Raw genomic sequence first — 144179 nt, 5'->3', positions numbered from 1 at the left:
GTGCCTTCCCTGCCCCCAGGTCAGCCTACGTGGCCAGAGTCAGAGAGAAGACCGAGAAGAAGATCCTGAAGAGCCAGATCAGGACTCACGTGTTTCTTTCTTGGGGACTTTGGCCTAGATGACATACGACTTACGACGATGACTTTGCTCAATTCCAAAGTAGCGAGCGTGTGTCATATTCATGACTGGTCATTATCTTTTGGGTGGTCTTTCTATATTTAGGAAAGACTCTCATAATGAGTTTTCCCCTCCCTATTATAGAAATACACTCAAATTCCCAGCCCTTTGGCAGTGAGGATGCAAGTACGGGACCTGGACTTTGCCAATCAGATATATCTGCGTGGCTCTGCAATTCAGATGGGAAGAACATGAAGAAACATGTTGGAAATGGAGGCCCTGTTTTTGGTGGCCCTGGAGGCCATAGCATAATTTTCCTCCAGTGCTCACGGCAATGGTGGTTTCCTTATCTGAGATTAGGCTTTATTTTCGGAAGGTAGGTCTTGCCTCTTTTCTCCAGTCCTCTTAGCCATCTTTGTGCCATCCAATACCTTTCAAATAAACTCCTTTTCTAATCAATCAGCCAGAGTTAGCTTCTGCTGCTTGCAGCTAAGAATTGCTCTTGACAGAGAGATAATGTGCTGTGTTTGGACTCTCTAACATGTCTCATCGTTAAAGAACACCCCTGCCTTCTCCTATAAAGTAAGGGAGATTTGAGGTTGAATTCACTCACTATTGAATCAGCAAACATTATTAGGTGACCTAAGCATGGGAGACACCATTAGGTAAAGAGTGTTCCATGAAGAAGCCTGTTCCTACTCTCCAGGGATTTGAGATCTTGCAGAGCAAATCAGCGTTAGTATATGAACCAAATGTGCTATGCCAGAGGACTGAGCCAGACGTGACCAGTGAGTATGATCATAATTGATACAATGCTGGGAATCGCTCCCAGCCATTGGGCAGAAGTTAAGGATGAAATGGCTGGGGATAATTTATATTAACATGACCTCATGCTTAAAAATAATTTTTTTTAAGTAGGCAGGGAAAGAAGGAAAGGCCATACTCATTGATCACCTTGCTTCTTGTTTCTTCTAACTTGTTTTGGGGACTGGTATGGATGCTTGGATAGGTTTCATTTCAAGCTTGTGGAACAATTGTGATTGGGGAGGTGAAGAGAGTTTTTAGAGTATTGACACTCATTTAACATTGTTCTTGATGTTGATGATTTGACTGAAGGATAAAAGAGGTATGGAAAGCTTAGACTTAGACTCCATCATTGTTGGGAGCAAATTGAAGTGCTGATCCAAGCTGTCAAAATTCTGAGTAGCCCAAGAATTTCTTTAATCACTGCCCAGCTTCCATTGTGTTGGGTTTTATCTTTGTACCAAGTGCCAACAGCCTGCATTGCCACATTTGACTGGCCTGGACGTCCCACCAGGCTCTCTGTTCTCTTTCTGACCTTACTCTCACCCAAAATATCTCCAGGGCTTCACTGACTTGGTCATTTTACATCTGTATCAGTTGCACACTTCCCGGGGGGCACCATTCACACAACAGTTTCTGTCCTATGTCAGCTCACAGGGCACCTGGTGTCACCCTCCTCTCTCATTTGCATGTTCCACAGAATTGGTCCCACAGAAGGAATTTTAGGGTTCATGACTGGGTAAGTCTTCTGTCAGAGACAGGCATGATTCCATAGCTAGAAAGAGAAAGGGCTTTGGAGCAAAAATGTGGGTTTAAATCCTGACTGCTGCTTAAAACTGCATAACAGGGACACACGGCCTGGTGTTTATACCTCCGTGTTCTCCTCGGGAAGATGGGCATATAATAATACCCGTCTCACTGAATTGTTGTGAGGATTAAATGGTTAATGCAAGAAAGCTTCTGAAATAGTATCCAGCACACAGTAAGCACTCAGAAACTTTAGCTGGTATTATTTGCTCGGCCCTTTTTCTACCATCGTAATCTCCTTTCTATACCATATGCAATTTTCTGCTTTCCAAGAGATGGTTGGTTATTTCTGGTTCAGTTATTACTATCCATTTGGTGACAAAGAGGAGAACAACGGTAGAAGTGGGTTGGCGATTTAGTAACCTTGCTTGCTTCAGGTTTGACTGTGTTCCTGAATTTCAAAATTACCCATGACTTTGGTCATAGTTCTCTGCTTTTACTCGGTTCTGTTCAGCAGAATACGATGAAATTCACGAGAGGATGAAATTGAACTTGACGGATGGACTTTGTGTCATTGTGTCATCCAGCCTTTATTGGAACGTCTCCACTTAGAGATTATGAAATGATACACTGAAAGTCAACCCAGAATGTTGGTGGGAAGACAAGCATTGAACCTTCCCTTCTGAGGCTGGGACTCTGGATTTCCGATGGGCAATTATGGGTTATCTTCTCTGCTATAGCAAATGGTTTAACTTTCAGTTGGGCCTTGTTGTACTAAGCACAAGCTTAATGACGTCTCCTGAGACATCACATAAGCAGCATTGATTTGAAGAAGGAATTAGCCCAGTATTGGTAGCTTCTTCGATCGTATTAAACTTTCAGAACCAATCGGAAACAAACCCAGTCAGGGTTCTGCAGACCTCATTATATTGGCAGCTTGTTGCAAAGAGGGCTGGCTCCGATTTTTAAGTTAATGTCAATTACATAGCGATGTCGGAGGGAGTGTACCGGATGTTTTTAACCCATTTTTAAAAAGCAGGTCAAATTCAGCAGCTGGAGAATAACTTGCAATTTGGTTGAGAATAATTGAACAAGTGTAACACGAAATTCAATAAAGGGGTCAGGGATAGTCTAAGTTTAAAATTCTGAGATAAATTTTCTTGGCCCAAGGCCCTTGTCAGCTGTCTGTGATTGCCGAGGCCGAGCGGTACCTGGGTTTTCATTTGTCCAGAGAGTATCTGTGTTGTTAAGATTGTGCTGAGTCACTCTTGGTAGTTCTTTAGAAAAACATAAAAAAGGCAGTGGTCTCTCTGCCATAAGAGGTGAGGTTTGCTGAACTATGGTAGAAGAACGTGGACTACAGAAGGGGTTCAAGTTCACCCTTTCTCGGAAGAAGGAAGTGAGGGAGAGGGGCACTGACATGTTCCCCAGAAGCAGGCCCCAGAGCACATGTATGTGTAAGTGACGAGTTCAAGACAGTAGCAGGGGGACAGTGAGGAAGTGGGGTGTCAGCACACAGATGGAGGCTCAGGGGACAGCTACAACCCAGCCCTGCAGGGGCCTCCAGGGTACAGGCTGTGCTCCAGAGTTGTCCCCACCTACAGCAAGGTTGCTGAGGCTTTCATGTTCCTGTACCATTACCTGCTGGTGAAGGACCACGGAAGGGTGGGGTTTGGGAACCGGACATACATTCTTAGACACTTCCCATTCATGTCTGCCCGTGAAGCAGGCTGTGGTAGCTCTTTCAGAAAAGATCCTGAGGTGCTGGCTGTTGAAGGTGAAAGCCAGGGAGCACACAAAATGAGAGGAAGGGATTCAAGGGGACCCAGGCAAAGCACCAACCTTGTCCACTACAGAAAAGAAAAGGTGCTGGGGCTCCTTCATTTTCTCCCTGCCTCCCCGCACCTGGGGCCAAGCTTCAGCGGGGGGGAGGGTGGGGTGGGGTGGGATCGTGGCTCTAGCAACATCTGTATATGAGGGAAACACGCAGGCAGAGGGGTGAATCCCAACACGGGGGAATCCGGCATAGTTAGGAGTGGGGACAGGGCTCATCGGGCAAAGGCAGATCTGGGGTTCAGCCCTGAGTCTCCTCTGTCTTCCACAGAGCAGGGAAGATGTCTGGACGTTCCCACACGTAGGTGGACAGCACTGGGTTGGGGGCCAATTGGAAGTCAGCAGACCGTAGGGAACTGCATTGTACCAGTGGGAACCAAAGTGAAAAATGAGCCACCTGGGAGAGCTGCAGGATCGTAAGGCCAGGGACGCGGAGGTGGGTTTTTGGTGGAAGGCATCAACAGAGCAGAGAAAAGGCAGGCTAACGGGGTCGTCCCCTTTCCTTCCCGTGCTCATCTGTCTGGGTGGGCTTCTGTTTGGAGGACTCCTCCTGATTTGGGTGGTGAGATGGGCCAGGGGAGGGCTGGGAGGAGGGGAGATAAGGCTGTGGTGCTTTGACCTCATTCTAGACTCTTAAGTTCAAGGGTGAGTGATAAAGGGGACTTCAGAAATCGTCGCAGAAGAAAGAAGGAGGGCAGAGGTTCCGGACAGAAGCCCCACTTGGCGTAAAGAGCCAAAGCAGGTCTAGCTGCCTCTCAGCGGGCTGGCTTTCTGACTAATTAGCTGCAGGGCATTAATACCCTGCCTCCTGCTCATAGTTTAATAGGCTTCCTTTCCCAAGATTGTTTGTACAGGAGACGGGTACAGTCCTTTTGTCTTTGAAAAGTCACTGAAACATTTTCTCTGCTGTTACAAAAGTGCCTCAGGCTCATGTTAGAAAAAATATGTATGTAGAAAAAGAAAAAAATAAATACCAATAATTTTACAACCCAGAGAAAACCATTGTTTTCATTTTAGCATGAATCCTTCTCATCTTTTTATCAATACATAACTATTGAGGACACACACACACACACACACACACATACACACAGTTTATTTGCATTTTAACAGGGGGTGCTTGGAGAGGCAGGCAGGTGACGTTCTCACTCCCTGAAAATGAATGAGTTCATACTTAGACATTCTCTTTTTTATGAATCTCTATCATTTATTTATTTCAAATTTATATTTTCAACTAATACTTACTAAGTTCCCATCAGATGCCAAGCAATCTGCTCAATGCAGCTAGTGTATTGACTTGTTTTATGTCTAGCTAGTAAGCTTTGAGGTCTGACACAGCGGTTTTCTTAATGTTGTATTCCGAGTATCTAGCATAGTACCTGGCATGTAGTAGGTGCTCATTAAATGCTGTTTGTATAAGTCAAGATATGGTGGTACTATTTCCTAAATAGAAAATCAGGACATATGCTGGCAAAGCACATTGTTTTTTCTTATTAGTGGTGTATTTATATAGAATCTTATTAAAAAGCTCATTGATTCTGTTGGCTATGGTGAAAACAACAAAAAGACCTGGAGTACGACAAGTTCCCCAAATTGGTTTACTCTGATGAGGGGGCATTTTCTTTGGGCTGAAGTGAGGTTCCCCGGGGACCTTGGTTTTCTGGGAGCGCCTTGGAATGAGGCTGCTTCCTCATTGCACCCTGTTCCTTTTAGGGCTGACGTCCATCCTGGTCCGGAGGCAGTAGAGATGCTGATTTCTCATGTAGCTTTCCAAGAATCCACATTTACGTTGCGCCATTTTATTGTAGGCCAAAGCCATACGAAGAAAACCTTTCCCTCCCTCCTATTTCACCTTGCATGCCTTCTCTCCTTGAACTTGTCTTTTTATGTGCAGGCTATTTCAAGGTCTACTTTCATCCCAGGCTTGCCTTGGCACCTCTAAACTGGGCAGCCCTTTGAGGCAGAATGGCTGGAGAGGAACGGTGATGAGCTCCTGCCCCAGCCTGAGGACACAGAGCTGGGTCAAAATACACACTACCTGTGATCACATTCAAGACACTGCCTCACTCTTCCCAGTGGTCAGAGTCCCAGACTGGGGAATTGGGAACGGCTTCTTTTAACTGTGGGCTCTTGTGCTTCTGGGATGGAGGTGTGGCATGAGGCCATGATGTGGGGTGGTGGGTGGCATGCAAGAGCCCAGAATATATCAATGTCCTCCCTGACTTTTAGTTAATCTTTTTTTTTCTTTCTTTCTTTCTTTTTTTCTTAACAGAGCTGTCAGTATGGAAAGAAACAGAATCTAGACATTGCTATTAATATGGCATAACTAATTAATGATTTAAGGAACTTGGAAAGCACGAAGAGTTCCGTAACAAGATGATGCTTACATTAAAAATGATCCTGGGCTGGGGAAATGTACTAGACGTGCAGTTTATATAAGGAAAGAACACTCTTCCCTCCCTGGTAGAGGCCCCTGCTGCATTTAGGAGTAATCGGGCTTTCTTTGATCGACAGATAACTGGTTCACACCCTATCTGTGATCAAGAACCAGAGTCTCTTCCTAATTGATGATTATCTAATATTTTTCCTGTGCACACATCAGGAAGGTCACGCCTCACAAATTCATGTATTTGGACTCAATTGTTCCGGCTGGAACTGGATGGCTGCATTGTGTGGTGATCTGGTCATCTTTGTCACAGACATTGATCGCGATCGATTTATTTCAGATCAAGTTCTGTTGAGTTTGTCTCTGAGTTTAAAAGTGTCTCCTGCTTCAAGATGTTATTTATGAGCCATGATTACTAAATCTTTACAGATTTAAATAATAATAATAAAAAACATCTCTTCTGGGCTCACACATTCCTTCTAGAAAACTCTGACCTCATTTTATTCAAGGGGGGACAAACTGAGATAGATTTCTTATCTTGCCCTTTATGTTTAGGGTCAAAGGGCGTATGCCTCTTAGTTTTGTTTGTTTTTAAATATATATTTTTGTAGATAATACAGGCATCGTATGAAATACATAAGATACAAAAATCACATACAGTGAAAAGTAAGCCTGCTAGAAAATTAAACCACCCTGTTTTTCTGTGCTTACTTAGAAATATCTTCTTATTGTCAATATGGATTCTCATTCAACATACATCATGAATATAAATACTATGTTTTTAATATGAAGAATAAAGCTTTCTTTTCCCTTTCACTTGATACTATCTCATGGAGATGGTGGTAACCGCTGCTCACTTTTCCTTTTGGCTGAGGCAGTAGGGCTGCACTTCTCTGACTCTAAAGTTACGTAACCAGATGACTTGTTTTAACCACAGAAACACAATCAGAAGCAACGTGTGTCACTTCTGGGCAAAAGGGTTTAGAGCAGGTGCATAATTCTCTGTTCTGCTCTTCCCCTGCTGTTGTGCTGTGATGTTCTAGATGATGAGCCCAGGTGGGCAGAGCACCCCCACTCCACGAATATACGTGGTATGGTGGAAAAACACTGTTAAGTGACTAAAGTACCGGACTTGTTTGTTATTGCAGTATAACCCAGGTTATCCTGGCTGATATAGGGTCCTTGGCTAGTATGCACAGAGCTACCTCAATCTTTTGACACATGCACAGAAATCTATTATTTGGACGTCCTACAATTTATTTAACTAACTACCTATTGATGGCTACTCGGTGTGTTTCCAGTTTTTTGCCATGACAAACAACGTGGCACTGAAAACCTCTGTACATTATGTTGTTGTAGGGCTGCATCATTTTAAATTAGTCTTTGAATGAAGTAAGATCTTGATCCAGCTACTTGCAGGAGGGGTGTGTGTGTGTGTGTGAGTGTGTGTGTGTGTGTGTGTAGGCACCTTGCAGTGGTGGGAGTCAGGTCCTGGTCAGGCTAGTAAGAATTCTTCCTGTTTCCCAGCAGCATTTTTCATGAGACGGGGCAGCTGCATACAGGCTGGTGTAGCCTTTACCTCCTTCGAGCCAACTCGAATGAGTGACTGTATCTACCCTGCCTTGTAGACAGATTGCTTCCTGCAAACATGGCGTGATCACTGATTTCTCATGTAGCTTTGCCTCCCCTGCTTCTCCTTGGTGCCATTCCTGGTTCACAGAGCTTGTTCTACATTGGGAATTACTGGTTTTACCTGCTGGTACGTGTCCCCTACTTTACAGGGTCTGTGCTTTGCTCCTTTTACTGAGATTCGTGGTCGCAGGCATTCTCTTGCAGCATCGTCCTGTACCCCTGTGATGCTCCCTGCATTTGGCCGGGCCTCCTCATACTTTGTGTTTTGGGGCCACATATGTCTTCCAGCTTCATCACATATGTGGTTTCATTAACATCTCCTATTGTCTTTGTTTTGGGGTGATTTCCAAGAGAAGAAGGGGGGGAATGCCAGCTTTCTTATGTCATTTTCAAGCCAGAAGTTTCTTCCAACTTTTAAACATATTCATTTAACAGTTGTTGCTCATTACTTTTAAATCCATGCCGAGTCCGGGAAAGCTCATGTAACTCAGCTGGGGGAGTTATTAGTATAAACAGTATGATAGTTGCCATTTTTGTAGTAAAACACTGTAGAAGATCAGCGGTTTCGTGTGGCCCAGCCTACGCCCTGAAGAGTTTATCCACTGCAGAGGTGACGTAATGCCCTCTCAGCTAAACGCAAGAGGCAGGGGGCCTCCCATGACAGTTGCCTGTCATCACTGAGCTCTCTGTCTTGCCCAGGTACATGACCATCTGGAGCGCTGGCATTGTTGTCCCTTATTTGAAACCCCAGGCCTGGCTCCATTAGGTATGAAGCAGAGAATAGGGCAAAAGTTATATATATTTTAATGTCAGCAACTGTGTCAGTACCATAGTTTATATTTTCTTTAATTTATTTCATGACCAGCTAGAACATATTTTTATAGAGAGCCCGTAATTGATTCCACACAGCAGCATTCCCTAAATTAGAGTGTGATCCTCAGAAGAAATAGGTAAATTACAAACGTTAGAATGTCACATGGAGTGACAGGTAGACGTCTCATGGTGCGACCCAAGAAATAACAATAGAGCATATGACTTGTGTATGATAGCTTTTGTTGGTTTGCTTTGGGCTAGCATTTCTGTCTAGAAGTTGCCTTCCTCTGGCTCGCGTCCGAGGAAACTTTGCATGGTGGCAGCAGCTGTAGCAGGAAGACATTTCTGAGCCTCTATAGCAAATAATTTCAGAGTCCACACTGCACTTACATAAGAAAAGTGAACCTCCTGTGTTCCTGCAGAGATTGTAGGTTCTGTTCAGCAGCTAGAAAAGACTGGAATAACTTTATTTATTGAATAAATAGAGTTATTTTTCTGTACTCGAGCAAACGGCCTCTCAACTTTTTTGGCCCTGAGCACTGGAAAAGAAAAAGGTCTGTTTGTTGGGGGCAGTGATGAAGGAAGAGTGGCGTCATCTTTCTCCTGACACTCCCCCTTTTGGGCTCGCCTCACCTCTGTTCCAGCCCAAGTCCCCAAGAAAGGGGTATGCTGTTCCACTGTCCCTGAGTCTGTTATATTGGGGGTGATTGTGGGTGCAGCGGCCATGGTCTGTGCTATGTCCCCTCAGCATCACTGTTATTGAACAGGCAACTGCTGCTTCTTACTGCAAAGCCTGCAGCTCTGTGCGGGGTTTTCTCTGGTTTAGGGGCATAACTGACCCATACACGGGGCAGATCCGAAGCGCTGGAAAGTTAATCCTCCCAGGAGTAGCCCTGGATCAGTGACAGATGGGAGCTGGTGGATATACACCCCAGAGTCCTGGCCCCTCCCTCCGGTGGGAACACCCAGAAGTGAGTCCTGTGAATTTTCCCAGAGTTCCCCAGTGGGACTGCACCCCACGTGCCCACAGTGGTCGCCAGCTCGTCAACACAGCCGTCTTCGCTTCCTGTTCTCCTCTGTCTCATCTCTCCACTCCCTTACAGGGCTTCCTGGGATCACTTTCCAAAGAAACTCTTGTACTCAGTTCTAGTCTCAGGCTGTCCGTCTAGGAGATTCCAACATAAGATGGCTGGTCCTAGGGAGGAGATTCTTAGTGTGAGTTCCGGAAGGTGGGTTCTTCTCTGGCCAGAGGGCAGCAAGGACCCCATTGCTGGAGTTCAGGTGGTGGTGCTGACCCCTGGGATCCTGTAGCATCACACTTACTAAGACGCACCAGGAGTGGGTGAGGGCTGGGGTGCAGGAAGAAGGGGGTGGACTCGCCCACACAGCATTCCAAGTGCTTGAAAGTTTGGGGCAGTGGTGTTTGCTGGCTGGTGTTAATGGCCATAGAAAGCCTGAGGGAAGAAGGTGACAGACTCTCCCGGCCACCTATCAATTCAGGGCATGGTGTGAAAGCTCGATGGCCTTTAAGGCAGGATTTAAATAGTCCCCCAGAGCTGGAAGGCAGACTGTGCTGAAAGCGAGGCACAAGATTTGGTTGTAAGTGTGATAGTCACGATCCTAGAAAGTCTCCTATGCTGAATTTAGGGCCCTGAGGTTGCAGGTGGGACCTGAGGTCTGCAATGAGGGCATTTGGGTGGAAACGCTGAGGTCCCTTTGACTGCTGTGGGCTGGCAGAAACGGAGAAGAGCAGACTTACTGTTGACTGCTGTGTTTGTTTCCTAGGGCTGCTCTAACAAATTGTCACAAACAGGGTGGTTTAAGACAACGGGAATTTATTCTCTCACAGTTCTGGAGGCCGGAAGTTCAAAATCAAGGGTTGGTTCCTTCTCGGGGGGCTCTGAGGATGGAACTGTTCCACGCCTCTCTCCAGCATCGGGTGGCTGATGGCCATCCTTGGGTCCCTTGGCTTCTCGATGCATCACTCCATTCTTTGTTTCCTTCTTCACATGGCGGTCTCCCTCTGTGTCTGTGTGTCTCCTCATCTTGTAAACACCAGTCATATTGGATTCGGGCCCCCCTACTCCAGGATGACCTCATCTTCACTGATTACATCTGCAGAGACCCTATTTCCAAATAACGTCACCGTCACAGGTATTGGCGGGTAGGGCTTCAGCATATTTTTCAAGGGGATGCAATTCAGCCTGCGACATCCAGAAAGCATGTGAAAGGCTCACCCACGAAGACGTTCTGCAAGATGGTGTTTGTCTTTGTCAAGATCTGCCTCTCCTCCCTGCCTCTAGACCAATGACTAGGGTTACATTTCAGCATGGCCCAAGCAGGGGCAGACATTCTCTGTTGTGAGAAGCAAAGGCTTACTCCTCAAAGGAGCTGCAGGGCAGGGCTCACATGTACCCACAAGAGCAGAGCGTTTGGATCAGGAAGGGCAGAACATAAGGGACAGCGTCTGACATGGGACAGAACTTAATATACTGGCAAGGGCATTGGAGCCTGTCCTCTTGTGCTGATGGAATGGCCCCTGGAAGCTTGGAAATGACATCGGCATCCAGTAAATGAAGTGGACGTGCTAGAACCACCTTGGAAGGTATTGAAGAAAGAGGTCAAAGGCTCAGAAGTGGGGCTGTTGGAATGAGAACCACAGTGCGGACCTAGAACCCGATCGTTACAGCAGAAGGCAACTTGGGCAGAACTGATCGGCCATTTCTCTTTATTAGATTTCACGAAAATTCTCCACAATTCATTATTGAGAAGGATTCGAATCAAGACCCAAGACAAATTGTAATGGGAGCTGTATATTACATAAAACTCTATTTATGGAAGCACGAAAACCGCCCCATAGACCTCTGTTGGTGGGGTCTGCGTCATGGCACTAAGACTTTCCAGCTCTTTTTAGGGGGTTTGGAGTTGGGAGTTTTGCAAACTGCCTGAAATTTGAGGGCTTCTCTCTGAGCTTCTGCTTTGGATCAGGGGAGACGTGTCCACCTGTGCACCATGGGTTCTCAGTGGACACCGTGGGCAGGAGCTGCCAGGTCAATTAAGCGTCCAGCTCTCTGAGCTCACAGCCATAACTTCCACTTTCTCACTCTGCCATGATGCTGACGTCACTCCTCCCAAATGCACTTTCCATGCACGCATTTCCTGGCATTTTCAAATGCCTTTCAGCTTCGTCCTGAGCCCCAAGTTCAAAGCAGCTCTTGGCGCTCACTATGTATACGCAGACACCTTTATTACAAACTTCATTCAGACCGCTGTGATGTGTTGGTTTGTAGCTCCCCACAGACAGTCTTCTCCTGCAGGAACGAGTGAACTGGGAATTATATCCCACCTTTCAGCTGGGACGTGGAATCTTCAGTGACAGCACATGAGGTAGTTGTTGTGGGAGCAAAAAGAAGTCCATACTGTGAGAGCAAGACGGAGGCTGCCTGTGATGCAGCTGGGCCACCCGGCCTGGGAAAGGCAGCCACAGCTTCACTGAACAAGTGGTCCGGCAACTGGTGCAGTTTTACGTTTTCTGACCAAGACCACCAGTTACCATAAAAAACGGAACATGTTGTGTTTCTTGCATTTGAAGCAATACATAGCCAGGAGGGGTTGGGAAGCATTGTGTGCACAGGTCAAAGTAAAAATGAAACCCAGATTCCGACACACTCCACGGGCACTTGGTTCATTGCAAGGATCTTGCTTGTGGAAACGGATCACTGCTCACCCTGCTGCTTTTCGGTGCCATCTGCAGAATGTGAGCCGACGCCATTGACCTTGAAATCCTCGGGCTCAGTTCCCCGTGTTCCGCTTGCCTCACTTATTTTTGGCTCGCCTCTGTGCTGTCCCACACGGCTGCTAACCAAAGCTTCGGGCGAGATGTCGCCTGCAGAGCTGAAGGGATGTGCTCACGCAGACACTAGCAGGCAGGGTTCTCAGAGACCGGTGACAACAGAGATCTTAGTGGCTTCCAAACTGTCTGGGAGCGTGAGTCAGCGCTGGCACACCTGTAGCTAGCAGCTCAGCTCACCCTTAGCACGCAATTCATCAATCAACAACAATGTACATTCAATGCACATAATTATTTAGATGAAGATGAAGGAGGCCGAACACATTACTAACCCCAGAAGGAGCTTCGTTGAGCTCCTGGTGGATGGGGCCGTGTTGGGCTGTTAGGAGACAAGCAGATGACAAGACACTCTCGTATCCAGTGCTTCTGTTTATGTGGACCATCACATGCACACTCAGATCATGAGAGCCGGCACTTACTGAATGTTGATTGTACACTTGGCACCGTCTGAATGTTTACAAACGTTCGTCCCTTGCATCCTATACCAAACCTGTGAGATGGATACTACGATTATCCTCGTTTCACAAAAAAGAAGCTGAAGCAGAGAGGTAAAAATAACATACCTGAAGCCAGGCAAACAGTAAGTAGAGAAGCTGGCATGGGGGCCCAGGTCACCTGCTCCAGGAGCTAATGTCCTTTGCTGTGACATGACAGCAGCCTCCTAGTTAATCGCAGTCCCTTTTGCTACGTGTTCGTTCTGCCTGGAATGATTTCCTTGTGTCACTTGAGTCCTGAGCTCAACACACGGAGGTTGTGGGGTAACCTGCCTGGGTGTCAGTCATTCTTTTCCAGAGCCTTAGATCGCACTGTGAAAGCTGGTTATCTGCTACCACGAGAGCTGAAGTGAGAGGGTGAGGAGGGTTCAGTACGTCTTCTCCTCCATTACCGGAAATACAGCTCAGGTTGTATGCTCAGGAAGAGCAGGTGCAATCATCTTTATCTGTGTATTGAGCTCTTAATTCCCCAATTGGACAGTTGAGTGAGCACTGTTGAGCTCAGTTCCTTCCATTTCATGGGTGGAGGCTGAAATCACATCGGGTACCATGTGACATAAGACAGGCTTGTGAGACAGACGACATCTCCTAATTGGCTCAAAGAGAGAAAAAGAGCAAGATTGGATGAGGGAGCTAATAAAATTCCAGGTAGTCGGGTTTTAACGGATTGCAGTTGAATACTCTGTTTCCTTGCTCTAGTTCCCAACTGAGTACAGGACGGAAGCGAGAGACAGGCAGATGCCAAGGGCCACCCTCGCATTAGACAGGCACTTTCACCCAGTCACGGGGGCAGGGGCGCAATGGCTGGCCTCACCTGCACCTGTAGTGGCTCCTTTCATGCTCCTAGGAGAGGGGCCCTCAGACACCTCTCTGCAGCCAGGCTGGCTCTGAACGAGAACCCAGAAGGGGCTGAGGGGAGCCTGCCCAGCTCAGTTTTCCAAACTCACCAGTCACGTAATTCACTTCCTCTTCAGGGTGTGGGGAGGGTTGAGGAGCAGAGGGGTGCCCAGCAGTGCAGAGCAGGCAGGAGCTGCCAGGCAGATGTAGGGTAGGTGAGGGGCCACCACAGCCAGCTGGCCTGGTCCTGAGACCCTGGTACGTGAGACTCTCCCGCTAAAGGACCTGCCATTTTAGTGCAGATGACATGTTGAAGAATAATAATAATATTTTCCTGATTAATATTTTCATTTACAATCATAATACTTTTGATTAATAATGATCAATATTTGTTGGGTTTACAAAACAGTTTTCCTTCTGTTATTTTCCTGGATCCTCTCCATGACCCAAGGATAGGTTTGTCATCAGTTTACAGGGTCTGGGCAAAGAACTGAGGTGCAAAGAAATCAAACAATCCCAAACCATATAAGCCAGGGTGTAAGGAAACCAAGAATGGCACTCCGGTGGTAGGGTCTCTACATGCTGCTTTCCTTCTGTGAAAACCACCCTCTCTCTTACTGTGGTGATTTGACGTAAGCTGAAATTTTAGGCCACGTTCAATTTCTCAGAACAGACGATGGATATGTTTTGAGCACATGCTATGTGCCAGGCACTGTGTCTACCTGTGTCAGTTCACTGACACCCCCTGGCCCCCACAAATCCTATGACTCATCCTCATTTTACAGATGAGGAGCTGAGTCACTTGACCAAAGTCACACGGCTTGTGAATGGCAGAGCCGGGATTTACACCCCAGCCTTGGACTCTGAGGGTCAAGCTCTTCTGTTGCCTCTGTAAGGTCTGGTTTAGTGGTGATGACATGGAGAGGCGCCTTTGGAGCCAGTAGGTGAGAAGTTGGAGGGCGGAGTCCCGTAGGTGCCTGGAAAACATGGTAATGGATCCCTAAGGAAGCGGAGGGAGGGCAGGGCTCTGTCACACACGTGTCATTCAAGCTGCTGATGCAGGAAAGTGTGTGATGTGCTGTCCTGGGTGAAGCCCAGGACATTGGAAAGACTTCTAGCTTTGACGGTTGGTCCTTTTAGAGGCAATTAGAAGACAGAAAGGCTGCTCAGAAAACCACAAACTCAGGAGCTGATTTTGAAATGTCCAAGGACGGATGAGCTGCTGTGTCTGAAAGTAGATGACATAGTTCAACACCTCCGATGAACTCCGTCTTCACGTAGCTGTAGCGCTGGAGAAAAAGGACACTTTTTCACGGGTTTAAAAACTTAACATATCATCTTGGGTTATATCTTGGGCATGGGTGATTTTTAGAAAGTAAAGTTGCTGCTTCTTTTTTGCCCCAAATACAGTCTCATTAGTATGGCAAAAAGAGCTCTGTCAGTAAGACATTTTCTTGCTAGCTCTTAGCAAAGGCAGATTTCTAGGGAGGCTCGACTACAGTGCACTTGGGAAAAACATGATTTATTGTTTTGTTCACCAACTTGAAAAAGTTTGAAAGTGTAGTCTGGCCTCTGCCCTCATGGGTTCCTGACATTAGTGTTTTGTGACGTACCTGTTTGATCAAAATTAGTGTTGCAGTGACATTTTGGAGTGTTGCAGAAGGCAGGAGAGGCATTCTGCTTTAGACAATTATGAAATAGAAGCTCCTATATGTAGGGTGACTATGTGATTTACTGTGTGAGCCAGGATGCTTTTGAGAATAAAGAAGGCACTGTGCCTAGTTATACCAGCACGCCAGCCTCGATTGTGACTGTCCCAGGGAAAGGGGGCATAGCTTTCCCGAGTCATGCTTTGCACCTAGCTTTCCCGAGTCATGATGTCCCAGGGAAAGGGGGCATAGGGTCACCTAGCTTTCCCGAGTCATGCTTTGCAAGGAAGAGGGTTCCAGAAGTGCCGTGCCATGTGTTGTCAATTTCACCCCTTTCCCCACTGTTTTTGTTCTTTTTCAGTCCAGCCACACAATTATCTAGGGAGCATCTTCAGACATAACAGCCACTGATTTAGTTCTCTGACATCCTCGCCAGGCGTTGTGGCTTGGGCAGTTCACGTCTATGACCCACAGTGCAGAGGAAGATGTGTCACCCTGAGCTGCCTGAAGAGCCAGGGCCAGAGGGCAGGGAAGTTCACAGGTCATAGGCTGAACCCTGGGTGCTCTTCCTTCACAGCTCTACAAACTTTGGGAGTTTGCTTTTTTTTCTCTGAGCCTCCATTTTCCCTTCTGTGGAATGGGAATAATAATAATACCGATTCGATCCATCTTTTTGTTTGCAGTAAGGATCAGTAAGCAAAAGCACGTGATAAACAGTACAGCACTGTAAGGAATGGTGGTCATTAATTAGTATTGCTTTTACTATTAATGAGCTGAGGAACAGTGGGCAAGTTATTTCACCTCCCTAAGCTGCCCTTTTCCTTTTATGCAGAAAGCGAAGAATTATATCTGCCTCTCTGAAGGACTGATTAAATATAGAGAGTCCCTCCTCTACAGACCCAAGAAGCTTCTCTTTCAATTGGGCTGTTTCTGGAACTTTGGAACTGAGTGATAAATGGATTATTTTCCTCAGCCTAGTCGTCCAGGGGATGAGCTCTTGGTGTCTTACATGCCCCACTTTCAGCAAAGGACCTCAGGAAGCTGTGTGGACCCCTTTGGAGGCTCCCAGTCAGGAGTGTGGATGCTGGCTGGTGCAGGAGACGACAGTGACAGGAAGATTCAGGGGACCGGCTCAGGAGTGGCAGACTGCGAGCCTGCCAAGAAAACGCACAGGGAGCGCCTTCCCTCACATTGCTAAAAATACTACCGGGAAAGTAATTCCTGTGGTCCAATTTTAGAAATCAGAGACAGACCTACCATATTCATGTTTGGATCCTGGTCAGCCCTTCTGGTTTGAGTTTTACATTTCAAGAGAGATTTTTTTTTTCTTTTTTCTGGGGAGAATTAAAATAATCTGTGTAGCGTTTCAGAATCGAAATTTGAAAAGGCCATGAAGGAAGATATGTGTGAGGCATTATTTATGTCACTACTAGTGGTGTTTCCAAAATGCTTTATTAGAGGCCATCAAAATGTCTGATGATGAAATCTTTCCAGCTGTGTACTTACTTATGTGAGTCAGTGATTTTATATATATATATATATATATATATATATATATATATATATATATATATATATATATATAATTTTAACTTAACGTAGATGTATCTAAAAAAGGCTATTTTCCTTTTTCTCTCCTTTTTCTCAGTTTTGCCTTCCCTTTTCTTTCCTTCCTCTTCCGAAACCTTCCTTCCATCCCTTTCCTTCCCACGCTTAGTGACTGTTTCACCCTGAGATACAAACCTTCTCTGTCCCTCTCTACCAGTTTGCATATTCCTGGTGCAGTCTGCCTTTGCTTCCATCTTTCACTGCAGCCTTTGTTCACTTGCTTTCTTTCAGCAAACATTTACCGAGTAGCTATTTGTGCGAAATACTGTATCAGGCCCTAGGAAAGTGCCAGGGGGAAAACAGACAGTAGCACATGACTCTTGCTCTCCAAGGATGATACAATGTAGTGGATAGTGGAAAAGACATGACGTTCAAAACCAAGGGGAACACTGATTGTGGAAGCAGGCCACTTGACCAAAACCCAGCTTGCCCACATTTCCCCAAACCACCAATATACTGAAAAGCCAATACATTCAAAATCAATCTGCCATTGGCCCAGAGCTGCTGAGTATTATTTGGCAGAAATAATCCACCCGAAGTTTCCACAAGAACAACCTTAGTATTAGGAGAGGCGGTCCTTGTAAGTCCTGGCTTACTGATACAGCTATGGTGGAGTGTCCTGTATACAAAGTCACAGTAATCAGAAGTGTGGTTTGCTTAAATAACAGAGGTGATTTTTTTTCATCTTACTCCTGATATTAGTCATGGTTCCAGCAGGAAGCAGATGGCACCAGCAGACTTGGAAATGCGAAGAGAATCTAGTACAGGGATATTTTTCAAGGCACAGGCAGGATTTGGGAAACCAACGAGGTATAATGCAGTGCCCTCAGGGTAGTAAGAGCAGGGAACCCTGGTCACTGGCAGCTGGGAGAGGTAACAATATGGAAAGGGTCATCCAACTGGAGAAGGGGTCTGGCCACCTCTCCCCTCTCATCTCTCACAGGTGCCTCTCATTGGCCAAACCCAACTGTAAACCAAGGAAAAGCATCCCCAGGCACAAAGCAGGGGTAGAGAGGATATGGGGGGCATTTGGCATGTCAGGTTAGAATTCAATAACATGCCACTGAATGACCATTTTGTTCAGTCACCGGCGAATATGTTTGTTATTTCAGACTTAAAGCTCAGTGTTACTCCAAAAGTTCCTCAGTGGTGCCAAATTTATTACTGAAGAGTTGGAATATACAACGAGGTGCCTGATAAAATGATTTTTAGCACGAGAAATTCTCAGTAATTCACTATGTAGATGGATTCAGCAAACGGTCTTGGAGTAGGTCTTTGTTCAGAAGAGTTATTTGAGTGAGACTCTCTGGTTCGCTTAACGCCAGGCTGTTGGAAAAGGCCAGACCTGGGCTTCCATTCCTGCACACTCTCCTCCCACCCCAGCAGCGTCTTAGCTTTTGTTTTCTGTCTCCACTTTTCCCTCACCCTGGTCCTTCCTTCCATGCTGCGGGGTTCATCTCTGCCCTCAGGAATGGCTCACGGCCCTCCTGCTCATAAACCTAGCGTGGCTTCTTCTGTCCACTGGAGGAAACCCAGACTCCTTGATGGAGAATGTAAGGTCCCCTGAGACCCCTTTAAGAATCAAAGTCCCATAAATCCCCTTTCTACGCCATCTCCCACTATTTCCCTTCGCACATGTCTAGCTCTGGCCCAGACCCAGCTATTTATGTGCTTCGCTGGCTTGCAACTTTCCCTGATTGTTGCCAGGTAGTAGGAAATTCTGCTTCTTCTGAATTCTCACTGCCCTTTCCGCATGCCCCTCTTCTATGGCGACTATCACATTTTATGTTGTCTTATAATTTTTAAGGAATGTGTTTTTATCTCCTCCACCCGGCAGGATGCTTGAGTGAGTCTTACCCCTGTGTCTGTCATCTTTGTACCTGCCTCATTCCTCTCTTGGACAGGAATACATATTTTAAATTCGTTCATTCTGCTGGGCTCAGCTGGAATACTAAACCAAAAGGCTCCCTGGTCCAATTCCGTATTGGAATAAATCTAGGGTTGATTTGTTAACATCATTTATCCCTCAGATCTTTGATAAATCAGGCCACATGTGGGGCTGGCCTTTAGCTTTTTAGGACATTAATGATTCTGCACCAGATTCCAAGGGGTGTGTGTGTGTGGTGCTCCCCACACATCTAAGCAATTCTCTGACACCAGCTGAGGGTCCTACAAGTCAACACAATTTTGACATTATCTACTGGAGATAGCATCAGAGTCCACAGGCTAAAGCCTCAGTCCCAAAAGAGGCTGTTCCCATTCCTCCCCACCCCCACAATGATCACAAAGCCAGGTTGTCACCTGTGCTACTGACCCACTGGCTATAGATCGGAGGTTCTCACTACCTCTTCCTTGGGCTTAATTAATTTGCTAGCATGGCTGACAGGACACAGAGAAACATTTTACTTCTCCGGTCAATGGTTTAGTTTAAAATTATATAACTCAGGAATATCCGGGTGGAAGAGACGCATAGCACAACGTACAGAGAGAGAGAGTGGGGAGCTTTCATGCCCTGTCTGAGTACGTCACTCTCCCCCAGTCTCCACCTGTTCAGCGACCCGGAAGCTCTCTGAACCCTGTCCTTTTGGGTTTCTATGGAGGCCTCATGACACAGGCACGACTGGTTAAATCATTGGCCATTGGGGATTGAACTCACTCTCTAGCCGACCTCCTCTTCCTGGATGTCCGTGGGTGGGACTGAAAGTTCCAACTGTGGAATCACGTGGTTGACTCCTCTGTCAACAGGCCCCCACCCTTAGGGGCTTTCCAACAGTCACCTCATTCATGCAACCAAAGACAACTTCCAAAAGTTTTAGGAGTTCTGTGCCACAAATGGGACGAAGACCAAGTCTATGTATTTCTTATTAGGGGTCACAATGTCACAGACATCTTTGAAGGGACCGGACTCCCTCAGGTTTTTCGGGTCCAAGCCCCGATTCAGAAGGGAGCATCAGGGAGTTGGGGATCCGTCTCGGCACACCTTGGGATCCAGCATGTTCTTTTCTACTGTATATGTGATAACTGTGTTTGTGTATTTCCTTTAAGTTACTTTGCTACCTTGTTAGATCGAAGGGGCAGGAGGAGAGGTGAGTTGCAGAAGGAGTAAATGGTCAATCAGATCTCAGACAGATGAGAAGGGAGACAAGTCCCAAAGAGTAAGGACAAGTCATTCTCTTTAAATGGGGAGTTAGGGTCACCCTCTCTGGTGTGACTGATGATTTGTGCCCTCTGAGTGCAGGGCTCACGGCTCTGCTCACCGCTCCCATTCCTTGGTCATTTCCTCCACAATTCCAGGTTCCGCTGGTTCAGTCAATGATCAGATATGTGTTGATATTTGACACAAGGTACTGAACCAGATATTTTAGGGAAATAAAAAGAAGTTTAAGGTACAGACTCTGTCCTTTAGGGGTTTGTAGTCTAATTGGCATGTTTCAGGTTGAACTAGGTATGAGAAAGGCCAATAATGCAAAACAACACTGAGCACAGGACGCAATCATAAGGGGAACCAGCTACCAAATATCAGTGGTTCCCAGGACTGAATTCACACACGCAAAGAAACACGGTAAACACTGATGTAAGCCACCCCTCTTCAAGACATGATCCAATTCCCAGAAATTTTTGAGCTTCTCTGAATAACTCAATCAATAAAAATCATGCTGGAAGTCAAAATATCCTGGATGTTAACTCATACTCCGATCTCTCTAGCCATCTGGCTCATTTAGGGCCTCTTTTCTTGGACTCAATAAAAAAGTGTTTTAACAAAACCTAAAGGATTCGAAATAGTGGGTCACTGGAGAGATTCAAAATTGTCATATTTGGGTGAAAGTGTGAGACATAAAACATTGAAAACATTTTAGTGTCCAGACGAACAAGCACTCATTTTCACATATTGCCACTAAAATCTGGAGCATTCACATACTTCTGGCCAGAAAGAGATCCACAAATGACTATTAATAGATACAGTAACCTGGTGTGAAGGCTTTTCCAAGAGATACTGATTCTCCAGCAAGAATGTCCAAAGCGTCCAGTTCATTACTAAAATTGGTGAAGCTTCTTTGAATTGAAAATGACTGGTACTTCCAAAAGAGTCACACAAAGCTTTTAATGATCATTTCTCTCCCTAATCGACAAGCCAGGAAGTAGCACCCACCGCAGCCTGAGTTCTGAACTTGGAAGCCCTGAGGGTTTGCAGTGTGACTCTGGCTAATTCTCCTTCTCGGTATCCCAAATCGCTCTCTCTGAAGTAATTATGCTAACATTATCTACCTCACTGGAACACGGAGCACGGAATTGAGACAAAAGACACGTTGTCATTATCAGGGAGCCTAATTTCGACACACTGAAAAGGCACCATAAATGTTTAACCACACTGAGGGAAAGTGCAGACATCTGGTGTTCAGGAGCTAAATGCCCCAGTGTGGGTTGTCTGGCCCTATTGCTTCACTGTGCTGCACACTTTTTACCTGTTTCCCTCAGTGCAGTTTAACACCTGGCCTTTACCCGAGTGCATTTTTTCCCCTTCTCCTGGAGACGGCTGTCCTGGCATCTGCCCCTTCTGTTCTCGCCTCCGACCACCACTCCTCCCCCCCCCCCCCCCACTGCCTTCACTTTCTTTGCCTCTGTCTTTGGCTCTTCCTCCTCCTCTTACCCCTCGGGGAGTGAACCCAAGGGAAAAGGAATCCCCTCGCCTAGACCCCTTTGGGTGCAGTTGGGAAAATGCAGTGATTCAGAGGGAATTTTTATGTAAAAAACAATCAAGAGGAAAGATGGAAAAAAAAATAGTTGAATCAATAGATTCTAGATTTTGATCCTGACTTGAGCACAGATTTGCTTGGTTGGCACAATTTCTGGACGCCTCTTCCTGGATCCTTTCCCTCTGTGCGTGGGGTGGGTGCTCGTCTTAGCTACCTGGCTTTCTGTCCCGTATGGACTCCCACTGATCCTGCTGCTGGGTCCAGGGAGATGGAACTATTCTTGAGCTTGTTTTTTTGGTGAGACCCTCAGTTTGATTCTGTGGTCACAGCAGTGCTCCTGGCTCAGCATAGCTGGGCCAGTCTTAGAGGAAGTTGTGCCACTGATTAAGAATTTCTACCACGACACCAGACAGCCCACCAGCCACACAAAAGGTATCTTTTGTGGGCCAGCTGAGAACCTTCCCAGCATTTCTTATTTGTTTTAATGAGTACACGTGCCCTAAGCCTCCCCAAATCGCTTAGAAACCCAGCTTTAAAATATAAGCTGTTTGTCCTTGACTGTGTGTGGCTGTTTGTGGGTGTGTAAACACACACACCCAGTTTCCACATGTAAACGCATCAGACTTTGTTTCACTTTGTGTGTAAATATCTTTTTATTCGAGTGCATCTTTCCAAAGGCAGACCATCTTCGCAGAGTATAAGTTTATACTTGGTAATTTGCTGAATCAGATGTAGGCACGAATTCTCAGATTCCCTCAGATTCGTCAGGCGGCTTCTGTTAGTTTCCTCATTCATTATGAGTTTCTTCCTTGCTAAGTTTTGATTTTAATTTGTCGGGAGTTTATGTCACAGGAAAAAAAGCATCTCACAGTGAAGAATCATTAAAAACATGGTCAAACTGTTGCAGGTCTCTTCCACTTCATGCTCTTTGGAACAAATGCTTAACTGGACTATTTGTCAGAAAACGAACGACACTCACGAAGGAAGTGTCTCCTTTCTTGCACTTACAGGGATGGAAATTTCATCTCCTGAAATTAGTATGGTTTATCATTTTTCAAAGGGCCCACTCCTCCCATTTCTATGAGAGAAATGAAATACCTTTTGACTGCAACATGAATAGAATTAAGTACACGTGGCCCAATTAATACATGTGTTTTCAGAGGCCAAATAACATGTTTCATGTTTCAAGGCCTTTCTTCCCTGGAGGTAAAATGATGTAAATGTGTAATTCCTGGAAGCCGCTCAGAGTCTAGCTGCTTGCTGAATCGATTTCAGAAATACAAGCAGCCACTTCAGCAGTGGATTGAAGGGCTTTTTTGGGGGCGGGCTCTATGTGATAACTGAAACTTTTTTTTATTTGTGTAGATATAACCTTTGTTTAATCAGATCATCTACCTAATGTAGATCAGGGGTTGGCAAATTTTTCTGTACAGGGCTAGCTAGATAGTAAATATTTTCTGCTTTTCAGGCCACCTGGGGTCTCTGTTCCCCCTCCCCCCCACATGTCCTTCCCCATCCCCCTCTTCCCCCTCCTTTCCACTGGAAATGTACAAATCAGTCTTAGCTCAGGGGCTGTACAGTAATAGTCTGCAGGATGAATTTGACTGTTGGGTTGCAGTTTACTGACCCCTGATGTAGACCACTGTATTACAGGGTAGGTTGGGCTGTATGCTACAGTAACAACTCTAGTACTTGAAAGTCTCAGTGGCTTAACACACTTGATACTTATTTTATACTTGCCCAGGTCAGGTGGCCCTCGGCCATTTTACAGCTGGTAGACCTGCACCAGCCATCCTCAGACTCCCTCAGAGCAGGGCTGGCCCTAGGGTGAAGCAAGAGGTCCAGGGGGCCCATTTAAGAGGCCTTCGCTCTCAGCTTCATGTGCTGTGTCTCTGAACGGAAAGGGAGAGCTTGGGGATCACATAAGGTATTTTTTTTTTCAAAGACTTTATTTTTTAGATCGTTTACAGAAAAACTGAGAAGACAGTATAGAAAGTTCCCATAACCCCTGCAGCTAGTTTCCCTGTTATCAACATCTTACGTTAGTATGGTTCATTTATTACAGTTAATGAACCAATATTGATACAGTATCATTAGCTAAAGTCTATATTCATATTGCCTTTACTTTTACCTAATGTCCTTTTTTTTTTTTTTTTTTTTTTATATTCCAGAATCCCATCCAGGATCCCTCATTGCATTTTGCTCTCCTATCTCCTCCTGGCTGCAACAATTTCTTAGGTTTTGTTTTTCACAACCTTGCTCGCAGTTTTGAGGAGTACTGGTCAGGTGTTTTATAGAATGCCTCCCTTTTGGAATAGCTCTGGTGTTTTTCTGTGGTCAGACTGTGTTTATGTATATTGTGCCGTTTTCTGTCACAGGATAGCAACATGATTTGTCACTGTTGATGTTGACTTTGATCACTTAGCCCATGTGGTATTTTTTAGGTGTCTTCACTTCCAAAAAGAGGTGTCTCCATTACTCTCTTTCCCCTTTTCCCATGTGACACTCTCTGGAAACGAGTTGCTGTGCACAGACCACACCTAAGTAGTGAGAAGTTATGCTTCTCCTCCATGAGGGCAGAATTCTTCTGCAAGGAGACCTACATATGTATGGACCCTTGTATATTTATCTTACACTTTGGGTTACAATCCAATACTTCTTTATTTTGTGGCTCAAATTGTTCCAGCTTTGGCCACTGGGACCCTTTCAGTGGCTCCTGTGTCCCTTTGTCATAAGTAAGCACTTCCTTTTTGGCACAACAAAATCCTCCAGGCTTATATTTTCTGTGCCAGTCCCAGAATCAGCCATTTCTCCAAGGAGTCCTGGTTTCTTTTACTGGAGAGACCAGGATTTGGGTGTTAGCTGTGCTCGTTGCTATTGGGGTGGTATTGCATCTACATGGCACATGTTTTAAGGGCTAGGTGTGAAAATACCTTCAGAGTGTTCTCCATAGATTGGAATCATAATCCTCCTCTGAAAAATATACAGTTGTAGGCCCCAGACCTACTGAATTCACACCTACATTTTAACAAGACTGCCAGGTGATTTGCATGTACATTTGGGTTTGAGAAGCACTGTAAGGACTCAGTCCCATGGCCCCGACTGCAGGGGAAGCTGGAAATGGGTGTCTGGGGAAGAGGAAATAATGTGGTGAACATATTGTGGTGTCTCTACAATTATGCACACAAGTATTTGCTCAGTATTGGGGATTTGTTTGGATACTGTACGCTTAAAGTACCTATTTTAGTTCTGTCCTTGCTCTTTCGCTGTTTTATTTTTTACATAAAACATTCATTCATTTTGTTTAAATACTTACTAGGCAAATACCTGCTATGTTTCTGTTACTGGTCTGAGTACAAGGGATATGACAGTGAACAAAAAGATAAACACTTCTGCCTTCAGCTTACAATTCATGTGGTGGTGGAGGGCACAGAAAAAAAATACGTCTACGTTAGCCGTGGTAACTGCTCTAAAGAAAAACAAGACACGTCAAGGGGTAGAGCGTGGTGGAGGGGATGGGGAAAGTGGCTGATTTACATAGGATGGCCAGATCATCGAAGCCGAGATCTGAATGAATGTACAAGTAAGGCGGTGGCTGTATGGGGACATTCCAGCCAAAGGGAATACGAAGCAGTGGTTCTCTTTAAAGGCAAGACACATTTATATTAACATTTTAAAGCTCAGCTCCAAACTCAGGTATCAAAATATTCAGGTGTTGATTTCTATGATTTTTCAGTAAACACAGACATTGATTATGACAATTTCTGATCTGTGATAGAGAATTGTTCACATGTAGGACATAATGGTATGTTACTTCTTTGGTCAGGAATGCATTCTCCCCTGCCCTCCCCTTAAAATCTTCTTGTTATGGAAAAATAAGGCACAGGGTGGAAAGCATGAAAAACTCACACATTGCTGTGTTCTTCTTTGAAAAAGATTTCTCTCTCATGATGTTTTTGAGCTCCATTAATATTTTTCATGTTGATAATCTCTGGGGTCAGGACTGAGAAAAATCTGCCTTCCCACTCCCTAAAATGAAACATGACCATTCACAACAGTTCTCCAAACCCAGATTTCACTCGTTATTTACTCTCACCATTGAGCTGACTTCCTGAGAAGTCCAGCAAGAAAACTGCCTTTGGCCACTGGAATAATTCCCTCGGGTTCTTTGACCTTTGTGCTTCTCTTGTTTATAACCATTTGCATATTTACTGTAATTGTCATCAAGTAGTGCGATGAAAATGGCCAGTGACGGACCTTATCACGGAATCATAGAATGCTGACTTCCTTTTTCAAGTTCCAATGTAATGCTTCTCTCACAGTTCAGGATGTATGACATTCCTACTCTGTTGTATTTCACCCTGCGAGTTAAGATGGAAATGCTTCCCGTTCTTTAAGCAACAGATGTGCTATGCACATAAAGTTGGGCAGTCTTATTATAGTGATCTGCGATATAATAACGATCTTAAATGTAAAAGAACTTCAAACGTCAATAATACTAGGTTAATCCTAGAAGCATTAACAGTCTCCTCCTCACGCACCCTGAAAAGGGAAGCATTTGTGTAACTAATTAGTTTACCATAGTAAATAATCCACCGACATTTGTAAGAACCACTCTTATTGGAGCCTGGACTAAATATTATGTTTCATGTTACACTATAAATAGGGTGAATTATGGTACCAGGCCCAGTTATAAAATGCTATGGAAAATAAGCAAGCTTCGTCTGGGTGACAGGGTGTTACAAGCCCTCTATATACAGTGTCCAGTTGCCTGGCTCATGGTCCCTATAGCTGCTGTGGAAACTTGATGGTTCATCTCACTTTCTCCAGCATGACTAGCTACAAGGTAGCTAAAAAAGTGAGGGAATGTTTCTCTTGGGGGAAAAAACAAACTGTAGAAGGTGAGAGAAAACAAAGTTTGTACGGGACTCAGAGAGGTGGAGTCCATCCAGCTTTAAGTGAATGGAGAAAACAGGGCTTTCTATGTCACTGAATTTTGCAGCTACTGGCAGCCTAGATGATTCAAAGGGTTTGAGATAAGGAAATCGTATCACGCTCCAGATCATCTTAGCCTTGATGGTCTGTGCATTTAGTGATTTTCTTCAAAACAGCCCATCAGGTGTAGCCAGAATGAAGCCCAGAGTCGGAAAGTGAATGATGAAACAGAACCTTTACGAGCCCACAGATTTGGGTGAAGCATAAACCAGGGGCTCAATTTAAGGCCTAATTAAAAGGGAGCGAGGAGAGGAATAGAAAGGAGGACCAGTATTTTTAGGGCTCACCCAGGCAGAGCCAAGGCAGCAGCTGTCTTTCCAGGATGTATGAGGGGCCCCAGATTCTCACTTGCCTCATTCCTGAAATTCCTATCATGAGAGCCACACATTCAAATGAGGTCTCTCCTGGTGGAATGACCCCATTCCTGTGTGTGACCACATATTCATCCATTCAACCCATGGACTCAACATTTCCTAGGGCCTATGGATTGTTCTAGACACGTAAAGATGCCAGAAACAGAAAGACAAAACGTGGTATTTCCTGTCTCAAGAACGTCATGGTCTAGTGAAGTAGAAAGACATAAGAACGCAAACGATGATTGTCTCGTCAGTCTGGGCTGCTATAACAAAATACCATAGACACGAACTAACAGACATCTATTTCTCAGTTTGTAGGCTGAGAAGTCCAAGACCACGGTGCTGGCAGGTTTGGTTCCCTGTGAGGTGTCTCTTCCTGGCTTGCGATGACCGCCATCTTTCTCATGTCAGAGAGAGAGAGAGAGAGAGAGAGAGAGAGAGAGAGAGAACACGCTTTGGGGTCTCCTCCTCTTCTTATAAGGACACTAACCCCATCACAGGGGTGCAAAATTATCAGATGGTCGATTCAAGACATCATTAAGAGAGGCATATCAATGCAAGCTAATAACCAGGGTGCCATGGTGGGATGTGTCCCCCCAGATTCATATGTTGATTAGGCAGAGCCTTCATGAATGGGGTTAGTGTCCTTATAAAAGGGGCTGCAGAGAGCTCCTCTTCTTTTCTACCATGCGAGGACACAGGGACCAAGTGTCGGCTATGACCCGGGAGGCAGGTCCTCACCAGACCCAGAGCAGGCCTTGATATTGGACTTCCAGCCTCCAGAACTGTGAGAAATTGATTCCTGTGTTTATAAGCCACCCAGTCGGTGGCATTTTGTTATAGCAGCCAGAACAGACTAAGACACAGGGTCACGCCAGTTACAAGGGCCCCTTGTACCTGGTGGGTTCTGTGTGTGTGACAGAGCCCTTCCCCCTGATCTGGCCCACAGAAATCCCCCAGCTCCCTTTGCAATCCGGCCTCTATGACTCCTAAAGAGATGATGGAAGGGAGAATGCATCCAAGGACTCCACTGATATCTGCATCCAACTACCAATAGGTTTAGAAGAAAGAATATAAAGGGCGATAGCAAAATCATGACAAATGCGGTAACCACAAGATGGCCACGGGGATACGAAAGTCAATTTGGGGAATGTAATCAATAACGTTGTAAAGATTTTGTAGGGTATCCGATGGACACATGTCTCTTTAGGGAGACCACCTCAGGGACGGTGTAGATGCCTGATCACTGCACTGTACACCTGAGGCTGAAGCTGAAAAATAATGAATGTCAACTATAATTATATATATATATATATATATATATATATAGTCACAAGAAGTGGAGTACAGCATAAGGAATAGAGACAGTGGAAATGTAATGGCTGTGTGCGATGTCAGAGGGGTAGTGGATGGGGCGGGGGGTTGTCACTGTATGAGGGATATAAATGATAAATGTCTAACTATTACATTGTTTTTTGCACCTGAAATTAATAAAAAAAAAAGTTAAAAAAAAATCACGACAAATGGTCCACTGCTGGAAGACTGGCTCCGAAACTTTGCTGGGCTAACACGCCCCTGGGCTGAGGTCACCTGGGTCTGAGGGCCTCTTCCTGGGGTGTGGAGAGGGCTGAGTGGGGTCCCGTTGCAGGAGGCCCCCCGTCCTGCCTGTACTGGGGAATGCGTGTCTTCTGAACGGCTACGATTAACTTGCAAACCCAGTGAACCCTGATTTCGGATCAGAGGCTCAGCCTCTAATTCTCTGAAGCTGCATTGGGATGTAGCATAAGAACAATTCCTTTTGCAATTGCAGCAAAAAGAATAAAATACCTAGGAATAAACTTAACCAAGGATGTGAAAGACCTATATGCTGAAAACTATAACATATTTTTAAAAGAAATTGAAGAAGACACAAAGAAATGGAAAGATATTCCATGCTCATGGATTGGAAGAATCAACATAGTTAAAATGGACATATTACCCAAAGCAATATTCAGATTTAATGCAGTCCCATCAAAATCCCAATGGCATTTTTAAAAGAAATAGAACAAAAAATCATCAGATTTGTTTGGAACTGCAAAAGACCCCGAATAGCCAAAGCAATCTTAAGAAAAAGAAACAATAATGGAGGTATCACACTTCCTGACTTTGGCTTGTACTACAGGGCTACAATAATCAAAACAGCATGGTATTGGCAGAAAAACAGACACATAGACCAATGGAATAGAATTGAGAACCCAGAAATAAAACCATTTAAATAGGGACAGATAATTTTTGACAAAGAAGCGAAAAACATACAATGGAGAAAAGACAGCCTCTCTAATAAATGGTGCTGGGAGAATTGGATAGCCACGTGCAAAAGAATAAAACTGGACTGCTATCTGTCACCATGTACCAAAATTAATTCAAAATGGATCAAAGACTTAAGCATAAGACCTGACACAATAAACTGCATAGAAGAAAACATAGGTACTAAACTTATGGACCTTGGGTTCAAAGAGCATTTTATGAATTTGACTCCAAAGGCAAGGGAAGTAAAAGCTAAAATAAATGAATGAGACGATATCAAACTTAAAAGCTTCTGCACAGCAAAAGAGACCATCGACAAAATAAAGAGGCAACCAACTGAATGGGAGAAGATTTTTGCAAACAGTGCCTCTGATAAGGGGCTAATATCCAAAATATACAAAGAACTCATGCAACTCAACAACAAAAAACAAACAACCCAATTAAAAAATGGGCAGACGACCTGAAGAGACATTTCTCCAAAGAGGACATACAAATGGCAAATAGACATATGAAAAAATGCTCAACATCACTAATCATCAGAGAAATGCAAATAAAAACCACAGTGAGATATCACCTCACCCCAGTCAGAATGGCTATCATCAACAAGACAAATAGTAACAAGTGTTGGAGAGGCTGTGGCGAAAAAGGAACCCTCATACACTGTTGGTGGGAATGCAGACTGGTGCAGCCGTTATGGAAGGCAGTGTAGAGGTTCCTCAAAAAATTACGAATAGAATTACCATATGACCCAGCAATCCCTCTCCTGGGTATCTACACAAAAGATCTGAAAACATTTAGAGATAAAGACATGTGTGCTCCAATGTTCATTGCAGCTTTGTTTACGGTGGCCAAGACATGGAAACAACCAAAATGTCCTTCGATAGACGAATGGATAAAGAAGTTGTGGTATATATACACAATGGAATACTATTCGGTGGTAAGAAAAGATGAAATAGGACCATTTGTGACAACATGGATGGATCTTGAGAATATAATGCTAAATGAAATAAGTCAGACAGAAAAAGCAGAGAACCATGTGATTTCACGGATATGTGTTATATAAACCAAAAACAACAAAAGAACAAGACAAACAAATGAGAAACAAAAACTCATAGACACAGACAATAGTTTAGTGGTTACCAGAGGGTAAGGGGGGACGGGGTTTGGCGATGAGGGTAAAGGGGATCAAATATATGGTGATGGAAGGAGAACTGACTCTGGGTGGCGAACACACAATGGGATTTATAGATGATGTAATACAGAATTGTACACCCAAAATCTATGTAACTTTACTAACAGTTGTCACCCCAATAAACTTTAATTAAAAAAAAGTCCTATCAGACACCCCTGCCCCCAACCTAAAATACTACCTTCTCTCCTCCCTGCCTCGCCTCTCATGCTCTATCCCCTTCCTGGCTTTCTTGCTTTTCCTAACTCTTCCTACATCGGACATAAGTTGTAGCTTCGAGATGACAGTCTAAGTGTCTTTCTCCTGTCACCTAAATGCAAGCTCCTTGAGAGCAGCGACTTGGTATCCCCAGTGCCTGGAACAGCATGTGGCACATGACAGGGATAGCCAAAAAATATTTTGGAATGTTTACTGAATGGGCGAGGGCAGTTTTCTTAAAAAAAAATAAATAAATAAAAGACTGTACCTTCAGTGTCTGTGCCTGCATGTTAACTTTCTATTCACTCTGCAACTCACAGCGACGAAGCCTCACCTTTGCTGAATGATGACTTCTTTCATTCATTCAGCCCCTTTCAGCCTTGTTTGACTTTCTGAGGCAATTTCTGCTATAAAAAGAGTATTATGGACTTTGGAGCCAGCTGGGTTTGGCTGTCACCTCATCTCGCCACTTAATAGCTATGCAACCCTGGGCAAGTTACTTCACTTTGCGGGGCCACAGTTTCCATGTGAGTTAAATTAGGATACGAATGCCTCGCTGGTAGGATTTTTTCCAGGATCATTGAGCGAGAGCGCATATGTGAGACGTGATGCAGGGCTGGGGACATAATCAGAGCTCAATAAACGTTAGTGCCATTGCTTTCGTCCCTCCCCCCAGACACTTCTGTGACTCTCTTCATTATTCTCATCTCTAGTCATTTCCTCTGTCCCTCGCCCACTTTTCCTGATCCATTTCCTACCCAACAGAACTACCGTTGTTCCCTGAGGCTGTCCTTAGCTTTGTTCTCTTTCTTGTTCCCTGGGCTATTTCATCCACACCTATGACCCCCGGCTACCATCTGTACATGGATAATTCCCAAATCCCCGGGTTCCTTCCACTTCTCTCTTCTGGGCTCCAAACTCCTATTTCCTGCTTCCTACTGGCCTCTCCACCCAGATGTCCTGCTGGCATCTCCAACTCAAGTTGTTTCAACCTAACGCATTAGCTTTTCTGCTCCTCCAACCTCTCTTCCTCCATCTTATACAAAGATACCTTCTTCTCAGATGCTCATGGGGAATTTGTGCCAATTTTCACGTTCGCTTTTCTCTCTCCTATGTCCCATGTCATTAAGCCCAATAATTTCTAAATATCCTTTACACATTCTCACCCTCCCTCGTGTTCCCTGAATTCAAATGGTAATCATTTCTCACCTCCTTTGGCTGCCATTGTTTTTAACTAATCTCCCCATCTCTTGTTCTCACTTTTCTAAAGAGTCCTCCAGTGTGAGCTTTCTAAAATGGAAATGTGAACACAGCACTTCTGTTTAAAAGCAAAATCCTTCAATGGTTACCTGTCACCTTCAGAATCAAGTTCAAACTCTTTAGCAGGCAGAGGACGTGTCATGATTTGGCCCATTTTCAGCTACACTGGCAGTTGCCCCAACACACTGTATTTCTCACCCCCCAACCTCCCCTTCGCCCAACCTCTTTCTTCCCTTTGCTTGAAACACCTTCCTCTTGCCCTCGCCCATTCGTCTATTCACCCACTCTGCTCAGCCTTGCAGTACTCGGTATTGAAAAACAACTAGTAAATAGTTAAGTATGATTAGTATTAGATTTGAAAAGTTCTGCTAAGCACTGATACTTTTCGAAGGGGAACAGACTTGACCACAAGACAAAATTCTATACATTCGACTTCCTCCCCCTCATTATTTGGATCCCAGCTCTGAGCTTCCCTGACTGTGGGTTCTTGGGCAGTGGTTCTTTCAGCTCACACACCTGCAGTTTCCTCCTCTATAAAATGGACACGATAATGTAACCATGTCCTGGGGTTTGGGGAAAGATTAGATAATGCCTGTGGAAGCGCCTTGTAAACTGCAACGTGCCAAACACATGTCAGTTTGTATTTCGTGGTCGGCCTCAGGCTGTCCTAGCTGCTGGGACTGTCATGACGAGGAGGGCACAGTCCCGGCCTTTAAAATGCTGTTTCCTTGAAGCCCTGTGGCCGGGCCACCCTTGACTTGTGTGTTCTGGCTACTGCAGGTCACAGTTTACTATTTCTCTCACCTCCCATGGCTAATGTTACACACAGAGCAGATTGAGTTGAGTTAAGGCAATATCTCCTTTCCTCCCATATAAAACTCCAATCTCCAAGGTAGACTTTCTGATCAGATTGCTCTCCTAACGGCAGCATTCGTCCATCGGTGACACAGTACTAAAGAACAACGCAGTGTGGGTAGCTGCGGAGGAGAAACCCCCGAGAGTGGCCTGGCTCAGTGGCAATTAGGAGCCAGGGACCTTGCCTTTGTCCTGATATAAGGGGTGAGTGCAGCAGAGACTGCCCACGGTCCACTCACAACAACCTCCCTTCTTCCACTAGTCACAGAGCGTCCAGTTTGAGCAGAGCACGTGACTGCCAAGCTGTCCACCGAGGTGTGGCTCTGCAGCTAAGTCCTGTGACGTGCACAGAACTGTGTGTGCAACTCCCAGGTGGTGCCCTCCAAGGGGTGAGGTCCTCACTCAGTCTTTTCCCCTTTCTGTAGGCTGGAATGTTGATGTGATGGCTGGAGCTGTAGCAGTCCTCTTAGCGACAAAGTGGAAGCTGCATGCTGACAATGGCAGAACAAGATGAAAAGAAAAGGGCCCTAGGGGCAGCTTTGTTAGTGATGGCTGGCTTATACGTTGCCTGTTCCATAAGGGAGAAATAGACCCTATTTTGTTTCCGTCCCTGTTGTTTGGGCATTTGTTATAGCAGCTGTATCTCCTAACTAATCCACAGAGAAAGGCGATTTTGTGCCTATAAGGATGGACACCTCTATACATTACGGGAACCATTGGATGAGGTAGTTGTTATTTAGTGGAATAAGGTCAGACATTGGATCGAAAGACTGTGTTTGCATTAACACATAATTGTTGGGCAAGTTATCACCCTCTCTGTGCCTCCATTTCCTCTTCTGTAAAATAATAATAATAATAATACTAGTCATAATGGTACCACCTTCTAATATTTTACTGATCTTGCTTTAGGTGCCCCACATTGCTTGGGTTAAGGAAATAAAGTCTTGAGTAAACCTAATACAAATGTTATTTTAAACTTTATTTTACACACACACACACACACACACACACACACACACACATTATTATTTGATTTTTCCCACACTGATTTCTTGCTTATGCAACTGCTTATGGGCACTGACCACTCCTGAGGCTTTGCATCCCACAAAAGACCTACTTCAAAATTTAGCACGTAATAGATAGTTAATGAATGTGCATTAAAGGCATCACTTATTTTTTTATTTTTAGTTTTTTTAAGGAGGGCGCAGCTCACAGTGGCCCATGCGGGGATCGAACTGGCAACCTTGCTACCAGCACCACACTCTAACCAACTGAGCTAACCGGCCACCCTGGCATAGCTTATTTTTAGGTGGGATACTTGTATTGACAGAATGACATTTTTATCTTGAGCTGCAATTTAAAAATTGTGTTATATACATAACATAAAGTTGAGCCTTGTAACCATTTTTAATTGTACATTTCAGTGACATTAAGGACGTCCACACGGGGGTGCAACCATCGCTGCTGTTCGTTTCCGGAATGTTTCCATCATCCCAAATAGAAACTCCAGACCCATTACAGGAAAACTCCCATTTCTCCCCTCCATCCCTTTCCAGCCCCGGGAGACTCTATTTTACTTTCTAGCTCTACAAAGGTGCCTATTCTAGGAACCCAAATAAGTGGCATCACCTGGTCCTTGTGCTTTTGTGTCTGGCTTATTTCACTGAGCGTGTTTTCAAGGTTCATCCAGGTTACAGCACATGTCAGGATTTCATTCCTTTGTAGAGCTGGATAATATTCTATTGTATGGACAGATCACATTTCGTTTATCCAGTTACATGTTGATGGGCCCTTGGGTGGCTTCCACCTTTTGGCTACTGCGAATGCTGCTGGTATGAACATGGGTGAACACGCTCTTGATGTGTTATGGAAGCGGCAGTTTTGACCTCACATCTGGGTGGACACCTGGTCTCTTTGGGGCGTTGCAGCGCGGGCAGCTGCCTGCAGGGTTTCTGTTGGAGGCATGCTTGGGATATCGCAGATGCCGTGGGGGTGCCTACACACAACAACTGGTCCCTGGCACAGCTGTGAGGACGTTCGCAGGGTGCTGCCATTTCCTCACGTTGCACGGAAGGACTCTCAGGGACAGAGAGGACATGGGGAGGGCAACCCTGGTGTGTGTGCGCACAGTATGCGTTTGTGCAAATGAGTCTGTTTCTGGATATCACCTGTCCAACCTGACTTTGGGCGCCCGCTTCCGAAGGGGGCAGGCACATCAGTTGGCTGCACGGTGAGGTTGGCGTCTTGGAGCCAGAGAGAGGTCAGGCTCCCTGCCCTCCCCGCACTTACAGTGCCCTGTGTGTTTGGCTGATAATCCTTTGCTCTTAGAATTGGCGCCCTGCTGTAGCAGCAGAAGCCCACGACTTTGAAGCTGTGGAACAGCAGCAGGACGCCCGCGGAATGCGGCCATTACTCCAACTTCTGAGAAACGCCGTCGTGAGGATTCTCACTTGGCTGTCTCGCGCCTGGGCTGCCTGGACCTGCTGCCAGCGAATTTTCGAGTCTGTGTCAACATACTAGCCAGTGCGTGGTGGCCTTGGAGTGGGTCACGTTGATCCTGAGCCTGTGAGATCAGATTCCAGGAGGATGGGTTGTGGCCGCCCCTCTGGTTCAGACCAGGTCAGACGAGGACAGCACAGGCAGGTGTCCCCCTGTGTCCTTGGTTTCGGGATCTGTCCCTCTGGGTTTCAATCATTCAGTGAAAATTCAGATCCTTTTAAGCACTGTGGGTATAAACCTGCCTTCACTGCTTGCGAGGAGGTGTAAAAGGCCTAATGAGATACGCTCAGGCAAATCAAGATGTTGGGCTGCATTAGGAGAAAAAAAAAGGACTTACAGACCATTTTTTTGGTTCACTTCAGAAATAAAAGAGTTGATGGAACAGAATAGCTCCAAACCCACTGGCTGGGGTCCAACGTCCTCATTTGTTTTGCTTGCCAGGTTTCTAAAAAATTAACTCGTTTTCTCTCGCTCTCTTTTTTCAATTGAGAAAGAAATATCTGCACGTCGCCTTCGCCTAGGAAAGAGAGTTTGGGAAACAGCTGAAGTGCTGCCAGTTAACTGGGGGGTACAACGATGCGGTGGCCAGCCTGAGGGGTCTCATTTCTCCACATCTTTGTCAACGCTGGTTATTTTCTGTTTTATTTTATTTTTTTTAATTTAAAACTTTTTTTTTTTGCCGCCACCCTGGTCGGTGTAGGTGTGAAGTGAAGGGTGCATTTTCCTGATGACCACGGATGTTAGCCATCTTTTCATGTGATTATTGGCCATTTGTATATCTTCTTTGAAAAAGTATGTATTCAAACCTGTTGCCATTTTTTTTTTTTTTTTTTTAGTGTCTCGTGCCCATTTTTAAATTGGGTTGTCTTTTTCTTGTTGAGCTATACAACTTCTTTATATAGACTACATAGAAGTTACTTATAAGATGTATGATTTGCAAATATTCTCTCCCATTCCATGAGTTTTTTTCTTCTTACTTTCTTGATGGTGTCCTTGAAGCACCAACACTTTTAATTTTGATGAAGTCCATGTTGTTTAGTTTTTCTTTTGTTGCTTGTGCTTTTGGCGTTTTATTTATGAAACGATTGCCTAATCCAAGTTTATTAAAGTCGATTCCCTTCTTGTCTAATAAAAATTTTATAGTCTTAAGCGGTTACATTTAGGTCTGTGATTCATTTTGAATTGACTTTTATATATGATGTAAGGTTGGGGGGCAGCATTTAAAAAACCATTTAAATAAAAAAGTAAAACAAGGTGTTTGTCGTTGCACGTGAGCCATATACATCCTCTCTTAGTTGAAGCTCATTTTCCATCAGTAGAGGTTTGCTCATTTATTCACTCATTCAATGAGTATTTATTGAGCAACTGCTCTGTGCCAGGCTCAAGCACAGAACGCAAAGGGGAATGAGAAATAGTCTCCATTTCCAATGAGCTAACAGCGTAGAAGGGAAAAAGAGGAGACCACTAACAATTACTGGTGTGGCAATAGGAGGGGTGCACTTTTCATCCTGAGGAAGTCAGGGCGATGTTTCTCTGGGGCAATAATGGTCGACTTGAGCATTGAAGAATGAGGGACAACACTACAGGTGGGATGAAAGCGCGTGTAGAGAAAGTCACGCAACCCATGAGGAAGTGTGGTGTGTGTGCAGGTGTGAACAGGAGGGGGTCACCATGTGCAGTAGCATACTGGGGACCTGGATTACAATTCTGGTGGCAGAAAACAAAGGTGAGAAGACCTTGTTCCTGGAACCCTTTGCTCTATGACCAGTGAGGAGGGATGAGAGGCTCAGCTAAGTCAGAGGCTGTGGAAAGGGAGCAGGCAGTAGAGTCAAAGACTATTTCGGAATGCTGAGTTGATGGGAATTGGTGGCTTTGATTGGGCTAGTGGAAAGCAGGAGCTACCTAGAATTACAGTGTTAGGGGGACAAGGGTGCAGTTCACTGCAGTGATGAATTCAGTTAGGGACCTAAATATGGTTTGTAAACATCTACCACATTTTAAGTAAACTTGGGCCAGGTTCAAAGCTCTCAAGAGGCATCAGAGAAGGTCATTGACTCAGGTCCTCTGCCCATTTTTTAAATTGGGTTGTTTGTTTTTTTGTTGTTGAGTTGTGTGAGTTCATACACTCGTATTTTGAATGGCGATGGATAGTAACTGGACTTGAGGTGGTGACCACTTTGTAGTGGACACAGACATTGGATTGCAATGCCGCACACCCGAAACTGATATAATAAAAGAATTAAACGACATTCCTGTGCTGTCAAACTATTAGGTTGGTGCAAAAGTAATTGTGGTTTTTGCAATTCTTTTTAACGTTTCCAACCACAATTACTTTTGCACCAACCTAAGAGTAAGAGGCTTATTTACTTTAAAAAATGTACATACATTGCTCAGGGACAGAAGAAAGACGTACAATTATGAGTTTTCTCAAGGAAATGCTCTAAGAAGGGAGGAAAGGTCTTTTCCCCTTTCTGCACTGGGCAAAATTCTCTCTCTCTATTTTAATATTTGTATTTACCCTTCCAGAAAGCTCTATAAAAATTAACACAATTTCGTTGCCAGAGGGTAAGGGGGGTGGGGGGTGGGGGGTGGGAGATGAGGGTAAGGGGGATCGAATATATGGTGATGGAAGGAGAACTGACTCTGGGTGATGAACACACAATGGGATTTATAGATGATGTAATACAGAATTGTACACCTGAAATCTATGTAATTTTACTAACAATTGTCACCCCAATAAATTTAATAAAATTAAAAAAAAAATTAACACAATTTCAATCAAAATCACAACAAAAATTTTTGACGGATTAAAAAACACACAAAACAACAAGATGGTTGCTCAAGTGCTCTTCCTTCAAAGTCCAATTCAATTTCTTCCATTTGAGCTCTTACCTCTAGAGCGTCTTATGCTATTACCACATCATTGGATCAGACTCCTGTTCCTTTCCTTTTCTCCTTCCCTCCATCCTTCTTCCCTTTTTCCTTTTCTTTGTCAAGAGTGAATGTCAACTATAATTTAATATAGTCACAGGAGGTGGAGTACAGCACAGGGAATACAGTCAATGGAATTGTAACAGCTGTAACTAGGGTAGTAGATTGGGGGAGGGAGGTTATCACTTTGTGAGGGTGTAAATGTCTAACTAGTCTATTGTTTTGTACACCTGAAACTGATAAAAAAAAAAAAAGACTCTTTTGCAAATTTGTGTTGAACTAGCCTATTGCAGGCTGGGGAAGGAAGGACCCAGGACTCTCCAGGACTGTTTTTTTTTTCCCCCTCCACTGCTTCCCCTCCTTGCGGTTCCTCTCTTTGTTCAACTGACCAGATCCTAGTGGATGCAAAGGCATTTGCTTTCCTGCTGGGCCCCTTGGTGAGAGCTCTGCGTGGAAGGAGCAGATGCTTCACAAGGAGGAAAAGCTGTTGTTGGAACAGGAAAGGGGGTGATTGGCATGCTTCCTTCTGGCTGCCAACCTGCCCTGAAAACCTGCTTCCACTGAGTGCAGCTTTTCCTGGTGTGGCTGTGGCTCCCGGCACACAGAGTCCGTCCTTGGGGAATTAGAAACACATTGATCTGAGCTGTAAAAGCTGATGGCTCAGGACAGTGAAATTGCATGTTTCATCAGAGAGTTTGGTCTGTGGGCCGAGGGTGGTGAGCGAAGCAGTGTCTGGCTCTGCTTTGGCGGTGCTGGGACCCAGCTGTCGACAGCCACACCACGGGGCAGTAAACTCATCCTTGGTCCCAGGGGGGCCAGAGAGTCAGAGCATGTGTCTCCTTCACTAGAGTGCAAGCTGTCTGAGGATAGGGGAGTGGACTTGCTTCCCTAGCTCCCATCGCACCCAGCGTAATGTGCCTTCAGGAGAAAAGGCAGCTCAAGTCCATGAGTCCACGTGGCCATGTTCAGGGCAGGCAGCAGCTGGGTGACACCCTTGACCCTTTCTTTTCCAGCTCATTCTCAGGGGTGCTCACGGGGCTTGGAGCCAGTAAGTGGGTTACCACTTTTGCAGGATCTCTGAAGCCAGCACACACAATGAGTCTCTCTCCTGGGTGTCTGGGGAGGACTGAGGAGCCAGCTGAAGGGGAGCTCGCCTCTCCTTGGGGCCTGGGGCAAACACTGGCATTTCATACTTGCCCAGGAGGCTGAAGCTGGAGAATTTCACCTCCACGACCTCCACCTGGAGAATCTGTGGACTGGAGGGAAGGCCCCCCGCCAGAGCCTCAGGTGCCTGCTGTGGTTTTGCTGGCTCATCACCGAAGGCCCACCTTTAATCCTTTATTGGTTTGCTCACGTTGCAGAGCCTCTGATGGTTTCACTTGTCTGCTTGCAGGGCTGGGGTGACAGCATGGGACACAAAACCAGGAACAGGCAAAGAAAGAACCAAGACAGTGGATACAAAAGCCAAGTGGGACATCTGGCCCAGGGCACTCTGCAAGGCAAAGCTCTTTCCACAGATAAGGTAAGAAAGAACTTTAACCCAAAATCATGAAAATTCTTATGGAGATGAAATAAGAGCTTTAAAAAGGTTTTTCTGAAACTAAAGAACTGTGGTATTTGGAGAAATTCAATCGTTGCATTTTGAGCACCAATGATTGGGGAAAAATCCCTTATCTGAGTATAGTGGTGGCTGAGACGGTCTCTTATAGAGTTTACAATCTAGTGAAGAAGAGAGGCTTGAGTAACTGGACACGACAAAGGAGGATGACGTAAGAGCTTGTGTGAAGTAGGAATAGAGAGTTTTTGCACATAGAAGGAGCTACTATTCCAAATGGCAGATGGGAGAAGCTTCTTGGAAGAAGTGCCATTTCAGGAGATGGGAGCGTCTCAGCTGGGAAGGATGAGGGGAAGGGCAGGCAGGACGGTGAATGCTGGACCAGTGAGGCCGGACAATGTCATGGGACATGAGGTCGGAAAGTGGTCTGGAGTCACATTACAGAGGCTCTTGTTGACCATGATAAGAAATTTGAGGGCCACGGCGGTGCATGGACCCGGAGGGGTGCCACGGGTGCCGGAGAACGAAGGACCGAGCCCTTGGTCTCAGGCACACTTGGGTCTGAAAGCCTGTTACGTCCCTCGCAGCCGTGTGACCCAGCAGACATCTCACAGTTCGCCACTCTGTGATGGCATTGCTCATGGAAAAAGAGAAATGGTGTAAGAACTAGGAAGCATATTCGTAAAGGGCGTTTGGTACGTCACAGCCTCTCGCTGTAGGTCTGCTGCCTGAATAAGTCAGCCCGAACGAGGCTTGTGTGAGCTCCATTTTAAAGCCAGCTATTTGAGGCTGAGAGAGTTTAAATAGCTTGTCTAAGCTGCCTGAGCAAGTAAGAATTTCCAGTATGGATTTGAGCCCAGAGCCCACGTCCTTCCTCTTGAAAAGGCTCTGTGGGAGAAGGCCCAGCACAGGCAGCGGCTGTACAAACGGCAGCGTCTCTGCTTTCCAGGGGGTTGACCAGGTGGTCTCTTTACACGGGAAGCGGGACTTCTGAGCCAGTGCTGCCATGCGGTAGTGGTGCCAGAGGGCTCAGAGGAGGAGCCAAAGGGCTGGGGAAGGCTTCAGAGTTGTCTCAGGTTGGGTAAGAAGACCAGACCTGTCGCCTGGACTGGTCAGTCGCTGGGTGTGCACTTCCTCTGGAGGGAGTGGGACCTGGAGTGAGGCAGCGCTTTCTCCAGCTGAGGCAAGCCCTGGAGGGCTGGCAGCTGAGGGCCATCTGCCTTCCTCCTTCCTGCAGCATGGCCCACAGCGGAGAGCGGCAGTCCCTCATTCCTGGAGAGGTTGCTGCAGCCACCTCACAGCCTCCACTCCCCTGGAAGTCCCTCTATCCAGCCAAGTCCACAGGGAGCAGGGCTTCCTCCAGGAAGCCCGCCATGTCTGCGTCTTTCACAGGGACTGCTCCTCCTCCAATGCCACTGGCTACGTTGGAAGGCTAAACCCAGCGGGGGGCTGGCTCCCATGGGAGGTAGCCTCTGACCCTTCTTCTTCAGATCCTGGGAACCTTGGACAGTCATGTGCCCCATAACGACTCTGGGTGATTGTCGGACAACACAGACCACAGTGGTCCCATAAGATGATAACAGAGCTGAAAAATTCCTATTGCCTGGGGACGTTGGAGCCATTGCGATGTCCTAGGGCAACCCCTTACTCACGTTTGTGGTGATGCTGGTGTAAACAAACCCACTGCACTGCCCGTCGTAGAAAAGTATAACACATACGATTATGCTCCGTGCCTATTTGATAATGATAATGGTCCAGGTTCATGTGTTTCCTATACTTTTAATCATTCTTTTGGAGTGTGCTCTACTTATATGAAAGATCGTCTGCTATAAGACAGCACGCCGTGTTTCACCAACAGCCTCACACTTCTGTTTATTGCATCTGTGGGCTGCAGCCTTTGCTCTTGGGCTTGGTTTCATCTTGTGTTGTTTTGCACAGTGACGTGCTGTGCAGGCTTGTGGCCCAGGAGCAGTGGCTGCACCGCACAGCCCAGGGGTGCAGGGGGCTGGACCATCCAGGTCTGCAAGTGGAGTCTGTGATGTTCGCACAATGACAGAATCACACAATAACAATGCGTCCCCATCGTTAAATGGTGCATAACTGTACTACTGGAAAGGCTCTAGCCTGGTCCCATAAATACACGGGGGCTGTTTCCCTGTTTCTTCTAATTTTCAGGGCATTGAAGAAGCTGGTGTACCTCCTTCCATGAGGCAGTCACAGGCTCAGAGCTAAGTTTTGGAAAGATGTGGCTTTGTATCTCTGGAAAGTCCAGGCCACAGCGAGAGAAAGGACAGGCTGGGGGAAGGGAGACCTGGTGGCAATGAGTTGCCAAATTACTGTGGTGGTAATGGGATTGCAAAAGGGATCCTTTGAAACACACTGGAGGCGGAATGTGTGGCTGGTAACAAGGGCTCAGGCAGCGAGAAGCCTGGTTTCAGCTCCGAGGGTATGGTGGCTGGTACTGCTACTGAAGGCACTGGAAGGTAATTCTCATAAACCCTGGGAGATGGGCTTCAAAAACAGATCTGGTTTCAAAATCTAGCTCTGTTACCACCAGCTGAGAGGGTGTCATCAGGTATGTCACCTCACGGCGACGGGTTTGTTGTTTTTAATTTGTAAAAGCTGGGATGACAATGACTTTGTCATTGAGTTATTTCTTGTAAAGAACCAATTAAATGAGAAACCATGAAACATTTACAATAGGTCAGTACTCAATAAAAGGTAATGACGGGGGTCTGATTCATGCCATGTGTGAGGTTGTGTCGGGGCCATAGATCGGCCTGCAGAGGAGAGCGACTGGTTCTGGTTGAGCTGCTCAGGGGAGGCCCGTGGACAAGTCACGACTTTGTGCTGGGGTCTCTTCAGGTCTTTGATGTTTTAGAAGTCCAACTCGCCCAAGCACAGAAATGAATTGATTTATAAAATAGTCTTTTTCAGGGTAGCTCTGAATGACAAGCATGAGTACTGTTGATCATTTTTTTCATACTTAGATAATGTGGAAATTCTTTTCTTTTAATAACAGATGAATTTTTTTTTAAAAAAGGCGGATTAAACCACAATGACATGTACCGTTTGTTTAACAAGAGAAGTTCAACGATGTTATAAAGGATCCTAGCTTTTTCTAACTTTCTGCATCTCCCTTCCTGTTGGGTTTTCTTCTGCTTGCTGTCTCGTGGTTGCAAGGTGGCTGCCATAGCACAGGGCATCACATCTACATTCAAGCCAGGAAAAAAGAGGAAGGTGCAGCACCATTGAGTTTTTATCAGGAAAGCCAACAGTTTCCCAGAAGACTCAGTTCTTTCATTGGCCTGAATTAGGTCACATGGTTATCTCCAAGGATTAAAAAAGGCCAAGAAAGTAAATATCTGGCAAAGAGAAAGGGGATTGCCTGACAGTGGGACCCTACCTTAAGGGGAGATTTTTAAGCAGCTGAGATTTTTGGCATACGATTTTGGCAATTGAGAGTTCTAGTTTATCTGGTGACTTATCACTTAACTGCAGGTCAGTAGACATTTTCAAGTCTGAGTAAGCAGCCTGTTTTCTAGGGGTAAGAGAACTAAAAGTCCATTTTTGGAAGAAGAGAGATTTTTGCCTTTTTGGTTTTCCAGGGCAAACACTTTGCTTTTTCCTCTTCCAGAAGCTTTAATTCCCCCTTTCTTTTAATTTCAATAAATAAATAGTGGGTCTCTCCAACTAGATAATTAATGAAAAACATTGGTGGATTTAAGATTCAACTTGATGGTTGCTTTTAAGATTAATCTATGAGTTCGCCAGTAGGCTCAAATTTCCACAGGAAACTAAAACAACAGGAAAAGAGGACTAGGAAGCCCACTCCACCTAGAGCATGAGGGGGCTTGTGCAATCGCGATTAGCAGCTGCTCATATTCAGCACTCAGGCCTGGCCTCTTTCTTATAAAGAAGTTCCTGACCCTTCACCATTAAGCTGAAGATAGCTGACGCATTCACAGACATTTACAGTCACTTAATCATCAAATTCCTGGTTCTCACATGAATCAGAAAAATTGTATATTGGATATGGTGATAAAGCAACTTATTACAATAACTTCAAACACCTTTGCAAAAAAAAGAAAAAAGAAAAAAGAAAAAAAAAAAAAGCCCAAGTTAGTGAAATGATGAAATACCAGTAGTTATTTCTTTGAAAAAGAGCAATTTTTAAGATGGATGGTGCTGATGGTTGCACAGTAATGGGACTGAACATAATGTCACTGAACTGCACACTTACACCACAATAAGAAGAAATCTCCTGAATGGAGTCCATTGGAGGGACCCGCTCTCATAAATGGAGAGACTAATTTGTAAAGAGAAGAGCAAACAATTGCATCTAAGTGGGTGTGTTTTACCTTCCCTCTGCACTGGGTCCCTATCCTGATCACACGGAATGTTCTCTTCCATGTTGGACCTGCACACCCAATGGCATCCTGTCTGCTTGGCCATCTCACCAACACCTCTGGTCCACGATGCCTCACACTTACCTACATCCAGTGTCTTTAGCTCACCTGTGCACGCCTCTGCCCACCATCCTGGTCTTAGTCAAGGACCCTACCTGGCGCCCAACTGCTCATGCCTGAAACCTGGACGTCATTCTTGAATCCCACTTCCCCCTCCCTCTCCACACCCAATCATTCACCCCCTCGGGTTAATTCCATCTCCTCCTCGCTCCAAGCTGTGTTCCTTTCACCCCCACAGTTGCCACTCTAAAATAAGGAATCTCCGCATGAGCGCCTAGCATCCATTCTGCCATCCACTACTCTTAAATGCCTGAACAAATTTCAAGGTGCTAAGATATAATTCAAAATAAAAATGCATTTTGTGATAAGAACACTTAATGTGTGATTTTCCCCTCTTGGCATTATTTTTAAGTGCTTAATGCAGTATTGCTATCTACAGACACAATTTTGTACAGTGGATCTCTAGAACTTATCTTGCTAAGCTGAAATGTTATACCTGTTAATTAGAAAGTATTTTCTGGATCACAATTGATGAGCTGCTGGCCTTCCTGGATATATTATCAAATTACTTAGCATACCAGTTTTACAAAGGTGCTCAGCCATAATTTTTGCCCAACATGTAGGATTTCTACATAGGCTTAAAACTTCTCCTACAAAGTATTAGTCCCCTCCCCCTCATTTAGCATAGGAATATTAACACTGTAAGACAAAAGAATTTGGTGGTGGGGGGTGGTTATGTCCTCAGGGCGTGGAAGATGGTTGTCTTACTCTAGTGTGTGAGCTGTCCAAGGGCAAGGTTATTTCCGTTTTATTGATCCATGCATCAGTCTTCTTGGACATATTATTGGGGTAGAGAGATGGGACATAAGCCCCACTTTCAAGGAGCACAGAGCCTAGTGCTGGAGACAGACTTGAAAGATGTGATTTACGCAGCAAAGAGCTAATAATCAAGGAAGGTGGTCTGGAGTCACTGAGCAGGGACACTGTCAAATTGAAATCCCAGAGCTGGAGAGTGACAACAGTCTGGATTTGAGATCAGGGGCGGATTCCGAATCGAGCCCCTTCTCCATTTCAGCTAAGAATGTAATCAGTGTGCCAGGCGCTGGATTTTGAAAATCGCATTTTAATTTGCGTTTCCCTGGCCACCATTCAGGTTGAGCGTCTTTTCCTGTTTATCTTTCTGCGTGTATCTTCAGTTGTGTATTGTCTGTTCTTCTCTGCCATTTGTGGAAAAATCTCAGGGTTGAAAATAAACTCCCTGAGGCAGACAGGGAACTTGTCTGATGTTCATGGAAGGCATTGTTTTCCTAAATCCTACACACAGCTCCTGACAAACATCCAGAAGGGTCAGGATGTTTTCCTAGAAGCCCCCGTGCTTCCTGCCAATCACTCTCTGGCGTCTCTCTGAGTATCAGACTTCCTCTTCCAGCCTGCAGGTCACTGAAGAGCAGCGGGGACGTGATGGAATCTGTATGTACGGACACTGTCGTCACCTTTAACTGCTTAGTTGTTTTTTTCCTGTCAAAACTAGGGCAGAAATCTACATAGACGGACAGAGGGAGTTGTGTGTGGACTTGCAAATATGAGCACCGACTGATAAGAAGGAAGTATTTGAGTTGCACATCTTAAAGAATGAGGTCCAGTTTCCTATCTGATTGGAGAGAAATGTGAAGATAAACTGCTGGATGTTTGTGGGAATGACTCTTGTTCATGCAATAGGTGGTGCATTGCCTTCAACCTCAGGCGTCCATGTTTTGTTCCCATTCCCCCTGAGGACTCCAAGCTTCGCGCTATCTGGCCTGATGGTAGCCAGAAGGACTCTCCACCTGTGCCCTATGCTCTAAGCTCTCGGTGGTCAGAGGACGCAGTCAGAGCTGCTGAGACGTAGGGAAGGCACACCCAGGTCTTGGAGCCAGAGACCCTGGGTGGAAGTCTTGGTCTGCTACCTATTGGCTGTGTTCTGTGAGACAGTCACCTCCACCTCTCTGGGCCTTGGTTTTCTCACATGCAAAATGGGAGACATGCTTCCCAGTGCACACTGAGTTATGAGAAGGATCAAGTAACGTGCTTGCTGGACAGGTGCGAGGAACGAGTCTATGTATTCTTTTTTACCTTTCTTGCTTCTTTCCCGGACCATGAACGCAGACAAGCAAAGGGCCTGCCTGGAATGCAGCTGGTGCTTGATACTTGTGTGTCGCTTGATTACACAGAGCAGCGGTTCTCAAAGTGGGGTTCCCCGGCCAGCAGTGGCAGCATCGCTAGGGAACATGTTAGAAATTCGAATTCCCAGGCCTACTCAACCGGAAATGCCGCCAGTGGGGCTGCTTCTAGTGCTTGTTACAGGGGGGAGGCCTCTGAAATGGTCTCCTTCCTGTGTGGCCGATACAGAATGAGACTTGTGAGGAGGGAAAAAAAAAAAAAGAAAAGAAGTGTGTATGTTTTAATGACGTAAAAACTAGTTAATGTCCCAGGAGGTGATTTTCATCTCAGGTGGGGTTTTCCTTCACATGGTGAGTGACATGTGTCTCAAGCAGGAGAATTGTTTCCTGTTACCCACTGTGGAAAAGCACCTGAGTTTGGCTTCACGTGGGATTTGAGCTAAGCTGTCTGGATGTCTACGCTGAACTGGAACAGTTAACTTCTTAACTTCTTTTCTGTTCTTTCTCTGTAAATATTGAAGACAGAATCTGTAAACTATGGGTTCTGCACGGATTCCTCCGCTCTGGAAGAGCTGACATTAGGACGTTGGGCTATTATTTCTGATTAAATACATTTTAATTTTATGCAAAGCCAGAGCCATTTGCCACAGTGATTAAACATAATAGCTGGGCCCTGGAACACATTTCTGCATATTGATGAATTATGTCAGGAGGTTCGTTCCTGCAACACAGAGCAGGGTCCCTGCACCAAGCCTTTGTCAGGCTGGTTTCTCAGGCACCTCACTTGTGTGTCTTCCTTATGCGGGTTTTGTGACTAACAGACATTAGTGAATAGCTGTACCCGGTGTACATAATGAGTGTTCTGTGTTATTAAATATTCCTAAGCCTCTTAGGAGAATGCCTCAGTGCTTGCCAGTGTGCCTTTTGATGGCCATTAGAAGCTCCGGATTGTAACCGTCTGCCTTTTGCTTTTGAGAAGGAACCGATTTAGTTGTATAAAGTACAGTGGATTCTACGTGCAGACTACATTTCTTAGGGCAGGACGTGAGGCTTCATGACCAAAGGCTGGTAGAGTTTCCTTGCAGTGAATTTCAAGAAACATCTATTTTGCGTAATAAATGTTTGATGAAGGAGTAAGAATCACTAATAAGGTGAGACTGTTAAGTGTAATAATACTACCGACTGTAGGTTGAGAGTTTACCACAAGCCAGGGAGTTGCCTGAAGTTACCTGCTTTGATTCTTCTAAAAACACCATGAGGCAGATATTATCGTCCCTATTTCACAGACATCAAAACTACCTTTTAATGTGTACCAAAATGGACATGTGACGTTCAGTGTGGGCATATCCAGTGGATATGGGGACAACTCAAAAGGAAGTGTGTGGCTGGTTCCATAAAAATGGCATCTGAGAAAGTGGCATGCCTGAATTTAGGCCGCCTTCTGCTTCCCTAGTTGAATTAATAGCCTCAACTAAGCTGGGATGCTTGTCAAGCTGCAAGGGTGAATTGTGTGTGTCTGAGCATGCAGCTGGTCTCGGGAGGCTGACACGGAGCTATGAATAGATGCCCTGGGGAGCGCAGGCTTTGCAGGACACTGAGGCAGTAGGTGACACACAAACAGTGCAATTCCTGCAAGCTTGGAGCAGGGTAGCAAATAGGTTTTGAGTGCTTCCTTTATCATTTTCTCAGGTAGTCTTTAGCATGTCAACACGAATGCAGGTGCATTGTGAATACTTGGAATGAAGCAATGGAAACCCCCAAACCCAGTCTGTTAGGATCTTTAAATTTTCACAGTCTGTTAGATCTTTGAGATTTTTCTTTTTGTGAAGAAAAAAAAGGACATGATTATTAGAAAAAAATGGAGAGATGTTGATACACAAAGATCCTAATGGAAGAAAACCAAATCATAAACTAAGGAAATACAGGGAAATAACGAAGTGAATACTGAGAAATGACAAATCATGCTGCATTTCTCACATCACTTGTATTATGACAAACAAATCAGATGGCTAACAACAAACCTTATTTTGAGCACAAATATGTTTCATCCTTTGGCGCTTTCTTCTGTTGAGATTACTTCCCAAATTCTTGCTTGGTTTCAATGGAGTGATGTGTACCCACACACAAGTGAATGCCTTACGGATCTGTGTATTTCTGACTGCTGCTTTTTATTTGGCCCAAGTATGTGATATAAAAACTGCTTTCAGAATGCCATCTCCAGTTCTTAGGTGAGGGATCCCACTACTTGTTAGCTCTACAACAACACTCTGTTTACGCGTCTTCTTGGGCTTTACCCTATTTCAGAAGTAGTGAGGTATCTGACGTCTAGGTACCTGCCCTACAGGACGGAAGCTGTTGTGAAAACAAGCCCAGAACATGAGAAAATCAGACGGCCTGGGCTTCTCACTTTTGCTTCTGCTTTTACTGCACAGGGGGTGTGTATTTATCTACCAGATTCTTTTCTTCCAAATATGTGCCCTAAACGGCAGGAATGTGACATATACAGCGTTGAAACCAAAGACCTCTATTGCTTTCCCTTAAGCAAATAACATCTTGAATTCCACTGAATGTTCGATATTCTTGATATTTCACAAATGAGTTTGCATGGCGGCAGGTATGCGGACAAGGAGATACTTCAACATTATAATTACCTTTATTGAATTTATTCTGCCTCCAAATCCTCCTAAATTCTTTTCAAAGATTGATATACTGTACTCTTTTTAAAAACCTTAAAAACTTTTTCAATTACAGGTGGCATACAATATTATATTAATTTCAGGTGTACAACAAAGTGATTAGACATTTATATACCTTATGATCCGTCTGGTACCCATCTGATACCCTACATAGTTATTACAATATTATTGACTGAATTCCCTATGCTGCACTTTACATCCCTGTGACTGTTTTTATATCTGGCAATTTGTATATCTTAATCCCCTCCCCTTTTTTACCCAGCCTCCTAACACCCCTCCCAGCTGACAACCATCATCCACCATTTTTTTCCTCCATATCTGTGAGTTTCTGTTTTGTTTGCTCACTTTGTTTTTTTTGTTTTGTTGTTGTTTTAGAATCTGTATATAAGTGAAATCATATGGTATTTGTCTTTCTCTGTCTGACTTATTTCACTTAGCATAATACCCTCTAGGTCTATCCATGTTGTTGCCAATGGCAAAAATTTCATTCTTTTAATATTATGGATGAGTAACATTCCATTGTCTATATGTACCACATCTTTATTCATTCATCTATTGATAAACACCTAGGTTGCTTCCATATCTTGGCTATTGTAAATAATGCTGCAGTGAACACAGGGATGCATATGTCTTTTCAACTTACTATTTTGGATTTCTTCAGATTTCACCCAGATGTAGAATTGCTAGGTCATATAATGGTTTTTAATTTTTTTGAGGAACCTCCATACTGTTTTCCATAGCGGCTGCACCAATCTGCAACCCTACCAACAGTGTACAAGGGTTCCCTTTTCCACACATCCTCACCAACACTTGTTGTAGTTTGTTGATTTATTTCTGATAGCCATTCTGACAGGTGTGAGGTAATAGCTCATTGTGGTTTTAATTTGCATTTCCCTGATGATTAGTGGTGTTGAGAATCTTTTCATATGTCTACTGGCATATGTATGTCCTCTTTGGAGAAATGTCTATTCAGGTCCTCTGTCCATTTTTAAAATTGGAAGGCTTGTTTTTTTGGTGTTAAATGGTATGAGTTCTTTATATAGTTTGGATATTAACCCATCGGATATATCCTTGGTGAATATCTTCTATTCAGTAGGTTGTCTTTTCATTTTGTTGATGGTTGGTTTCCTTTGCTGTGCAAAACTCTTTTGTTTGATATAGTCCCGTTTATTTTTTCTTTTGTTTCACTTGCCTGAGGAGACATATCCAAAAAAATATTCCTAAGAGTGATGTCCAAGAGTTTATTGCCTATGTTTTCTCCTAGGAGTTTTATGGTTTCAGGTCTTACATTTCAGTATTTAATCCATTTTGAGCTTATTCTTATATGTGGTGTAAGACAGTGATCCACTTTTATTCTTTGGCATATGTCCAGTTTTTCTAACACCATTTATAGAAGAAACTATCTTTACTCCATTGTATATTCTTGCTTCTTTTGCCATAGCTTAATTGACCATATAGGCGTGAGTTTATTTCTGGGTTCTCTATTCTGTTCCATTGATCTATGTGTCTGTTTTTATGCCAATACCATGCTGTTTTGATTACGATAGCCTTGTAGTATAGTTTGATATCAGGTCGGGTGGTATCTCCAACTTTGTTCATTTTTCTCAAGATTGCTCTGGCTATTCGGGATCTTTTGTGGTTCCATACAAATTTTAGGATTCTTTGTTCTAGTTCTGTGAAAAATGCCATTGGTATTTTGATAGGGATTGTATTGAATCTGTTTATTGTTTTGGGTAGTAAGGACATTTTAATGATATTAATTCTTCCTGTCCATGAGCACGATATATCCTGCCATTTATTTGTATCTTCAATTTCTTATAGTTTTCCGAGTACAGGTCTTTTACTTCCTTAGTTAAATTTATTCCTAGGTATCTTATTCTTTTTTGATACAATTGTAGAAGATGCAATTGTAAATGGGATTGTTTTCTTAATTTGTCTTTTTGATAGTTTGTTATTAGTGTATAAAAATGCAACCAAATTCTGAACGTTAATTTTGTATCCTGCTAGGTTACTGAATTTATTTATCAGTTTTGGTGGACTTTTTAGGATTTTCTACATATTGTATTATGCCATCACAAATAATGACAGTTTTACTTCTTTCTTTCCAATTTGTATGCTTTTTATTTGTTTCTTATCTGATTACTGTGGCTAGAACTTCCAATACTATGTTGTATAAAAGTGCTAAAAGTGGACATGCTTGTCTTGTTCCTGATTTTAAAGAAAACACTTTCAGCTTTTCACCACTGAGTATGATGTTAGCTGTGCATTTGTCATATGTGGTCTTTTTTATGTTGAGGTATGTTTCCTCTATCCCATTTTGCTGAGAGTTTTAGCATAAATGGATATTGGATTTTGTCAAATACCTTTTTCTGCATCTATTGATATGACCATATGATTTTTGGCCTTCATTTTATGTGATTTATCATGTTAATAGATTTGTGGATATTGAACCAAACTTGCATCTCGGGAATAAATCCCACTTGATCATGGTGTATGATCTTTTTAATGCATTGCTGGATTTAGTTTGGTAATATTATGTTGAGGATTTGTGTATTCCATGTTCAACAGGGATAATGGCATCTAATTTTTTTGGTAGTGTCTTTGTCTGGTTTTGGTATCCCAGTAATGCTGGCCTGGAAAAATGAGTTTGGGAGCCTTCCGTCCTCCGTAATAGTTTGAGAAGGACAGGTATGAATTCTTCTTTGAATGTTTGCTAAGCACTTTGAAGATTATTTTGCTGGTTTTCATAGCCAGATTTCTAGGGACCCCTCTTCCCGGTACTGGAGATTTGGGCTGAGGAGACTGGTATGGGGTTGGGACACCTCGCTCCTTCCTCCTCCTGGGGTGACCTCTCCAGCTGACATATCCCTCCTGATTTGTTTTTTTCATAAATCAAGGTTTTGTTTTTTAAAAAATATAATTAACTTTTTTAAGGAGGGCGCAGCTCACAGTGGCCCATGTGGGGATCGAACCGGCAGCCCTGGTGTTACCAGCACCACGCTCCAACCAATGGAGCTAACTGGCCGCCCCTCCCTCCCAATTCTTCAGTGCCACACATGCCCGTTCTACGTCTCTACCCCTCCTACCAGTCTCCACATGCTTCTTTATATCAGTTATAGGAATCCTGTTCAGCTAGTCTTCAAGTAGTTAATGATGGCTGTCCGGTAACGTAGTTGTAATTTTGATGTGGTCATGGGAAAGCTTTACCTACTCTGCCTTCTTGACCAGAAGTCGATATACTGTATTCTTCAATACAGGAACTGAACAGCTTTATCAATCACTAGCTGAACAGTGATGTTTCAGGCCCTAACTTTTGCATTAGTTCTAATAGTTTCTATCAGACTTGGGATTCAAGAGAACACCAAAGAAATTTTATTGAAAACTAAGATAAACTGTCAAAAGAACACCACGATATTTGTCTAAATCTTTTAGGGTTTCTAGGCACTATGTGTAATTTCTGGGTTAATCCTAGAGATCAAATTCAAACACACACACGCACGCATGCAAACACACACACCCCAAATTCATTTATAAAGTGCCTCTTAGTTCAAAATACCAAGCTATCATTTAAATGCTAAACTATTGTTAATATTTAGTATTTCGTAAGGTTCAAAAACAAATATCATAAATACCTCACTAAAAGTTATAAAACAGTAGGACACTAAATACATTATTCAGAACTTTTAATAGACTCCACTATTGTTACATCCAGTGAGTGGCATTAAGGAACTTATGAAAATGGGCTCATTCAACCCACACTGTTACCTTGAATTTCCTATTTTCTATCTTTTCATGGCCGATGAGTGTGACAGTGTGAAATAATGCTAGCCAACACATGCGAACAAAAAAGCACAACATTTAGAGTCAGATCTGGGACTCCAATACAAACTTTTACAACGTTTTGGCTACATGTCCTTGGGTAAGTCATTTAACGGCAGGCAATCTTTCATAGGAATCTTGTAAGAATTTCATGAGACACTGACCTGAAAGTTCTTTGTAAAGCAAATGTCTCATCTTCTACTATCATGAAAAGCACATTCTGAGCAGAGAAGGAACTCTAAGTGTGGTTTTTCATTTTCACAGTGAGAAAGACTCACTGATCACCCCTGAAGAAAGAACATCATATGACCTGTGGCATAATGAACCTTTCAAAAGAGGCCTTTAGTGGATCTCACTGTAGTTTTTAATGCATTTAAAAGTTTTTTCCTAGTTACAACAATTAGTAAAAGCTAACAAAGCACTTACTATGCACCAGGCTCTGTACTAAACACTTAACATAAATGTGCTCATTTCATCTTTAGAACCATCATGAGACCAGTGCCATGGTTACACCCCCTTTACCAAGCAGAAACCAAGGGCACAGATTAGAGAAGGAATCACAGTCAATCGTGACTACAGCCAGAATTTCATCCATTCACAGCATTCATTATATTCCCTATATTTTGTTATTGTTTCCTACTCCCACAAATCAGAACTCTACAGAGGGTGTTACAGAATACTAAAGTACTTTTCAGTACTTCGGGGTAAGAATGAGATGTTAGACATAGTTCACAAAGCTGGGATAATCAAACACAGCCTGATAAACTGTTGTCCTGTACTGGCAGCATGTGCCACGTCTACAGCGACACAGGAAGCTGGAAAGACGAGGCTACATAACTTTCCAAAGCATGAAAGGAAAGCTGCAAGTAGCACTGAGTATATGGCTGGGAAGCCTGCTCACCACGAGTCTTGAAATAGTTATTGCATTAAAAGGATATGCGGAATATTTTCCAGATTCCCCAACCACACAGTTTTCACCGTAGCTTTGGCTGCAACCATTAAAACGTGTGGTTTGGACATGAATCTGGAATTAATAATCTTCCTAGCACCCTGTGCTTTTCCTGCCGGCTCCAGGATAGTCTGTTCTGTGTTGCGTTCCTTTGGGATTTGCTAGGAGATTAATTGTGTAAGTTGGTAAATGTGACAGTGCCTGGAAGTGATAACTTTGTGTATTATTGATATGGGGGTCTACAATATGTTCGCCCTCCTCAACAGAAGTGACGAATCTGGGAATCTAAAAGCACCCTGGCAGCTCCCTGGGAAGCTGTTTCGGAGAACGTCCTTTTATTATGCCTTAGAGGTACCTTGCCTAGGTCAGCACCAAGGAGGGCTTCAAGGGGAGCCCAGTGGCTGGAAGTTGTAGTGGCAGCAGGAAGCCTAAGCTTCCAGAAGTGTGCTCATGCAGTAGGGGCCGTAGCAACATACTGATTTATTTGGGGCACGATGGTCAAGAAACTTTAATTAACTGAAAAGTACTGGGCCAGCCCGGTGGCTCAGGTGGTTGGAGCACCGTGCTCCTAACGCCAAGGTCGCTGGTTAGATTCCCCAAGACTCATAACACCAGCATGGGCCAGGGAGCTGTGTCCTACACAACTAGACTGAGAAACAACGGCTTGAAATGGAGTGTGGGGAAGGAGGTGGAAGAAAGTGTGTGGGGGGGAAGTACCCACGCAGGAGGGAGACGTACTATAACTTCAAATTTTCCTTAGAAACGGGAGCAGATTTGAACCCCGGGATAAGGCACTAATCCAATTAATGAAAACAAGAACCAGAGCAATGAATCTTATTCTACAAAATTATTTGGAAGGCCCAGGATGAAACCTAAGAAGGAAAGAATGGTGCAATGTCACTGCCATGTGCCACCTGGCTCCTTTGAGCCCCCCACGTCCCGCCGTTTCTATTGTTTATTTTTCAGCAGCTCTTTCTTTCAACACCACCACCACCAAAAATTCCACATAACTCATGACAGTAATTTACTCACAAAGAAAACACACCTGCAACTTTTTAAATAACCAACTTTTTATTATTAGAGCAGATACAGTTGTGAAAACTGTACATTATACATTTTGGTTTCAAGGATTATAAATAAAGGAACTCATGGGTAGGGAGTTCTTTTTCACAGCAAGAAACTTTAAATAAAGTCATGTTTTATTAAGGACATCGGCAGACCTCATGTGCTGTCCAAAATGTAGAGTACAGTATAACAACCCATTAGAAAGAGCCTTTCATGTAAAATACAGCTGTGCACATTTTAGAAAAATACCAACAATTTGAGCTTTGTTTTAAAAAAGCTTATAAATCATACATATATTTATAAATGGAACCAACATGCTCACTGTATAAACATATCCTTTAGTTATCTGTTACCCATTATTCCAAAGCATTACACATTTTAAATAAACACTTAAGATTAAATATTAAAAAAAAAAAAAAATCAGCTTTCCAGCATCAAGAGCTATGGGGTCAGGAAGGAGAAGTGAGTATTGAGACTGACACAGGAACTTCAACGTTTCTTGGGTAAAAACGTACTTCCTAAATTTAAAAGTCAAAGCAAAATGTAAAAAATAAATAAATATACAAGTTGTAATTTTCATGTGCTCTCTTTCTGCTTTCTTCTTTATTTCACATTGGTCACACCCAGGAGTCTTAACGTATTGTACTTCTGCAGAAAATGCCACCGGGCTCCGACATTCAGCCCATACCTGTGCTAACACCTGACCGTCTCTTCTGCAGTGAAAAGGTAGCAAGTAAGGTAAAAAGAATCTGATTAAATCATGTAGGTCATGAAAGTATTTAGGAATAGCTTCCTCTCCGCAATGTAATGTTTCATAGAGATTTAACCGAAAGCTTTCCTCCCCTGATTTCTTTTTAAATTACTTTTAGAAAGACCATGTAGTTTCTCGAAGTAAGCATGCTTCTGAGTAATAAAGGATACATTATAAAACAGGGGAAAAAAAAATCAGAGTATGTCAGAATAACAAAGGACTGCAAAAGACAAGTATTTAAACAAAAATGTCTAAGCCTTTAAAACGTGAAATAAAATTACAAAAGGACTTGGAAAAAACACAAAGCAGTCATTTCACAAAGCTCTACCTGAATGTATTCAACGAAAATTTTAAGTTGGAAAAAAAACAGAAAGAGAAGAGCAGTTATTAATAGCATCTTGCTTAACTTTCAGGGGAATTAACATAGCACTGACAAGATTTTATTTGGTTGTAAAGTACGTCAGCAATGAAACTGAATCCGTTGGACACCGATTACTGCAATCCATGCAACATTTTGACTCTACTTCATAGAATTCGGTTGTCTTTCAGCTTTTCAAATTTAGCACCTCCTAAGTGCATAAATAATTCATCTCAGTAATGTTAAAAATATTTAAAATTAAATGATTTCTTAGGACGGTATAATGCTTTCAAATTGCTCAACTTTAAAGATAAATAGCCTGTTACAAAATGTTTCGGAAGACTAAACGACATGAAAAATGATGTATTGCTCTCAAAATCAACACATTTTTTTCTCTAGAATTTTGTTGTTTCTTTTCCTTGAGATGCGACACGTGTGTTTCCTCCGGCCCGGAACGCACGTCGAAGGTGACTATACATCGCATTTCAATAAACGGCAAAAAAGGAACACAGTCGTGCACAAGCAAACAAAAGGTTCTCTCCCAGAACATTCCGGGAGATGTTAAAGCAGCAGGTCATGGCATAAGACTGGTGAGTGAGTGATGCTGAACCTATTTCTTCTAACGAGACAGGAGTGAATGCTGGAAGCACGGCCGCAGCAACGCATTCCGCCGGCTGCATTCCTCAGGCCGTCGTTTGTTTCCCCAGCTCCCTACTAAAAACGTCAGATGGTAAAATAGTAAGGCAGCTGTTGACTTCCATCAAAAAAAAAAAAAAAAAAAAAAAAAAAATGCAGCTCCATACATTTCCAGTTTAGTCACACTCTGCTAGGACAGATGGAGTAACCAATGCCAAGGACTTCGCCGGATGGGGCTGCTTCAGCAGATTTTAAAAGAGAATGATTATTAAGTTTTGCTCTCCATCATGGCTGCTTGCGTCAGCTCCCAGAGGACCCCAATGTCACCATGCACTCCCAGGGGAACCGAACAGGTCCTCTGGCTGTATTTTCCAAGTTTCATCTCTCTTGCGATCCCATCCTAATTCCAAGCCTCCTTCCCTGTGTCTGAGTCTGACTGGGGATGGAGCCATTTAAAGGGCTGCTGACACCACTGCAGAGAACTGTGGGCTAACACCACTAGTTGTCATGACTTCACTGAAGGGTCAAAACAGTTATATCATTAAGTAACTATGTTGAACCACATTCAGGCACAGCCACAATTAAAAAGTGAAGGACAATACGTAGTTGTTAAAAAAAAAAAAAATTAAATTTGAATATGGGAAATACATGTTATATTTTGGGATTTTATACAGAAATGAAGGCTATTCTTACCTTTCCTAATTCCAATCAAGTTAGAAAGTGAACAAAAAGGATGGCCAACCCGATATTCAACAGCATAACAAGGACAATCATGACTGAATTAGGGCCCTGGAAATGAAACAACAGAAGAAGCATAACTTTTCCATGTTAATATCAGTATATAAACTAGCTCACAAAGCCAATTACCAAAAATATAAAAAAAACCCCCAACAGTTGCAGTAAATAAAGCATGATTAATTAACAGCAGTTACAAAAGGCAGAAACTAAAAATAGCAATGCTGTCTTTAGATGGAGCCATCTCTGAACTTTCCCTTAAAAATGAACACAGTCTTGATTAAATCTAAAAATGCCTTAAAAATAATCTGTTGTATTCACCTCAAAACATTGGGCAGCAGTCTGGGTGAGACACAGTTCACCATCATGGGGTTAGGGACTGATGGGAATGAATTACGCATTTTTTTGTAATCCAGATGAGGAAGAATTATTTCCTCATAAAGATGGTCAGAATGTGGGAGTGAAATCTGTAGGACAGTGAGGCCTCCTAGGAGAAATTTAGGGAAAACACACAATGAGGTTCTCTGACTCTTGCTTTTTTCCCTGGTTGTCTTTTTGGATTCTCTCCCTTCCTTAAAATACAACCTGGGAAGTGGGAAGCTGAACATTTTCAGAAATTATTTTATAGGTCTAGCTTTCTGCTTCTTGCTCATAACCACATTTCAGAAATCGTTATCTTTAGTCGCAGACGCCTATTTCGATGAATACCGCTGTAAGAAACACCCCACAGTCTGAGGAATCCAAACTTTACTTGTTTAAAAAAAACAAACCAGCCTGAGATGACCCATCTTTTTAGATCTGCCCAAGTTTGGCCATCTTCATGACGAAGACACAATCTTCGCGTTTATTACTAAAATGGTGTCTGATTCTTAAACAGCATTGAAAGTGTTCTAAGGCTGGTCTCATGACGTCGATGGGGAGGTAGGATGGTTCTTATTTCAAAGATGAGGAAATAGTTGTACTGTGTTTGACTGTCCAGGGAGACTGCACTAAAACTGTGCTATCATCCTCAGGTGTTGGGTTGCTGTTATTTTGGGGAAGGGTGGGGTTGAGGAAGGGAGGCTGGAACTGCCACTGGTCCAGTGCTCATCTCCCAGGGTCTACGGCGTGGGTTCCAGAACCTTCCAATGAGGCCAAAGCCTCCACGGTAGAGGTCAGAGTCTGTGCGCCATTATTTCTCTATCCTAACACTTCACGCTTTATTGTCATTTCTTGTTAATTGCTATTATCCTCCCTAAACTGAGTTCCACAGTGGCAGAGGCTCTGCCCTGTTCACCACTGGGCACCCATACAAGGGGTTCCCCAATTCAGTCAGGCGACCGATGTTTAATGAAACAGTGGGCTGAGACGCCTGTGTAGATTATTTTTGAAAATTCTTTACAAGTAATCATTAATTCTGTTTCACAGAGCTCTGAGAGGGGGTGTTGCCCAAGGTTACTCAGCCAGTTTGCATGAATTAGAACTAGAATTAAACTTCTGTGTTCTTTTCTCTACATCCCTATGAAAGCCACAGGCTTTAGTCTAAAAATAATAATTTCCCATCAACTTCTTTAAAATGGCACGTTCATCTGTACCCTAGGATTCCACAGTACCAGAAAAACATCAAATTATGATAGCGACTGGTGGTTTTTTTTAAAAAATAGGTGTGTTCTAAAGGAATTGGGGGGTACTAGCCGAGGCAATGTCTCAATGATGGTTACCTCTGAACAGATAAATAATGTATAACTCCTATAACTCAGAAAATAATTGTGATGATCTTTCAACATCAAAACTCGGCGTAGAGATTAAGGAAATGCTACGGACACTACCAACTTGGATTAGATTTTGTTCATGAATGTGTTAACAATTTTGGGATTGTTTCCAGTCTTTCGGGGCAGTGGATTGAATTCGTAATTCCCAAAGGCAGCGAGCGATATGAAAGATGAGGAAAAGCATCCAGAGATGGACCACTGCAATGAGGGGTTCAGAGTCTTACAGTGGACCCAGGGAGAGGAGAATCAGAGACAGTGTCCTCAGGAAACCCAAGTTCAAAAGCTGAAGGTGTGCCTGGACCTTTCCTTCCTATTTTGTACGTCCTCACAAGGCTCCATGAGTTGATGTAACCTTTTTGAATTGGTTCGTATTTGGGGCTTGAGTACTCTTTTCTGTTGAACACATATATAGACTTGTCCTGTATATACTCTACTACGCACGCCCATTTACCCTATTAGTAGAGCTCCATTTTACCAAGTAATCTTTAAAGATGACTCAGTGAAGGTGAGGGTCAACCAGCAATAAAGGGTTCAGATGGCAACCAGGTGCAAAGGAAGTTCTGGGACGCTGTGTTTCATGGGCAGATACCGAGACGCAATCTCTGTGTTCTTCAGATGCCTCGGCTGGGTACAAGGCTTCCACCCACCCTTGGCTGGGTGGAAGGCTTTAAGGTGAAGTTTCACAAATGTGACTGGTGGCCAGTCGTAGCTTAAAATAGCAAAATGAAAAAAAAAAAAAATCAGTCTTGCTTTTCAAGACTGACCGGGACAGGTGTGATGAAAGAAGCTGTAGCAGGACCAAGCTTAAGTCCTGATGGGACGAAAACCTCAGGCGGTTAAAGTGCAGGAAGTCAAAATATGGAACAGAGTTGTGACTCAAGATTTTTTTTTTCCCCCGCCAAGAGACCATCTACTTATTTGAAATTATCAGGACTCTTCTGCTAAAGAGTGAGTGCAGTTTATGTTACATCTACATCGAAAACTTCTCCCCAAACAGGAAAGAACAAAGATTAACTTAGTATTCATGGCAACATTTAATATGTATTGACTGTTGCAGTGTGTGTACGTGTGTGCTGCAAACCTGACCCGACAGAAAGGCCTGAAGTGTCACAACGGTTCAAAAGAAATCACAGGTACATCTCAAAATAAACTTGGAAGCTGATCAGAGTGACCGCTAAGAAAGTACAGGCAGTTTTCAGAAGGGGCTGAGATTCCTGACTAGAAGACCCCTCACCAGTCCAGGGCACAAGGCTCTACAGATGTCTGTCCTGGCTCCTACACGAGTCGGCAGGTTGCAAAATCCTCTCCAAACTGTGTACTCACATAGGATGTGCTGTCCTGGGTCATGCGACCCCTGGCAACCCATCCAGAGGAGTCCCAGAGTTTTGGAGGAGGGCTGTGGAGTCGTCCTGCCCTGGCTTCCTCCTCCCCCCTCTCAGAGGCACGTAATTACCCTGCTCTAAGTGTCAGCCTGTGTCCCAGATTTTCTGTATTTCTAAGAGAGGAAGAGCCAGCAGGTCCTCGAATAATGTTATTGTTTCAACATGATTCTGTGATAACATTGAGGAGAGGGGGAAAAAAAAGTAATTTTCAGCTGGGGCCACTCTGTGTGTGTGGAGTTTTCCTGTTCTCCCCATATCTGTGGGTTTTCTCTGGGGACTCGGGGTTCTTTCCACACCCCAAACATGCGCACGTGAGGCGAATGGACTTGTCTCCACTGTCCTGACTGTGGGTGTGGGTGGCCCTGTGATGGAAGCGTGTCCTGTCCAGGGTGGGTCCCACGTTGTGCCCTGAGTTGGGGTACGTGGGGTGGAAAACAGTTATCGTACTTGCTTTTACTTTTCTGCCTTAAACATATACAGCTCACGTTTATGTCAATATTTAGATGAGAAGTGTTTGGGTCTTTATTTAGAAGTTTGGTGATGTTTCTGTGACTAGAAATGTGCTGTAGGAACTTAACTCGTTTTCGTCCATTAGCCTGTGGTCAAATTGGTCTCGTTACCATCGTTTCACTTAAAGTCACAGTTTCCAAGAACCTGTCTCAAACTTACTGCATTTATGAACTTTTTATGCTTCAGTTGGTACAGTGTTGAAGCAAAGCTGATAATAGCCAATGTTTTCTGAGTACTTACTATGTGCTGGGCACCATGCTAAGAACTTGGGAAGTATACACTCATTTAATCTTTACAACAATTCTGTGACATAGGCACACACAAGGAAACCAAAGAAAACCAACTCGAGGTGCAGTTAGGAAACTCGCCCCAGGTCACACAGCAGGGAAGCTACACAGCTGGGGCTGGGACCCAGGCAGTTTGGCACCACCGTTCACACCCTCAGCCACAAGCTTATTCTGCCTCAGTCGGCTGGCTGATTGGAAATCCAGACTCAGTTCGGGGAGCCACCCTACAAACGGTGATTCTGCCTCCAAGAGCACCGACTGGTTCAGTCTGGCTTTCCCTCAAATGTCTGCTTTACTGTGACGGTTACTATGAATTTTCAAGGTGTTACCGGTAAACCTCTAACTCATACAGCTCTTAATCTCAGAATTGTTTGTAGTACTCCTTTGTTTGAAAGGCTGTCCAACTACCTTTATGATGACTTTGTGACTTCTTAACTCTGGGAAGAAAACATTATTAGGGCGTGCAAGGCAGCTCTCTGCTATTCTTAGGAAGAGAAGGTTCATTGTTAAAATCTGCCCACCAAGGGGCCACGTCAGTCTTGACGTCCAGTTCCATCCCATGCAGGTGGGAGCTGCTCAGCCTCCTCTCCCTGTGGGGTGTGGAAGGGAACCCAAGAGACCAACGGTCTGGGCTGGAGGATGCCTGACAACTTCCAAGAATCACACAACTCTGCACATACGTAAAACAGAGACTTTTTCTACACAAGGAGACTGTGAAGTTTATAGAAAGACTGGGACAGGTAAGAGCTAGGCAACTCACCTAATGCGTAGGACACGGGGGCAGAGGACGCCCCTTGGAAGTCAACTGAACCCCATTATGGAAGCCAAAGGTATAAACTGCAGGGCAAACTCATGCTGACCTATACGTGAGGCTTATGAATCTGTGGCTATAAATGCTGAAAGCCCAATGAGAAGTGAGCTGTTACGTTTAACAAATTCAATAGTGACAGTCTTACGTATATTAGGTTGGTGCAAAAGTAATTTCGGTTTAAAAGGTTAAAAATAATTGCAAAAAGCGCAATTACTTTGGCACCAACTTAATAGTGATACTATCAGCATACTGAAATGTTAAAGCTAAAATTGAAAAAAAAAAAAAAAAAAGAGTGCTTCTTGAATAGTCCCAGTCTGTTTTGAAAACCATGTATTCCCAGGGAGGCTGACTTTCAGAAAGCTAACCCAGTTAATCTGATTAATTTATACTTAGATAATTACAAAGATGAGAATTTGAAAAAAGGGTGGGGACCAGTGTTTAGAGATATTAGCAAAATAAACAAATGCAAGAAATGTCAAACATAAGTGAATTAAAAAGATGAATTTCAATTGTTTAACCCTAAGAGTAGAATGAACAGACAAGAGAAAGAAACCGATAGTTGTATTATATTCTTCCTGGCCAAGATATTAACACACACCTTTATGCAAATGTGTCTGTGAAATTACCTGTAAGTAGTGGGCTGGCTGTGGCTTCTTCCCTAAGCTATGATTAACGTGCAACACCGCTATTCCAAAGGCATGTGAACAGGTCAGTCGACTGTTTATCAAAAATGACTTAGCTTCAGATTTTATAAATTCTACAGAACTTGATAAAATACTAATTCCATATATCACCATCAAATAAATCTCACTGGAATGAGGATATGGCATTTATCAATAACTGAAAGCTTCTAGGTTGAATAACAAAAACCTTGAATACTCAACACGTAAGAAAACTAGCATCTACCAGAAAACTGAATTTTTAGGAGCACTTGCAGTCTGAGGGGTTAAAAGACGAAAGTAATTTTCTTAAACAGTTGAAAAATTTCAGTTCTCATATGGGAAAGAAAAAAGTTCTAGCTGCAAAGCCTGGTTAATTAAGTAAAAGCCAAACTACATATTTATGAGACTAATTCGCAACAGTGAGAAAAGATGGTCTTTCGTCTAAAGGTGCTATTTTGGGGGGATAAAAGGTCGGCTAAGCATCAGCAAATGGCAGAGGAGCCCTTGTCTTAGCTGGAGCTTTGGGAGTGGCCAGCCCTTGGCAGGGCCCGTGATTCCTTTGTGGCCACCAGAGAGTTAGCTATTGCTACGGGCTGCATGCCTGTGACCTTCCAGGATTCATGTGTTGAAACCCTAACCCCCAGTGTGACGGTACCTGGAGATGGGGCCTGTGGGAGGTGACGGCGTGATGCGGGTGGGGCCCTCATGATCGGATCAGTGCCCTTCCGAGAAGCGACACGAGAGTTTGCTTCCTCTCTCTCAGCTATGTGAGGACACAGAGAGATGATGGGCTATGACCCGGGAAGTGGCTCTCAGCAGACATCACATCTGCTGGTGCCTTGATGCTGGGACCCCCCCCAGCCTCCAGAACTGTGAGAAATAAATGTGTGTCATTTAGGCCCCCGAATCGATGGTATTTCTGTGATAGCAGTCCAACAGCTACCGTGAAGCTTACCAGGAGCTTACAAGTGCTGGTAAAGACTGGCTAAGAGGTGACACTGTAGCCAGCTGGCCCGTATTTAGCCCTGTTTCTAGTGGTCCAAGGCAGGCGGGTGGCTGGCTGAGTCACTGCGTGGACCTCTTTCCTGTCTCTTTCCTGTCTATGAATGTGCTCAGACTCACTCTGACAGCCCTGTGCGCTGGCCTCGTGCCACCAAGGTGCCAACCACCCAGCCATGCTGCTCCCCAGAGAACCAGGGGAGGAAAGCAGGAGAAAACCCATCTTGCCCAACTTACTGAATTGGCTTCTTTTTCCAAAGAAGGGCACGAATCGTGGCTTGCTGGATTCTTTGGTATAGCAAGTTCGGACTTCTTAGCTTTTGGCTCAGCTTTGCTTTCTTTGGCAACTGGTTTTGTCCCAGATTTAGGGGCGCTCCACTTGTTGGGTGACGGCTTGTGCACCAGTGCGGAGGAGGAGTGGCTGGAGCCTTCGTCTTCCTGCCTGTCTTCCGGACGGAGCTTGGAGGTGTTCAGTTTCACGTAGTAGCCGTGGTACTGCGAGTGCAGCTCCCCGTTACTGGGGTTGGGGACGTGGTGGCGGCCAGAGTACTTGGACTGGGGTGCTCCCACCTCCTTCGAGGGAGCTTTGGACAGCAAGGGCTTGTTGACGGTGGCTGTCACCTGCTCATCAGCCACACTCCTTTTGTCTCGGTTGAGTCTGGCCCCTGAGCTGGGGTTCTGCTTCCTCAGGGGCTTTGGGGAAGACTCGGGAGAGTGGCTTTGTTTGCGACTTGCCTCAGGTGACCCTGGGGGTGTGGTGCCTTTGCGGTAAAAATGAGGAGATTCCTTTGGTGTAGGAGGCTTCTCTGGTACCTTTTCTTCTGGATTTTCTTTAGCATCTACACCTTCCTGAAATCTCTGTTTGATATAATCTGGGCCTGGGGAAAAATGACAATGGAAAAGAAGGTGATAAAAATAAGGCATAAAGGCTTGTGCCTTGTGATATGTATATACAGCACGTCCACCAACAACGTGTTGTTCAGCGTCATTGTGGTAACGTTGATGAGGTGCCACAGGAACTTAGCTCTTGTTTCTATCAATTAGTAGTCGTAAGGTTTTGTCATGCGTCATTCCAATTAAAGTCACAGAACCCATCGGCGGTGTTAAGTGAGGACTTAGCAAAAACACACAGTAAGTCAGCTTAGCCTTTCCTCTTTTTCTTTCAAGTATGTTTATGAGGCTTTGACTTAGGACATGTCATGCCCCAGGGGAAAACATGATTGCTGAAAAAAATGTTTCTACATGAATATATACCGTGATTTATCCGATTTTGATAGCCATAGTGAAACAGTTGTGACTTCCCTAAGAATTGCGCTGTCCCTGCCGGCATACAGAAAGAACACTGAGGCAAACAAAATTCCCGTTGATGAGCAAGGCTCACAGCACCAGTGAATCTGCATGTTCAAATTACGCAGTGCGACTAAAACACACATTACACACTCATCCATAAAGCTGACTTGTATGTTTCATATTTAATCTGAAAACACTTAATTTTAATAAATTAACTCCACGCTAGGAGGAGAACCGGCAGATACCATGTTTTTAATGATCCTCCACCAAACGATGGTTCAAATGCCCCACTTAGCAACGAGGTCTGTGGTTCAGGCTGCACTTTACAAAGTGACTTACCAGGAGCCCTTCCCAGCACACACATTGGCACCAATGGCAAGACAGGGCAGTCATCTCTGGCTCTCTAGCGTCAGCCTTTTTTATTTCCTGAATACTTTAGGATTATTTACAACAATCACACAAATTTTTATAAATGGAAAACCTGTCATTTAAAAACAAGGGACCCTGCTGCACTGTTATTTTATGGGGAGATCTGAGTTCGTGTACACAAGGGAGGAATCACCCCACCAACGTGCTTACAGGACTGGACCAGATCTTGTCAACTCCACAGCTTCTGCTCACTTTTCTGCCTGCCCCACCCCCACTCCCACCCCCACCCCCACCCCCACCCCCACCCCCAACTCCACCCCTGAAAGGCCCGAAGAGCCATTATTACCCTCAATTGTTAAAAATACATACTGCCTTCTTACACTCTTAATTGTTCTTCCCGTGGTGGAGGAGGGGTGTCTGAGCAATAATTTATTGTAGGAGACTGATATTTATTATACAAGGCATTTCCCCAAAGTCAAAGCCTCACCAAAATCTTAGGAAGCAGGCATTATCCTGATTTTACTGATGTGGAAACAGCTGTAGCAACTGAAAAACCAAAAGTCACATAGCGCTTATGTATCCTTAAGAGAAAACAGAATGCAACATATATGTAATGTAATATAATACTTTAAGCCCACAAATGAGAATGCCTAAGGACCCACAATTATAGGTTGTGGTCAAGGCCAAAAACATTAAGAGCACTGTCCCACTTTGGATCCTCCAGAAGATACGTCCACCCCTGAGGGCTCAGATTTCCCCAACAGGTCAAGACTGCATGTCAACAATGGAGATTTCCTTTCTAAACTCAGTGTAAGCAATTTTCTTTTCAGCCCTCCGTCAAGAACGGCTGTATGAATGGCAGGCACAGAGAAAGGCCTCTCACTTGCGTGAAGAAAAAGGGGCAACTGCAATTATTCAAAAGGTGCTGTCTTTCCCCAAATTCATTCTCGGTCCTGTGACCGGAAAACAGGACCGAGAAAGGAGCAGCCATCAGCAGTGGTATGTTTCTCCTGCAGGCCTGGCCCTACTTTCTAGAACCCATTTAGGCCATCTCTATGGGTCTTTCAGGGAGCGGACCCTTTTTATATTAGCGCACAACTGTTTTCACAGAACCCCTCTTCTGTCAAAGCAACTCTTGAGAAAAATGACAGCTGCCAGCCAGGGTGAGACTGATGAAACACTAATAGCTACAACAGACCGATTATTTGGGGGGAAACTCAGGTAATTCAGGAATCGCGGGTCCAAGGAAAATTATTTTTTAAAGTCAGCACTTTACGTAATATGCTTTAGCTATCTGGAAAAAGAGCACAAATCTGGAATACCTGAACATAAAGCACATTTTCAAATGCGTTCTGTAAATTGTATACATGAAGAGGTAGGCGGAGTTCTATTTATTATCAATAACAGGCCAAGTTAGGAATAATTTGGCCATTGGAGGAATTTGTATTGATGGATTTATGAAGCGACATTTTGGATTCCATTGAATGTATTTATCATATTTACTAACTCATATACTGGTCTAATTAAACACTCCTTTAGATATCTGATGTGTTACTTCTTTGGACACAGTTTTCCTGTCCTACATGAATTAGGAAAGGCATTTCTTACACGATTACTTGTGCCTGTGTCTCCTACGACACAGGTTTCAGGCATATTCATTCCGGCTTAATCTGCCGGTAAGAGGCTCCTGGGGTATGATTCCCAGAGACGTTGAGTTTATGAGTATGAATTGAAGCCTAGAAATCTTGATGTTTTTAACAAATGCTCCAGGCGCCTCTGTGGTACCCAGCGATAGGCGTTTGAAAGCACGCAAAACAACAAAACAAAACAAAAACAAACAAAAAATAACGTTGACCAGTGGTGACCTAATTCCAGGCTTACGTTGACTACAGCCAGTTGGAAATGGTTCCGACGTGGCACAGATGGGGGCTGGGCAGCTAAATGAGGACATACAGTTACAATTTCCAAAATAAGACGAAATGCTTTTTAAACAAGACATTTAATATAATGCAAAGGACAGACGTTTTTCCTGGACTATTTTCTTGGAAGGCACATGTTGTGCCTGCTACTTGCTCGGCGTCGTGACATGTGGGAGCTCCGCCCATGCCAGCAACAGCATGGAGTTGATGAGATACAGCAGTTCCTTAAAAAGGCCGGTGGAATATTGCCAGGGAGGAAAAGGCTGGCAAGTGTGAAGAGTTGCTGCCGTCAGCACTTTCTCATCTGTTCTTATAGACAGTACCTACGGATCCTCAGGAATTTATCACCTAAGGATTCATACTGGGTTATAGGGCATAGACCCACTGCCATGCCACACAATGTGCAACAAGAACATTCGGCCAACGTCATCCACCTACACTGAAAGGTGACCTCTTATCGTCGGCATGAAAGCTCTGAACAGATATGGCAGATGGTCACAGCAGGGTACCCAGCTCCTTGTTACAGGTGAGCCTCGGTGGGCTGCCTAGGGCAGGAGCTGCTCCGTGAAGATTCCCCGAATGTCTACAAGGGCAGTGCTGATAACCAAGGCTTCGTAGCAACATCAGAGTCATTAAATGGAAATTAGATCTCTTTGATGGAGACGGCCCAGATGGAAAGAGTCTAAAAAGATTATATAAGTGGGAGGAGAATCTTTTATGTGCCGTGTGGAAAGAACACCTCACCGTCCCACCTGTGACAACTCTGCCACTTCTGTGTGCCCAGCAGGAGCGGGCCGGTCTGCAGGGCGTCTGTTCCTGGGCCTTGCATATGGCTGGCCCTCACGTTGTGGAACCAGATGAGTCAGTGGTGAAGAATAACCAGCAAAATCATGAACTGTTCATTTCCTTATCAAGGAGTAGATTATTCCAGTTCTGATTTTCCATGAACAAAATTTGTTCGGAATTTTGGGTTTTGGAAAGGGACCTGAGAAGTTGTCTATTCCAGGATGTTTCCCTTGTTTTAACCAAAAATATAGGAATGATAGCCATTCCTAAAGACTTCTAATTGATACCAGAAATGTGAGCTTAGTTAAACACAACCCATAATAACCTGTGCCACACAATTCACTTTTTACTGTAATTTACAGTGTGTGAACACAAACACACTATTATGGACTAAATGTGAAGCCTCACCTCAACTTGCTGGTATCTGGAGCTGAGTCCTTTGGGTGGTAAGGAGGTTTAGATTAATTAGATCATGAGAGTGAGACCCTTAGGATGGAAAGAGTGATCTTATAAGGACGAGGCAGCAGAGTCCTGACTCTCCCCTTGACTTGCACCCAGGGAAGGCCAGGAGGGTACACGGAGAAGACAGTTTATGCTGCATCCTGACCCTGGACGTCAGAGAAGGGGCTCACACCTTCCTCTTTCCTTTCCACCCACGTACCCACCTCCCGCTCCTCGGGGAGAAGGCACCCCCACTGCCCCCCCTCTCTTTTTAACCTACCTTTCTCCTGGGCTTGCTGTCTCTGAACGACGGCTCTCTGTAATACATCTGCCACATTCTGGGGCGGTATCTCTAACCCATGCCCTGTCACTCCCCCAAAGGGTATTATAAACATTTTACACTCTCCTCAATAGTAAAAACAAAATAAGTATCTTGACAAAAAGGAAACGGAAGCAGTGGAACGAACAACCGTACATATATATTTCCCCCCTCACATTCCCACCAGGTCCCACTCCCCCCAGGTTCGAGGGACCACCCAAAGTCTCATCTTATCTTGCCCAGTGTACAAACTCGATTTCACCAGCACTCGAAGCAGAGCCACCCCTTGGGGCAGACTCACATGGCCACCAAAACTCACAAGACTGATGTATAACAACGCCAGGAGGCCAATTCATTATTTTACAGCCACCAACGTCAATGTCACACAGGCCAGGGGATTCGCATGGCTACCACCAGTGCGTACTCTGCTTGCTGCTACACCTCGACCCGAAGCTCAACCCAAATGAGAAGGTTCCGGGGGAACATGGACTCAGGACAAGGAGCATCACTGAATCCAACATTTCACAGCAGAAGGTGCAGCCCTTTCCTCAGTGGGTGCTGTACGCCAGTCGAGTCATACGCCATTGGCTGTAGTTCCCCACCTCCTTCCTCAGAATAGAAATGTCCTCGCCAAGGCAACTGTCAGAGTCTAACGTTTTGGCCAAGGCTCCTGTGTCCTCTGCATAGTGTTTGGATGTGCACTGCCACTTTTTGCCCATGTGACTCTTTTGTCCCCCTATATTTCTTTGGGTGACCAACTTTTTTTTTTTTTTAATAGATGTTTTAATAGGCTCAACCAGGTTATAAGGAAATCTTGCAGTACTGAAACCCAGGCTGTCACTTTATATACCTCTGGGCAGTCTCAGGGGCTCCCTTTAAAATTAAACTCTCAGAGGGCATCCTTATTCTCAGTGCTTGGTGGAGGACTCACCGTGTTACTCACACTCATGGCAGGTTAGGTTTCTGTGTGTGTACGCGGTGATCTACACACACATTCACATACATCCCACTTGCATGCTTTTTCTTATTTATTAGAATTTAACCCTTCACTCAAAGTTGTCCTACAGGGCTGCCTTTTTTCCTTGTTTTTAACTGGACTGTAGAATAATACAGTTTTGAACTAAAAACATTAAGATTTAATGGAGATGGCAGATAACCTCCCACGAAAGTGACCAAAATGTAAGCTACGACATCCTTTTTCCCAGGGTTAACAACTTCTCTGCGTGGCACCTGCACACCCAACAATGTGTAAATTCTATCCGAGATACGTAAATTAAGTAAGCAGCCTGACTTAGAAAAAAAGGAATCAAAAGCCGAGCTGAGGCCATAACAAAGAACGAAATCTTACCATTTGTGATGACACGGCTTGACCTAGAGGGCATTATACTTAGTGAATAAGTCAGACAGAGACAGACAAATGTCATATGATCTCCCTTATATGTGGCATCTAAAGAACAAAATAAACGAATGCACAAAACAGACTCATAGGTACAGAGAACATTTTGATGGTTACCAGATGGGAGGGGGGTTGGGTGAAAAAGGGGAAAGGATTAAGAAGTACAAAGTGCCATATATAAAAACAAACCCGGGGATGTACAGTACAGCACAGGGAATATAGTCAATGACAGTGTAATAACTGTGTAGAGTGTCAGCTGGATACTAGACTTACCGGGGTGATCATGTCGTAAGTTATATAAATGTCTCACCACTACGCTGTCCACCTGAAACTAATATTGTATGTCAACTGTAATTGAAAAATAAAAGAGTGATGAGAAGTGAAAAAAAAAAATGTCTATCTGATTTGCTCGCCCTGTGAATGCAGAGGGGAAAATGCCCGAGTTACGCTCCCTTGAGAAGATCAGTAATACTCAGCAGTGAGAATACTTTCTAGAGAGCTGCCAAAGGAAGGGCTGCCTGCAGCCCCCACCTCCACCCCCTCTGCTCTTGTCTCAAACAGGCCCGTTGTCATCTCCTGCTACTGGGATGTATTCATTACTGGCTGACAACTTGCTTCTATGAAGCCGTTTTCACTCAGAAAGGGTGGAATTACATTTTCCCACAATATTTTTTTCCCCTCAAATGCTTTTACACCAAGAAAGGCTTTTAAAACCATTTAGTCTGGGAAACTGAGATGACCTTCCGTATCATTTACCTCTTGGTAACACCTAATACAAATCTACAGGGACCCCATTCCCCAACAGAATTAACAACAGATTCTAGAAATTACCATCTGCAGACAACAATAGTAAGTTTGTTTGCTTTCAAAGCCGCTCAAGCCCAGTGCTGATGGTGAAGCAAAATGGTCTCCTGACAACGGCTGCATGATGGGGGGATGGGGTGTGTGTGTGACAGTCCCCCTAGGGTGGCTGAACCCCCAGCTCTCACACCCTACAACAGGTGGTCCCCCAGCGTACTTAGGTACCAGGGAAGTGAGTTCATTTCACACCAGGAAACAGCTGTCTCACCAGACGTCACCATAAAAATCAGAAAGTTTCCCTTTCCCAGCAAAGTATACATACCTACATATTAAATGATTTCAACTCATCCGGAGGGTTAAAAAGCAACATGAAGGAAAACACCCATTATCACTGGCTGCCTCCCTTGAATGAACACAGATGTAACTCTGTGACAACTCCATCACGCAACAGGACTGGGCCTTGCCCCAGCCTCTCACTGATAAAAACAGTCTTCTTAACTGGCTTTCTACTGTCTTCACTCTTTGCACACACACACACACACACACACACACACACACACACACACACACAAAATCACCATGTTATTTCCTCCTCCGTCCTCCACCCTTTATCATAGCCAAGGATCTTGCTATTTTGTTCCCTTTGACTTCTCTGGTTCATGTAGCCACGGTAACGGGCAGTGGGTTCCAGTGTTCTGTCACCCTCCCTGGAACCAAACGTGGACTGAACACATACACATGTTCAGGGTGCTAGTCACCCAGCTTGATTGAACAGAAACCAACGCGGAGAAATTCTTTACCAAGAAAATATAAATTTTGACATTTAGAAATTTAGAACATTTTGGGTCTCCTCCCCTAGAAATCTGGTGACCCCTCAATCAGCGGAACGCTGCTGTTTATAAAACATAAAACATACATAGAAGAAACATACATAAAAATGGCTACCGCCATTTTATTAATGTCAGTATATTATAGAAAAGGATGGACACGGTCTCCTAGGAAACCACTGGGAAGTGACTGAAATAGTTAAACCTACTGCAAATATTTGTCTACTGACATTTTATAACACTTGAGAGGCAGGTAATCAGGACTGATTTTTATTTTTTGAGGCTGTCACTTTCACCGCGTCCCTCGTGACACGCATTGCCATCTTAACCTGTGCAGGCTGATCTCTCTTTAAGGGGATACTTCTTTACCTCCTAACCACAGTCCTTTGAACTTTAGTTCAAGTGCATTAAAAGAAGTCTCAGTTCTTACTGGGCTCTTCTCTTACTGCTAATGTTACAGGTGTCTCTGATGTGGGGCTATTTGTTATAGCACCTGTAACAGTCCTTGAACTGTAACACACTTTCTTAGAATCAGACACTTCTTTTAGACCCTGTGGCCTTTCCTGCCATCGGCTCAGTTTGTTGATGGGGCAGGGGAAGCAGGACGGGCGATGCCCTGGGGAGACTCTGCGTCCCCAGCGCTAACACTCAGGCTTCAGGAATTATTTGTAACTCTCCACTGTCGCTTGCTTTCTAGTTATTTCTGGGATTCATGAAGCACACACACCTTTCAGTGAAACGGAAAAGGACCCACAAAGGAAACCAGACGCCACGCTCTTACCTGTTGCATCACAGGACAAGGGGCTTACCTGGTTGGTAGAAGTCCGGCGACAGCTCCCTGGCCACAGCTCTCGCGATGTCGCTCTCCTGGCGGGCAGCCAGCGCAGCCTGGTCCGCGGCGTCAGCTTTCGCTCTGGCGTGCGCGGTCCTGCAGGGAGAACAAAGGGCCCGTCAGCAGGGCGACACCTGCCTCATTAAGCGCGGACAAGCACACCCCGCTGCGCGGCGAAGAAATGCTCATTGTGGATCCTGCAGCATCTGCGACCCCAAGTTTTGCAGTCCTGTTGCTGTGACATTTCAATGGAGACAACACGCACGAAACCACCAATAAATTGCCTCAACCCCTTTTCAGGGCAAATGACAGGTGAGCGTGTCTACACAGCCAGAGGCAAACCCTGGTTTTCAGAACTCACGACATCAAATTGCCTAGTGACTTGGCTTGGTGTTCCTCTCCCACACCGCGGAGAGGAGAATTAGAGCACATAAATTAACATAGCGTCCATGGATTTCATTCCCAAGGTGGATTTGATTAAGAAGGGTCTTCCCAGTGATATGCTGGTATAGTAGCTGGGGGGCTGGGGGCGGGGGCGGGGAAGTACAGCTCTGATTTGTAGCACTGACCCATTTCCGTGGTGTAAACACTCCCACCACGGCCGGTTTCAGGTTACCAGCCTCATGTCACTGAACGTGTAGTAGGGAAGAGGGGTGCACACAATACGCTCTCCCCAGCCTCAGGGGCAGAGCTCAGGGCCTGCTCTAAGGGTGCACTCAGCAGGGCTCCACGGCATCTCTGTAGTTGTTCCTGAAGCACATTTGTTGTGTAACACAGAAAGCAGACAGGCGGAGGTGGGACAGGAGGACATGGATCTCTGTCATCTTTCTCCCCTCGCCCAGGGCCACCCTCACTCAGAGACCTTCAATGTTTCTAGAGGGCTGGGACTCAGGAGGAGGCAGCAGGGACAAAAATGGGACTTGTTCTGGCAACAACAGGGGAACCGATGTCTGCCTGCCTGAGAAGAGGGCCTTTGGAGGGTCTGACCGAGAACTCTGGGCCACCTCCTTCCCCAGGAGACCTTGTCCAGTTAGCATTTAGATGATGATCAGAGCACCGACTTCTTACAGTAAACGTTCTACGTCGTCTATTTTATTAGAACAGGCAGGGCGGCAGATAATCCGTAAAAACTTAATGAAGTCTAAAAAGGGTGCTTGGACTTATGTCAGAGATGAGAACAGGAGAGAGAAGCTGGGAAATGGCACCGCGCCCTCACTGGTCTTCGGAGAGAAAACACAGAGGCTCGCAGACGGTTTTGGGACTAGACTGTAGGAAGAAGAAACAGGAGGATGAGGTCTGACCTGAGACCATGGGGCTGACTGGTAGGGGGCCCCACGCTCCAATTACTTTTTCCAGCTCTCCCCTCTCATCCTCTGTTCTCACAGGGCCGTTTCACTCCTACTTAGGACCCAGCTGAGCCTGAGGGCTTGATGGACCAGACGTAAGCTTCGTGATAACTGTGACTTTAAAGTTTTGGTCCTTTGTGGTATGTCCCGTGCATAGAACACTGCCTGGCACATAGTGTTTATTGAGGGCTCGCTTTATAAAGAAAGGAGCGAACGATGCTTCCTTAGAAATAGCTGAGTAGTTACTTAAAAATGAATGGACTGACAAGACTACAGAGGAAGTAAAAAGACCAGTGGTTGCCAAGGATTCAGGTGAAAGTGGGTGAGGGATGGATGGGTAGATCATGGGCTATTTAGGGCAGTGAAACTATTCTGTGTGATGCTGTAACGGGGAACACACGACCTTATGCATTTGTCAAAGCCTACTGAACTGTACAAAGTGTGAACCCTAAAGTAATTCACCGACTTTAGTGACCGTGTTTTCCCGAAAATAAGACCTAGTGGGACCATCAGCTCTAATGCATCTTTTGGAGCAAATGTTACTATATGACCTGTCTTATGTTATGTAAGACCTGGATTTATAACATATTAAAATAAGACTGGTCTTATATTAATGTTTGCTCCAAAAGATGCATTAGAGCTGATGGTCCGGCTAGGTCTTATTTTCGGGGAAACATGGTAATACTACTGTATCAACATTGGGTCATCAATTGTACCGAATGTCCCCTCTAATGCAACGTGTTAATAGGGGACGCTCTGGGTCTATGGACAGGAGATGTGTGGGAACTCCCTGTACTCTGTTCAATTTTTCTGTAAAGTTAAAACTGCTCTAAAAAATAAAGTCTATTAAAAAAGAGTGGATCAACGTCCATTCATCAAAACTGTTACCTCTGAATCCTGGAGGGGGTTTTCGATGATCTCTGTCTAAAGGGTATCATGAAATGGAGAGAAAATCAGGAGTGCCCGAACGGATTCCTAAACAACCGGCTTCGTAACCCCGGCAGGGCAGCCATCACCAACGACAGGTGATGCTTCAGTCCCATGCGTCGTGTCTGATAATCAGCGGGTGCCCTCTGCTATGTTCTTTCAGTTTCCCAGAATCTCAACTCCTTTCTCCCAGAATTATTTTTCCTCTTGCCTGCGATTCTTAGCCAGAGTCTGATTATGTCTAGTATTGTAATTAATGAAACCGTGAGAGTACAGTTGCGGTGCCTTGTAATAAAATCTCCTAGCCCTTCAATGATCAATTTACAAAACTCAAGTACAAACACCTTATTTGGATACAATCATGATCCACCACTACATAGTCCGATAAAATGGTAGGATTATTTTTGCCACTTTTTACCATGTGTCGAACTAGAGAACAGACGAGTGCAGCTTAGCCTTTCTGCAAATATATTTGGGAAGCATAGCATCAGTGAAACCTTGACCCTTGACAGTTTTATCTGCTCTTTCATGTAAGACCAAATGGGGAGGGGACACCTTTCTATCTAGTGCCCGTCCCTGGGTCAAGGTTCCCTGCACAGCTGGCCAGATGAGTCAAAACCATGTGCAAAGCTGAAACCAGAGGTCTGCCTGGAGCTTTCGGTAGCCCTGCATCTGATCGCAAGAAGCCGAAGAGAACAGAAACTTACTCTGAGTTTGGTGTCACCACCAGCTTTGTGAGGCCAGGCCACTACTATGTCCAGATTTTGCCTGGGTGGCGGGGGGGGAGAACTCTGGCTCATGTTAGTGAATTCATGGGTTCCAACTCCAGGCTCAGTTCCAGAGCAACACACGACCCTTTTAATCAGCCAGCCTGTAGGACGTGCCACTGTTCATGGGTTGGGGGCATGGGGGTTCAGGGTGGACAGCCAGGGGTGATCAGTCCTGCTGCTGTAGCTGGTCACATGGAAAACATATACACACAGAAGGGGCAAGCGTCCCCACATGCCTTTCATTCACTCAAAAGACTGCTGCCATCACGGATGTTTGTTTGCACTCTCCTCAGCCTCCAAATACCATCATCACATCCACTTTCTCCAGAAAATGCAGCAAGAAGTAAGTGAAAAGCAACCTCTCTTGGGCGTTTGCCACTGACTTTCTTGCAGGGTCATATTTTTATAAGTAAACCAAAGCTTCAACTTGTAGCGAGTTACTACGTATGAGTGAAGAGACACAGATACCTCAGCAGCTGGCTAAGCTCACACAGCAGCTAACTGACTCCCTCCTGGACACGAGCCCTGCAAAGGTCGCCTGTGAACAGCAGAAACAGTCAATGTTGGCGTCACCTGCATTAAGAACTTGACTACAACTTACTTCTCCCATCAGTGATTTAAAGAGTATCTGAGTGTTCTTTTTTTTCCCTTTAATGATCGAAACAGTGTTTCATGAACTCTTAAGCCATCTTTCTCAGAACAAAGTAGTCTGGCTTCCCCAATATTTATTAAACATAACAATATTTATGCCAAAAAAAAGCATATAAACAATACATGCCCAGCTAAGGTAACATGTGGGTCCCCATATGCCTTTCCCAACTTCTAACTTTCTAACATAGCTGATAATGATTTTCATCTACAATGTACAATCCGCTAAAGACAAAATGTATACGGTATTTACACATTTTGCAAGTTCTACTTTTCATACATTTTCTCCCCAACAATAAACTGCTTCCAAAGATATGCTGATTTTGGTGTCTTTTGAAATTTGTTACCTATTAAATCAAAGTTTACTGGTCTGACTGTGATGGCTGAGGCCATAATCTATTTGGTTCAGGGGCTGTACATGGGATTTGCTTTGATGTCCAAATAAAGAAAATTAGCACAATTTAAAAGTAAGCGCGATTGTTCATAAGAGCCAGAGCCTCACTTGATGCAACACTGTTCTCCCAGGGGCTCAAGCCAAAACCCCTTGAGTCACTCTGATGCCTCCCTTTCTCTCACACGCCTCACATCCACGGTCAGCAAATCCAGTTGGCACTACCTCCAATATATGTCCCCAATCCAGCCATTCCTCATTCTCGCCACTGCTCCTGCCCTGCCCACATCGCTGCCATCTCTCGCCAGGCTTCCTGCAAAGGCCGATCTGACCGCCCTGCTTCCTGTCCTCGCTGCCGACCCTTCTGTGCCCCTTTCCGGTTCTCTCGAAAATGCCTGACAATAACCAAAATTCTTTCCTGGGTGATGGCATTACGCAAAGAAAATGAAAAAATATGACCCATTAGCCTTTTTTTTTTTTTTTTAGACGGTGACATTCATGGATGAGAGACCTAGATTTGCGAAAACCGATGATGCTGTGCACACATTTGTAGCCCTTTTAAAGAAGAAATCGGTCTGGTAAGCAAGGAATGGTCTCGATCCGAACAAGACCGGGTGGCTCCACAGAGCTCAGTTAAAAGCAGGGGCCTGATGGCTAAGTCCCTGCACCTGTAAGGAAATGGTCTTTCAATTTGGATTTGGTTCTCAGATAAAACCGACCGGGCAAGGCTCAGCACGTACTTCTCCAGCTAAGGGACAGGGGGTCCGTCCCAACTTCTACCTTTCAGTCTTTTTATACATCTATTTGCTGACATAGCTGACGACGATTTCAATCTAGAAAGGACAATGACTCTCGTCCATGAGATCAAAAATTAAACCACATGCTTTTTAACCATCATAGGACTGTCTTCAGAGAATCATAATCATATCACACCATCGCGGCTTTTCATTGAGGGCGGACCAAGGTTCGTATGAAGAATGGTTCCGTACCTTTTGTAAAATGCTGTCCATTGTTTGGACATGTGTCATTGTCATGCTCATAAAGATCTAGGTGGTACATTCCTCTTCAAGGTCACTGCCAGGAACAATTTGGACTCTGATAATAAACTGGTGTGCTTCCTTGTGCCATAGACGAGAACTACATAATTGCTGCTTCTCTTCTTGTGAAGGCCACGGGGAAGCTTGGGGCAAACTTACCCTCAATGTACGTGTATGGTTACCTTCCCTGACTACAAGGCTTTAACATCCCCCAGTGCCAGGCATGCTCCTATATATGCAACTCATCACCGTGCCCTTGCAAATCCTTTTTGGAAACGGGCAAGATAGTGGAAAAAGTTACTGGCTCCATAAGGTCTTGTTGTACTGATTTCTGGACCCAGCCCCTCATGGTATGGTGATGCTCAGTGACGTGTCGAGAAACTTGGGGACAGTACAACCTACAAGTCAACTTCCTGTACAGGATTTTCTTCTATACACAGAATATTGTCAAGCTTGGAAAATATGTCCTCATTCTTAAGTACTTTGCAGACGTCACGCCCTAACATTTGACCGAACTTAATAAGCTTAAGGGCTGTGCTCTCTGGATAGGTCAGGTCCAAATGCACCTTTCTAATCCTCAGTTGAAATATACCAAAGAATTAACTCTCTTCTACTTTATTGGTTTATAAAATGTATCTGGAATTTACTTTCCTGTGCAATTTATGCATTGAAGAAAACTGGATGTAAAAAAAAAACACAAAAAAAAAACTTAAGGGATGTTTTATTCTGAAAATAATTTTTAGAAAAAAAGTCCTTTTTAATAAGGGTTATTTTAAAGTTCAGAAACAATACCACTAAATAAGATTAAAACTTCACCTTGAAATAGAATCACCTGCAACCCAATGAATGGGAGAAAATATTTGCTGACCATATATCTGATAATAGGTTAGGATCCAGAAAAATCTAATAAAAACCTCCCACATCTCAACAACAACAACAACAACAATTAAAAATGGGCGAAGGACTTCAAAAGACATTTCTGTAAAGACAACATACAAGTAGCCAATAAACACGTGAAAAAATGTTCAACATCATTAATTATAACGTACATGCAAATCAAAATCACAATGAGATCCACCTCACAGTCATTAGATCGGTTACTATAAAAAAACAAAAACAAAAAACCCCCAAAAAAACCCAGAAAATAACAAGTGCTGGCGAGGATGTGGAGAAATTAGAACCCTTGTGCACTGCTGGTGGACGTGTAAAATGTTGCAGCTGCTGTAGAAAACAGTGTGGTGGTTCCCCCCAAATTAAAAATAGAATTACCATATGATCCCTCAATTCTATTCCTGGCTATGTACCCAAAGAACTGACAGCAGAGTCTCAAAGAGGTATCTGTACACCCATGTTCACAGAAGTGTATTCACAACAGTCAAAAGGGGGAAACAACCCAAGTGTCCATCAGCGAATGAACGGATAAACAAAATGAGGTCGATACGGCCATGCATTGCATGACGACGTTTTGGTTGATGACGGACCCCATAGATGGCGGTGGTCCCCTAAGATTATATAATGGAGCTAAAAAATTCCCCTCCTTGTGAGCTCGTAACTGTCGTAACATTGTAGCGTGAGGCATTCCTCAGACGTTTGTGGTGATGCTGGTGTGAACAAACGTGAACGTGCTGCCAGGGGCATAAAAGCTTAGCACATACGATTACAGTAGGAAGCTGGACCATGTAGGTTTATGGGAGTACGTATGCTCTATGATGTTTGCACAACGACATGACCACCCAACGATGCATTTCTCAGAACACATCCCCCTCCTTAAGCTGTGCATGACTGTACGTACATGGAATAACAGTCAACCTTCACAAGAAGGAAATTCTGACATCTGCTACAACGTAGCTGGACCTTGGGTACGCTATGCTAAGTGAAATAAGCACGAAGACTGCACGACTCCATTCCTATGGTACCTAGAAGAGTCAAATTCATAGAGACAGAAAGGAGAAGGGTGGTTGCCAGAGGCCGGCGGGACGGAGAGTGAGGAGTTAGGACTTCAGGGGTGTAGAGGGTTAGTTCTGCAAGATGAACAAGTTTTGGAGATCTGCTGCATGACAGTGTGAATGCAGTTCACACTACTGAACTGTGCACTTACAAATGGTTCAGAGGCTCCATTTTAGGTTCTGGTTTTAAAAATAAAGAAAACATAGTCACTGATGTACAAGTATTTCTAGAGCGTCGTATGTGTCCAGAGGAAGTGAGGTGGAAAGGCCAAAGGCTGGGCTCAGCTGAGTGGTTGGTCGCCCTAACCCCGGCCAGGGCATGTGGCGGGATGAGGGGACTGGCTGTTAGACCAGGAGTAGCCGAAGGCCACTTTAAGGGAAGAACGCTCAGAACTTTGAAACATGAGGGCAGCCTCCCCGCCTGTGTTGCCAGCTCGTAACACAAAGCCTGGCACAGAGGCGGTCCTCAGCAAATACTGGCGGAACGGAGGAATGGGGAAGAAGGAGAGAAACGTAAAAGAGAACCCTAGGAGTTCTAACTTGGTATCCAGATGAATGACTTTACTACAGAAATTGTGCAGGTGGGAAGGGGACACAAACGGAAGGTGATGACAAGTCCACTTTCGGACGAGCAGGATCTGACATGACACAGGCATTTATGGTTGGGAATCCAGGGCTGCCAGGCTAAGCAAAGGTCCAGGTCAGAAACAGGAAGGTGGGCATATGATCTCAAAAGGTGAGTTCACGAAAGGCGGACGAACCCATCGAGTGAGTCCAGAAAGCAAAGGTCTCAGGCCAGAGACAAGAGTGTCCAGGGGACTTGAAGGAAATGGGTAAAATGGGAGGCAGCGGTATACAGGTGGAAAGTGAACTTCCCGTAGAACCACCCAAAGGTCTTCTTGGAGAAACCTGTGTTCCTCTTAGGAGTTAAGTGGGCCACATGGGAATCTGTCCCCTCCCTGGGGCAGCAGCACTGACTGAGTTATGTGGAGTCGCTGTGACAGTTATGTGGACAGTTATGTGGCTGAGTTATGTGGAGTCGCTGTGACAGTGCGGTTAGAATCGGAGGGAGGGATGGTTTGCCAATCCTGCCATGTGCTGGAGAAAGCTGAGGGCTGCAAAGAGGCCGCCGAATGTGCTAAGAACCTTTGAGAGGGCAGTTTGAACCAGAAGGCCACCGCAGAAGCCAGACCCAAAGGGTTTGGTGAGGAAGGGGGCAGAGGAAGCAGAGGAAGCAGGTGTGGGCCACAGGCTGGAGACTTCTGACCTAGAAAGAAAGGGGGAAATTTGCACAGTAACCAGAGGATGAGCTGGACCAAGGCAAAACACGCTTTACTCGTATCTTAAGCAAACAAGAGCTGATCCTGCCATAAAGAGGGAAGAAAGATGCTCAGAGAACAGGACGAAGAAGCTTTGAGAAGATGACAATTGTTGGAGTCAGGTCTGAGATAAAGCAAAAGAAAGGGGAAAATATAAGAACAGTGATGGGTTGATCCAGTGTTTTAAGGTGATTTGAAAGATCCTAAGCTGGAAAGAGACAGGGAGAGCTGTGGGCTTTGGAACCAGACAGACTTGGGTCCAACCCCCAGTTTATCACATACTGGCTGTGTCACTTTAGCCTCCATTTCCTTACCTGTAAAATGGGATGATGTTATCTCGCAGAATTGTTCTGGATCAGAACGGATTTATATGAAGTACTTAGTGCTAACTTAGAGAGGACAGTGAGTCAACAGGTGGCCATTAGTCTTCTGCTGAAATTTAGGGTTGGTGGGAAGAATGTGGGGGCTTAAAGAAGTGAAAATTTGGAATTGACGCTGCATGAAAGTTCTACAGAAGGAAGGAGGATTAGAATTGCTGAATGGGATCAGAAACACCTGACTTCAGGTCTAAGCAGAAAAGGTAGAAGGTGGTCTTGATGCAGGTAGAGACCCCAGCAAGAAGGATGGGGGGCAGCACCACACAGCTCTGGGTGGGCATGAGGGCAGGGTGGAGTCTGGGCCAGAAGAAACAGAAAGAGCAAGTTAGGATGAAGGGAAAAACGGGGAGGTGTCCTGATAACTGTGAAGTCATATGAATGCAGCCTATTATTACAGTTTTAGGTGCTTTTAAGTAGAGTGAAATAAGGCTTTATCCTCCCTATGGCAAATTCTACAGAAACTGCCTTAGTCTGACTAAATCCGGCTTACTACTAAAGGGAACATCTTTAGTTCAAATTAGCAGCTAGTCGGTTTTTGGTAACAAAAGGTAGGTCAACGTATTTTAAAACGGAGGCATATTCCGTAAAGCGAAACCAGATACAATCACAACGACGCTTTCCTTTTAGTGCTGTCACAGAAACATCTGGAGGTGCCGGGTAAGAACTTTGCAACTTTCAGTACCTGAGAAGACCTCCTGGGCAGCGGCGATGAGAATTAACAGGTCCGACTGTTTTCATTGTGTGGTTCTGTGTCTTGTTCTTTACCCCTGGTCCTTTATGGGTACAAATTAAAGTATGACTAAGAATTCGAGCAATTTAAGACGATCTACTTGGTCAACACACATCATGGCAGTGAGCAGTGTTTGGCTGAGGTGGGCCCAAACTCCACTTACTGCTTCAAATGTCCATTACATACATGCTCCGTGGTGCTCAAACCCTTCCGTTTTATAAATCCTGATACATTTTTAGAACATTAAGCAAACATCGCTCACACCTTCAAAATGATGGGCATGCTTTAGAATGCCTCCTTCAACTCACAACTGAAACACATTCCCTAAGGTAATAAAATACCCATTTTCTATCTTTATATTACCAAAAATGGCTCGCTAAATCCTGTAACTAGGTGTAGCGACGACTGCTAACTAGACTCATTGTGGTGATTATTTCGCAGTATACACAAATATTGAATCACTATTCTGTATAGCTGAAATCAATATGTGTCAATTACACCACAATAAAAAATAAATTGTACAAATTATAAAAAAATTAAGAGAATAAAACTAATATCAGTATCACACACATAAAAAAAAGTCTGTCTAAAAACCTAGAATCTACCAGTTTACCACTTCCCTTTGTTCCGTCTAGCTGTGCCTAAATAATGAACAAGAAAAGGACCTCTTTGGGGCAATCCTCTATTGGGCATTTGATGCTGCAGAGTCTGAACAAGAATTTGCTTGGGGTCGGCTACGCAAAACCATCCGGCATCTTAAGCTCCATCGCACTCAACGTACACGTCTTGAAGTTGAGTTTATGAGAGAACTGCTTTGCGAGGAATGCCAAAATCACGAGGATTTAGTTATTTTTCTCAGCAAACTAGTTTTATTCACTTCGTGTTTCCTTGTAGGAATTTCAATTCAGCTATAATTTCCATTTACTTCATGCTTGGTCTGTGACAAGGAAATCACTCAACAGTTCAGCTAAGAAGTCCTTCACTATTTTCACTTTAAATCTTCAGTTCTTTGCTGCAACAGACATGGGGACGACAATCTAACGAGCATCAAGGATTTGCTCTGATTTATGTTAAGCTTTAGTTACAAGGAAGTGACTCCTGAAAGTTCTGCTTTACTAGATTGAAAAGCACAATTGGAACTGGAAAGGCCTCTGATAGCCCACACGGTCCCTCCCTTGGGGTCAATTACTCTGCTCTTCGGCAGGGGTTCGAGACTCAAGAGAGGCTGAGGAACATATTCAAAGTCACACAGCAATTCAGTAGGATGAACGGGCAGAACCCAGGTCTCCCAACCTGGATGGCCATGTCGTGAAGAGATTTCTGTGCTACTGTCTTCCAGATTTTGCTTTAGCAAACATTCTATTTAATCATTTCATCTTCTAGTTATATTTTTTCTGCTATAAAAATTCATTCATATCCATAGTTCTGTCTTCCTATATTCATGCTTTCTCTTTGAGTCTGTTGCCTTTTTTTAAATTAAATTTATTGGGGTGACAATTGTTAGTAAAATTACATAGATTTCAGGTGTACAATTCTGTGTCATATCATCTATAAATCCCATTGTGTGTTCACCACCCAGAGTCAGTTCTCCTTCCATCACCATATATTTGATCCCCCTTACCCTCATCTCCCGTTGCCTTCTTTATTCCTCTGTTCAATACTTTAATTTTAATAGAGCTACGATTCCCATTGAAAAATGCAAAATTTGAGCTTTTTTTCTCTTACACAGATTTTAAAACCAGTTTTGGCTGGCTTTCAAAGGAAATAACACAGCTTAGAAACCATCTTGCTGGAAACTATAGGAAAGATTTGGTTTTCATCAAGGTTACTCTTCAGCAGGCACATTTTTAGGTGGTGTTAAAAATACTGCAGATTCATCCAACTCAGGGTTGCCTTCCCCAGATCACCAAATTAGTACTTACTGCCTCCAAATTGAAAAGGAAGTATCAGGAGATCATCCAATTCTTCCTGAAGTCTTAGAAAGTTTTCTTCTTTTTTCCTCATGAGAATCTAAAACGATTTGTTGTGATTTTTTTTTACCTGTTTTCAGCCTTTGTGTGTTAAACTGAGAACAGAAATTTTTCACCCCAATGCTCAACAGATAAAATGAGAGCTCACCCAAAGACACAGAGAAAAATGGAGGCAGAAACAAATACATAAACTAGGGCAACTGGTTTCCTGTTTAGCACTTTTACGTAAAAATAACACTAGGTACAATTTGGGGGTGGGGTGGGGACAAAGGCACTTTTGAAGATGAATACACGTACATTGAGATCAAAATGTATACGCCTCCTTCATCAGAGACAATGGTAGACATGCAAGGCAGGACTCAAATAAAGTAAGTGAAATAATGTTAAAATCTGGCTCAAATAATAGGAATATTTTCCTTCTGTCAGTGATCTGCTTCAATACTACATCCTGATGGTGCTTATAATACTTGGATTTTTCTGGACCAGGAGCCTGCTGTCTGCCTAGACACATTTTGATGAACTTTTAACCTTTATTTTCCTTCATGATGGAATTAATTGACTCTCGAGCCTGGAATTCGTGCCTGTCAGGAGGATGGAAAGACGCCTGCTGCAGCCACTGGGGAATGCGGGTCTCCTTCCGCCGACTCCATTCCTTAGTGACAGATGCATGAACTGGAATGGAACGACTCCTCACCAGTCCGAGATCCACACTGAGCCCCAAGAATCTCCAGAGGAATTCCAGGCAGAGAGGGAATGCTGTACACCCCCAAACCAGGGTGGAATTCAGGCTGTGATTGGCATTAAGGTAAGAATGTCCTCTGAGGTCCAAGAATGCAAAATCTACTGACTACTGTCTTGGAGCTGGGGGGAAAGGCGGGTGGAACTCGGGAGGGGCAGGGAGTGACCTGCCAAACCACAAGGCCTGCCCACCCCAGTCGGGCGTTCGGTAGGGAGCTGTCAACATCAAGGCCCAGGGCCTTACCTGCTTCTCTCAGCTGTGCCAGAGGCCCCAGGTCCACCTCAGTGCAGCCGGCTATGCTTCCCAAGTTAGATTTTCCGAATGTGCTACATTTTAGCCAGTGTCAGGAGTATTGCAAATAGTTCTGCTTCCTTTTCAATACCATCATAGCATCTACTGAAATGACAACAGTCTTGGCGACAAAAGGGTGGGTCCTTGCCTTACGGTTGCTCTGTGCTATCTCAAGTGGGAACGTGAAAAATCCTCTTGCACGTAAGACAGAGAACCCTGGAGCCACGAGAGGGTCTGTAGGATTCTGGTAGAAACCTGTACAATGCATTTATACACAATTTTGGGCCCAAATAATGCTGCACTGGACACAATGGAATATGATACTTCATACTCTTCACTGTGTTCCGGCATGGATGACATGGGACACAGAAAGCCGTTTTACAGCTTTATGTGGAATCCCTTTGGGTCAACCTGTCACCATGCAAACGTCAGGGCCATTAAGGAAAGGCGAGGCCTGTCAGAGTCAATCCTGATGTCCAGAACAAGCCCATCCTTTCCTCTTAAACTATTTCAAAACAACTGAAGAGGAAGGAATACTTGCAAAGCCAGTATTACCGTGATACCAAAACCAGACAAAGGCATTCCAGAAAAAGCAAATTACAGGCCAATATCCTTGATGAACATAGATACAAACATTCTCAACATAATATTAGCAAACTGGATTCAACAATACATTGTACACCACGACCCAGTGGGATTTACCTCAGTTATTCAAGGATGGTTCAATGTCTATAAATCAATATGAATAACATATCAACAAAATGAAGGTTAAGGTCAGTCGCTTTAATAAGTGGTGTTGGGAAAACTGGACAGATATATGTAAAAAAAACAAAATTGCACTACTTTCTTATACCATATATAAAAATAAACTCAAAATGGATTAAAGACTTAAATGTAAGATCTGAAACCATAGAACTAGAAGGAAACATAGGCAGTAAACTCTGACATGGGTTTTAGCAATATATTTTTGAATGTATCTCCTCCAGCAAGGAAAAACCTAAAAAACTAAATGGGACTACATCAAATGAAAGAGATTTTGCACAGCGAAGGGAACCATCAGCAAAACAAAAAGACAACCTACTAAACAGAGAAGATATTCACCAAAGATGCATCTGATAAGAGGTTAATATCCAAAATATATAAGGAACTCTTACAACTTAACACTAACCCCCCACTCCCACAAACAAGCCAATTAACAAACAGACATTTTTCCCAAGAGGATATACAGATGGCCAATAGACATATGAAAAGATGCTCAACGTCACTAATCATCAGAGAAATGCAAATTAAAACCACAATGAGATATCACCTCACACCTGTCAAAATTACTATCACCAAAAAATAAACAAGCGTTGGCGAAGATGTGGAGAAAAGGGAACCCTTGTGCACTGTTCATGGGATTGCAAATCGGTGCAGCCACTATGGAAAATATTATGGAGATTTCTCAAAAAAAATTAAAAACAGAACTAGAGCTGCCATATGAGCCAGGAATTCCATGCTGGGTATTTATACATAGAAAACAAAAACACTAATTTGAAAAGATACCTGCACCCCTATATTCATTGCAGCATTACTCACAATAGGCAGCATATGGACGCAACCTACACGTCCATCCACAGATGGCTGGATAAAGAAGAGGTGGTACATATATACACAATGGAATATCACGCAGCAATAAACAAAGACAAAATCTTGCCATTTGTGACAACATGGATGGAGCCAGAGGGTAATATGCTAAATGGAATAAGCCAAAGACAAATTCCATAGGATATGACTTATAGGTGGAATCTAAAAAACAAAACAAACGAATAAACAAAACAGAAACAGACGCCCAGACATAGAGAACAAACGGATGGTTGCCAAAGAGGGAGGGGGTTGGGGAGATGGGTACAATAAAAAACGTACAAATAAAGCTCACCTTCACATAAAAAATGATCTCTAGGTCTCCTTTTATAAGTAGACCTGGGGGTGGGGTGGGGGTGCGGGGAACAAGGCCATCTTGAAGAGGCCTCCATTCCCTGAGGAGAGTGTGGGGTCTCCACTGTCACGCAGATAGGCCTTCTTCCCGGGAGGAAGTGGAATACCCTGGACAATGGCACGCGGTCCAGAGTAAGGAGAGTGAAGAAGCCCCTATGCGCGGCAGTCAAGGAGCACGAGAGAGCACACAGGAGCCTCTGGCTGGCGGGTGGCTTGCTGCTGGCATCCATGCTGTTCGGAGCTCTTACATCCCCCACCCATGCCCCACTCTCCCTGTCTTCCGATGGATTCTTCTCCAGGTTTCAGATCACTTTTGCAATCGGTTCCCTAAAATAATCACCGTTGGCCTGTCTCTCCTGACATCTTTTCATTACTATCCAAATCCTCCTTTCATGATCCACTCTTAATGTTTTCTACCCGAAATAAAACCTCAACCTACTTCACAATTCACCAATGTCTAGAAGACATGCTTTTAAATTAGCTGCTACTCTGGACACACACAATTCCACTTAATTCTAGATACCATGCTCATTTTTCTTTCCCTACTTATAATTTATATTATACATATCGCCACCTGTTCTGAGCCCTCTGCGATTCTGGTGGTAAAATGAAAGCTTGTTTTCTCTTAAAGTTCTCCCTGGCAGATGGGCACTGCTGGCAAGAGTTAATCGTCAGTATGAAACTGCTCTGCAATGCTTTTCTGAGCTCTCCCAGCACCCACAGCTCAAACAGTGACCACGCGTGGTCAAGTGAAATGCAGAAGGTGCCGATGCTGCTCTGAGAGAGACGCCTGTCACGCCACGGGTGCTGAGACACTGCAATAAGTCACCACAAGTGTCACATTTTAGCGTGCCACATTACTTCTTGCCATTTACTTGTTACAATTTCTTTTCCATGGTGCCGGCTGAACTGCAGAAAACAGCTTATCTACCTTGGTTCTAAAAGTCTGAAACTAATTTTTGAAGCAGACCTTTTTCACTTTAAATATAATGAAAAGACCTAGGATTATGATGTTTAAAATCTGCTCTGTCATCGTGGAAGCAACTATCAATTGTGACTATCAATTTAAATGCTATGAGAAGGTGAAATTCCTATCATGAACATTTCTAATGCAGTATGAAATGTCTGCTTTGGAGATTCAGTATGATAGTGAATTTGGGGGAAGAACACATCAACACACATAAATATATAATATATACATTTTAATATGTGTATTTGATTGAAATATATATTTGCACCACCAAATGTTAAACACTATTATATGCGTTTGAGGTTTTTGTTTGTTTGTTCTCATTTGGGGCAAATACTTAATTATACTTATTATCTAATGATTTTTTTTTTTTTTTTGCTTTTGGTGAATCTCAGGGACCATGAGAGTTGGAATCAGGAAAAAGTTAAAAAACCAACCAATCAAAAAATTTCAGGAATGAATAACTGAAGTGAAATATTAGCTAAAAACTCCTGTACTGACTGCTACCACGGCCCTGGCAACTAGTTACATCAGGGACTGTTCATACTTTTGAATTACTTTCATTATGTACAGTCCCAGGCTCCTTTGTCAAATAAGGCTTTGGGACAGGGTTATTACGTAATTCAATTTATGGGCTCAAAAGGTCTCCTGTGCCTGGCAAATCTAATTGCAGCGGTATTGTGCTTGAGTTTTGATGAGAAATCATTAAACTGGGATTCAGTAACCAGATATGCACTTAAAAATAAGAACACAGCACATTTGCATTCAGTGTTTGGAACAGCCTCCCAAGCTTCTGACTGCCGTACCCAGTCTGGTCTTCTGCGGGACGGAGTGGCAACTGACGTGACCTGAAATGTAGGTTCTGGAGCAGGATTACGGGGGGCCTACCTGCTGTTGTTCTGTGAGCCTGCACAACCCGTCTTTCCCGTCCCTTAGCCATCTCTTGGCAAAGAGTCCCCCTCCCTGCCATTTGCCATTTGTCCTGGGCTATTTTAATTCTGGACAGCCTGCGATAGTAGCTATATTTAAATCAGCCTGCTTGGTGAAGAAACACGGCAAATGCCTGTGGCACCCTTTTCCCTTTTTGACATAATCCAATCGTGCTCTGGCTTTGAGTCAAGCTGTGTGGGATGCTGTGCCGTACACACGGGCTGAGCTCCGGCTCCCTGCACCCAGGTGTTCACCGCCTGTGAGGTGGGCTGGGCTGGTTTTCTGGGCAGGATGAGCCCAGGCAGGGACGCTAGAGAGGTCACCAACAACTAAAGAGCAAGAGGAGAAACAGGAACCAGAACGGAAGGAAGAGGAAAGGTACCTCTAGCTCCTGGCTGAGTGCTACTGGGATATGTGCAGAGCAGTTTTTCAAAGGCCACCTTCCCGTAGGAATTTTGTAAAATGTACTGTTTCCCCGAAAATAAGACCTAGCCGGACAATCAGCTCTACTGTGTCTTTTGGAGCAAAAATTAATATAAGACCCGGTATTGTATTACATTATATTATTATATTACATTGTATATTACATTACATTATATTATATTAATTATTATATAACATTAATAATAAGACCCGGTTTTATAGTAAAATAAGACTGGGTCTTATTAATTTTTGCTTCAAAAGACGCATTAGAGCTGATTGTCCGGCTAGGTCTTATTTTTGGGGAAACACAGTACTGCATCTATCAAGAGCCTTAAGAGAAACTGCATGCACACAAAAAGTCAGTTTTCTCAAGTTCCTGAGCTTGGAGAAGAATCACCTGGTTTTTACCTGCTCTCCCCACGGATCCCACCCTGTTCCACTGCCAGCAGTTTAGACCCTTCTGTGCTGGACAGAAGGTATAGGTTCTCATCTGTTCCTCCAGAGAAGAAAAACAGGTCGGAAATACCCCCCAATCATTCATTCAAAGTTAAATACAATGTAAAGAACACTTTTCTCGCGACCTGCTGCTGAGGCCTTACAAATGTTCACGGCTCCAAGCTAGCTGAAAGCCAGAATCTATCACGATGAATCAGGAGACAGTCAACTTTTAAGGAAATATTTTACAAATCCAGGAGTGTTGCTTCAAGACCTTAACGTACAAGTACTGGTATTGACATGCTCATTTGCTGGCAGTGGAATTAAAATGCAGGTGTGTCATTTTCATCTAGCAGGTAGGTCTACAGGGGCTGAAGCATAGAAACCAGGATTTCTGCCTAAATAGGCCTTTTCAGGTATTTACTTTGACTGCTTGGTTATGAGAATTTACCTCCCGTTAGCTAAGATTCGACCTGATTTTTTTTGCTGACGAAACTTTACTACCCAAGCAGGTGCATTTGTTTTCTGCAATGAGAAAAAAAAATCAAAAAAAAAAAAAAATCTTTGAAATGTTACTACAAAAAAGCATTCACCCAATAGAGTGGTCAATTCATAGGAAACCACTTTTCAGTGTCCCTAACAAAGGAGGGCCCATTAGTAGACTATTTTGTTACACGTAGTCAGGGCTACAGGCTTTCAAGTTTATCTACATAGTAGCAACACAGAAATGAAGAGAATGGATGGAAATAGGGATGCCGGTTTTTACTAGAAAGCACACAAGTGGTACTGAATATCATTATTCTCTGAGTATCATGAAAACACAACGTGACATAAATTCCGTAGCATTATCTATCCTTACTGCTCACAGCTTTCGGAGAGCTAAATCCCAATTTTAAGAAGTAAAATGCCATCTTCTCTCCCAAATGTTTTCCCAGACTCGCTCATATTCTTGTAGGTAAGAAAATTACCCGAGACCTTCCTACTATGTGTTTTCCGTCCCCATGATGTAGTCCAAGCTCATTCTCCAAGGCAGCACGACAGTGAACAGTGTGAGGGGTCTTCCACGGCTCTGCGTAACCGCTCAGAGAGTAAATCACGCATTTACAAGTGTGGGTCCAGACCCAGCCACGGAAATGCTGCCAGCAGGAGGACCACAACACAGCAGATCACAGAAGCATCACGTCCCCAAAGGCATTTCAAGTCCTTTCATGGCACTGCTGACAGCCGTCAGGAGCTTCCTACATAACAAGGGTCTGAGGTGGGCTCTTCCCCATGCCCGGCTCTGAGAACCAAGGGACACAAAGCTCCTGTGAGTTGTCTTCTTAGGTGGGAAAGAATTGAGGCAGGAAAGGGACCAAGTCTGGACTTTGAAAAATAGTTTAAAGGATGATTAGCCCTTTTAAAGACATATTTCTAATAACATTCATGACACTGACTGCTTCTTTGATTATTCCTGACTAACACACACATACCGATACCACATATGCCAAGATTGCAGTAAACAAAGGGCTGATGTGTCACGATTTCTAGGAATGACTGGGTGAAGGAGAAGTTAAGGGACATTGTATCCCATTTGTTAAGGAGCCCAGCACAGGGCCATTACAAAGATAAACAAAACCATAGGTGGTAGGAGCTGAGAAAAAAGGGACACAGGCCAAATTTCTGGGCTTGGGGGGCAAAGAGGGGTGAATGGATGGAGCAGGTCCAAGGAGATGACACCACCCACAGCCTGGGCTTCAGGAAGCCTTGACAGGCTAAACCCAGGCTCTGAAGCAGTGAGTGGGGAGGTGACCGGTGTCTCTGCTCTCTGGCCTGGAGGACAGCCCCCGCCTCTGGTCATCATGTGGCATTGCCAGGGTAAGAGACTAGGAGAGGGACACACTCTCCTCGTCAGTTCAGTGACTTGTAATCTACACAGTACAGTAAGTCCTCACTTAATGTCATCATAGCGAAAGGACGCAGAAAGAAACCAGTTTTGCCCATGGGCTAATTGACAGAAACAGGAATTAAGTTCCTACGATGCCTCGTCAACGTTACAGCGAAAAGGCATTATCCAAGGACCTGCTGCTGTATCACCGCTGGGAAAACAGAAAAACCTGGGATGTTTACTGTGTGAAGCCAATCAAACAACTTTGGGGATGATAATTACTGTTAACATCTATTGAGTGCTTTTTATATGTCAGGTGTAGCTTGCATTATGTCTTAAGACCTCTACATGTCCTATCTCCTGTGATTCCCCCCTGGGTTGCAAACTAGGACTAATCTGAATTGAAGGTAAGAATTGTGCATGCACCCCTCTCCGTCCCCCGTTCCCCCCAAATCCTACTCAGGCTACAGACTTTCCTCCAGGGGTCTTTCTTTTCATGCTGGTCATACACACTTGGTTTTCCTCAACACCTGAATTACTAAAAGATGAACATCTTTTTCCAGATATGATTTTTAACATTTTTCTTAAATTAATATGTTATATTTCTCCTTTTTGCATGAGTTGATTCTTGTATATGATCATACACTTTGAGGGACAAAAACTTTTAAAGAAAAGTATGATTGATGCTAGCATGTAACAAGTGATTACTTGTTGCACTAGCTTTCCAAATGATTTTTATTCTAACATAAGAGACTTTTTTATTTTATTTTTTCCAGGTTGCAACATCTCTCTCCGACTTTTGTAAGATGTTGAGGTATTCCCGTCTTTCATTGGGGTTTCAGTGGTGACACACACCAAACCCTCTAAGCGGGCCCTTCGCACCTGTAGGGGTGGCAGATGAAGCCTTGTGCCTGCCGGGCCACACTAAGGCCACCCTGCCATCCATCCTGGTCCTTGCTGTCTCTGCCATCTGGACTGTTCCCTCCCCACCCACTGCCCCTGGCATATCCTTAGGCATCTCAGCATTTATAATATTTAGCACAGAAAACCTGATACCCCAATCTACGGCATATTATTCCAGCCACAGCGCAAATGTAATCCTTGGATTAGATTAGCATAAAGGACATTTCACTGTCTCCCTGGACTTGCACTATAGCTGTAGACCCATGTTATTGAGGCTTTACAGAATTCAAAACTGCCAAATTGAAAATATCTCTGACATCATACTAGCATACTGACATCATACACTCAAAATTGAGGTTCTTGGTGTTTGTTTAATTCCTTCCTATAGTGGCTATGAGCATGAGTCGAGAAGCAGACTGGATGCGAATTCTCTGTCACCCTCACTAGCCTGCAGCCCAGGGAAATTACCTAGCCGCGCCAGGCCTTTGTTTCTTCATCTGCAAGTCGAGAATGGTGGTAGAACACACCATGTGGGGTTATTATGAGAATTAGAGATGATACATATAAAGTCCTAAGAATGGATAATACACGTAAAGCCGGGTACAGAATACTCAACATCATAACAAATAATATTTATCCATTTAATAAATTCAATAACTTAAAATACATTGTTTCTAAGTAATATATGCAAAGGATTCAATAAAAAATAGAAAATTATCAGAAAAGTTTCCCTCTTACCTTGTCCCTAACTTACCCTGGGACGAACCCAGACATAGCTAACCAGCGTTGCTGTTCTTTTTAATTAAAAAGATTTTTCCAGAGTTCCTTTAAATACATAGAAGGAAAGAGGAATGTAAGTTCCTCATATATACAATGTTTCTGTACCTTTGTGAAATGTAACCAGAAAACAGGGACTATAAACAGAATATAAGGCTAATCAGAGCATTATTTTGCAGCAAACTATCGTATCCCTTTGTCAGATAGGACCAGGGTCTCCAGGTCTGGGTTTTTTTTACTAACTGCTATTCTTGCTAAACGTTAAAATGTAGCACAGTACTTTGCAGACACAGTGTAGCACAGTATTTTCAGACACAATGTAGCACAGTATTTTGCAGACACAATGTTGCACAGTATTTTGCAGACCTGCGACAGAAACTCAAGTGCATAGGTATAGCCCACTGCAAAGAAGAAATCAACGTGTAGTTAACCAAATACTGTAGATAGGCAATGGCTATGCCTCCCTTCTCCCTGCGGGAAGCCAGAGCTTTGGATGTGAATCCCCTATCGCCATTACTTGCTGCAAGTAAATAAAACTAACGACAATCATGTCTTGTTCTCAAATAGAACACTCTCAGCAGCAACAACACCTTGCCCTTCGTGAGAGGGAACAGTGACTGTAACTGCCCAGGTGAAGCTGGGGCAGCAGAGGTGGGGGTGGGGGGCTAGTCAGAAGACCTCCATTTAGGTCCCGGGCAGGCCCGACATTTGTAAGCTGAGCAACCCCGGGCAGATTAAAAGTCTTGAGGTGCAGAATTGGTCATCAACATGGTTGTTGTGGGGATATAATGCGATTTGCGTGTCAGAGTTTTGTAAATGTGAAGACATACACATTGAGAGTTCTTACCAGTTAGAAGCTACCACAACCTGTAAGGCCACTCTTTCTACCCTGCAAACACCAGTATGGGGACGGTGAGAACAAAAGTCTGTATTTCTGACCTGCTGTGTGGCCGGCCAGGTGACATTCCCTGTAGGGTCACAAGAGCTGCTGTGGGGTGTGCTCTGTGGATCACATCTGCCTCATTCAACACTTCCAACATGGATCCAGCTCTCTGAGAGCGGAACTACCATTATGTCAACACAATTTTTACCTGACACTAGGCTTAAGGTCTGAAAATAAACGAGAGGTAAATTGGAAAAGAGTAGATGACACAGAACACTCTAATGGTTTCACTGTCACAAGCAGCCAAACGTGTTCGGTCCTCCAAAAGCATGGCTGACAGGCCTGACACTGTCTGCGGTGGGCCTGTCGCTCCTTCAGGGGTCTGGGCACTGGCCGAGGAGAAGCTCTGTGTGGGTGTAAGAGATTTGGGTTCTTTTGCTGATTCCTCACTATTTATGACCAGAGGTGTCTCACCTCCCAGTGATATATTAGCTTCCTCATTTAGAATATGAGGGGTTAGAATGAGAATGCTAATTCATTCTTATAACACAATTTAAAATACTTTCCCCCACCCCATGTAAAATCACGTGTCTGGGTTGCAGGGAACCGTCTCCATCCCCCCAACTTTCCCCACCCTCCTCCCAACAGCCCTTCCATAAAACCTGAGAACGTCAAGGTTTGAAATGACAGTTTGAAGATTCCTGGAAAAGTAAAGAGTTCTAAAGTTCTCTTCAACTGGAATATTCCATAACTCTGGCTACTACACTTTTATTTCTAGGGAAATTTGCTTATTATGTAGAAATAAAAACTAGACCTCTATTATTTGTTTAAAGTGGTAACAGTCTGTTTACTAAAGATGAATTATTGTGCTTTAGTAAATACAGTTACAGGTATCAGATTCAAGGAGGAGAGGTGGCTATATCATCGCGCTAAAACTTTCCTACAGGTTGAATGATAAAGAACCCTAAATAATGGCCTGTACACAGTACTCACATCATCGGTGGAAAATAAAACATGAAGTTGTATGTATTTGATAACGATGCAGATCAAAAAGTCTAGCAAAAGATGTTTACACATATGAGCACGGAGCCCAAGCATCCATCCTTAAGGATTCATGGCGGATTATTTGTATAAGTGGATCTCTACTCAGTCTTTACACATCCTGTAATCTGCTAATGAAACGTGGAGTTCTTAATCATTGTAGCTACATGTTTCATAAAACCTGGAAACTGAGGAAGACCTCTGAGATCACGGAGCTCCGCCTCACTCATGTGGCTGAGGAAGCTCAGGCCAGGAGTGCTTACAGTTACGCGACACACACACACACACACACACACACACACAGGAAATGTCCCCATCACAGGACCCTGCCCTGTCTGGAGCCAGCGCCTGCGGTGCCAGCATGGTGGAGGCACCATCGCAGAACCACACAGGATGCAAAGGACTAACAGTCCTACAGGTTGGGCAAGAGGCATCGCTTCACCAGCCACGAGGTGATGAGATGTGGGGGACCCGCCAAACTCCTGTCATCACGTGCAGGAATGGCTGTTTTACACTTGACTGCCATTCACTGGGCTGCTCTTCAGCAAAACAGATGTTTTCCAAATATTTGTGTTTCAATTGATTGTGCTACTAATGTATTCACCTTTCTTATCAGTGGGGAAGCTTATGGGAGAAAGGTGGGGGGGAGGGGGAAGACCCAGAGAAAGGTGGGTGTGGGGAAGCGAGAGGGGGCGGAAAGACGGGGACGCACGGGCGAGCACTGTGGGTTCAACACAGCCAAGGGAAACTGACCAGTAAATATACCAGAGTTAACACTGAGAAGCTGTCTAAGTCCCTGAGAGAAACGTGAAAATTAAAATGTTAATATTTAGACACTCCCATAACAAGTGTATAGATACACACACATGCACACTCTGGAGATACACAGTTCACATAGCACTGCCCTGCCATTACTGAGCAGCTGTGTTCCAGAAGCTCTGCTGAACACGTATGAACAAGGTCGTTAGGCTGGACTCCCCCAGCACTCCTTAGAGGCCACCACTCTCCCTGTTATGAATAAGGAAACACGCGCTGATGGCGGTTTGTCCAGAGCACACAGCAGAATCAGGACTGACCCCGAGGGCACCGAATGATAAAGCCCATCCTCTTTCCTCCACATTTTGCTGCCCATCAGCTGGAAAAAATTAAAATGTTATGGGGGGGGGGGCAGGATGGGAACCTGCCAACTTGGGATAATTGTTTGCTTACTATACTGGTTTTGTATTTAAGTCAAACATAATCCTGATAAAACTAACTTTCATGGAAGTTGATCATTCAGATAAAGAGTCTTATTAATCCTGTGAGCTACGGATAAAACTAATAATCAGCTGGAAACAGGCGGCATCGCTGACCCAGCTCCGCTTACCACTGTGCTGCCCGCTCAGAACGTTGTCACCAGGGGTCACGTGGGCCTGTAAAGCTGGCCTTCAGAGAGGCGGAGCGAAAGCCCAACAGACCCCACAGCCAGCCAATCTGCTGACGGGAGGGAGCCCCACATACTAAATGGACAGATGTGTTTACCCAATTATTTCAGGCGAACAGGCTCAACCCGCCCTAGAGTCCAACACACTGAAATAACCCCAGGCTTCCTTGGAAGCAAGTGTCTAGGGACAAGTCTCTACCTGAAGTTTGATGAGAACGTTCTGGATTCATGAGCGTGTGTAAGAGATGCTCAGTGTCGTTCCGACTGCCAGCACCCACGTGTGGTCCCAAGCCCGGGCTCACCATGAGCGCTACAGATCCGCTCTCAGGGCAGAGGGAGCTACCCCAACCCTCAGCGCACAGCTGTCCCCTCACATTCCTACGTCGATGGGCTTCGGTCATGGGATACAACCCTGGGCGGACTGCCCCCTCCTACGCCCTGCCCTCTTCTCCCAACCACTGCTGCCGCCCACCGCCCACCTCGCCCCTCCCAGGGGAGCCGAGCAGCCACGGTCTCTGACATCTTAACAGGCCGGAAGATGGTGAGAGGCTCCACAGACAGGACCAAGCTGGCTCTCAGAAACCCTCAGAAACATGTGTGCAAAGATGTCGCATCAAACCTGAGCTGAGGAGACTTTCTCACTCATGTCCCACCATTAACCCTTTAAGGGGAAGGCTCACTATGCGTCAGGCATCCTGTAAGACCCACCTGACACGTGACCTTTCAGTGTCGCTATGGGGCGGGCTCTGTCCTCATCCAAATTCTATTGGTGAAGAAACCAAGGCTGACAGAGGATCAATAACTTGCCTAAGGAGGAGTCAAGACTTTGCCTCATTCCTGAGCATGTGTGTTTCCCATGCTCATGACCTTATGTTACAGACTGTGAGTTAAGACCAATCCCCCCCTTACTAGTGTAGAATCTTCCTCCAAGTTTTCCCTGCCAAAGCCCTGAATGATTATTGGGAAGATGTGTGACTTTTTTCTACGACGGAAGGCTCAGAGGCTGTTCACCCAACCACAGACTGCATCCCGGACCTGCTCAGGAAGTTTTAATTTTGTCCTGTGCCATAGGACAGGGATGCAAAGAAACTCATGCTGTGGTGGGTGAGAGCAAGTATTCTAAGCTGTAGGAAACCATTTTAAGCTAAGAAGTTCAGAATGCACACATTGGATGGTCAGCAGGTACTACAAGATTTTACGGGAGGGACCTGAACGAACGCATCTTGGTTTTTAAAATCTAGCTGAACACAATGCTTATTATAGCACCGTTTGTGCCAGTTGGGTGTTAGGGCCACCTAAGTGTCCATCACTACGGATGTTAATTAATGGGGTACGTGCCTAGTCTGGAACATTATATGGCAGTGTGGATAAATCTTAAAACACGGTCTCGAGTGGCCAAAAACCCCCAAATTGAAAACAAACAATATAAAAACTGTAAAATGTCATCAATACATTAAATATGATTATAAATGAGGTGTGTGACATAGTGCCAATCACGTAAAGTAAAAAACATACAGACAATAAGACGACGTGTTTCCATTTATATAGAATAAATGACATAGAATCAATGTCTGTTGCTGAATGCTTATGGAGGGGAAGGGACTGGGCCTGGGGACATGGAGGAAAGGGAAAGAGAAAAGAAGAGAGGGGCCTCCCGTTGATGGCTGCATTCGGAAGGCCTGGACCTGAGCAATGCGAGGGGTTAAGAAAAAGGAAGGAAGGAGACAGGGAGGGGGGAACACAGAGGAGCAGACAGAGGATGGACTCAAGTCATGAATCCAGCTCAGATCTCGGTCTCCACACACTCATTGTCTCTTTTTGTTCTATTTCATAGGGTCATAATACACAATCGTCACTTTTGGGAACTTCCGTGACGTATGCACGTGTGCACAGTCACCTGGCACCCCAAACCCTGCATGGCCAGCCTGGATTAGAAGCCCGGTTTGCAGGCGTGAAGACTAACATAAACCGAAAATGGTACTTGTGAGCATTAGAATCGAACTCCTACAAAAATGCTCCGTTTTCTTTTTATAAATCTATACACTGCCAGAGTAAAACACCACAAAATACGGTGACCAGGGAAATGGAAAGATGAGAGGTGAGCCAATGAGTGGATGTAATGGAAAGTTCAACTTTTCCTCCTGCTCCCCCTCCACCTGGTGCATCGGAGTGGTGGCCGGTGTCCGTGATGGCACCTCTTCCTTGGACCCAGCCTCCGAGAGGCCTGTTTCTGAGTCTCAGGCCAGCAGGGGAGGCGCTGGGCTGGTTGGAGAGAAAGCTGTCGGGAGCCAGGGGCGGTGAATGGATTCCGAAACCAACTCTCCACTGACACATCACTAAAAATAAGTGTGCTTACAGGCACAACACATTTTTGGAACGGTAAACTGAATGCTCTCCTATATCCTCTCTAGAGACTTAGCGTTCTCTCTACTCAGCTTTAGTGAACATAAAATGCAGGTGCAACAGCTCTGAGCAGGGTGGGCAGTAGCTTTGGATGTGTGTGTTCACTGCACATCTGCCCGAGGGTCAGGACTTGCAGAGTGCCCTGCCCGGCTGTAGTCCAGCAAAAGCTGATAAGGCTCAGCGGGGCATTGCCTTATTTAGTCAGGCTTCTCTGCCCGAACGAACGCTGGTGCAGGGTGACAACTGCGGTGACAACTGCGCACGCTACAGCCCGTCTTTCTCCTCCAGCCACTGGTGCTGACACACCAATTACAAAAAGTCTCCCCGGTATTTAGAGAGCCTCTTGCCTTTCTGAGTAGCAACTTTTCCACAAAGAATAACATTACAAATGAACCTGCATATGTTGACTTGCCAAAGAATTCTCATAGGGAATACTGAAAATTAAATTCTAGTTCTTAAGGCTTCCCTCCCCCCAACCCCCAATACTGAACAAATTATAATGTTGTATATGGTGACTCTATTGGTTTGGCTAAACAGCATGTTTTTTTTGCCCATAAACTAGTATTACTACTATTCCTAACTACATTATTTTTAAAAAACAGGCATTACAGTATCGGAGACAGCCTTATACGTCAATAATTTGATCTAGCTCTGACTGTGCTTTCAACTGCACCAATATATAACCACCGGTATTTCTACCTCCACATATACACATATATACATGCATATCTATGTGTACAGAAACCGCTCTATGTATTTAAATTATTTTTTACAAGAAGGCTGGCAGATGAGTCAGTTTTCATTGCTTATAGAGTGAGGAAGCCCTTAATGTACTGAAATGGAACGAATTCTAATATATTTTGTTAATTTTTTTGAAAAAGGGGTACAGAACAGTGTATATTCCAGGCTTCAATCCTTTACCTGCAATTTCAACATCTAAAAAACTTTAAGAACCAAAATTTTCTTTTCATAAGCTTGGTAACAAAACGTATCTGACAGTAACACCTGAAAGTAACTGACATGAGGCTATTTATATGGTTCTTATTTACCCCACTTGGTGTGAATATTCAGTTTTCCTGGAGAATTAAATGATTCCTTGGCACTGCTCAGACCCCTGGGGGTATTGTGCAATCTAGGCTATGTGCACTGTACTACCGGTTTAAAATCCAACGAATTCTGCATTATGAAATATATCTGGACACAAAAGGTTTTGGAAAGCAATTACAGACTTGTGGTATGGAACCATCTTCATTAAAGGGGACGAAATGGGTATTTGTAGGTATAAATAGCAGAAAAAATGTATGAAGATACTCATAACATGGCCTGTCTTCAGGGAAAGGAACTGATTGGCTGCAGCCAGGAGTGGGAGGGAGATGTATCACTCACTCAGTCCATGCCACTTTGTAACACACCATTTAAAAACTGTGAGCCATCAACATGTATGGTCTATTAAGAAAATGAAGAAAATAAAAAAATAAAAAAATCGCCAATTGCAAGTACACGACAAGAGCCTAAGCTGTTTATTAGACTGGTGCAAAAGTAACTGTGGTTTAAAACGTTAAAAATAATTGCAAAAACCATAATTACTTTTGCACCAACCTAATAACATACATCCCGCTAAAAAGTCTTCAGCAGGCAACGCTTCACGCCCTGTCAGTGGATCCCTTTGCCCAGCCTTCCTTAGTGAGTCAGCTAACTCCACGTTTCTCTTGACTCTCATTTTAAGGAAGTCCAGGTCTTTCCAGGGCTGCTATCTTTTCCTTCAAAATACAGTCAGTCCTCACTTAACATTGCCCATAGGTGCTGTGGCTTCCAGTAAAATACAACGAAACTGATTTTTACCGTAGGCTAACTGATAGAAGTTCCTACCGCATCTGATCAAGGTTATAACGAAACGACGCTGGTTGAACCCAACGATGTTATTCGAGGATCTGCCGTACTGTTTACAGTTCGTTTCTTAAATAAAGCTTTGTCTCTCTAACCCACCTGTGGTTACTGCAATCATGTCTGTCATTCTATACAACGCTTGTAATTGGCCGGACACATGCTCACTTATCTGTCCTACCTTTCGATTACACTGGAATTTCAGGAAAGTACAGATAAAATAATCTGGCTTTACAATTTTACTTGGTACAGTTTTTTTTTTTTTTTTTTTTTTTTACATTGATAGTTAATTAAACTGTGTGAGTATCTGGGCTTCCTAGGGGGCTCCCAGGGCCTGCCCAAAGAGTAAGTGACAAATATAAGCTAAATTGAATTAAGCCTACAAAACAAAAATCATTTCCCACGAAGGCTTTATAACGAAAAGGAAATGGAAAAGAGTCAAGGTAGGTTTTTGAAGACTCAAATACCACCTGAAATGGCAACAAGAAGTAGAACCCTGGGCTGACGGGAGCTATTCTGAATTTACCATTTCCAAGCACTGATACATGCGCTGACGGTAGGAAAAACCCGGTTACGTTCTGGTGCCATTGCATTCATAAGAAATGGCCCAATAAGAATTCCTGTGAGTTAAAAATTGCATTTGTTCCCTGTAATATTAAAGAAACAAGTTATCTACTGACTGCGATGGGTCCCGAGGACCTAAACTGAGAGTCAAATCTTTAAAAATCATGGGTTACTAAATTTCGAAAGAACCTAACCCTCATCTTTCTTAGAATCCTTGAAACCACTTCAACATGAGTTTTGAAAAGGTCACACACATTCAATTTACCAATAGTCCAGTTTCTCTTTTTTTAAGACAGAAAGCAGAGACTTTTGAAGAAGAGCGAAGTTCCATTCAGTGAAGTACAAATTCTCTCTGACTATATATTTCATTCACTTCCACCATGCTGGCAGTGGTGACAAATCTTTGCATTCAAAACCATAAAAAAAAACCCCAGAAAAAACAACAAACACCAAAAATGAAAGCTACAGTTTCTCTGCTTTATACCCTTGGAAATTAATCCTACTAAGGAAATTTACTTATAAACCATGTCTGTATAATCACGGAATGTCAGCACAGAATTCTTGCCAAGATTTTTGTGGCTTAAAAAAAAAAAACCCCTGTGATTATCAGCTGAAACAAGTACATATTTGTATTGAAAACGAAGTCACTGTTCTCACTTTGCAGATGAAAAGAGAAAACCAAGTCCAGGGAAGTCAGCTTATTGGATGTATTCTATCCACTCTGCACTGGGGGTGTGCAATTATTTGTAAGAACCAATAGGACTTACTTAAAGAAAGAAGTGCATCTATGCAGCATAATACGTATGGAAACTGGTCTGTACCCAATGCCTTGGGAGCAGACAGGAAGATGGAGGAGGCAGCCGGAGAGGGGTTTTGGCAGGGATGGGTTTCATGTTCCGGCCTCCTCCCTCACGGGTCCCGAAGCCTCCCGTGCTCGCTCCAGCAGAAATTTTAGCTACACCAGCACTTCTGCCTGGTCATCGGCTGTTTACTTGTTTGTCTCACCCAAAGGGCGAGCGCTGCCTTTGAAAAGCCACTTCTTGAACACGTGTAACGCCATGTTAACACCCATTAAATGAACTTTAGGGTACGAACGGGCCCAGCAGAGCTGGACATCCAGGATAGTGGATGGTAAGTCTAGAAGTGGGAAGAATAGAAAAGGGGGTGAAAGGAGGTAAGCAGAAAGGCAAGAAAAAGCAAGAGGCAGAGGGCAAAAAATGGTGAAGGAGCAGTGACCATTCAAGAATATGCCTTATGAGGAAGGTGAAAAAAAAAAAAAAAAAGAAAGCTAGGCCCATGGACAATTTCTCAAGACAGATTAGTGTGTGTGTCCTTTGTAGTCAATGCAAAATAAATAGAGGTCATGAGACGACACACTTACATAATTGTAATAACAAGTCTTAGGTTAGTTGAATAATCTTTGGTCCACACATTTCCGGGAAGAGTTAGTAAATAGTTTAATTGTACAGAGCTGACTTGGCCTTAAACATGACTTTCCAACTATGTAGTTCTTTGTGCAGAGAGTGACAGTATCAGCTAAGAGCTTGTTGCTTGGCAAACTAGGACGCCCCTGTATGTGAAGGGAGCAGACGAGCTACCGCAAAGGAGATTGCTGTGTAAACTCTGACAGGTGCCAACAGACCAGTCCAAAGAAATACACCTACACTACATCACAGGACCCACTAAACCAAGCTACCTTCAATAAGGGGAAAGATGTTTTCTATGGAAACCTTACTGGAGAAGATGGGGCAACAGCTGAGGTAGAGCTGGTGTTCATTTCTTTACAGGATTAAAAGGCAACAAATGACCGCCGTGGTTTAACAATGTAGGTGCATTCCCGGCAACGAGCACCTGTGTCCCTGACAAATAGGCCGCCAGGTACGGTATGGGTCTCTTTAGAGAAAGATGACAACACAAACCTACTTTGCAAGAACAAGATGGTCTAAGAGATGTGTAATGGTTAGCTTTGATTTTTATAAGAGGAGATAACCTCAAAGGCATTTACCTGAAAACAATGTGCACTTATCACAAACCTCAGCAGCGCTCCTGGATGTGCGTGTGTTCCAAGATGGTCTGTGTGCGATGGCAGCCCCCACACCTGCTTTGGGCCCTTTTCTCATGCTCTGTTTAGAACACCTCTCCCTCCGCATTTCCACCTGCTCCAACCCTTCTCATGGTTCACGATCCGACACTAACTCCCTCCCCATGAGACCTTTCCTGATTCAGCTCCCACACGGATAAAACCCTTTGCTTTTTAAGACTCGATCCAGACGTGGGAAGATTCTGCAAAACACAGCTGAGTCTCTCATGGCACTGGCGCTCCAGCTGTACCCCAGTGACGCGGACACGCCGCTGGGAGTGGTGCCTCCCGTCACCTGGGAAGCCCTCGCAGTGACCACTCACAAAGCATCGAGGATTCGTTGTGACAAAGGACGGCGGTCGAGGACTTGCACCAATTGTCACAATACCCACGGCACGGTGGGGCTGTGAGCAATGCGGTCTGTCTGTGTGTGACTCTATTCTTCCGATGCCGTTTTGCAAATGGCAAGTTTACCAAACTGCGCATGGGGAAAAGGCTGGCCTCACTCATTTCCCTAAAGCCTGCACAGACCCACTTCACTGTATCCACAGTGAAGACATAATAATCTCGCCATGGTAGACCTGTCACACTTTTCTTCTTTAATTACACAGGCCAGTAGGATAAGGAGACTGTCCTAACTTTAATGGTATTTTCTCAGACCTTCAAGCCCGGCGATGTGCTCTGACCATGCTGACTGAAGCCATGAGGTACTGAAAAGAAAAGTTCAATCAAATCCTGCTTGTACGGCAAGGCCCAGGACAAAAGCCCAGGTGTTCAGCTCAAAGCTGTTTCAACTTGCACAGCAGATGGCACGCAGGCTGGTCTGAGAAAGGAAGCCTGCAGCACACAGGTCTGTCTGTCCAATGTGCTCACACCCGGAGGCGGCCTCAGGCACTTCAAACAGAGGTGGGGCCGTGTACATCGCAGGTGGTGGGACTTTGCTCCCGTCTGTGTGTGATGTGTTAGGAGAAAATCACTCACCCTCGTCCAGAATTCGGCAGGGAATCTTTATAGCTCTCTTTCTCTGAGACCTATGAGTGACGATGAACTTAATTACACCCAATAACTGAACATGCATCTGACTTGAAAAGGGCCTCAAAGACATTATCACATCCTCGGATATGCCCAATGAGGCAGCGGGAGAATGACCTCACCAAAACCCTCTCTATGGTCAGAGCGCCCACCTGCACAGCTTACTGGTGCCACGTGCTGTTCCAAACACTTCACACATGTCAACTCATGGGAGCTTTCATTCCAGCCCTGTGAGGAGGCACTATGAACTGTCACACCCATTTCACAGATAAGGAAACTAAGGCTTGGAGAGGTCAAGTTGTCTGCTTGAGGCCACCCGGCTAAAATGTTGACAGAGCCAAGCCTTGAAATTGAGCTTGCTGTGCTCTTAACTGTAACATTACATTACAGAATGATTCCAAAATAATTCCTTAAGCCTCTCTGGCCAAAAATCAGGCTGTCATGTTAAAGATTTATTTGAAGTTTTTCCCTCTTTTCTCCCTGAAATTCTTTGCGATGCTACCAGCTCACGTTCATGTCTTCCTTGATTTTCCCACAGTGACACTGAATGAGAGCTGACCTACAAGCCTCTCTGCCCAGGACCAGACTGACCAAAGAGATGGGGCAGCAGTCTGTCACAGAGCTCAAACTGTGGGCAGAGCCAGCACACACCACTGCCCGGGAGGTATTTCTGCCAGAAATGGGGTAGTTCAGACTTCGGACTCGACTGTTTGAAGACACTGGGGGCCCAGCAACAGCCATCTCCAGCCTGTGAGCTGGTCTCCGGGAGACGCGGAGACCTCAGCAGAGCGCAGGGTGGGCACTGCCGGGCAGGGGTCACACCCACCCTTTGCTTTCTCAGGTCTGGCTTCCAAAACACAACATGGGCCTCCCTCTGGTCTGTACTGGGGGAGCAATAGGGGTGCGACCTGCAAATCTGAGGGAGCTCCCTCGAATGTAGGGGTCGGTGAAGCCGCTGGAATGAAGAACAGCAGAATGGCTGGAAGGGGAGGTATGTGAATGGGCCCCGAAGCCCAGGCCTGGGGACTTGTCTGTAACCTGACATCCCTGCTCTTGCTCTTCCTGCACCTCTGTCAGGCTGATACCAGACACCTACCTTATTCACCCCTCCAGCTTCAGTTCTAAGGGGAGCCTGCGAATGCTGTCCAGGTAGATGCGAGAGGAGCCAAGACCAAGTCGGCCACAGAGAATGAAACAGAGCCAACGGTGGCCTGGATGGACCTGCCCGGATTCACACGCGACGGAGCCAACGCAATCCACGAGCGCGGGGCCAAGCTCACCAATGCCTCCTCTCCCGAGAATTCCTCCTGGGCCCTGGACCGAACCTCTTTTCTGGGGGTGCTCCCACACACGGCCCTCACTTCCATGCAGCTCTCCTTGTTTCCAGCTGCACTGTAGTGCTTTCTGTCTCCCTCTCTGTCACTCGGTGACACACTTCCTGGAGGACAGGGGACAGACTCTCTCGTCTCCCAAGGCACCAACTCTATATGCTGTACGCAGAGCGGGCCCTCGGGAAGTGGTGGAGACGATGAGAAAACTTACTCTACCATAAAACAGCATCTACTTCCCACTTCAAACGTATTCACTCATTGAACCCTCCAACCATCCTGAATGAGCTATTCTTCTTGTGCTTTCCCCAGTGCGCAGGCGAAGGGGCGTGAGATGTGGACAGGCCATTTGCCTGCGTCACACCACCATGGCACCAGGAGCTGGACCCCGCTGAGGGCTGCCGTGTAGAGCAGTCCCCCCTTCTCCAAGGGGGATATGCCCCAAGACCCCCAGTGCATGTCTGAAACTGTGGGGGGCACCGAACTCTACATATACTGTGTTTTCCCTACCTCCATACCTTGCCGGCTTCTCTCTGGCAAATCTCAATGCCGGCGTCGCTGCTCTTCGCTTTGGGACCATTATGAAGTAAAATAAGGGTACTTTGAACACAAGCTCTGTGGTAACCCAGAAGCCTACTACGTGACGGGTGGGCAGGGAGTGTCTACAGGGAGAATATGCTGGTCAAAGTGATGAGTCAGGACTCAAGCGGGGCTGAGCGGGACGGCGCACGATTGCATCACGTTACTCAGAATGGCAAGTCATTTAAAACGTATGAATTATTTACTTACGGAATTTTCCATGTAATACTTTCAGACCTCGGCTGACCGCAGGTGACAGAAACCATGGAACGCGGATAAGGAGGGAACGCTGTATGCTCTTGACCACTACCTCTCTGAGCCCCGGAACTCCACGGATATAAATGACACTGGCGTTTAGCAGCGTAGAAACAAACGAGAGCTTTTAACCCCCCATGCTTTGCCCTTCCAGTTCCTCTGCTTGGAGAGCCCTTCTTCCCTTTTCTATTCCTGGAAACAACTACTTGTCTCCTCAAGACTGCTTAAGAGTCACCCCTTGAAGTCTCCCATGGTTCTTCCAGGTGTTTGGGGACCCTCTGGGCTCTTGTACACACCGTCCTTTGCTAGATGACATCATATAAGGCCTGCTGGTTTTCTCCTCAACCTCCTGGCCCAAGAGCTGTCTTTTCACAATACTCAGCACGGAAGCATTCAACAACGGTGGCCCGTGTCAGTTTATTTAGCACCTATTATGTGCTACTTCTTCTGTTAGGGATATTCACATATACTAATCACATTTAATTCTACCAACTTCCTGTGAGCTGCCAGGTGTCAAACCGTGTCTCATTTTTTGGATGAGAAATCTGAGGCTTACACAATATTTCATTAGACAACATTTGAATAAAATTTCACAGCTCAGTCTAGTAAGTTCCCAGAGTCTTCCTAGCATCCTTGGCCCCAAACACAGGATGCTCTCCCTCAGGTCAGTGGCACACAGGTCTCTGGGGTTCTGATCTGAGCCTGTTGAGGACACGGGGACAGTTTCCAGGTCACGAGCCACTCAGACCTCTCAAACTGCAACTCATTTGTCTGCTTGCCTCCTATCACTTAGGTTTCTTGTGTACGTTTTAGCTGAGTGCTAGGAAATCAGTGTCACGAACCATAAAGGACGTGCAGTAACGAATGACCATTTCCATTCAACTGCATAAGTCGTAGGCGGTGATCTTAGTATAGAGCTTTTTAAAACATGTCATATATGAAGTACTGAGCTGACATATACATGAATTGTCAGAAACCTGACTGGATCTTAGCCTTGGACTGCAGATTCTAAACCTCTAAGAAAGAACACCGACTCAGAACCAAGTATTTAGAGGACCTATGTCTTGACACCTATGCTAGGTTCCATGCAAAGTATAAAAATGGAGTTGTTTTTATGAGCTATATATTAGTATACATTAGTAAGCACGAAGTAGGCTGCTGAAGTCTAAAAAGGACTAATTCATGAGTTATTATTTTTTTTCCAGGTATAGTACAAGTAAACATTTTATTTTGGGTACAACCCTCAGAGTTCTCACTAAAGATGACTCTGGCTAGCTTTAGATTTATGCTTAACTGTTAAGAGAAACTTCTAATAATTCTGTACGGCTTTATAGCACATTAGTTTAGTATTTATGCACTCAGAGTTTTAAACGTTAGTTAGAATTTAAGTAAGCAGAACCTCATACCAACCACAGAGATGCGATGGAAAGGGGGGAAGGAAGAAAAACTGAGGAAAAACTTCCTGGAAATGTCATGAGAAAATCCAGGTATGCCCAGCTTACTGTAAACTCCTAAAGATCTTTATACCTACTTGGTACATGAACTCTAAGTATATAAATTTGCCTAAAAATTTCATTTGTTTTTCCTACAAAGAAATCCCTTCTTAATCTTCATGGCCTGAGAACGTAAGCTTCTATATTTCTGGCTATTCCAGCGTCCTCATATAGACAAAGCTATATAGCATGATGCACTGTGACCCATGACTTTGAGAGAGCAATTTATACCTGAAGAGTGTATGATATAAATAATTTTATGTTTTGATTCATTTCAGAGGTGTTCATCATTTAGTAAAAATACTGGTGCTTTTCCCATTTTCCTGTCCTATGAGCAAAACTGTTAATGAACTAGAACAGGATATACCTGTAACCACTTCTGAACAGAAAGATCAGACGGCTCAACAGAGACCCCTCCACCTCACCAACCACCCCAACACGTGCCTGTTTCCTAGCAGGAGAGGTGATTTCTCAGGTGGCTGCTCAGACCCAGCTGAACAGGGGGTCCTTTCAAGCAGGGACTTGCCACTGCTAAGGATTTGCAGGAAAGCTGGACACGCCAGCTCTGGGAAGCTCGGCGGATTCTCTATTACAAACCTGAAAGGACGTCCAACCAAATCAACAAGTTAGAGCAGGGACCAGTGAAAGAACGGACATACCGTAGATGCTGTTGTGGAACGTGATAAACACAAAACAGGTCCCCGGCAGCCCCTTGGTTTTGACCCTAAACTGATCCCATGTCCTGGTGGAAGGCCTCCTAACTCACTGCTCTCCGTCCTACCTACTCCACGTAGGTAAACGCCCATGGACGTCTGTCGGGAGGTACAGACCCCTGGAGCGTGAGGCCTGGGGCCTGAAATCAGTGCCTGCAAAGTTGTCACTCTTTGTTTCACTAGTAAGACAGGTATCTTTGTGCAAGCTACATGTTTATTCTCTTGATCCAGTCTGCACACACAGTAATAAAAAAATGAAAAGATGCCTTTTCTAAGGCAAAGAAAGTCACAGATGTTGTTAGTCAGACACGACAGGGAACATGAAGATTGAATGGAAGCTCTGAGGACTGTATGGCTGACCGGATAGATATTGCGATAGCTATTCTCTTCATAGAGTAAATTAAAAGAGAGATTTGTTAATTTGATTTGATTTTTAGATCATGGAATTAGCAACTAGAGATGTCAGTTATAACTGAAATCAGCCTTGCTCAGGATCTTGTCTTATCTTGGCATAAAACAATTCCCTGCTTTCTTCCACACATGGTTCACTACCTCGGACGGTTCCTTATACATTTCCGTACCCCAGCCCTCTCCACTCACTTTCCTAACAACTCTTTATTGTAGATGATAATATAAATCTTTGATTTTGATGTTTTCTTCTTTTCTTTTTTTTTTTTTTCGGAAGCTCTTACATGCACAAGCGTTCGGAGCACCATTCTTACAGAAACCTCATCTTTGTTTTGTTCCTCCCTGACTGTCCAGGAATCAAGATTCATTATTCTACACCCCCGCTGCCCCGTGTTTCCATCATTATTCATCATAGTCCACTGGTGTTCTTCGTGAGCCGTGCTCAGATATTTAGCATTTTCACCCCCTCATATACAACCAGGTGTTTACCAGATGAGTTCTCCTGCGTCAATTTCCAGGGTCCAGTTCTTTATGCCTGGATTGATTTATCTGCCTCCTAGATGGTTCTGTCCCGACTTCTGCTGCTAGCAATCCACCCTGCGCACGGCGGCTCCAACCCTTCCCCTAGGACGCTGTTCTGCTCATGCTGCTAACTTCCTCGGAACGCTGCAACGGTTTCCACTTGTGTGTTGCATAACACTTGATTAGTGCTTTCCAGAGCCTTTCATAGTCAGCACCCCTTATCTAATTGTCCTCTTCTCCACCCATGACTCAGCTGAGCTCTACACCACTGCGAAATGAAACGGTGTGAGTCTTCGGTGGCACACGCGAGTGGGGCGGGCGGGGGGAGTGCAGGCCCGAGAAGGGGTTTGTGTGCGTGTCTGTACATACACTTGTAAGATGAAGCTCTGGAGTCTAAATCTGACAGAAAGGCTCTATCCAGCACCTCTCGCCTCCTACTTCTCTATGATTTTCATTCCTTTTTTTTTTTTTTTTTTCTTTACACACCAACGGTAATAATTTTCAGGAATTTCAGGCTGGCAGCACGACTGCTCTCCACAAATTTACCACCTTTCTGGGGGCTGGGATGAGGGTGAGAGGGAAGTATGTATAGGAAAGATCCTTGTTTTCCGGTTTCATTGGCAGTGAGAGTCACGAGGGCACATGGACGCAGAACACTAAGGGGAAGGTTAATGAGACTGTGAAGCTAAAAGTCAGGGCCACTCCAGCAAGCCAGGACAATGGCGCCCACAGATAATAAGCCCGGGTGAGCTTCCCTGCCTTTGTGTTTCATCCTCTTCAGGCTGTGAGTCACCAGATACACGATTCTTCCCCCACCTGCAAAATCTCTGCCTCTTGACAAATCATGCCGTAGCTCCCCTTCAAAATATGGCTCAGGGCTCAAATTCTTCATGAAATCATTCCAGACCAAATTCCATCTGGCACCAGACATGCCAATTATACCGGGAACCCCTTTATTCATGCCGTCTCTCTAATTTTTCTCCCTTTTCTTCTCATTATCTGGCATTTCTTGATGACTAGCATTCAGAGACACACACGTTGCATAGACTCACCTACACATGTTTACACAGACCTTGTTTATGGGGGATGCTTGTTTGAGACTTTCTTTTCTTTCCTCTGTTGGCTGACACCTTCTATTTCTCTTGAAATATCTTTAAAATCTTCCTGGGCACCAAATACAGTGGAGGCTCTGTAACTGTTACAAATACAGCAACGCTAAAGAAAACTTTTCAACAATAAAGTTTACTAACTGAACCTTGACGTCACAAAATTAACACATCACTGAAGATGCTGCAAGAAAAAAAAGAAAACCCCTAATATGCTTTTCTTTCCCTCATTTTCACTTATGGGATTAAACATTAGTGGCTGACTGCTTGCTCTATAATCCGAGTTTCACCATTCCAACAACAGGTGGAAAGTTACTCTAATTTAGGAACAGTAGGAAGAATAACGATTTTGAAAATGCTTTTACTGTCAAGTTTGTACCGTAACATGAAAGAAAAAAGCCCCTTCTCCCCAAATATTATTGGGTTCTGTAGCCACGTAAAAAGGAACTGCTTCATGAACAAGCCAGCCTATTCCTTTTAAATTTCTATAAGACAACTAACTGACCATGTAGACACTTATGGAATGAGGCAGAACACTCATAAGCAAAGAGCTGACTGAATGAATTGGTCTGTTACTATGGAACAACTTCTTATAAGTTATCGCCAACCAACTGAGGCTGTGGAGAGTCAGGCCTCTGCTTCCCCTCCCCCCTCCCTCAGGTCTAGCACAGTCCTAGATGTGTAAGTACTTAGCAGTAACTCAGTCCTAGGTGTGTAAGTACTTAGCAGTAACTCAGTCCTGGGTGTGTAAGTACTCAGCAGTAACTCAGTCCTAGGTGTGTAAGTACTTAGCAGTAACTCAGTCCTGGGTGTGTAAGTACTCAGCAGTAACTCAGTCCTGGGTGTGTAAGTACTTAGTAGTAACTCAGTCCTGGGTGTGTAAGTACTTAGCAGTAACTTGGTCGGAGACGATCAAGAGTGATTGGTGTGTGAACTGTGTTCCTTATGAGTCCTTCAAAACGGCTCTAATCTTGGTCGGATGATCCTAACTACAATTTCATTCCTCACAGTTTACACAGTGGGACACTGTCCCTTTCAGGCCACCATCCTCTGCGGGAGGGCAAGCCTGGGGTTGGAAAAGTAAAACGTCAGTGATGTTTCACTATGCTTACTAAGTGAGCAATTTCTGTAAGAAACATTGATGGAATAGTTAGGTGACGTCAGGTTCAAAAGCAAACAAAAGGAGGAGATATCAAGCGGAGGCCCAGACTGGGGGGTCTCTGCGACAATCTGGTCCCCTTTCCTACCTCCTCACCCCCATTTTATTGACTAGAGTGAGAGACCCAGAAAGATGACCTGTTTACTACATTTGAAAAATATCACCCATATTCCAGAATGAATGAACCTTTTCACTAACATTATTCTGGGCCATTGGAATATCAGACACTAGCATCCTAGATGTGCCTCTGTTCCTTACCCACCACATCTAGTCCATCGATTCCTGCTAATTTTATCCCCTGCTTCTCTCCCACCGCTGCCCTGGACTTGGTCTTCATCCTGGCCTCCACACACCAGGCCTCTGGTCTTGCCCCCATGTAAATCCACCTCAAAGGCTGATGGCTCCCTTCAAATGCTTTTAAAGAACAATCCCCCTTTGTCTCCAAAGCCAAGAGTAGAGAATATAGCTCCCAAACTTTCACGATCTCACTCCGATCATCACCCAACTTAAATTTACCACCCTTTCGTGCGCCTGAGAATAAGCTGGGAAGGTTCTCAGATGCAGACCTCTGGCTGTCGTCCAGAGAAATGGGTGGGGGACCGGGACTTTTTAAGCATCCCTTGAGATCGGCTGCAGAGGGTGGGTGGGTTGCACCTGGAGAAGCATGGCTCTTCCTTCCACCAGACGTCGGCCCGGCTGTGGGAACCTACCCGGTGCCCTTTTACCCACAATCTTCCTCCAAGCCGAATCGAAACTCAGTCTCCACAGCTCAGCCTTGCCTCTATTCCCTTAAGTATTCCTCCCTCCTTTGCATTTTTCAGAGTTTTCTCTTAAAATTTGCCATATTATACCGACATTTGTTCGGTGTTTTTCTCACACACAAGATTTGTGGCTGTTGAATGAATAATGCCTGTTAATGCAACAGTGGCACAAGGGCATATATGACTATATATAATACTCCCAAGCAGAGCTCCTTCATGAGCCGAAGGAGACGGCGCGGATTAAAGAAGAGAATTCTATCGGAATTCTCAAAATTGAGTGGGGATTAAAGATTTGGGCTCTGATATTCTGCTGCCTTGGAGACATCCTCGATACATCTGCTGTTTTGTGACCTTTCTATGCCTCGGTTTCCTACCAACCGACAGGGTTGTCATGAGAATTAGGTGAAATGACAGATGTCAAGTTCACAGCACAGGTCCAGGTACCAGGTAACCACTTAAGACATGTCGGCTGTTTGCATTGGGCCAAAAGGTATCACCCAAATTGCTATCCTCAGACAGAAAGGGGAGGGGCACCGGCACTCATGCATAAGGTACACGGGGAAATGTCTGCCAGTGTCTGCACTGCTTCCACATCTGGAAACATTGCCAAAAAACTATTTTTTTGCAAAATAGTTAACTTTGATGTCTCTGTATCCAAATACTGCCAACGAGACCCCACTACCATCAAAAATGAAATCTTATAGATCTTACAGCCTCTATGCAGAAATCCTTTTAAATTACAATGATTTAAATTACAATTTAATTACTAAAAACTTTTTTTTTTTAAGAAAGCAGTAGTCACCTTACCTTTAACATTATAAAATTCTGATCTACTTTATGTTGACAGCTATTCTGTTGACAGCATTCCCATTGTTAGGGGTAGAATTACTTATTTGAAGAGGCATTTTCTTAATTTAGTCCGTGTCTGCTATGGACCTTGAGTGTAATCACAAAAGATTAACAGAGGCAAGGCAAAGAAAAGGGATCTGGAGGTGAGGACGTAGGGCAGAGAGCTGCTTATGTGACAAACTTGTAAGGCTGGGTTAGGTGCTTCCCAGGGGGTCCCTTCAACCTGTAGCCCCCCGTGTTCCAAGCCATAGAAGTGTGATGAACCTGCCAGGGGATCTGCCGTTCATGACAGGTTTGTTTCTTATTCATCTCTGTACTCCCAGGGCCTAGTGCCATGTTTGGACAGAGCTTCCACTAAATAAATGTTTGCCGAATGATGTTCTTTAGCATAATAGTTTGTGAGAGTGATATTTTGTTCTAGTATGTTGCCAAGAAAGAAACAGGCCAACAGATCTTGCTTACTGGGGAGGTCCCCTGAGCACAAATCTTCGAAAGCATAATTCCACAAATTTAAGAAACAGGCATTCTGATACCCGAATTGCATTATTCTAAGGCAACAGATTCCCAGTCATTTAATGCGACAACTGCTTTATTTGCTTTACTTCTTAAAAAGAGCTGTGTTTAGCATCGTGTACATACGTTTCCTCTCTCGGCATGCCTCATAAACGTCTTTGTTCCTCCGAGTTCTGCTCTGTGCTCTTTATGCAGTGCACAAATCTCTCTCTGAGTCCCAGGGCCATGTTCCCTGCTGTCTGTCTGGCCAGTTCAAAATTCAAGAAGTCCAAAATCCAATCAAAACGCATCTCCCTCTCTAAACCTAGTCCTTCCTCTCTGGTCCCTGTCTGAATAAATAGGACCACCATCCATCCAGTTGGCCAAGCCAGAAACTTAGGAATCACTCCAACTCTTCCTTTTCTGGATTGCCACACTTATTCCCTGACCATCTAGTCCTACTGAGTCCGCTCGGGAGGCTCGCACCCAAACAGTCGCCTTCCCCACCCCGCTGCCATGGCTCAGCCCTGAACTACTACTTAGCAGAAGACTCCTTAACTTGTCTCTAGTTTTATTGGCCCTTACTCTTCCCAAACCCTGTACATTATCTGTAACCAGAGCATTTTTCCCAAATTTGATCAGGCAATTCCTCTGTTTAAAACTATCAATAGCTCTCCCCTGTCTTTGGGCTAATGTCCTAACTACCCCTTATAGGTCAGTGAACCCCTGCTGACTTCCCCACCATAGCTCTCAACACCTCCACCTAGCACCTTGTTTTCCATCCATGCCAAACATTTTTCATTCCCCCAAATACACATGGGCCACTGTCTTTAGCACCCTTCTCCATTCTTCCGGAAAACATCCACATATGCTTTGGTTCTCAAGCTGGATACCACCTGCAGACTCACGCCTCCAGCCCCAGGCCGGGATGAAGCCTCTCCTACACGGGACCTACGCTCAGAGCAAGATGCCAGCCATCTGACTGGTAACCATTTTATCTGTCCCGACCAGATGGAAAGGACTGGGTCCCAGTCATAATTGTACATTTACCTATGTGTAATCAATGTTACAAAGAGCGATTAGAATCAGTATCTCCCTGAGACAAGAACCAAACCTTATAAAATGGGCTGGTAACTGAGTGCCTTTCCGGAGAATCAAAGCCAGAGTGTTAACTAATGTATTAACTGCTGACAGATAAGGGCTAAAAGTACCACCCTTCTGAGGCATTTGCATCTTTGCAAGGTAACCTATCAGTCCATAGCTCAACTGATTCTCAAATCATTGGGATGAGCAAGAGGGGGTGGGAATATGTGACCAGGGCTGGTAAACCTATCATCTGGAGTTCCTCCCTTCCACTCTCGAACCCTAAACTCTAGCTTTTAGGGGACAGCTCCTCAATATGTTTTGACTAATAGGCTCTCCACAAGAATCTCAAATCCGTTCCCTGATGGATGGAAGCAAATGTATGAAATCTTGATACGCTAATTCAAAAAAGCTCTGACACCAATGTGGAAAATGAAAACACACAGGGACTTCTAGACCAAGCCAGTGAAATCAAAATTCGGTTTATGTGATAAAGTAAAAATTGTCCAAATTTTTACCTTATTTAAAAGCTTTTCAAAAACAAAATTGTTTGTTACTCTGGGGCATAACCGATTGTTTTAAAAATGCTAGAAAGTGAATTAATGCATGCTCCTTGGCTTGAATAAGTTTCTTCTGGCACATAGGAGAATCCTAAGAGGATTTAACTTCACAGAGTTGTACTATTTTGGAGGCAGTCTTGATTCCTAAAACAGTAATTAAATTTCTGATAAAGAAGCTTACTTTGAATTGAGCGTATTACACAAATAAACGTGGAACACCAACTAAGACAGAAGGGCAAAATTATTAAAAGCCTATTTGGTTAATTCTCAAGAGGCTGTTGTACTAAAGCTGAATGACTTACATAAATACCTTCGGCATTTGTTGGGTCCCGTTCCCAAACACAATGTTCATATTTCATCTATAATAAGAAAAGCATCTCAAATATTGGCAAGGCACTCATCTTGCAAGCGTCCAGTTTGGTGTCTTGAGTAAAGTGAGACTGGCCGAGTCAGCTCAATCCACAATGGAGAGTTGAGAGCAGGGTGCCTGGGCTGTTGGCAGCTGCTGCCTGGAGGAGGCCACCAGCTATGCCACTTGCCCGAAAACAGAGTTTCTCCAGGTCCCAGCTAAACTTCCTACAGAGCACACGGGATGGAACACGAATACCATCATGCTGTTGGCTTTCCGGAAAACACAGTAGGGTGGTTTTCATTACAAATGCAGCGGCACTAAAAAGTAAGTGCTGCTCTGCTTTAATGCTTCGTATCTACAGGATCAGGAAAATGGCATTGTTTCAGAGTGACATGGGATAGACGGCTGAAGTCTGTCCTGTCGAAGCAAACTCAGAGTTCTCCAGTTAAAACAAGGCCAACATGTGTCCCGAAAACCTAGCTCATCATCACCCTGGATTGTTGTGTTTCTCCTCCACTCATCCAGCCAGTTTCCACCAAGTGATCTCTACAGAATTGAGCACAATCTCAAACCCCATTCGTACAGCACCTTTCCCCTACTCTCTTTCTGTTTAATCAAAGTGGGGAGCCATGCCTACATGATTCAGGGTTTTAAAAAGCATGTTTTTAATAACGGTGTGACCCTCCCGTTATTATGGCTTAAGACTAATTTCCATTAAGTTGTATTGCTTGAACCTACCTGTCAATCATTAGAAAGCTCACCCACCTCAATCTTGCACAGATTCTGAATGGGCCTGCACTTGGAAGGACTGGATGAAGAGTTTTCTTTTCTTTTTGGATAAAGAATTGTTTTTAAGAAAGATCTTTGCGACAAGATAGCCTCAGAACGTTTTATGGGGTTATCATGACATTATACATTCCTATGTAACATAACCTGCTAAACTGAGGGTGATAGAAATTAGAGGTGAAGAGCAGGTGCTGGCCAGGAGTTTCTCTGTGTTCCCCACTTAGGCCGCCTGGGGACCACTGTACCCGAGCTTTATCCCTCGCCTGGGGGCAGGACAGAGCTGATGCCAGGGTTATCTTTCTGGTTTCAGCTGCCCCTCCGTACACGCACACAGAATTCTCAGCCCACCGAGCAGTCCCAGGCCACCTGACACAGAGAAGCATGTCTTTCTTTAAACGACCTGGAGAACAACGTGAGGACATTGGAACAGTCTCCTCACTTTCACCCATGGGAAATGGGCATTCTTTGGTAGAGAGGAGAAATGTGTATTTAAAATGTTTACAGGCAATGCAATAACTGTAATACACACAAAGCATAACGGTGACCTACACCAATACAGGATGACGATAAAATCTGTAGTACCCTCCTATCCTGTCTTCAGAATGGTACCTCGGCGTAACTTGATATAAAAACATATGCATTTCCTTCCTCATTTCCTTTTCAGTCTCGAATAGAATTGCCTGTTGACTGTATACTAATTTCAGCCAGATCTGAGGCTGGGTGAGTCCCGACACACGTGCATGTCTGCACACAGAAGTCAAGCCTGGAGGATTCACTCTTCTCCTCCTGCTTATCCCTCTTTCCGCTTCCCATGCCTGCCTTCTCTCCCTCCATCTTTAAACCTACCCCCGTCTTGCTTCTTGGCTTCTTACCAGCTTTCACTTGTGGGAATGTAGGACTGTGGTGCTTTCTGAAACATGAACTGTATATTGTCATGTACAGTTTACAAAGCCCTGTGACACCCACTCTCTCATGCAACTCTTCAAACAACCGTTCTGTGAAGAAAGAAGCAAGTATCAGTCCTCGTTCCTGGTACGTGGTTGGCACTCAGAGCCTGAGTGTTTGAACTAGGCCTCTGGAGTTAGTCTGTAGAAGGGCTGGCGACAACAGGTGGCAAAGGGTGACGGGGACAAAAGTACGCATAACCAAAGAAAACGACACTTTCCTTAGCTGTAAGGAAATCACATGCCAGGTGACTTTCCTCCAAATGCTTTACCTCTGCAACAATCTCTTCATTTAGAAGAACTTCTCCTTCCTGCCAAAATCACTTATGCTAATAAAATAACAAAATCAACAAGAGCCCTAGCAGGAGAAACAAAAAATTCACGGAAAAGGTAAGCTAAATTGTTTTCAGGCTATGATACGACCACTAACAGCACAGAAAAGACATAAAGATAGCATGTAAACTATGATTTTAATTTGCAAAAGACAAAGAGAATCCTGTTGTCCAACAGAATTTCAGAATTTCAGATTCCTGGCCCTTTACAACAAACTCGGCTTTTTCTGAAAATTGGTAGTAGTAAGTTTAATTTGGACCCATAATGAGCACTGACTCATGGCTGACTTTGGGTTTTGAATACTGATACCTCAAGTGAGAATCAAGTCAAGTAATTGAATATCACTATTTGAACTTAAAAAAAAAAAGACCCTCCCCCAAAATGGCAGGACCAGAAAAACTTGCCAGAGGAAAAACAAGCCAGCTGAACGCTCAGCAAACTTAGATGTTCTGACTTGTCACATACGTTGGTGATGTCAAAGACATTGGCTGAGCTAATGCTAGGATAGCTGTGTCAGGTGACTTCCTGGAGTTTCCATATCTGCTTACAGGAAACTCACATGGACCCCTGGACCCGCTCGTACCTCTGAAGAACGGTGATAACGGTTTGGCTTAACCTGAATCTCTCACTTCCTGGCCACACTTTAGTTATAACACTTGAATGATGTTGACTTCATTAGAGAAGAGGGGACCCGGGACACCCACTTTTGCATTTTCTGCACTTCCTGGACTCCTGCCATACGACAGTGTGAATTAGTATGAGAACTATGTTTCCTTCCTTAGAAAACTGTGGTGCATAGGTGTCCAGCAAAACGGAATTAGAAGCACCGGCAGTGTTCACACCCCAAGAGTGAGAATTTCATTCACTCATTCATCAGATATTTACTAGAGGCCCTTACAAAAGTGCGCTGATCTAAGCTGGCCGCTGGGTCTGGCTTTCTACTCTAGTGGGAGAGAGAGAGAGAGATCCAACAAATACACTGCAATGACAATTTAGACTACTGGGGGGATGGATTTAGACTGAGGGGGATGGCAGTGGAGTGCGAGGGGATGGGGTTAGGGAACCTTCGGTGAAGAGGAGACTTCATGCCTAACCTGTGGGTGGAGCGGTGTGAGGGGCTGGCCCGGGAGCCAGGCCAGGGTGCCAGGCAGACGGACGGGATGAGCAAACACGGTCCTCGCAAATGAACTCGGAAAGCTATCGTGGCCGAGTCATTCTGGCCACGGAGGGAAGCGGGAGAATGGTATGAAATGATAATATGTCTTTTTTACAGTAAAGCATGGGAAACACATTTTTCCTGCCAAATTAAAAAAACAAAACAAAACGATGTCCTTTTTATATCTAAGTCAACAACTGGCAAACATGGAATCCAATCTCTAGTTCTGGACACACACGCAGCAAGCTCAGCTGCACACCAGGTCTCTGGAGCTGGAGGCCTTGCACGTTCTATCTGTTTCCATCGCGTACCAGAGGGCAGGGCAGGGGACAAGCACAGGGCTCCCTCCTGACATTACCTGCGTAGGTGCTACTGCCACCACCTAATGTGCCACTAATGGTTGGGGAGAAGATGGGAACAGCACAGCCCCACACGACTGGCCGGCCTGTACCATCACTGACACATCACAGTAGTGCTAGGAACACCCAGCCAAGCGTCCTACGAGCTTCAGTGAGACTGGCCAGTCAGTGAAGAGTGGCAACTATTCCACTCTACTCTCCCCCCCACTTTTTCTTTCTTCTAATCTGTCCAAACCAACGGGTACAAGCAAAGGCCTGTGCTTCTCAGTTGCTTTACGCCAGCTCTCTTCCATTCTGTCACCACACCTCTTCCGTCCTCTAGCACAAGAAGCATTTCCTTGGAGGCTCAAATCGCACAAAGCCCTTCTTTTGTCTACACCCCTTTCTGAAGTTCTATCATTTCTACAAAGTGCGGTTGTCTAAGGGCCACTTATCTGCTACCTCAACCTAAAGAATTAAATTCTTAAATTCTTCCTTCAAATATTCTTCTCAAGGAACAATAATTTGAACATCTCTCTGAAGGAATGATTGGAAACAAGAATCAATGGGGTAAAAAATGACCAAATGAGAAATGCAATTGAAACAACAGGGCGTTGAAATGGGTGGGGCTTGAAATGTCCGGAGTTGCTCTGCTCCCACTTGAATATTTCTTAAAAAATTGTTTGAGATACTTTGGTCAATTCCAGGTGATGATGTTTACCTTGACCAAAACAAAACATTTTGTTAAATCTTCTAAACACAGCACTTTGGGAATCAGAACAGAAACCTAAAGAAAAGTTACATATAGTTGTTGGCAAATTATTAGCATCCGTTACAGTTTTAACTCTTTTAAGTGCTAACCTGCTAGCCCACTATCAGTATCTACTAATTCTGTATCTATTGCATTATCTCTACTCTCTACTGCCTGTTATGTCATCCTCGTGTTCCCTAATCTATAAGAATTAAACAGGGGCCCATAAGAAGCCTTCAGAAACAAGCCTCCTGTGTGATTCCCAGGAAGACACATCACACCCTCGTCAGAGTAGCAAAGGAAAAGTCCACAGATCGACCATGTTTTCCTGAATTTTGGGGCCTACGATGGTGGTTCTGTCTCCTGATTTCCATCAGGGGATGTTACTGGAGGATACAATTATTTTCCCTCAGAGCTAACCTGAGGGCTTTGCTTCCAGAAAAAATAGGGTGATGGTACGAAAGTAGATCCCTTTTCCCAGGACTTCGGGAACAAACACAAAGCTCTACAGCATAAGGAATAACAGCAATAGAAGAATGATTAACACTACGTGGGGGGCAAACGGAAATGGTCAATAACTTTGCTGCCAATGGTGATGGACTGATTTCAACAGGGGCAGCTGCAGGGGTCTCACTGTCTAGTTTTTATTCTGCCATTACCAGGGCAGGGGGAGAGGGAGCGTGTCACTTTACGGTCTTCGATTTCCCCTACTTTTAAAAACAAAACCATTTATAACAACAGCTAACCAGAAGAGGGGCCAGAAAGGACTGAGCAGATACGCAGGTGTTATAAAGAGCCAGGCTTATGACACTAATCCAGTTACAAGTCTGCCTCGCTGGGAGTAACCTCCAAAATCTCAACACAATCCTTTCTTCTCTTTACTTTTTTAAAAAAAGCGTTTTTAAAAGAACATAGAACTCGGGACTCAGAGCTACTCTAAAGGGAATATATCCCAGTTCTTCAGCTACTGTCTACAAAAACATGTTGCAGAACTCTGTATCTGAAGTGGTCATTAAAGCAAGGGAAGGGGGCTGAAACAGTGAAAGTAAGAAAGACATAAAAGGTTAATTGGGTGTTTTTATTTTTTGCCTATTGTGTTATCCAAAGAGCATTTTTTTTTTTTTTTTTTTTTTACTATTAGTCTGGTAAGAACACTTACAATGAGAGTCACCCTACTAACAAAACTTTAGGCACACAACAGCATATTGTGAAGTACAGGCGAAATGCGGCACAGCAGATCTTAGAACTTGTTCACCTTGCTTCACTGAAACTTTACACCAGTTGAACAGCACCTTCTCATGTCCCCCTCCCCGCAGCCCCTGGCAACCACCATTTTACTCTCCCTTCCTATGAGTTTGACCATTTTCAATACCTCACTTAGGTGGAATCATGCAACGCGTATTTCAGTTACCGTAATGAACTGAGCATATTTTAAAATACGTAGCTAAGTGAAGTCTTTAGGAAGTTACCTGGCTAAAAGTACAACATCTTAAGCTAAAGATTTCTTGATTACAGACTGTGTAACATAGTATCCCCAAACCACGTAATACCACCCCCAAAAGACTTTCAACAAAGAGAGCATGGTTGGACTTGGATAAGGGTTTTATGGCTCTAGGAGAATCAGCGATCACCTCTGCATATAACAAGCGGTTCCCTTCTGTTTTGTAGATTCCTTCGATTTAAACTAATCCTATAAGTCAGTAATTACAGCAAGCATAAGAATGCCATTTGCTACAGTGTCCTGCACAGGTTTATTTTCTACCTGCCAAGACTGAATCGCCTCTAGTATATCATGTGGTTGCAAGGTGGAAGGAAAACGGAAGGATGTAGGAGTGCATTTAAAATTAGAGGCCAGGGCCAAACAGCAGGTATATGACTAACTTTAAAGGTGGCTGAGGGCCATGGAAGCCAGCAAGATCAGACGTGCAAGTATCCTACCTACAAAGCAAACCGAAAAGCAGGAGGATGTATTGCCTGGTGATCAGAGAAAACTATGATCTAAAATACAAGATGCTTGGCAGAGAAGTCAGGAGAGACCCTTCACGAAAGTATGTGTCGACACACAAGAAATATTAACTTTAAAGTAGGAGTAATATGGAATAAAATGAAAAGGTGTTGGAGACTTTTAATACAACATATATTTACAAGTAATGCAAAAAGAAAAAACAAGACCGCTTCCATTTACCAATTAGTGTTTTAGACACTCAGAAATAAATAGTAAATAAAATAGGGGGCATTAAAAAAAAGAAACTTTATAAGCCTAGCAGTCCGGAGCTCTGGAAGTTGAACCACACGAAACCTCCATTTGGGGGGGACAACAAAAAGTTCAAATACCAGAAATTTCATATGGTTCAATCAAAAAAGGTAGGGGGGCTCATTAACTCAATGCTAAGAATTCAAACCTGAGGACATGTTAATATTCTGTGGTTTCAACAGAGGGTTACTTCCACGGGAGAATATTACCGAAGCAGAAAAAGGAGTTTTAATATTGTGTGCTAATATCTGCCTCAAGTCACACAAAACTGGGGCCAGTCAGTCAGTACCCACTTCAATAAACCTCAAAATAAAGATTTCCACTTATAACCATCCCTTTTTTTGTGGTCTAACGTGACATCCATTCCTAATCAAATCTATTCCCAATAGATTTCTCCATCCTGCGGGTTGGATCCCCGAACCCAGCTCTTAACGGCAAAACTTGAAGTACACAGCGCCTTGTGCCCACAGACACCCTACTTGATATCTATTACTCACCCGCCTTCTCCTCTCACTCCAGTGCTTCTCTACTGCTTTTCTTTCGTCCCACCTTGGCACAGCGACAGCCCCATCTGTCCAAGTCAGGATAACCCCATCCCTTTGCTTTTACCACACCAGTGATCTGATCTTTCCTGCACAGAATGAGGGGATCCCTGAGCCTCTGACCCTCTGCCTTTCCCAGGCTCACGAGCTCCGCTGTTTTCAAGAATACATGCTAGACTCTATCACGGGACTTTCCATTTCTGCCATGACTAGATCTCGGTGACATTCTCAAAACCAACTTCACCTACCCGGCAGCAATAAGCAGAATTTGCATTTTATAAATTAGGTGAATTTTATAGGGGGAGCTGTAAACATTTCCAACTTAGAGGGACTCATCTCTCTCTACGAGGCATGTTCCATGAGGATGGATAGTTTCGCTCTGACACACAAAGCAGTGTCTCTGTGGCAGTATTTCAGGGGTACTTTTAAAACACATGTAACTTTCTGGTCTCGGAAGATGAACACGGGATCTGTGTGAATTCCATCACGTTATGTATTTAGGGAAGTAATTCATAACAGGCAAGGGACCTCAATGTGCCTTCAACGTGTTTGGATGACGGCAACTTTCAGAACGGGGCAGGTACATTTCTGACTCTCCTTCTATTGGGCTCAATCACTTGCCACCTTTGATTCCAGCTGTGGTAGAACCTACTTGGTCATGTCACCAACAGAACCGACAAACACGACATTTGACATTGCACCGGTTTGACCGACCAGGCAGAACCACCCACCCTGCGCTTACATACCTCGAATTGGCTATTTCCACTTTGGTTCTCGCCATGGCAGCTGCCCTCTGTGCGCCTTCGATGGCTCTGTCCACCTTCTCCCTAGTTTTTGTGTTTCTTATTGGTATCAGTTGCTTCCTTATTCCACGGACCAGAATATTATTTTTGTATTTTCCCTCTTCTTTCGAGCCGTCGGGAAAGACGGTGCAGCCGTATCCATGCCTCTTGTTGTTCGCCCACTCGCCCTCGTACTTCATGCCGTTGGAGCGCTCGCTGATGCCGAAGCCATTGCGTTTGTCATTCTTCCACTCGCCCATGTAGGTTTCCGTGGTGGTGGCGTCCACGTGGTCCTCCACGGGGCAAAAATCACAGTCGACGTCGCCGAAGCTGATGGTGGAGTTGGCGTCGCTGGAGCTGATTCTGCTCATGGCTGCGTCGCTGCGGACCGAGCTGCGCTTGCTGGAGATGGAAGACTTGGATTCGGACTTGCGGATTTTCATGCTTCCGAGGAGGGAGCCCCTGCGGAAGAGGCCGCCCTTCTTCTTGCCCGCGAGCTCCGCGTCGGCTTGGAAGTTGAGCACGAAGCCGCCCCGGGTGCCGGCCGGGCTGTCGGCGGCCGCCGCCGCGTCGTGGAGGACGCTGCCGTTGCTCTGCTCGCTGCGCAGCGAGGCCAGCGACGTGCGCAGGGGCGAGCGGATCACCGTGGCCATGCCATAGGGCACGCTCTGGCGCACGCCGTAGCCGTGCCGCATGCCGCCGGCCCACTGGCCCTGGTAGGTACCTTGGAGAGACAAAGCACAGCGTGAGTCGCTGCAGCGCGGCGCCCATCGCCCGCAAGGGCCGTCGTGCAGGCCCAAGGTCGTGCAGGCCCAAGGTCAAGACCCGCACAGTCCCCACTCAGCTCCATCACTGTCGTCCACTTGTGAGTCCCCGCCCCCCGGTAACTGTGTGTCTCATTCCTTGTATAGCATTGTATAGGATTTTCCAATAGTCCGGTCATTTTTGCTTTTCATTTAAAAATTTATACCTGCTTTAGATGAAACCACTACCTTCGCATACCAAAGAGTGATCATTGAAAAACAACTTTTCCTCCCTGAAATGAACACATCAGAACTACCTCTTATCTTCATTAAGTTATAGAAATGTCTAACCACTATACTGAATACCTGAAACTAGTATATTGAATGTCAACTGTAATTGAAAAAAAATTTTTTTTAATTTAGAAAAGGTAAAAAAACAACAAAAAAACAACACACCACCAAAATCCCACTAAGGAAGGCAGTGCCATAGCAGAAGAAATAAATTCTATTCATGAATCTTATTCTAATTTTACTAATTTAGCTGAAAAACTCTGAAAATGACTTTTGGGTCTTTCAGGATACCATTCCAACAAGCTCTAAGACTTAAAATTTTAGTGATCTTAATACTTAAGACATGGATCATCCAATAAATTGTCTTAAATTTTGTTTCTACCATATTCACCATTTTTTTTTTTAGGGTAGGGGAAACTTTAATACTTAGGATTATTAGGTTTGGATGAAACTTTTTGAGCTAAGAGTAATTTGACAAACACAATACATGTCCTGAATATAGTGAACCATCGTGAAAATATGGGTGATTTGTTTTAACATTATGTACACTTACAGGTGAAAAGGTTAAGATTTGTCCCACATTGGTGATGGATGTTAACTAGACTTACTGTGGTGATTATTTTGCAAGATACACAAATATCAAATTATTATGTTATACACCTGAAACTAACATGTTACATGTCAATTATGCCTAAAGTATATATTTAAAAAACGATTTGTCAAATCTTACTGGTTTCCAAATATTACTTGCCAAACTTCTGCTTTCTCTTGGCCATGCGACTTCCCTAGCCTCTGTCACTGAATTGTCACAGCATGAACTAGAGGTACTCTGAGGGCAGGAATTACTTCAAGAGAACACAAATTTCTAGATTGATGACTTGTGTGTTCTGTGGTCTCTAGGTGTTTGATAACTTTATAGTAAACAGCTATGGTGGCTAAAAAGAATACACTATTTACCCATAGAAAAGCTGAGATAAGGCCAGAGGACATGGAATCCATCTCAGAGCAGATATGTTTGACAGTCTCCCTTCAGACTTGATGATACCAGATCACTTTTTCAATGACTATTATGCCTTTTCAGGAATAGGATGACCTTGAATCTAAAGTATTTGTGTTCAGTAAGTTTTTCTATTAAGTAAATTAGCAAAGACATTTTAAAAACAACCTGGTGCAGATTTTTAAATAACCTTAGGAAGAAATGAGTGTTAAAATCAGGGAACTTAGAATTTTCTTTTCAAAATCAAGGCCATTTCCTTTCATCAAAGGCACAATTTCAATTATAGTACCCACCCCAAAAAACTACATGGAAATTTTAAGATGCAGTTGCTTCTGAATTATTCATAACACTTCACAGTATCATAGAAAATCAGTCACGATTATAGTCTATCTTGACCTCTTTAAGTTTTGGATTATATAGACCTGCCTTGCAGTCACTTTTCATTTTCTATATTACCACGCACAGGTTTCCCTTGTGTGGCATGTATTTCATTTTAACATTCCGAGCAAAAATGCTAGCGGTTTTCTATTATTGTGTTAACAAGGGTTGCACTTAAAAGTTTAAACCAGAATGGCTCCAAAATCAAAAGTTTTGACTCATTTCAAGACGACCTTCTCTTTCTGTTCATTCTGATGTATTTATGTCATATAAACAGACAGTAACAGCAGGGCGACATTGAAATACAAAGTGGGCCTGGTACTGTGAATGTCATATTCTGGGTAGACGTGAAAATCTTCACCTGACAGCTACTAGGAACTTCTGAGGAGGTGGGCGGGCCACAGCTTTCTCAAAAGGATAAACCCCAAAGGGTAAGACAGTCAAACAATATTTCAGGGTAAGAAGTTTCCTACTGAATATTAGCCATCTATGAACACCACCACTGTAACGGGGAAGGAAACTTGAATTATTAGGGAATTTCAACTTTGACTTTCCTTTTGCTTACATGGATAAAATTTAAATGCTAGGATAAAAATTATACAACCTGACTTACACATACTAAAATAAACCACCTTACTTAAAAAAAATATTTTGTGTAAAATAAATGGGGAATGCTAAAATCATATCCTTCTAACTTTTCTACATAATGACAAGTTAATTTTGCTAGAAGAATTTCCAAAGGTGCTGTTTGGATCAATAAGTATTTACACTTTTAAACTGCAACCATAGTATCTTAGTAAATATTTAACATGGAGGGAAAACTAACAGCTAGTTTCCTTCGATTGAAATCTCTGAAAATGACTAATATTTGCAATTTTCAAAAAAGCGGTGCATGAAAATCTAAGCGGTTTAAGGCAACAGCAATAATTAATTAGAAAGTTTAGGTCTCTGTTTAATTGTCAAGTGGGGAAGTCGGGACCAGCAGCCCTGGCCACATTCCCATCCTGTTCTGTTAAATCACAGCGTATGGAACAGTTCCTTCATGGACTTGCTAGAAACCAATTTCCAGTCAAACTGTTAGGAGTTCATCTGAAATTTAAAATAGGTTTAGTTTAGTCAATGAACCTAGAAAAAAGGGCCTCTATTTCTTCATGAAGCAGGTGGGTTCCGACTTCTCCCTGCTGCTCCTAGCTCTAATTAGGTCTTTTCTCTCGACTCCTTAAATATAGATGCATATTTCACAAGTGTAAAAGTGATTATTATGGGCTTTGTTTTAAATTCTGTTCTATGACTTCTTCTCTGGGAGCTGGTTTTCTAGATATAGCCATTTTAACCACATAATCTTATAGTGGAAGGCGTCCAGTTTAAAATGGGTTCCAGTCAAATTTAGACTGCTCTATGCCAAACTAGTTTATATGCTACAGATGGGTATGTGCAAGTACGCACATACTTAACACAACAGTGTGTCTTTCTAGACATTTCCAGTACTTTTATGACAGGTGAAAAAAATGAAGTACAGCAGATCAGAATTTGCCCCCAAAATGCTGGGCACCCAAACTTGGATTTCATGAGTATGGTACCAATTTATTCAGGGGGTTTCTATTTTAGCAACACTTCACCCACAAATCGCTAATGAAATAAATCACGTGATTCTTCTCACATGGAATTACTACTTCCTTCCTCTAATTTAATGTCACCACAAAATACATGGAATCAGATTTCCCTACATCTGACAGGGTACATTGGGGTGGACATGTGGTGCAGAGGCAAAAAAACAAAACCAAAAACAAAACAAAACACATTAACTCTTAAATAAGAATAGGGAAGGTGGTTATTTCTTTTTTGGGCCAAACATCTTTGTACAAAATAAATTATAGAAACATACTTCCACTTAAGACTCCCATTTTATGATTAAGGAATTTCTAATTAAATGGAGTTACAAGTGAAAGAAAGCAGGAAATCAACACACAGTAAACATTCAATAGTGATTTTTAAGAGTTTTTTTTTCCCCTTCCCAATTGGTAATATATTTTTTTTTGTACTAAAAGAAAACCACACTCCTACCATGATGCCAAATTCTAATGTTTTAAAAAAACATTAGTTGAACAGAAGGCAGATTACCCATGAAGTCACAGACGACCTTCTGTGCTGTATGTATTTTTTGATAACGAATACTCTAAACCAAGAGATTTTGTTTAATGAGTAGTAACTTTAAAAGAGTATTTTTAACCTTCCCAAGCTGAAGAGAACTATCCACAGCCTTCTTAAAAGGTTATAGTATAATGCACACATTTAAAAAATAAACATCGACTCCACTTTTGAGTATGGAATTTTGTTATACGATAGAGCTGGGGCCTCCAATAAAGTCCAATCACAAATTAACATATCGATGGGGGGTCCACCCAGGCACCCTATGCCCTTCCAGAACATTTCAGGGCCCTAATTAACTACTGAAGAATTTGGAACTCAAGCAGCACATATAAAAAGTATTCAAGAAAAGTTTTTTTTCCCCTTCTTTTTAATCCATGAGGACCATATTCTTTATTTATGCTGTAGGTAGACGAGATATCTTTTTTCCAAGTCCTACCACTCCGCTGTTTTGCATCTGACACACCGCTGTGTTCTGAGTAAGTGAAGTATACAAATCGTATGAGCTTTTATATAAGCAATTGCACCACTGGGGTCATACTGGGCTGGAGAAACTTTTAATTGGATTCCTTTAACCTCCTCCAACTCTGAGCTGCCTAATTCCAAAAGGTGACATGGCCTCCTACCATCCTTTTCAATGAACTATGATTATGTTTATTGTCAGAAAATGTATTTTGCGGAAGCATAAGTCATCCATCCTTCTCAGCTTATTACACAAGGAAATTCATCACGTTGTGACACCTGTTTCAGTAATGTATACTTTTCCTAATTGAAAAGAGAGGAAGTCTGCTCTACTATATACACAAGTCCTTTTGCAAATATTGTTAAACACTAAAATAGGGTGTTTTGTTCACAGCCAGCATTCCGTTTCGGTCATACACCTCAGTGCAAACCAGTGATTCAGTACTGCCATTCTCAGGAGTAAAGCGGCTGGCTCGTAACAACAACCATCGGGTTGTTTCATTGTATTCTTTGAAAACGTAGACTTCCTTGTCCGTGTCTAAAATGTTTTCCTAGTAATCTGTCTAAAGATCTCCAAGTCAACAAAGACTACCATTCTTTCGATCAAACACCCATACTTCACGGAAGCTAATGAAAACTGGGGAGACAAACCCACACCCTGCGGACCCCACCTGCATCAGGTGGCCTTTCAGTTCCCATAACTAGGATGTTTCCAAATGCACCCCCAATAAGGTACAATTCCCCCACATCCTCGTTATGGGGTTCTGGCTTCTATCTTTAGGCTACTAGAGGACCAGCAGCGAAATACGACTCCACGTGAAACCAATCCGGAGAGCGGTCAGCACCGACCGCCAGCCTCACAAGCACAGGGCGCTCGCTCTAACTCCACGGGAGTGGCGATTTCAAACGCGTCCGGGAGAGGGAGGGATCAGGAACGTAATGTGACGGGCTCAAGTGACAGCGTCCTCTCATCAGCCCTACCCTCGCGGGCGGCGCTCCCTCCCGGTGGCAGCGCAGCGCTGGCGCCGGCCAGGTACCCTCACGCCTGGTTCCCCCGGGTGTGGACACACCGTCCGCTCCCCAAACCCGGTCAAATCAACCCCCGCGCACCAGTCGCGCGCCAACGCACCCTCCGGGGGAGGGCGGCCGGCGGAGGTGGGTGGGGGGCGGCCCCAGGTGTTTTGGCGGGTTTCCGGACACGTGCGCCTCACGTCCTCCCCGCCTCCCCGCCGCCCCGGCCAAGCCCCCCGCGCCAGCTGGCGGAGCCCCGAGCCGCCCGCGACGCCGCTCACCTCCATCCCCGTAGGTCTCCACGCCGTACCCGTCCTGCAGCCCGTTACTCCAGGTACCCTCGTAGCGGGCAGGGGTGGACAGGCTCTGCCGGACCCCGTAGCGCCCCTTGAAACCATGTGACCACTCCCCTCGGTACATCCACTTGCCCTTCGTCTCCACCCCCAGCCCGTGCCGCTTGCCCTGCGCCCAGTAGCCCTGGTAGGTGTTGCCGCTGGGCCAGGTGTAGCCTCCGACCACCTCGAAGCCGTGCGACCAGGAGCCCGAGTACTCGCCCTGGCCCTTGGGCCCCGTGCAGATGCCATGCCCGTGCGCCTTGCCCTCCTCCCAGCCGCCGCAGTAGGTGCCGCCATCGTCGAAGTCGAACCTTCCGCCCGTCATTCGGGGGGCAGCCCCGGCGCGCTCCCCGCGGGGGCACGGATGCGGGCAGAGCTGGGCACCGCAGGGTGTAGCTCGGGGGTGGGGGCCCGGCGGGCGAGCGCACGACAGCGCCCCGGGCAGTTAGCGCCGCCGATCGGCTCCAGTCCGACGCCGCCCCCGTCCTCCCCTCTGCTTTCGCCGCCGCCACCGCCGCCTTCCTCCTCCTTCGCCGCCGCCGCCCCGGCCAGCGCCGCGCGCGAGAGGACAGCCCCGGCTCCGGAGCGGACCTTCAGCTGCTCCCGCCCGCCCACGTGAGCCGGGCGCCGCCCCGTGCCCGCCCCTTGTCCCCTCCCCAGGCTCCGAGGCCCGGCCCCGCGACGCTCCCGCCCCACCGGGCCCAGCTCCCAGCCCCCGGGCCGCCGCTTCCCCGGAGGGCGTGCGGGCGCGGGGCGCGCGTGTGCCCGCGCAGTGGGAGGCCGGTGGGTGGGCGAGTGTCCCTAGGGACGCGCGACAGTCCCCACCTGGAGACGAAGGCGCGGCTGCATGTGTGGGGGCAGCTCGCGGGCGGCGCAGCCTCCCGGGTTTGTGTGTGGGGTTTATCGTGGTGGTTAAGCGTCTCTAAGTGTGGCCGTGTGTGTGTGTGTGTGTGTGTGTGTGTGTGTGTGTGTGTGTGTGTGTATGTAAACTCATGTGTGCGTGGTGTCTGCATGGGTTTGTGATTGCATTTTTTCGGCGTTCCAACTTGTGTACTGTTGCATTTGTCATGCTTAGCTGTCAGCGTAAGTTCATAGATATCCCCCCATAGAAGTATGCCTGGATATAAATCTGTGGCAGCCTAGATAGACATAATTGTGCAGGGTGTTCTTTTACACCTACCCATTTCAAAGCACATGAGTTTGCATTTGTTTAATGAGGACATAGGGGGATAGGGAGAGCAATGCAGTTTGAAAAAGCACGGGGATCAACTGGTTAGGTTTTTTATTTATAATAATGAGGAGGATGTTTTTAATCTGTCTTTGTAGGGGTGTAGGCTATTTCCTTGTACATTGGAACCCACTCCCCTAATGCCTCATTTGTTCTTCTCATAACCTTAGAAATTCTTCAGCCTGGAGCTGTGTACCCAACAGGCAGACGGGCTCAGTCTGTGTATATTGTGTAAGTGTCTGGAATGTACACCTGGTACCTCTCCACTGGTATCCACAGTTTCAGAAAGTAAACAGAAGCTTTCAAGGAGGAATATGGTAAGTAAAACACTGCTCTAAACTTACAAAGAGTCTGTGACCTACAAAACCGGGACAGGTGTCAGCTGATCTCTTTTCCAGCCACAACACTGCTTTGTTGAATTCACGTTAGACAACTCTTAAACTTTTAAAACCTTGATTTCACCAAGAGTTGCCTTTTCCTTTCTCTGTTAGATAACTGAGTAAATTGTGTGTGCAGGGCAAAGCCAGGAATTAGAGACTTGGTAATAGGCAAGTTGAATCATTCAGTGTTGTCCCTGGTGAAAGCAGGCATTGGTCTCAACTTCCCCCTCGAAGCGCCCACAGAGACACTGCTCTGTGGTTCAGAGCCAGGGGTCTTCAGTTGCCCTCCCAAGGACATGCTTAGCAGAGTATACATGGTATTCTTTAGGCTAGGAGGCTTTTGGATGGCTGAGCAAGCATCACAGGCTGCCAAAGTTTCTCTCACTAGATATTTGATAATCAGATAAAAATATAAGGACAGGTGTCAGGAAAGGCAGCAGCAGGCAAAAGCAGACTAAACTGCACAGAAAAGGAACTGAAATTGACCTTGACTGCCTCCATCTCAGGACTGGAGCGGGCCTTTCCTGCTTATGTGGCTGAAATGCTGAAAGAAAAATCTCAGTTTACATAGAAGCAAATCACCAAAGAGAATTAGAAACCTTCATCCATGGCACTGCCTACAGAGCTGCCAGGAATAGTGCTTACCCTGGTGGCCTGAAATAATTACCATCTTGCTCAGCATCTTGTCCTGGACCAGGGATTGATTTAGGCCACCGGGAAAACGAGGGCCCTGGACTTTGCAGCTGAACCATAAGTGCATTTCTCTGTTGTGGGATGCCAGGGTCAGCAGCTAGCGTAGGCAGGCACACTTCCATCTATTTGGGGGTTCTGTTTCATAGGAGGAGCTGTGGTTGTCCAAGCCAACATTTCTGTTTTTTCTCTTTTAAAACTGGCTTTCTTTACAGAGTATCTTTTGTCCCTTTAGCTTTTTTTTCTTTTTGGGCCCAGCCCTATGTGTTGGATCTCTATAGTAACATTGAAGGACTAAGTTTTTATTTGTAAGCATGGTAGAAACATTTAATGATTTTTTTTTTTACTTTTCCTGATTAGCTTTCATGCAGATGTTGAATTTTCTGGGATATAAGCAGCACAAAGCAAGTTTCTGGCTTCTGTAAAAGATGTCCAGTCTATCTATAGTGTATGGACACAGAATTGTAGTGCATACACATCAGGGTTAGAAAATGAAGATTTGGGGAGGATAAAAGATGTGGCCGTTTATCTCTTAATCTTTTCCTCTTGCTGTCTGTCCCTAATAATGTCTTCCTTGGAAAGAGCCTTCATTAAAAGAGAGCACCCAGCAGCTGTGTACTATTAAATTTTGAGTACTCTTAGTCATAACCCGACTCTGCCACTGACTCTATTCATGGGAGAAAATTAATATGGACTATTGGGTACCTCACCGAACAATTTTTGGCAAACCAGCAATACAGGCCATGCTCCCATTTACCATCACAATGGAGTGTTTCCCCAGTCGCCTTGATGTGTTCATTAATGTCAGTGCTGAGGTTCCGTGGTAATGGTTGGAGAAGACTGGGAAGGAGAACCAGGAAGGGGTGCGGAGAATGACGGCATGGCAGAGAGTAGGCAGTAAACGGTGTTACATTCACCAGCCAGGGTTAGTAATGTCCTTATTTTCCCTCTCACTCTGAACCTTTGCCCTGGATAAGGGGGAGTTGAATTTAGCTTTAAGAAGGGATTAGTAAGAAGAGAATGTTGAATGTTGGTTTGACAGGTGGGGTGGGGGAGTCCTTTAAAACCCGGGTCCAACCGCTCTGTTTCCTTCCATTCAAACTCAGCTATTAGAGACTGCCAATCTAGAAAACTTTGTAACAGGTAAGCTGTTTTGCGTGTGAATGTCTAGTAACAACATATTGGGGAGGACGTTTTACTGAAAACTTAATCTTTTTTTTTTTTAAATAAAGGTGTGTTTAAAATTTCATTAATGACATTGTTTTATTTACATAATTACTGAGAATTTCTGATAAAAACTTTACAGATGACCAAAAGCGAATCTGCAAGTGTTTATTGTCTAAAGGTTGTGATCCAAGTGTGTAAAATAAAGCACATAAAATTAAAATGACTTATTGCAAGTCAAAATGAGCATTACGGGCAACTTTGTAATAAAGCATTCAAAAAATTTAAGAAATATGTCTATAACACATGCAGAAATGAAGAATTATGGTCATGAGCTTTTCAGAGAACAAGAAGTCAGAAGAGGAAGAAAATGCCAAAATGAATGGTGTTCAACACTTTGAAGGCAATCGCTGTGTGCCAGATTCTGTGCTAAGTTCTCTCTGTGCATTAATCCATTTAAATCTCATAATAAACCATGTGTTTAGTGCTGGTATTATAACCATTTTACAGGAGAAGAAAAATAAGGTGTAGGACATTTATGTGCCCAAGATCATTCAAGGCAGAAATGGTTGAGCAGGGATTCAAACTCAGGTCTGTCTGACTCTACAGGTGGTTCTCTTTATTACTACCTTGTATTGGAACAGGAGTGAGAGCTTTCAAATGGGGAAGGAAGCCATCTCGATGGAGAGCAAGAGGGGTGGGGGTGAAGATGACTTTTATTTCTTATTTTTTAGAATAGCTGCCCAGATGAATGGTAATGCTACTGTCTGGAATGAAAGAAATGGAGGAAAAAGTAAACAGCAGAGCTCGGGAAGACAGGTTCAATTAGGAGAAGATGATGCAGAAATACGTCCCAGAGGAAGTGTTCAGTAGGCAGTTGGGTAACACAGGTCAAGAACTAAATATTAGTGATAAGTATAGCCACACGTCGGCAATATTGTGGTTGGGTTCCAGACCACCGCAATAAAGCAGGTAGCACAGTAAAGCATCTCGTAATCTTTTTGCTGGTGGAGGGTCTTGCCTTCAGTGTGTAAGATATGCACCATCTGTGAAGTGTAATAAAACAAGATATGCCTGTAAATAGTCCTCCATTTCCTTTTCTGACGGCCGTTGTTCAGTAGCGTCTCCTTTTGAGACTTGCACTATTCAGGCAAGCCATGGGGCCCAATCTTGTCACCATCCTCTCTAAGTCACTCCCCTGTGTTCATCCAGGACGAATGGTTACCTACCCTCCCCCTACATGCTGGCCCCTGCCATCGTCCCAGGCAGCTTCATCCTGGCCTCACAGCCTTTCTCAGCATCATGACCTTTATCTTAAAGTCTTCGGACACGGCCTGGACCTTACTTTGACCCGGATATACACCAACTCTGTAAACTGGGCCTTTACAACCCCACTCTTTGACAACACTCTCGCATCTTTCCCACTCACTGAACAAAAGCATCAACTTGTATCAAAGTCTCCACTCCTTTGATGGAGTCCCTGTCCTCCTGGCCTTTCCATACCCGGCCTGAAGTCCCTACGAGTCGTTTATACCACACTTTCCTTTCCATAGTGACCTCCCGGTGCTTTTACCCACCCAGTCCCCAATCCCAAGCCGCCATTTCTCATCGCACGCTCCTAGAAAGTCCCACTTCCCAGTTGCCATTGCAAGTCATGGTGGCAAGCCTCGGGCCCATCCCTCCACATCGCACCACACACCGCACCATACCACGCACCACGCCACACCACGCACCGCACCACACACTGCAAACCGCACCGCGCACTGCACCGCAAATCGTGCACACCGCACCACACACATACAGTGGCCTCAGTTCAGTTCTTGTCCTGCTGGTGGCAGCTGTGAATTTGACACTTGTGGGCACTTAACACCCTCGCTTCTGTAAGACCCATGTGTCTCGCCTTCCTCTCCCTACTGCTTCACCCACCACCGCTGCATTTTTCTTCTTGTCCCTTTCCAGTCTCCTTGATTTTAGGCGACCCTTTTGTGTTCTAGACATTAGCTTCGTGGCACCAGAATTTTGTATAATGGCTGGATGCCTGTTGGCTTATCTTGTGCCACTAGGCCATCCTGCCCCAGGGGCTGAGAGGGTAATTTAGAAATAGTCTAATTCCAGTATGAAAACACCAGTTGGCCCTTATCGAAGTCTCAGGGGCAGTGCTTTGGTCTCCTCCCAGGACTTGTCCCTGTGGCTCTCTGCCTGCCCTTCCTCATGGGCAGAGCCCCATGTGTGTCTGATGAGGAGGTTCACAGAGGGTTTCAGGAAAGTTCTAACAATGAAAAAGTAACGGCGGATTAAAGGCAGATGTAGGAGACGTAGAAAGCTTGAAGAAAGAGTGGGCTGCAGGTCTGTACTGAAGCCTAGCACCTGAAGGAAACCATAAAACGGGCAGGTATGTGTATGCGTACATATATGCACAGGTAAGTACAATTACTGTTAGGTTTGGAGACACAGAAGTAAGGCTCAGAATTTGCTCTGATCGGTATAAAACATCCCTAAAGAGGCAGAAGATAAAAAAGACGAATAATAAAAGTACCCGGGAACAAATGAATGCCAAGGGTATTACGAGTCCAGATGACAGAGTGATTTTGTGGGCTGCTATGGTTGGAGCTGTTTTGGGGGGATCACAGGCTTAGCTTTGTGGAGAAAGCAGAGGGGGCATCCTTCCAGACACCTCTCAAGGGATGATCTTCTTTAGTTAAGAGACACCTATAGAAGGAAGGAATGAGGGGACTCCATGTCTGTGACTGAGACGGAGGACACTTGCGGGAAAACGGGTCCCTGGAACCTGGGGTGACGAGGATGAGCTCATTTCTCTCATGCTAGATTGGACATCAGAATGCTCTACCCTGAAGATATAAAGTCATCAAGGCAACTCAGGATTTGAAACAGCACTGCTTGGGGGTGGCAAGGGAATAGAAAAGCATATTTGGGAGCGTTGGTATTAAGATGTTAAAAGTTGTGCAAATTGGTGAGATCATCTTTTTCTAAAGAGTTGAATAAAGAAGGGAGGCACACAATCTTGCTGAAAGCACAGCTAAGGAGTAAACAGCTGCTCCATGATGCTCGCTGGAGGAGAGAAAGAAAGAAATCAATTAGCAGGCAGTGAAAGAAATGTAAATTCTAATTGGGGAAGGAGGGTTCCAAGAGCCCTGGACCAGGATTTGAAACAAAAGCCAATGATAGAAAAGGCTTTGTTCTAACTGAATGATGTAGAGAAAGTTTTATCCTTGCCAAGTGTTACAGTCCCAGTCTCCATGTTACCTCAACACACACACCTCAAGGCCCTCATTGGGTTCTTCAGCTACTGACGCATTCCAGATAAAGCTCAAATTCCTCTTGCTTTCCTTAGACACGCTCCAGCATTTTTGTCATCGCTTGCATTTCACTGACTACTTTCACATAGCAAGCACTTTCTAAAGCTTACTGAGAAGTAGGGACACCCCATGCGATGGTCTGCAGGGGGCAGTGAGGAAGGTACTCAACAGACAGCCCCCAATTGTTAAGTGCAGCTCAGCTGTGGCGTTTACATCAAGGCCACGCTCGTCCACGGCATCCCCCCCAAAGTAAGAGACAAATTGCTGCATCTTGTGGCCTCGAATCCAAAAAAGGAACCAGAGCACCCGGTAGGTCTCTTGGATTCCAGAAGCAACACATACCATACTTAGAAACTGCTCCAGCCTCTATGCTGAGTGACACGGGAGGAAGGCTGCCAGCTCTGAGAGGGTTCAGAGCCTGAAGGAGTTTTTCAGGAGATGCAAGCTGTGTGCAAACAGAGCTGGAACAAGGGGCACCTGAGCCAAGTGGCCTCGGTGGCAGTGATGGAACTTGTGTGCGAGCCCAACAGGAAGGACTCCACCTTCAAGGCCACTTCAGCTACTGCTGCCTCTGTCCCACGTGCCAGCCACAGACTACCCTTGAGAACACCAGTCATCCACTTGGTGGCAAGATGACTGTGTGGGCCCCTTCCAGCCTGGAATGGCTGGTGTCCTCTCCAGGAATGGGTTCTCTCCTCTTTCCGGGATGGGTTTGCCTTCTCTGCTCACAGAGCTTCAGCCAGTTTCTCCACTACCCAGAAACATACGGAATGACTGATTCACAGGTAGAGAACTTCACATGACAAAGCGTCTAACCAGGGAACCCACTTCACAGTGCAAGAGGAGCCACAGTGAGCCCTGACCGTGGGATCCACTGGGCTCACTACCTACTGCCTTACCACACCCTTCCGGGATCGATGGGCTCTGCGCTCTGCAGGGTCCCCAGTGGGCGGCACTCTCGTAAGAGGACAATGTGAGAGTCGTGCTGAAAGGTACATTCTGGCTGCTGCTTGGCCGCCGCCCCCGCCCCCACCCCCGACTCCTGGTGCCCAGGGATCAGCCGATGAGAAGAGGAGTCACCATACTGCGAGGATAACTGATCCCCGGTGAGCAGGAAGGGGCTTTTATACGGCAGCGCAGCAACAGAAAGGAGGCCCACATGGTCCTGTGGGTACCCCCTGGCTCTCCACCGTCGCTATGAATGCACGCATGCAGCAACCCCGCTATGAGAAGGGCAAGACATACCAAGGACCTAGACCCACCAGGAAAGGTTTGGGTCACACTACCAGGTAAACCACCAGAACCAGAACCAGAACCTGCTGTTATGATAGCTAAGGGTGAGGGGAACTTAGCATGGGTCGGGGGGAGGGGCGATAACAGTTTGCAGCCCTAAGGCCAACTACACAGATGGGGGCTCCTATTTGTCCCATGAACTTTCCTACTCTAAGATTTCCCTCAAGAAGAGAGGCCTGTGGGAGCTGTTCCCCATATACACGCATGTGGAGAAGATGGTCTTTGGAATATAAGGGGAGATGGTGCCAGCCCTAGCTCTGCACTGCTCAGATCTTTCTTTAAGGGAACTTGATGCCAGGAGGGAGACTGGCAATTGGTGCACCTTTGGGTCCTGGCAGGGTGTGTGCTGCGGCTCAGCCTAGACAGTCTCCAGCCAATAGCTGAGCTCCTGGGTTGCTAGAGCTGGGCCATTCCTTCTCAACACAGGCCTCCTCTGACAGGCTGGTGTGTTCTGTGTCCCCCCCACCCTGCTGGTTGACCTGGCTGAAACTCTCAGGCCTACACACTGCAGTGTGATGCTCCAACAACCAACTCTTCTTCCTTCCCTCCTCTTTTTACACCTTTCAAACCTACGTCATGACCTAAAGTCGTTCCCTACCTACTCCTGTTTCCTCTGGCCTTCACCCTTCACCTGTGTCCCCCCAGTAACTCCTTGTATGTCTAATGCTGTCCCTGCATCTGCTTTTTGGAGGCCCTGGATGGACACACCTAGTCATCTTTTTAAGACTCTCTCTCTCTCTCTCTCTCTCTCACACACACACACACACACACACACACACACACTCACATTTATAGGTGGGCCTTGGTCTAAGGGAGATGAAAGTCTGGTTGAGATCTTAATAACATTGAACTGAAATTCAGATTTCATGGTTCCTGAAAAAGAATGAGGAAGCTCTCTATGGACTGATACGTAAACATCCTCAAGAGCTAATAGCAGGAAAAAAAGCAAGGTCCAGAATAGTGTATGTAACATGCTGTATTTGTATGTATGTAAAAATCTATACAGTTACCAAAAAAAAGGGGGGGGCAGGGTGGCGATGTTCACTGAAGAGCATTTCATTTGTTTTTATTTTAACCCTTGAAATGATACATGATACCTATTAATTACCTTGAAATGTCGATCTTCAGCATCTTGGCATGTTATTATTTTGAAAATCAATACTTTGTATGTGATTGAGTAGAACGGCCAGTTGGCATATGATTCAGTAACATGGGGACAGCAGTGAGTGGACCAAATGTGTCTTAGGACCCTCAATGACTTTGTGTCTCCAAAGGAAAAGGATTGTCTGGGTAATCCAGACGGCAGGAGTGATTTCTGACTCACCAACTGATTGAATAATGCATCGACTGTCTGCCTAACTGTGACAGAGCAGACATGTAGAAACCTCAGCTGTATACTGGCGTGTCGGTCCTGCCGTGCTTGCTGGTCTGAAAAGTCTGACAACTTCTAGAAAGAAGTGTGCACCACCATTTCCTTCTTCCGCGTTACAGTGTAGACTCCGTTGTGCCTCGTTTCCACACGTCAGACCCACAGAGAATATCCTTTAGGACGGATGCTTCATCCAAATGCACCTGAGAAGCCCTTGTCCGAAGGGTGCTTGTCCAAGCGCCACCCTCCGTGAGCAACATCTCTGAGAGGCTCATCTCTGATGGGTCCCATGCATTCTGGGAGCTTCCCCAGCGATTCTGAGGTATTTATTTCTCTGAGGAAGAACCATTTCGGTAGGGCAATTTCCAAAACTCCCCTGAAGACAATCACTGGGGCACTTGTCAAATATACACAAGTCCATGTCACTCCCTTGGTGAATTCTGATTCACGGGGTTTGAGTTGGGGCTCAGGAATCCAAGTGTTTTTCAGGGGAATAGTGTTGTAGGGTAAACCGCTCATGTGAACTACCTTGGGGTCCATAAATGGGTAAAATAAATGCAAAGTTGCCTGATACTAGCGATCCTATTATTAATTCATTTTTCTCGCATGAACTCTCTCTTAACATGCTTTGATAATTACAAGATCCTCGTCATCATTTTAAAAGCAAAATTCAAAAGTACTGTGTAAGAGTTTCCTAAGGATGAGTGTACAATAGACAGTGAATACTTATGAAATGAAACAAGTCATGAATGGGGTGGCCTTGGAATCTAGACCTTAACAAAAATCTGATCACGCTAGACCAGTTGGTGGACATGTACAGTCTCTGTTCCTGGCCCAACGTCTCTGGAGCATGGACTCAGGGAGGGGAGCTGTCTTTAGGGGTCACTGGCTTTGAGAGGTCTCTTTTCACCCTTCTTGGACAAACGGCAGGCATAGAGCCTGCACTGAGCCGGGAAGAACTTAGGGTTACCACACACAAAGCATCCTGGCCCCAGCTCCTGGGGTTTCCAGCTAGTTTAGAATTGTGGTCTGGATCCTGCTGGCAAGTTTTGCATGACCAGGGACTAGCTGGGCACTGTGGCAGCCAGGCATGCTGACCTCTCCTGTTCCTGATTACTGCCCCTGGATTGGCTGGTTTTTCTGTCCGTTACTCCTGGGGGTTTATAGCAGTGTTGAGATAGAAGGAGCTTAGGGTTGAACACACAGGAAGAGAATGTGTCCAAATGATCCCGGGACCACCTCGTCCAGATTAAAAAAAAAAAAAATTATGTCAGATAGATGAAAAAATGTTTCCTTTCTATTATTTTGAGAAAATGGTTTGTTGACCATCTATATATGGCCATATCATATATATCTTAAAAGCTATTCTGTCCAAGTAGTAACTGAATTTTGCTAAAAAAAATAAATAAAAGTCTGTAGTCTTTGTAGGCACTTTCAACTGATTGTAGTGGATTAGTGTCTTTGGAGGCTGTATACAAGGAGTGTTTTAGTTTGTGATTCTCCATCTCAAAGACCACATGTTACTCTTCCTCAAAATTTACCATTCTTTTGGATTTTTCCATGTTAACGTAATCCATTAATGAAAAGACTTTAAAATGTTAGACAAAGACACCTTCTTTAAAACTATTTTAGTTACATGAATGTAATTTTCAGGTTTTCCTTTTGTTCATGTACTCAATGTCGATATAATGAATGCCTTCTAAAGGGAGACCCTCTATTGGGTATGAAGTCATCAATGACCTACCCTCATGGAATGTACAGTCCACTGGGTTGGAGCAACAGATAATCAATATATCACTGAAAGTTGCTGAGATATAGAAGAAAAAGGGGTGCTATAAAAATAATATCAAGGGATACTCTCATTTAGATTGCAAGGTCAGGAAAGGCCTCTCTGTTCGTCTGTCCATCCATCCATCCATCCACCCATCCATCCATCCATCCATCCATCAATCCATCCTTCCATGTATCCATTCATCCATGTATCTGTGTATGTATCCATGTATCCGTGTATCCATCCATCCATCCATCCATCCATCCATCCATCCATCCATCCATCCATCCATGTATCCGTGTATGTATCCATGTATCTGTGTGTGTATCCATCCATCTATCCACCACCCATCCATGTATCTGTCTGTCCATCCATAATCTATCCAACAGGTAATGCTCAGATGCATCTCTAACAAGTGACATTTAAGCTAATCTCTGAAGGATGAGTAGGAGAGAGCCTGGAAAATAAGTAGGAGATCAGCTGCAGAAGAGGAAACAACTCTGAGGTAGAAAAGAGCTTTGCACATAGAAGGAATGGAAACAGGCCAGTGTGCTCAGGCTCACTGAGCAAGGGATAGGATTGGTGAGAGATGATGGTGGGGAGCGAGGGAGGCAGGGACCAGGGGCTGTTTGTGCTCTTAGTCTAAGAGCTCAGTAAGGAATGGTGACTGTTTAGTCACTTCCCCCATACAAGGGCAGTTTGGGAAAGAAAATACGAAAAGAGTGCTGAATGCCAGCCTCTCCCTCCTGATTTGAGGTATACCCTGAAGCAAGATATGACCCCTACCCCGCTACAGAACAGTATTTTCCAAACATAAGAAATGCACCAAAAGCTTTGGAAGCAAAACACACATTTATCCAGACCCGTCTCCCATGGTGGTTTCAATAGTTTTGATTTAATTTGAATATATAATTATTGTATATGTGTAGTTAAATATGTAAACTATAAAATAAGTCATGCCTCTCTATACTTATAGTTTATTTACAACATAAAACCAACATAGATGAAAAACAAGTAATATTGAAATTAACCTGAATTTAATGTGACAGATGATGTTTTGATGAAATGGAGTCGTTGCTTGCATTTTAAAAAGTTACAGCACTGCCCACGGAGGCACAGCCTCCCGGATTCAGCGTGTGCTAATGCCTTGAGGACTCCTTTCTGTGTACCGTGAGCCGGCACCACTTGGATGTTGCCTGGTGGAGATACATCATCTAAATACTAGGTCTAAAAATTAAAGTAGAAAGACTCAGTGCCAAAGTCAGACTGAAAACAAATCACAGTCCATGGAGGTGGGAAATCTAGAGAGACTCGCCGAACCCCTTATGATACATGGGTGAACCCCCAAGGGTGCGGAGACTTGTATTTGGAAAACAATCCTAAATAGGACAGTGAATTATTCCCAGAGACCTCCTAGAGGAAAAAAGGGCACCGATGCCTTCTCACATAGAGCCATGGGGACAGGATAAATTGTTTCGTCTAACATTCTAAAAGGGGACCCTTGGAATCGAAGGGTCAAGAGGGATCATTAAGATTTGAGTGTAAGGAGTGACCAGCTTGGGTGTGGTCACAAGTCCCTGTGGGTCCTGCTTATGGGACTTAGGACACAGGATTAGAAAGAGGCCACGGAGAGATCCAATGACTGGTGCATCATGGGGGATTTAAAGGTCTAGCTCCCTTGCCTCAACTGGAACAACTCCAAAAGGTCTTCTAGCTACAGAGCAAGCTGTACAATCAGCTTCTTGGCAATTGCACGGCAGTTCTGACTTCTGCTTCACCCAGCTCTCCTCACTTCCCTGCAGGTGCTGTTCCGGGGAACATTTGCCAATAAATTTTTTATAGGCAAATCTCAAAGTCTGTTTCCTGGGGGAACATTAGCTCCAACAGGGCTCCTAGATCTCTCTTGCTCTGGGGTTGAGGGTTGAAGTATGGAGGAAACCTGAGCTGAGTTCTGACCTGATAGAGATTAGAATTACGAGCTGGCAGGCTGCCTGTGGGTTGCTGCCTGCCTGTACGTGGCGTGGTGAGAGGTAAGGCTTTGGGTGCATGTCACAAAGCAAGGATGGAAGATGTGGCTAAATTTCAGAGGACCAGTTGGAGCCAAGACTGAGTCAGCATTGGTGGGGAGGGGTGGGTGGGCACACGCTGACCGCTGACCGTGCTCGACCATGCTGGAAGGACCGGCCACAAGCGACTTCAGAAATCAACCCTTCAGCATATGCAGAAGGGCCAGAGGTCAAGTCCCAAAGATCCAGCTGGACAAGACATCTCGGGGAGGCCAGTGAGGACCAGAGGCTGGTGGTGAAACCAGATGGCCCTTTCTTGACCTCGGGTGAATACTAAGCCCACCAGAAAATTCGATTCAT

At 44.6% G+C, this 144179-nt stretch overlaps 1 protein-coding gene across 4 annotated transcripts; it reads right to left on the bottom strand.

Moving 5' to 3' along the window:
• Window positions 1-54732: 54732 nt before the first annotated feature.
• JPH1 (junctophilin 1) lies at window positions 54733-131011 on the bottom strand. 4 transcript variants are annotated; one of them, XM_019725784.2, is made up of 6 exons: window positions 130548-131011; window positions 124201-124960; window positions 72585-72703; window positions 63865-64505; window positions 57184-57279; window positions 54733-57006 (listed from the first exon to the last, which is right to left on the bottom strand). In XM_019725784.2, exons 1-5 carry the CDS (start codon window positions 130924-130926, stop codon window positions 57199-57201), a joined length of 1980 nt encoding a protein of 659 aa, XP_019581343.1. In that variant the 5' UTR covers window positions 130927-131011; the 3' UTR covers window positions 54733-57006; window positions 57184-57198. The 4 variants fall into 4 exon arrangements, with proteins under 4 accessions (XP_019581343.1, XP_019581360.1, XP_019581351.1 ...); XM_019725801.2 differs by having other exon boundaries at window positions 54733-56729; XM_019725792.2 differs by having other exon boundaries at window positions 54733-56726.
• Window positions 131012-144179: the final 13168 nt, after the last annotated feature.

Source organism: Rhinolophus sinicus, linkage group LG14, assembly GCF_036562045.2.
Source record: "Rhinolophus sinicus isolate RSC01 linkage group LG14, ASM3656204v1, whole genome shotgun sequence".
Lineage (NCBI taxonomy): Eukaryota > Metazoa > Chordata > Mammalia > Chiroptera > Rhinolophidae > Rhinolophus > Rhinolophus sinicus.
Note: the sequence above shows the minus strand (reverse complement) of the source record. Positions and strands in the feature narration are given on the sequence as shown.

Excerpts from the sequence above, each read along its gene's own strand:
- JPH1 (XM_019725784.2), bottom strand. The coding sequence starts at position 130,926 with ATGACGGGCGGAAGGTTCGACTTCGACGATGGCGGCACCTACTGCGGC. Across the intron at positions 124,961-130,547 it reads GGAGACCTACGGGGATGGAG|GTACCTACCAGGGCCAGTGG; the intron begins GTGAGCGGCGTC and ends TGTCTCTCCAAG. Across the intron at positions 64,506-72,584 it reads GCCGGACTTCTACCAACCAG|GCCCAGATTATATCAAACAG; the intron begins GTAAGCCCCTTG and ends ATTTTTCCCCAG.